We start from the raw sequence: 121,896 nt of genomic DNA, 5'->3' as shown, positions 1-121,896 counted from the left end.
TTAAGCCCCCACACGGACAAACTGCGTAGAATAACGTTTCTAACGAGATTTAGGACTGATGCAGGAGAAACCATCTTAAATGAGTGACCTCTGCCAGGGTTGGCGGTGATGCCCACATACGGAAGAAAGTCATCGGGGCTTCATGGGATTGGCAACCTTAACAGATTATGCCCAACATCACCTCACAATCACCCATGCCACCTTTCGCCTGCCAAACAAACAAACAAAAAAATGCTGGATGTCACCCCACTCAAGCATCATAATGCAACATAGCGTCTTTGAAGTCGCTGATTGGCACAGCTCTCTTCAAACAAAAGCGTCCTAGGGAAAGCGAGACAACCAAGCAAAAGAGAAAACAGCACCTGGCGCTCTAAGCTTTAAGAACAATGACACAACAAACGACCAGCTTTTTGCGGGCCTAATGTAGCCAGGACTGTGGAACCCACACAGGCTGTTTCTGTCCCCCGCGCACTCATAGGTGAGCTTCATAACTGTATAATTTATAGTATATATAGACATATTATTACGTTACATATTATAGTAATATAATTGGTATATTATATATTATAATATATTATATTATAGTTATATAACTATTATATATTATTATATATTTATAGATATATATATATATATCCACGAGAAGCAGCATGGCTCAGTGGAAAGAGCACAGGCTTTGGAGTCAGAAGTCAGGGGTTCAAATCCCGGATCCACCAATTATCAGCTGTGTGACTTTGGGCAAGTCACTTAACTTCTCTGCGCCTCAGTTACCTCGTCTGTAAAATGGGGATTAAGACTGTGAGCCCCCCGTGGGACAACCTGATCACCTTGTAACCTCCCCAGCGCTTAGAACAGTGCTTTGCGCATAGTAAGCACTTAATAAATGCCATCATCATTATTATTATTATAGTAGGAGAGACGTGAGGATAAGTGGGGGGGAGGGAAGGGTACAACTGATTGCCTTCGATCAATCAATGACATTTCTTGAACGTTTACTGTGTGCAAAGCACCGTACTAAGTGCTTGGGAGAGTGCAATACAATAAAATTGGTAGACAGGAGCTTGCGGTCTAGAGGAGGAGACAGAAATGAAAATGAATCGCAGATAGGAGCAATGGCAGAGTAAAAGGATAAGTATGGTACATAAGTGCTGTGGGCCTGGGGGTGGGGTGAGTACCAGAGAGCTCAGTGAACAGGTGATGCAGAAGGGAGGGTGAGTAGGAGGAGAAGTGAGGGGTTAGTCAGGGAAAGCCTCTCGAAGGAGATAGGATTTTAGAAGCTGATAGGAGTTTCTGCTTCTCTCCTCCCTCACTACACTGATACTCAGGGGACTTCACTTTCCACAAAGATGCTCCTGACTACCTTTCCACGGCCTGTTTCCTCTCACTCCTCAACTCCAGTGACCTCCTGCTCCACCCCACCTCACCCACTCACCAACTTGGCCTCACACTCAAGCTCATCATCTCTACTTGCTGTACAACCTCTAACCTCACCAACTCTGAAATCCCACTCTCTGCCCAAAACCTACTCAGCTGCCTTCTCTGCCGTTCACCCCCCTCTCCCAAAACTACCCCCGTCCCCCACAGAGACCTCCGATCTTTAATTACCAATTATCCCACATCACCCTGCCCCATTTGGCCCCCAAACCCAACCTACCTCCTCCTGATGCACAAATAAATCCACTCCCTCAACTCCGCTGTCTCCACTCACCGCAACTTCTTCGCTTCCCTGTCCCTCTATCTCGTACCACCAACCCGCAGCCCTAGTTCACCCCCACATTACACTTCCTCCGTTCCCGTACAGAAGCTGCGGAGCGCTGCTGGCGGAAATCGAGACACCGGGCCGACCTCTTGCATGTCAAACTCATCCTCACCTGCTGTAACTCTGCCCAGCAATAATACTTCTCCACCTTTGTTGATTCCCTTGCCCATTGCCCCGCACCACCTGTTTCAGACTTTTAACCTCCTCCTCGAATCCCTGTAGTCCCCACCTTCCCCAGCTCTTGTCCCGATGACCTTGCCATCTACTTCACTATTAAGACTGAAACCATCTAGCTTGAAGTCCCTAAAATCCCCCCTGCACCTCTCCAGTCTCACCCTCCTTCCCCTGTCCCCTCTTTGACTCTCCCATCCATAGGCCACACTGCTTCTCACTTGCCAAACCTCCCAGAAAATACAGTGAAATACATTACAAGATTTTCTCTGCAATTTTTGCTTCTAGTAGGATGGATCTGATCCTTAGTTATTGCCTTCCCCAATCGATCAGCAGTATTTATTGAGTGCTTACTGGGCAGCATACGTAGGGCTTGGGAGAGTACAATGTAACAGAATCGTTAGCCACAAGGAACTTACAGTCTAGAGCGGATGATGGACATTGACATAAATAAATTACGGACATGTGCACAAGTTCTGTGGGGCCAAGGGAGGGGTGGATTGCAAGTCTTTCCAGGGTACAGAGCCAAGCGAGAAGCGGCGTTGCCTAGTGGATGGAGCACGGGCCTGGGAGCCGGAAGGACCTGGGTTCTAATTCCGACTCCACCACTTGTCTGCTGTGTGACCTTGGGCAAGACACTTCACTTCTCTGTGCCTGTTACCTCATCTGTAAAATGGGGATTAAGATCGTGAGCCCCATGTGGGACAGGGACTGTGTCCAATCTGATTAGTTTGTATCTACCCCAGTACCGCGCCTGGCATGTAGTAAGCGCTTAACAAATACCACAACAACTTCTCTTTGCCTCGATTACCTCATCTATAAGATGGCCATTAAGACTGTGAGCCCCGGGTGGGACAACCTGATTACCTTGTATTTCCCCCAGTGATGATGATGATGGCATGTTAAGCACTTACTACGTGCCAAGCACTGTTCTAAGCGCTGGCACTGTTCTGAGCAGCGCTTGGCACCTAGTAAGCGCTTAACAAATTCCTTCAATCGTATTTACTGAGCGCTCCCTGGGTGCAGAGCACTGTGCTGAGCGCTTGGAAAGTACAATTCGGCGACAGATGGAGACGATCCCTACCCAGCAATGGGCTCACAGTCTAGAAGATGCCATCATCGTTATAAAAAAGCGCGAAGATGATGCCTAAAGGAGATAGAGCACTGTGCTAAGTACAATTTGGCAACAGATAGAGACAATCCCGACCCCACGACGGGCTCACAGTCTAGAAGATACCATCGTCATTACTAAAAAAGCGCAAAGCCGATGCATAAGGGAGATGGATAAAATACCCTTAATCGAGAGGGAGCAGGGGAAAAGCAGGCAGGCTTAATCAATCAATCAATCAATCGTATTTATTGAGCGTTTACTGTGTGCAGAGCACTGTACTAAGCGCTTGGGAAGTGCAAGTTGGCAGCATATAGAGACAGTCCCTACCCAACAGTGGGCTCACAGTCTAAAAGTCTAATCTAATCAGGGAAGTCCTCCTGGACCATACAGTAAATGCATCATGTGTATATTGTATACAATGTGTATACAATGCATCATGTGTATATTGTATACAATGTGTATATTGGGGATTTAATATATTGGGGATTTAATAGTCTCTATTTAAAATTCTGTCTATCCGTAGCTCTACCTAGCTACGCACGACGACCACTAAGCGATTAGGCTCCGCCCCTCCGGCTGAGGGCGGGCCGCCCGGTTGCCCCGGCAACCCAGGTCCCGCCCCCACTTCCTGTATTGATTCAAATCGGGCAAACGTGACGCACTCCCGAGATGCCTCGCGCGCGTTTACGCTAATGAGGGAGGCGGCCGCGCGCAGGGCGCGCGAGGCGGGCCGTTGCGGGGTCGGGAGCGCGCCGCCGCCGCCGCCGGGGGGTGGGGAGGGAGGGGAGGGGAAGGGCCGCGAAGGGCCGCGCCGCGGCGGAGCGGCCGCCATATTGAGGGGAATCGCGAGCCGGGGGAGGCTGAGGCGGCCTCGGCTGTGGAGAAACCGACTGAACGCCGCAGCCGGGAGATTCCAGGTGAGGAAGCCCAAGGGCCATTGGGATCTCCCGTTCCCGGGCCCCCCTCCATATTGTTCCCGGGCCGGTGACACCTCCCTCCCGCCCCCCCCGGGGAGCCTCCGAACTCCTCGCCGTGTCCCCCCCGAACACCCTCCCCGGTGCCCTTTGTCTCTCGAAGCCCCAGCCGACCCCGGGCCTCCTCTTCCGTGTGACAATACCGGGCCCCCGAAACTTCCTTATGGAGCGGCTTCCCCCCCCCCGCCAAAAAAAAAAAATAAAAGAGGCCTGGACCCTTCTATTGCATCCCCCAAATCGTAGCTTCCGACATTCCCTCCACGTTCCCGACCGATGGAACCATTGCTCGAGGCCATGAAGGGGAAAGATTTTATTCTTTCGTCACCCTCATCCGCGCAAAGGGAGTTCAGGGCATCCCTTGGGGCGTAGAGGACGTGCACCCACATACACAAAACACTCTTCAATCAATCAATCAATCAATCGTATTTATTGAGCGCCTACTGTGTGCAGAGCACTGTACTAAGCGCTTGGGAAGTACAAGTCCCGGCACCCTGTTTTCTGGAAGCAAGAGACACCCATGAGGGCCGTCGGCACTCACCCCAACCCTCCCTTCTGCGTGCTTCTATAAGGTGTTCCCCTCCCACCGAGGCCTCGTTCTGCTTCCAGAGATCAGCGGAGCCTCCCCGATCGTTTGAATGAAGGAAATCGCCCCAAAGTGACCATCTACATACGTCGGCTCCACGTCCCAAGCAGGAGATGCCCGTTCAAACCTAAAAATGCGCTTTAAAATGAACCCAAATTGTGGAGTCCCCATCCAGGAGTACTACTGGGGCAATCTGGCCTAATTTAAAGGCAGCACGATTACCTTTGCCTGTCACGTTGTGGTTTTGTGTTTTTTAATGAAAAAGGCCGTTCTGGAAACGATTAGTTGATTATTAGATTAGTTGAAAAGTCTGTTTTGTGCTCTTGATCACTATATCTTGCCGTCGAGCACGATGTTTGCCACCTATTTTGCATTCTGCTCCAGGGATTATAGAATGCAGGTGCCCAAGGAATGCCTGTCTCCTTCCTCTCCCTGACCCTACCCACAGCAAACTAGGCTGGGAAGACAGGAAAAAAGGATTCTGCGATGGGGACTAGGAATACAGGCCTTTGGGTGGTGGGGTCATTCTGTGAGTTTCATATATTCAGTTCTGTTATCAAGGTCATTACCGGTTGTCCAGAGACTTCGGGGGGAAAATCTGTAGTGTCTGTTCTGCCATCAGCATGCAAACATGTTAATGATGCTTGTTACAATGATAGTCTAAGCTGTAAGGCCAAGGTTAGTTTGAACCATGGCCAACTGACCCCTCCCCCTCTATTCTCTAAGAGGTCTCCCTGGGTCACACTGGAGGCCTGAAGCCGAAGGACAAGGGAAGCCTGTACTCTGGCATTGAGCAGACATAAAGAGTAGCAAGAAGGCGCCATGTTAATCCAGCACCGTTCACTTTGAAGGTATTTTCCCTCCCAAAGACACCTTAGGGTTGACCAACCCCAAGGGAAGAAAATGACCATTTCATCCCAATTGAAAGTCATACTAGCTCTTCAAAAGCTGAGCAGCTTCTCCCAAAACCAGGGTTCTAATTTTGTTTGTTTTTCTTTTACACCGTTAGCCTCCCTAACTGCCTGCATAAATTCTGGCTAGTGAAGAGTTTGGCATATTATTATTATTATCATTATGGTATTAAGTGCTTACTAGGTGCTGTGCGCTGTTCTAAGCGCTGGGGCAGATAACGAGCTGATCTGGTTGGACGCAGTCCCTGGCTCACGTGGGGCTCACGGTCTGCCAGAGGGAGGCCAGGTATCGAATCCCCATTTTACGGACAGGGGAACTGAGGCACAGAGAAATGAAGCGGCTTGCCCAAGCTCACACGGCGGGCAGGTGGCGGAGCTGGGATTAGAACCCAGGCAAGGTGGCCTTGAGTCATCCACAGGAAGCTGTCCTGGATGCCGGAAGAGCTGCAAGATTGTAAAGCTGGCGAGTGGTAGACTTGGGAATGAAACCAGGGGAATGGGTGGACTCCCCAAGGGAATGAGTGTACGGCAAGAAGAGCAGAGGAACTAGAACTGAGCCCTGTGACCCATTCAGTTCAGGAGCCAGCAAAGGAGATTGAGGAGTGGTTGGAGAAGTAGAAAGAGAACCCAGAGGCTCTTATGTCATTTTACACCATGAATGGAGAGAGTCTGGAGGAGGAAGTGCTCAGGAAATGGTCACAAGTTTCAGGTCCAACCTCTCCCTCCAGTCCACCAAACCGTATCCCTCCCTACCTCCAAGGTCCTCCTAAAAAGCCACTTTCTCCAAGAGGCATTTCCTGATTCCAACTCCCTGGTCATGTCATCCCATTAGCTACCCTTTGCACTCGTGTATATATCTGCCCGTTTTATATATTGCCTACTTTTGCTTTTATCATTTGTGTCTGCCCTTTCTTGTAAACTTATTTCATGTTTGCCACTTGTCTGTTTCTCTCTCCCTCATTAGATTTTTAAACTCCTCGAGGGCAAGGGCCATGTCTTCTAGTGTATGACCCCAAGCACCCAGAACAGTGCTTTGTGTGCACACAGTAGGCATTCAATAATTTCTGCTGCTGATGAGGTATGAAAATCAGGTTCAAAGTGTTGCGGAGAAGGGGCAGTCTTAAGGAGTCATAATGAAAGCTAATAAAGATGTTATGTTTTAGATTTAGTCTCCTTGCCTTGAGAAATCCAATCCCTCTTGGTTTAAAAACTTTTTTTTTTTTTATTGTATTTGAGTCTTTATCCTCAACCTCTCCAGGCTCACAGCAACAGCAGTTCTTTGAGAATTCTCAAGATTGAGTAGTAGAGATGGGTCGAGAGTTTAATTTGAGAGGATCATGAGACCAGGAAGCAACAATGAATACAGCATCAAGCGCTTAAAACAGCAAACAAATCAGTTTAAGAAGCAGTCTTTGTGTGTGCATGCTGTGGTCGGGCCCGTCTGTCCCTCTTGGGCCTTTCCACCACAGTCGTATTCTTGGGTGAACCCCACTGACAGAAGTGTTGTCTTCAAATAAGGCCCGCAAGTATGGATGATATAAGCGTAATGATTAAATAAACTGGAATATTCAAGAGTCTGGCCTTAAATAATGAGTTGGCAAAAGCGCTGCCTGTTTGCAGAAAACAAACGGAGCTTGATAAAGTTCATCTGTTGACTTGATCTAGATGTGGATGCCACATTCACTCACAGAATTACCTCCACCGCAAAGTACCCCCGCCCGGTGTCCTGTGATTTTTGAGGAAGAATTAAAAGATTATTTTGGTAAGCGGTGATTGCAGTGCGGATTGGGGTTGAAAGAAGGGAACAGTTAGCCGAGGGAGTTTCCTCTCTGAAGCATATAGGTGAACCCCTGGGCAGGAAGCGGGGATTACCGTAATTCGTTGATTACCTGTTATAAGCAGCACTGGAGAGAGTGCAAAGGAAGTAAGAGATGCAGTCCTCTTACCTTGTACTCCCGTCCTTTCCTCTCCGTCCTCCCCCCCAAGTGCTAGCCACTCACCCTCTTTTGCGTATGCAAGGAAGTGGGGCAGTTATGCGAGTGAATATGATAGTGGTCATCAGTCAATCGATGGTATTTACTGAACACGTACTATGTGCAGAGCACTGTACTAAGTGCTTGGGAGAGTACAATACAACAGAATTAGCAGACATGTTCCCTGCCCATAACGGGTTTAGAGTATAGAAAGGGGTCATACTTATGTCTTGGGATTTAGCTTAGGATGAAAAAACTTTGCAAATTTCAACTCAGGTCCTTATACTTTTTGTTTATTTCTTTTTTTAAAGGCCCGAGTTGACATTTGGCAGGAAGTAATTAAGCGATAGGTTGGTGGATAAAATGCCCTGGTTTGGTGCACCTAAATGGAGTAGAGATTTGGAAAGCTCGCTTTTAGAATCCTCTCATGGGGTTGTGAGAGGATGTCTATGGAACCTCCATGGTGACTAATTGAAATATATTATAGATCATTCTGGAGGCATCATTCAGAGCCCTGCCGGAAACGTTAAGTAATTTTCACATGATTTGCAGCTCTCTCTAAGGTTGTGCTCTCCCCAGGAAACAAATATTGCTGAGTCTTACTCCTGTTAGTAGATTTAATAATGCTGGTGGAGAACTGACCCTTGAGGGCTCATCATGAAAAGACTCTCATGCTGGGTGGGTTTTTGTAAATGAGATCATTGGTAAAGGGGAAACTGAATAATGTGGATTAGGATACGTTTCAATTGATTATTTCTCGAAAAGTAGTGGCTGGGAATCGTGTTGCATTAAGCCGCTCAAACATCCGGAACCCCGATGACCAAATTGACAGCCGAACGGCTTGCGTGAAGGGCACTCCGTGCTGCCGTGACGCGTGTTTTCCACTATGCGCTTTGACTAGATAGGTATTAGAGAACGCCCACCCAAGCCCGCGAGCCTGTTTGGATTCAGGCAGCCGTGGTGTCGGAAGAAACGGCTTGTGTGAACATGCGTGGCATTGGACACTGAGTACTGCGGTGCACCTTCTCCTTAAACGGAGGCACTGGGAGAACGTGACATAACCCCCGGGGTTTAGGAGAACTTTGCAACTGGTGTGGTGCCATGAAGGTCTCAAAAAGATTTCACTGAGTGCCAGTCTTCCCATTCCTTGGGTACTCTCTCTTACAATTGTGCATTGCTTTCTAATTTGCTTATGAAAGGAGAGAAATACTGGGAAGACCGTGTTCTTCCCGAGGCTTATCAGCAGGAACTTGGCTGTCTGTCTAGGGGAACCGAGACCCCGTACTGTGAGGTAGCGGGCAGCCAAGATTGAGAAACCTTTAAAAGCAGTGGGATAATCTTACTGGTTCCTGGGATGGAGTCTATCCACAGGAACTTTCCAGGACAGAAGATGTGAATTTTCTAAAAGGGAAGCATCTTGTGTGGTCTGAATTTCTTTAGTAGCTTTTCTAAGTTTGGGATAAAAGCATCGTGAAGTGGATCATGAATATTCATTGTCGGATTTATTGAGCGCTTACTGTGTGCAGAGCACTGAATAGCAACGTGTGGCCTGAATACCTTGGGTATCGGCTGATTTTCCACACATTTCAGGACAAGATGCGATTAAATGATGGTTTTGAGACAGTTTAGCTCAAGTGGTTTGACCCACTCTTTTACTCTCTTCAGTCTTAGCTTCATTTTCATCATGAAAAGATAAATTGAGGTCCAGGGAGCTCTCCTCGGGTGCAGGAAGGACCTCGCGGCACTTGGAAAACTGCATTGTTGTAACCATTGATTCGATGTGAATTAGTGGGATAGAGGGAAGCCAGTTCAGAGATACCACAGCGTCCGACGTTTTTCCACGCAAGCTCCTATATTTTTGCTCCGTACACAATTATCAGAATGCTTTCCAGCTTTGCCCCGCTTTGTGACTGTGCTGCATTAAATGCAGGTATGCCCCACGATTCAGCCATGATGTGTTCCTTGAAAATGTGTGTGCATCGCAAATGGCTGCATCACGGGATACATCATCCCTTAGATGTACGGGCGGGTTGCTGGGTTCCATTCCAGGACCAGCCCCAACATGGTGACCGACCCCTCCTGGCAAGTAAAAATGACACTGTGGAGCCCTTTGGAGCGGCTCACGTGGCTGAAACGGTATAGCCGCTGGCTGCATCAGCCTCCTCCCTGATCTCCCATCCTCCTGCCTGTCCCCACTTCAGTCTATACTTCATTCTGCTGCCCAGATTATCTTTGTGCAGGAACTCTCTGGGCATGTTACTCCCCTCCTCAAAAATCTCCAGTGGCTCTGGGCATGTTACTCCCCTCCTCAAAAATCTCCAGTGGCTACCTGTCAACATACGAATCAGGCAAAAACTCCTCACTCTCAAGGCTGTCCATCACCTCGCCCCCTCCTACCTCACCTCCCTTCTCTCCTTCTCCAGCCCAGCCCACACCCTCCGCTCCCCTGCTGCTAACCTCCTCACTGTACCTCGTTCTCGCCTGTCCCGCCGTCGACCCCCGGCCCACGTCCTTCCCCTGGCCTGGAATGCCCTCCCTCCACACATCCACCAAGCTAGCTCTCTTCTTCCCTTCAAAGCCCTACTGAGAGCCCACCTCCTCCAGGAGGCCTTCCCAGACTGAGCCCCCTTTTTCCTCTCCTCCTCCCTATCGCCCCCCCCGCCCTACCTCCTTCCCCTCCCCTCCCCACAGCACCTGTATATATATTTGTACAGATTTATTACTCTATTGTACATATTTACTATTCACTTTGTTAATGATGTGCATATAGCTTTAATTCTATTTGTTCTGACGATTTTGACACCTGTCTACATGTTTTGTTTTGTTGTCTGTCTCTCCCTTCTAGACTGTGAGCCTGTTGGTGGGTAGGGACCGTCTCTATATGTTACTGACTTGTACTTCTCAAGCGCTTAGTACAGTGCTCTGCACACAGTAAGCGCTCAATACGATTGAATGAAAGAATAGTGCCGGGGCTGAGGGTTTCGCTGCTGTACTGCAAATTAACAGTGATGATAATCATACTTGCAGTATTTCTTAGGGGTGTTCTTTGTGCCAAGCACTGTGCTGACCACTGGGGTAGCTAGATTTGGGACAATCAGCCTTTGGCTGCCCAGCAGTAATTAGCTGGGTCCAGGGTGGGGCTCTCAGAGCCCAGACTACACAGTGGGGCCTGGTGCATCACGGGTTTTGACCCATTACGGTCGTTCAGAACCAGAAGTTTGCCCACACCATAGAGTTACAAAGCTACGTGGAAACACAAGCCACTAAACTGGTCCATAAAGGTGAGACTGGAAAGAAAACAGCATCGCGCCCTGATTGACGGCTCACACGTGCACACTAAATTTCCTTGTGCCAGCTTGTGGGTTTTGTTCGACCCTGAGCACTTGTGTTGGGGGGAAATCTTTCCCTGATCCCCCATTATGCCGTATCCAAATTGTGTAATTAAAACATGTGTTATAACAGCATCGGATGTACCTGAGTATGGATCTGTGCTAGGTGCACCAAGTCAAGCCAAAAAACGTATTCCTTGACCAAAAGAAGTGCACAGTCCAGAAGTCCCCAATTTGCTCTGGACCTCGCCCGGCCCGAGCAGTATCCCAAAATGTGGTGTCCCGAGGCTAGTTTGTGCCCAAGCGGGACTGCACGAGGCTTCTCGGGGACGCTACCAAGTAGACTGTAAGCTCCTTGGAGGCGGGGGACGCGTCTACCAGCTCTGTTGGATTGTACTCTCCCGACTGCTTAGTACAGTGTTCTGCCCACGGTAAGCCCTTCAATAATACCAGTGAGTGATTGATTGACATATATGCAGTGGTTTTGAGGAAATGTAGGTTCACCTAGGGGTTGCTGGGGATTGTTCCAGCAGCCTAGAGCACAGTTTCGCAGGTGTGAAACAATTGCTTGGCTTCAGCCAGGCCTGGGACACCTAGCCCCAGATTCTAGAAATGGAGGTCTTCAGAGGGGCTGCTGAATCGTGGCCAGTTTGGGCTTTGGCCCAACTAGCCCACCAGCTCAGTATAGCGCAGTTAGTAGTAATAATAAAGGCATTTATTGAGTGTCCACTGGATGCAGTGCACTGTACTAATCCCTGGAAAAATACAGCAGAACATGAGACAACATTCCCTGACCACCTGGAGTGTGCACTCTAATAAGGGATACAGACACACAGAAATATTTACAAATGGGGTAATTGGAATGAATTGACTGCAATTAATGACATGTGCAGAAATTCCGAGGGAGGGAGTTCATAAAAATTCATTTATAAAAATGGAAGTGATAGAGATGCCTGAGGGGGTTAATGTGATTTGGATTTGGGGAATTCACTGGGGAAGGCTCGTTGGAGGTGGTGGGATTCATTCATTCACTCTGTTGTATTTACTGAGTGCTTACTGTGTGCAGAGCACTGTACTGAGCGCTTGGAAAGTACAATTCAGCAACAGAGACAATCCTTTCCCAACAATGGGCTCACAGTCTAAAAGGGGGGGGGACAGACAACAAAACAAAGCAAGTAGACAGGCGTCAATAGCATCAATATGAATAAATAGAATTATAGATATATGCACATCATTAATAAAATAAATAGAATAATAAATATGTACATATATGCGCAAGTGTTGTGGGGCAGGGAGGGAGTAAGGGCGATGGGGAGGGAAGGAGAAGCAGAGGAAAAGAGGCTCAGTCTGGGAAGGCCTCCTGAAGGAGGTGAGCTTTCAGTAGGGCTTTGAAGGGGGGAAGAGAGCCAGGTTGGCGGATGTGAGGAGGGAGGGCATTCCAGGCCAGAGGTAGGACGTGGGCCGGGGGTCGACGGTGGGACGGGCGAGAGCACCGCACAGTGAGGAGGTTAGCAGCAGAGGAGTGCGCTGTGCGGGCTGGGCTGTAGAAGGAGGGAAGGGAGGTGAGGTAGGAGAGGGCAAGGTGATGTAGAGCTTTGAAGCCAATAGTGAAGGCTTTTTGCTAGATACGAAGGTTGATAGGCAATACTGGAGATTTTTGAGGAGGCGGGTGACGTGCCCAGAGCATTTCTGGAGAAAGATAATCCGGGCAGCAGAGTGAAGTACAGACCGAAGTGGTTGTAGGGATTGAAGGAATTGTAAGAGGGCTTTGAAGGTGGGGAAAACTGGGTTCTGTCAGATTAGAGGGGGCAAGGAGGGGGTTTCCAGGTTGTGAGGGGACCAAAGTGGAAGAGTTGAGAGGGAGGTACAGCTAGGAGATTGGCTTGGGAGGACGAAGACTGTGCATCAGGGGGTGGTGGGTGGAAGCGGCTGGTATCTAGCTGGATGCAGTTGTTGGAGAGACTGGAAGCCGGTCGTGACGAGTTTTTGCTGGATGTGGAGAGAGCTGGGAAGCCATTGGAGGGATTGAGGAGTAGCAGGGCCTAGTGGAAAGAGTACAGGCCTGGAAGACAGAGGACCTGGATTCTAATCCCAGCTCCGCCCCGGGCCTGCTATGTGAGTCAATCCCTGTTCTCCCTCCGACTTAGATTGTGAACCCTGTATGAACCCTGTGGGACCCGATAAACTTGTCTTCCCCAGCACTTAGGACAGCGCTTAACAAATACCACCACTATTATTACGTGAAATGAATGCTCGTTCAGGAAGTTGATCCACGCAGCAGCATGTAGCGTGATTGGCTGCGGGGAGAGGCCGGAGGCAGGGAGACCAGCGAGGAGGCTGATCAAACAGTCCAGCCGTGAGAAGACAAGAGCTTGGACCAAGGTGGGGGCAGTTTGGGTAGAGAGGAATGGAAGGCTGTGGGAAGTGTGTGATGAGAGTCTGCAAGATTTGGGGGTGATTTGAATGTGAAAATGAGGGATAGTGAGGAGTCGTGGATGACTTTGAAGTCGTAGCCTTCTGGGACTGGGAGAACGGTGGTGGTGGTGTCAGAAATGGTAAAGATGGGAGGAGGTGAGGGTTGGGGGGAGGTTTCAGACATGTTCAGCTTGAGTTGCCGACGGGACATTTGGGTGGGGGTGTCTCGGAAGTGAGAGGAAATGTGGGATTGCCGGTCAGGTGACGGGTCGGGGCTGGAGAGGGACACTGTTGGGAGTTGAGCATGCTCGATGGTAGCTGGAGCCGTACGAGTGGATGAGCTTCCCGAGAGAGTACGTGTAGAGCGAGAGGAGTAAGGGATCCAGAGCAGAGCGCTGTGGGACGTCCACATTCGGGACCTGTGAGGCGGAAGGGGATCCAGTGAACGAGACTGAGAAGGAGCGTGGCCTAGGGGCTAGAGCATGGGGCTGGGAGCCAGAAGGACTCGGTTTCTAATCCTGGCTCTGCCGCTTGTCTGCTGGGTGACCTTGGGCAAGTCTCTTCACTTCTGCAAAGTGGAGGTTAAGGCCGTAAGCCCCATTTTGGATGTGGACTGTGTCCAACCTGATTAGCTTGGATGTACCCCAGCGTTTGTACAGTGTCTGACACATAGTAGGCACTTAACAAACCCTATTAAAAAAGGAGTGGACAGAGAAGTAGGAGGAGAATCAGGTTAGTATCGTGTATGGAACCAAGGTCTGGTATTGTTTCAAGGTGAAGGAATGGTCCACAGTGTCAAAGGCCACTGAGAGGTCAAGATCCGATTGAATTATATCAGCCCCAGCGCTTTGGGTAGTGCTTGACAGAAGGTAAGGGCTTAACAAATGCCATTATTATTATTGTTGTTGTTGTTATAATTGTCATTATTACTAAGGACCAGAACAATTGGACCGAGATTGAACAGGTGAAAGGGAACTTGAGTGGAAACAAGCTGCTGACAGAGGAGTAGAAAACAAGGAGGCCTGGGAAGAGGGAGAAGATGAGGCAGAGAAAGCAGTTAGGATCAGCTTCCCCCGACAGAGCAGGAGTGGTGAAACGGCGGCCCTTGTTCGTGAGAAGTGCAGCTTGCGGTTTACGATCTATTTTCACCTTGGCGGCTCCCCGCTGTCTCGCCCGCTGCCGCCTGCCCACCCCCACCAACCCTTGAATGCCTGGTCGCCATTTTGATCTGTTACTCTTGGCAGCGTTGCCTCTTTGGTTTGCAGCTGGCTCTTGGGTTCGTGAGGTTCGGCCACCCCTGTACTGAATGTCTCTGGATTACCGAAGGAGACAACCCGACCCCTCTCATCGAAAGAGTGTACAGTTCAATGGGAGAATGGAAGAAACCCCCAAAAGGAATTCCAGTCAGCATTCCATGTGTGAAGAGTGGTCTGAAGGAGTTACAGGCCTGTAGGATGCAGGCGGTTACGGGGCTAACCAGAAGCTGGGGAAGGCGGGACCCCGGGGCATGCTCACTCTGACCTCAAGAGAGTTCAGTTTTAATGAACTTCTTGTCTGTGTCCTGAACCACCAAGGGGTGGGACAGTGAGGGTGGGCAACGTGGGCTGGGGACCAAGCTAGAAGCATCGTCGGAGGGGTGGGGCTTGTGTCCGCCCTTAAAGGAGTTACGGAACTGTGGTACGGTGTTATACGGTGCTCTCACCTTGGGCTCTCAAGTGGATCTTCATCTGTAATTTCCACCTTCTCCACTTATAGAACGCTAGCCAATTCAGGCTGAATGCAGCTAAGGAAAGCAATCAATCAGTGGTGTTTCTTGAGTGCTTCTTGAGCGCTAAGCACTTGGGAGACCATAGCAGGGCTGGATTAATATTAATAATGATGATGGTATTTAAGTGCTTAGTATGTGCCAAACACTGTTCTAAGCCCTGGAGTAGATACAAGGTAATCAGGTTGTCCCACGTGGGGCTCACGGTCTTAATCCCCATTTTACCGATGAGGTAACTGAAGCACAGAGAAGTTAAAGTGACTTGCCCAAAGTCACCCAGCTGACAAGTGGCGGAGCCGGGATCAGACCCACAGCCTCTGACTCCCATGCCTGTGCTCTTTCCACTAAGCCAGGCTGCTGCTTTTCAGGTTCATTGGGCAGGCCATATTATTTCCCCAAAAGAGAGCGTGATCCAAGGTGCCCTGTCCCGTTTACCTTGAAAATGGTTTCACTCTTTGTATTTTTGAATGACGCCCAAGCGGTAAACAGACAGAAACGAAGCCTCTTCAAATGAGTAGCGGAAAAGTCTCATCTGATGAAAATCTGAGTACTTCCTGGCAGTCCTGGAGTCCACATCTATAAGGCCCATAATTGTCACTAGAGTCTTGTCTAGCTCTGGATGACTTATGGCTAGCTTGGCATAGAATCGGTAATAATAGTGTGACTTTGGGATTGCAGACCAGTCGAGGATTAAATGACTGGCAAACACAGATTGGGCCTCCCTCATTCTCTCTGGTCTCGTCTTTCTGCTGTTGTCGTACTTGCTTCCAGGACACATTTATTAAGATCTAGGCCCAGTTGTGATCGAGGTCCAGAGATTTTGCCCGCAAAGACCTTAACTGGAGGCAGCGGTTAGAAGGCCTCCTATCATCATGGATTTGGCCCCGAGGAAATGAAAGCTATGCTGGCACAGTCCAACTCACCATCCAGTGCTTTGCCGACCCTTCAGCCACTGCTAGGTAAGTCTCTTCCAAGGGACTTCTGCCAAATGTTTCAAGGGTGAGGAGTTTGTGGGGGCTTAATAGATCCATTCTGTCTACTCTGATCTCACGGATTCTAGTAATAGTAATGTATTTATTGAGCACTTACTGAGAGTACACAGTTGGACATTAGACATGCTCCCTGGCCCTCGCAGGGCTCACAATCTTAAAAATCAAAACCGTGGCATTTAAGCGCTTACTGTGTGCAAAGCACTGTACCAGGCGCTGGAGTCATCAGGTCCCACATGGGGCTTACAGTCAAAGTAGCGGGGAGGACAAATATTGAATTTGCAGATGAGGGAACTGAGACTCAGTGAAGTGACTTGCCCAAGGTCACACAGCAGGCATGTAGTGGAGTAGGGTTTAGAACCCAGGTCCTCTGACTCCGAGGCCCGTGCTCTTTCCACTAGGCGATGCTGCTTCTCTACCAGCAGGACCACTGTTTCAGTAGTGAATTCTGGCCCCAAAATATGGTAATATAAGTTTGGATGTCCCTTTGCTCCCCCGGTCCCCCCCGTGTAGGTCACGTCCCCTCCCCTATCCATCCACCCCATCTTCCCCCCCCACCCCAGAGAGGGAGCCACAGCAAGGAAGATTTCTGTCCTGGGGGTGGGTCTGGTCTCCAGACCACGGCAACAGGGCGGGAAAGGTGAGTCCGCCGGCTGAAACCGTGCCCCAACTATTTTCCACGTAGTGACAGAGTATTTTGATTGCCGTCCATCTGGCGCCAAGCTGCCAACCCAGAGATGTAACCGGGTACAGGTCAAGTGAGTCAGCTGCCGGTACTGAGGTTTGCATACAGAATTAGGGTTCAGCCACAAAATCTGCACACAGGTGTGGGTACACCTCCCCCGCCATGCCACTTGTTAGCAAACAGAAATTCTTTTAGGGTGTTTATGTCATTTAAGTCTCGGGTAATTAGAGAAGAAAGTGTATGTACTGAAACTTGGGGTTTATCTGGTAGGGGGCAGGGCGAGAGAAACTACAGGTAGTCTCGGTTTTTCTAGTTAAATGTACACTCAGTTCCCCTAATAATAATAATGAATCATAATTGGGGTATTAAGTGCTTATTATGTGCCAAGCACTGTTCTAAGTACTAGGATAGGTACAAGGTAATAATAATTATGGTATTTGTCTCTGGGGTAGGTACAAGGTAATCAGGTTATCCCACATAGGGCTCACAGTCTTAATCCCCATTTTACAGATGAGGTAACAGAGGCACAGAGAAGTTAAGTGGCTTGCCCAAGGTCACACAGCAGACAAGTGGCGGAGCTGGGGTTAGAACCCACGTCCTCTGACTCCCAAGCCTGTGCTCTTTCCACTAAGCCACGCAGGTTAGACACAATCCCTGTCCTGCATGGGGATCACAGTCCTAATCCCCATTTTACAGATGAGGTAACTGTAATCCCCATTTTACAGGTGAGGCGAAGTGACTTGCCCAAGGTGGCAGAGCTGGTATTAGAACCTACATCCTGATGCCCAGGCTCTTTCCTCCAGACCGTGCTGCTTCCCTATAACACAAGAGTTGTGTTCCTGCAAACCCCCACGTTAGGAAACCTTGTTTTGTAATGCTCTATCGTTCTAATGACACACAAAAGCAGTTCCTTCTGATAACACAACATTCTGAACCCAAATAAGCTCATGTTGTTGGAAGAATGTTCACCAATACCCTAACAGCAGTCTAGGCCAAACACTAATTGAAAATATGCGTTAAGGCAGAACTGAGTATACATAACTCAAGGGTGATTATCAGGTTTCAGAATTTGGGTAAAGATCAGTTTTGCATTTCAGAAGTTTCAAATATTTTTTGTAGATTGGGTTATAGTTTAGCTTTTTCCTTTTGATGCACAGGCATCATCTTCAAATTCTGCTATGTTATGTGGAAGAATAAAAGCACTTTACAAATTCAAGGCCAGTTATTCATGGCCTGTGTTTCCTCAAAAATATTACCCCTTTCTGGTGTTGCCAAATGACCCAAATGGTTAAAGAAACAATTGATAAGCAGGCTACCTGTTGTCACACAATGTTAAGGCAACTTTGCTTAATTTAGGATATTGTTTATTCATTCACTCAGTAGTATTTATTGAGCCCTTACTGTGGACAGACAACGCTGTCCTGGGAGAGTACAGTAAGCGAAAAAGAACTCCAGGGTCACTCCCAAATTTGGCCTCATCTAGGTCTTAGCTTGGCGGTGTAGACTCTGTGCTGGTGGGAGGAGGAGGAGGAGGAGGACCCTCACCTGGGAGATCGGCAAAAACCGACCACTGGGCCAGTGGCCCAGTGAAATTCTAGAGCCTTCACAGAGTAGGGAGGAGGCAAATCCCTCGGAGGAAAATATGACACATTGAAAAATGAGCAAACCGTCCCAATAACCCATACTGAATTGTGGAAGGGCAGTTGAAGGTGTTAAAGAAGAACTTGAAGATTTTTTAAAATTAACTTTTTGGACTTTTACAAACAAATTCATCATTTCAAAAATAGATTTTTGGGAGGTAGGGGGTGTAGAAATTTGGTTAAAGCAGGTAAACCTTAAAAATTCAGGTCCTGTTTCCTAACCAACCCATAGGAATTGCCACTGCTGTTCAAGTATTGCTCCATCGAAGGCATTTATTGAGTCCTTATTTTTTAAAATTTTTTATGGTATTTGTTAAAGCGCCTTACATATTCCAGTCACTGTTCTAAGCACTGGAGTAGATACAGGGTAATCAGGTTGGACACAGTCCGTGTCCCACGTGGGGCTCACAGTCTTAATCTTTACAGATGATTTACAGTTACAGATGAGGTAACTGAGGCCCAGAGAGATGAAGTGACTTGCCCAGGGTCCCACAGCAGACAAGTGGCAGGTCCGGGATTAGAACCCAGATCCTTTTGACTTCCAGGCCCATGCTCTAGCCACTAGGCCATGCTGTTTCTGTGCAGAGCGCTGTCCTAAGCGCTTGGGAGAGTACAGTGGAGGTCTAAGAGGCCCTTACCTTCAAGGAGGAAGGGGGAGACAGGGAGGGGGAAGCAACCATCAGTGGATCAGCTTCTTTCCTGCCTTAACTGTGCCCTCTCCTCTGCCAGGCAAAATTATTTCTCCTCCCTTATTGACACCCATGCCCATCATCCCCGTCAGCTCTTCCATACATTTAACTCCCTTCTCAGGCCCCTTGTTCCTCCCGCTCCTCCATCCCTTACCCCCAATGATCTGGCCTCCTACTTCATTAGTGAAATGAACTCCATCAGGTCTGAGATCCCCAAAGTCACTCCTCCCCCTTCTCCAACTCCCCCCCACCCTCAACCCTCTCTGCTACTCTCTCATCCTTCTCAGCAGTATCTTCAAATGAGATCTCCTTCCTCTCAAGTGTTACTCCATCCACCTGTGCTTCAGACCCCATTCCCTCTCATCTTATGAAATCTCTCGCCCATCTTCAATTGCTCACTCTCCACTGGTTCCTTCCCCTCTGCCTTCAAACATGCCCATGTCTCTCCCATCCTAAAAAAGCCCCTATCTTGACCCCACCTCCCCTTCTAGTTATCGCCCTATCTCCCTCCTACCATTCCTTTCCAAACTCCTAGAACGAGTCGTCTACACCCGCTGCCTCGAATTCCTCAACGCCAACTCTCTCCTTGACCCCCTCCAATCTGGCTTCCGTCCCCTACACTCCACCGAAACTGCCTTCTCAAAGGTCACTGATGACCTCCTTCTTGCCAAATGCAACGGCTCCTACACTATCCTAATCCTCCTCGGCCTCTCAGCTACCTTGGACACTATGGACCACCCCCTTCTCCTCAACACGCTATCCAACCTTGGCTTCACAGACTCCATCCTCTCCTGGTTCTCCTCTTCTCTCTCCGGCCGTTCATTCTCGGTCTCCTTTGCGGGCTCCTCCTCCCCCACCCATCCCCTTACTGTAGGGGTTCCTCAAGGGTCAGTTCTTGGTCCCCTTCTGTTCTCTATCTACACTCACTCCCTTGGTGAACTCATTCGCTCCCTCGGCTTCAACTATCATCTCTACGCTGATGGCACCCAAAGCTACATCTCTGCTCCTGCTCTCTCTCCCCCTCTTCAGGCTCATGTCCCCTCCTTCCTTCAGGACATCTTCATCTGGATGTCTGCCCGCCATCTAAAACTCAATATGTCCAAGACTGAACCCCTTATCTTCCCTCCCAAACCCTGCCCTCTCCCTGACTTTCCCATCACTGTTGGCGGCACTACCATCCTTCCCGTCTCACGAGCCTGCAACCTTGGTGTCATCCTCGACTCCGCTCTCTCGTTCACCCCTCATGTCCAATCCGTCACCAAAACCTGCCGGTCTCACCTCCGCAACATCGCCAAGATCCGCCCTTTCCTCTCCATCCAAACCGCTACCTTGCTGGTTCAATCTCTCATCCTATCCTGACTGGATTACTGCATCAGCCTCCTCTCTGATCTCCCATCCTTCTGTCTCTCCCCACTTCAGCCTATACTTCACGCTGCTGTCCGAATCATCTTTGTGCAGAAACGCTCTGGGCATGTTACTCCCCTCCTCAAAAATCTCCAGTGGCAGCCTGTCAACCTATGCATCAAGCAAGAACTCCTCACTCTCAGCTTCAAGGCTCTCCATCACCTCGCCCCCTCCTACCTCACCTCCCTTCTCTCCTTCTCCAGCCCAGCCCGCACCCTCCACTCCTCTGCCACTAACCTCCTTACTGTACCTCGTTCTCGCCTGTCCCGCCGTCGACCCCTGGCCCACGTCCTTCCCCTGGCCTGGAATGCCCTCCCTCCACACAGACACCAAGCTAGCTCTCTTCCTCCCTTCAAAGCCCTACAGAGAGCTCACCTCCTCCAGGAGGCCTTCCCAGACTGAGCCCCCTTTTTCCTCTCCTCCTCCCTATCACCCCCACCCTACCTCCTTCCCCTCCCCACAGCACTTGCATATATTTGTACAGATTTATTACTCTATTTTACTTGTATATATTTACTATTCTATTTCTTTTGTTATTGATGTGCATTTAGCTTTAATTCTGTTTGTTCTGACGACTTGACACCTGTCCACATGTTTTGTTTTGTTGTCTGTTTCCCCCTTCTAGACTGTGAGCCCGTTGTTGGGTAGGGACCGTCTCTATATGTTGCCAACTTGTACCTCCCAAGGGCTTAGTCCAGTGCTCTGCACACAGTAAGCGCTCAATAAATACGATTGAATGAATGTATTCTCAGGGAGCCCGGTACGAGAAACCCTTTGGGTCCTCACTGATGAAATGCTTGTTGTCCGACACACAAGGTAAGACTGGTCCCTGGCTGTCCAGGGTCAGTAGGAGCGTGGGAAGAGGGATTTAGGGAGAGGGTAGAGATGCGGAAACTAAGCTACAGCGATCACTTGGACTGCTTGCTGCTTTTGTCTGTGGGTAAAGCAGGGGACTTGAGCTCTGGATCTTAACTACCCACATTCTCCCAGTCCCCACGGATGCAAGCGCAATATTAATAGACCAGCAGATGGGCATTTGTGGGCTCTCTCTACACATCGACAATCAGATGGAGATAAGAAAAGTCTTCCCAGGCAAGTCTCTAACAATAGAAGCCCATTCGGTCTCTTGTTGGCATCCACAGCAGTAAATCTTTGGCAGAGATTCCCTCTCACCGGAGGGTGTTGTGACACAGTAAGATGACGCTTAGGGTGACCGTGCCTGCATTGCAACTGCCAAGAGGACGTTTGCTAGATCTGCCAAATTCAGCCGATCAGGAACAAATGTGTATACTCAGAAAAGAGAAAAGACCTTCTAAGCCACATACTCTCATGGTGGGCTTTAGTGGCTTTTTTTTCCCCCTGAAGGAAAGTTATCTGTTGTCACAGGTGATTTGACCAGTAAGAATTGATTTTTGAACTCAGTGAAAAGAAACAATTTTTTAGCCAACAAGAAGGAACCGTGAGTTTATTTGCACATCTCAACTATTGCTGGGTTTTTTTTTTTTTTCAATCTGATTAAATATTTCTAAGCTTGAACAGGCTTCTAATTTTCATTTCATGGGTCATTTCTTGGGAGAATACCTTATTGCTTCAAAACCAGGAAGGGGAGTTTATTTTGGATTGCTTGGGTGGAGGGTGGAAGGCTAGTTTTTTAGTCTCAAAAAGCCCCCCAAAGTACCTCATAACCTTGATTTCAGATTTGGATATATGCAGTCAAACCTAAATGTTGCCTGGATCTGCATGATGGGAGATGAGTCATTTCACTTTCTCCCTCCTTCCTTTTTCTCTCTCCTCTCACCCTTTCTCCTATGTGCTGTGAACTCAAACACCCCCCCCTTTCTCCCCTCACGTACGTCCTCTCCTCCCTTTCCCCATTTCCTTACAGGCAACTGCTAGAAGAGAGGTGGAATCTAGGAACTGGAGTTCTAGGTGTCTCCTTCTGGGCTTCTCTCCCCATGCCATGCTCTCTCTCTCCCCGCCGCCCCCCCCCCCCCCTTTCCAGGCACCTCTCTTTCACTCCACACTCCCCCACCCCTGGCCAGGCTTCTCCCTTTCTGTGCCTCTCCCCCATCTCTGCTCTCCCCAGTTCTTCCTCCTCTGTGCCTCTCTCCACCTCCGTGCCTCTCCCCCCATCTCTGACTCCCCCTGCCTCTCCACCTCTCTCTCCCTCTCTATGCCTCCTCCCCTTCTGTGCTTCTTCCTCCTCTCCACCTCCCTCTTTCTGTGCCTCTCCCCCTTTCTCTGTCTCCCCCCTTTCTCTGTCTCCCCCCTTTCTCTGTCTCCCCCCTTTCTCTGTCTCCCCCCTTTCTCTGTCTCCCCCTTTCTCTGTCTCCCCCTTTCTCTGTCTCCCCCCTTTCTCTGCCTCTCCTCCACCCCTCTTTCTCTTTCTCCCAACCCTTTGCCCTCTCCCCCACCATACATCTCTTCCTGCCTCTCCCTTACTCTCCCTCTTAGGGTGGCCATTTATCTGGTTTTCAGCTGATCTGTTCCCTGTCCAGTACAGATATTTTTATTTTCAACACCTAACCTCTCTCCTCTTCAGCTCCTGCTGTTGTGTTCAGCAGCTTGGAAGTGGCACCCTGCCTGTTTACTGGCACGTGGGAGGGGAATGTGAAGGCTCTGGAGCAAGTGAGGGAGGGCAGGGGTCCCCCTGAAAAAAACCTTCTAGGTCTGGGCAGTATGGGACATACTTTATTGTATTTACGTGCTTACTATGTGTCAAAGCACTGTTCTAAGCACTGGGCTAGATATAAGTTAATTAGGTCAAAAACAGTCCCTTTTTCACACGGGATTTGCAGTCTAATACTGCATCTGAAAAATGGCACATATGACATCATTACATTACACCTGCCTGTCTGGTGTAACACGTCCAATATCTGCAGCAGGTGACAGTGGCCTCTAATAATAATAATAATTATTATTATCATTATTATTGTTATTTTGGAATTTAAGTGCTTACTATGTGCCAGGCTCCATACTAGGCGCTGGGGTGGATACAAGCAAATCCGGTTGGACACAGTCTGTGTCCCACATGGAGCTCACATTCTCAATTCCCATTTTACAGATGAGGGAACTGAGGCCCAGAGAAGTAAATGACCTGCCCAAAGTCACACAATAGACAAGTGGCGAAGCCGGGATGACTTTCTGACTCCGAGGCCTGTGCTCGAGCCACTGTGCCATGCTGTTTCCCTATTTTCTCTATTTTCTTTCTACCTGCCTCTCATTTGCTCTTTCTCATTGCGTCTCCTCCTGATGCTGCTTCAAGCTGAATCTCCAGGCACCTCCTATTTGGACTGTTGCCAATCTCCCTCCCCCCCCCCCCCCAAAAAAAAAAGTGGGTATGGTCATTTTATTATTATTTATATTTTGTATGTGTTAAGCGCTTGCAATGGGCCCAGCTCTGTCCTAATTGCCAGACAATCAGATTGGGCATTTTAAAAGAAGGGTGAGGTAAAGAGGGTGGTTTAATAGTCATGAGGCAAGTAAAAGGGGCAGGGGCATGGAGAAGGATCATTTTTTTTTCCATTCTGCAGTGTCGCATTTTAGGGAGTCATTCTCTGCACACGGGTAGGTACTTGATAAATAGTGTTACTTCTACTGTTAAACCCAAGGCCGTCTTTCTTTTGGATAGCACAGGGCAGGAGAATTTGGTGTTATTTGAGCTACTGATTTCCAACTTGGATGGTAAAGCCAAATTTCTTCCTCACGGTGGTGACGCCCACACCAGCAGCATTTCATTGATCCTATTCTGAAATGAGCAGAGGATGATAGGGTAGACAGATACGCATGGTGGTAGTCTCAGAGTTACTGGCCTGGCAGGAGAGCCGCCAGTTTGAGCACATAGCGATCACTGTTGATTCTTTATTTTGTAACAGCTTCAAGATGCCTAAGGATTATTAGTCCAGGCACAGATGGTTTCATATATTTTGCCTAATTTTTTTTTAGCATATTGAGCCAAGTCAGTGAGTGCATTGCTAACACCACAGTGACTTGCCTCCAGCTCCCTTCTACATTAAGCAGTTTTTTAATTCTTTTGTATCTACCTCAACTTTGGTAGACCAGGGCAGTTTTTTGGAGGGAGAGGGGCAGAGAGACACTAAGGCACGAGTAAACTCATAGAGCAAATCCAGAAATGTGTGTTTCTCCACCTAGCTGGCAAAATAATCACTCCCTTATGCTATTCCCAGACACCAGGGTGGAATAGTAAACATTCAGCCTGCTGGAAACTCAGGATCAGTGAATTCTATTTATTGCCCTGTCATGGTGATCTTGGAGTGAGTCACTTCACTTGAGTTAGTTTCCTCGTTTTCCTCAATTGTAAAAGGAGACTTGAGCTGTTCACTTTGCAGCCTTTTGACCTCAGATATGGGGTGATAAATTTGGTCTCATTATTAACAGGAACCATCTTCCTTAACTGGTTGTTTAGTCTTAAACCGCCAGGCAAATAAATCAAAATTTGCCAACTTCTACTTGAATGCCTCCACCTCCCCCTTCCCCCGCCTTGTAATCCCCTGGCTTTCAAAGACACCAACACACTGTACTGAATACTTGGGGAGGGCAAAAACAAAGAAGTGACCAATCCTTGCCCAAAAGGAGCTTACACTCTAGTCCTGTTCTAAAATTGGCCCCAAGGAGCCTCTGCTTGCCCAGCTCCCTGTTGGACAAAGGATAAGGGCATGGGCTTTGATGCTCTGATAGGCTACTTTGCCCCAAAATCAGCATTTGGAGAGCTGAGGTCTGCCAGCAGCCCAGAAAGCCTAAACTTTTCAGGAGGTAGGTGGAGGGGCCAGATCCTGCTTCTAGAGCCGAGTGGAAAGCCGGCCCCACCTTCACTCTTCTCTCCTCTACCTGCCCCTCTGCCCCCCCAGATCCTCACAGGTGAGACTGCACTGGTCTTTGAGCACTGTTTGGTTCCTGCTCGGCTCAGCGTCGGCACTCAAATCCTACTGATCCAACCAACTAAACTGAGATGTGAAATGTTAGCAAAAAAAACCATTTAACTGAGCTGAACTTCTAAGTCTACTATTTACCTCATAGTGAAAATAATGATCAAACCTTTAATGATATTTTTAAGAGTCTGGAGCTGATACTTTGCTAATATCTTGTTTTTCTAAAGAAGCCCAGATAGCCACCCAGAGGTTGTTACTGATCAAATCATAATTTGGCAGTGTGGCTGGGTGCAAAGAGCATGGAGCTGGGAGTCAAGAGGCCTGGGTTCTAATTCCAACTTTGCCAATGGCCGGCTGTGTGACCTTAGGCAAGTTATTAGCCTCTCTGGGCCTTAAATTCTTCATCTGTAATGGGGATAAACTCTAGATTGTGAGCCCCTCGTGGGACAGGGACTGTCCGATCCGATAACCGTGAACCTACCATAGTGCTTAGCACATAGTAAGTACTTAAATGCCTTGGTCATCATGCTCATCAATATCACTTCTCCGGGCCCCATCGTGCGGTTTGGATGTCTCTCCTGTGTGTGAAAAGGAACTTGAGACTGTGAGCTGTGCCATTACCGGGTTAGACTCATGGTCCATCCTGTCCTGACGGTGGCCACGGGGTGTTTGAATGAACCGGGTGGTGGTCCACTCAGTCTGACATCCGTCCTCGTGGTTAATGATGGGTTATCTAGCAACTCTAACATCCCCCCCTACTTCCGTAACTTTCTCTGTAGTAACCCCTCTTGAGCCGGCTGATGTTTTCAGCCCGGTCAGTGTCTTAAGCCAACCTCCCACTGGGTAAAGAAAGGAAACTGAGCTTGAGCCTGCCACCTTCAAGCTCAATGGTGACTGACAGTACCCGCTTTATGTCATCTTCATGATTTTCTAGACTTCAGTCACGTCCCCTCCCCGTCTTCATCTTTCCAGACTGAAGCGATCTTACCCTTTCAGTCTCTGTTCATAGGGAAGCTTCCCCATCCCCCTGATCATCTTGGTTGCCTTTCTCAGTACCGTTTAGATGTTCTTGATCTAGGTGTAATTAATTACATTAGACACCACCCAGGAAACTCAGTCAGAATCCTTCCTGACTACATTTGTGTAATCAGGTTGTTGCTGTCCCAAAACCTTCCACTCATCAAGGCAGAGAAGGGGGCTGGCTTCAGGAAGCTTTGATCGGGGAACCCTGGCACTCGCCCTCTCTTCTCTTCCCCTAAGCCTTCCACACCTCTTTCCCACTGCCATCCCTCTTCCTGCTCTTCTAGTCGTCTCTGCCCTGGCTCCCCTAACTATCCTGCACCGAACGACTGCTCACCAATCAATCAAGTGTATTTGAGCACTCACCGTGTGTAGAGCACTGTACTAAGCGCAACAACTCATCCTCCCCATTGCTTCCACTGCAGTTCCACCTTACTCTCCTCAAACCCGTGTGCTTTTCCCTCACCACAATCGGTGTTATTTGTTGTGGGTCCAATCTAGGCCGTGGGGGTGGGGAACTGAGATTGATTGATGGGAGAAGCAGCATGGCCTAGTGGAAAGAGCGTGGGCCATGGGAGTCAGAGGACCTAGGTTCTAATCCCAGCTTTGCCAAATGCTGTGTGACCTTGGGCAAGTCACTTTACTTATCTGTGCCTCAGTTCTCCTGTTCTCCCTCCTACTTAGACGGCGAGCCTCATGCAGGACAGGAACTTGTTGTCCAAACTAAGTAACTTGTATCTATCCCAGAGCTGAAAACAGTGTTTGACACATAGTAAGCACTTGACAAATACAATAAGAAAAAAACTTTCTTAGCCAGAGCGGAGACTTGTTTCTGAGTCATAGTGTAGTTTGGGGTTGTTCCAATCTGACAGGCCCTAATGGGTGGCATTTGTTGGATTAGGATAAGTGGTGATGTACCTGGATATAGTGTGTTCTAAAAAAAACTCCAGTAAATAGGATATGAAAATCAAGGTAATGAGCATGAGTCACGGGTTTGAATGCATGTGTTTTTATAGGCATGTGAGACATGCATTGTGGAAGGTGTCTGCGTTACTAGGGCATTAATAAGGGCAATCAGTGGAGGTCCCAAAGCCGGGCCCATGCAGGGCTTTCCTTAGAGGTGCCGCCAGCTGCCGCTGCCACTTCACAGTAAGGCTTGGAAACAGAAAATAGCAAGCATTAGCTCTTTATAAGTAGTGAAGCAAGCTGAGTTTTGAGGTAGCGGTGGAGTTCGCTGGGCAGAAGTGAGCAGTTGACACCACTTCGAATCCCTCCACTCCACTAACCCCAAAAGGGAAGCCGAGGCCTGGTGGAAAGAGCCCAGGCCTGGGAATCAGGGGACCTGGGTTCTAATCTTGCATCTGCCACTTGCCTGCTGTGTGACCTTGGGAAAGTCACTTCACTTTTCTGGGCCTCAGTTGCCAATCCATCTGTAAAATGGGGATTCAATATCTGTTCCTCCCTCTCTTCTAGACTGTGAACCCCATGTGGGACAGGGATTGTGTCCAACCTGATTAATTTATATCCACCCCAGCACTTAGTACAACGCTTGGCACATGGTAAGTTCTTATCAAATATTATTATTATTATTGTTATTATTGTTATTATTATTATTCTCTGAGGTGATTAACAGTAACCAGGATCGGGCAAAACCACCACCGAGAACATTTTAGCCTCTGGGAACCTAAGACCATGACTGTCCCTGCCCAATAAGGGGAAAATCCACAAGGCTAAAACACTCTTAGCCACATGGCTTCTAGCCTAAATACACTAGAAACTTGTGCAAAATGCTGTCTTTCTAATCTCATGAGTAGGCAGTTCTTCCAAGTCACAGGTTACTCTCTGGGAGTATAAGGCCCTTTGAGGAGAGCATTAATTCTTTCAGACTACTAACGGGCTATTTAATGCATCGCTGCACACATCATGCATACAACGCAGCATTGGGCTAGATGTGGGATGGGCAGTTATTTGGGATTGCAGGGCACCGTTTCAAAGTGGTGGACTTCCTGTCGGTCTGGTCGATCGTAAACTCCCTGAGGATGGGGACAGGGTCTCTTGCTACTCAGGAGTATTCCCCCTAGGCTTAGTAATCTTCCAAGTGCTCACTGCTCCCAGTAGCTGCTTAATAAATACTGTTGATCAGTTGGCGCTAGCAATGAATTGGTTATCTCAAAAGGAAAAACAGAACTAAACGGCATTACCGTGGTTGATAGTTTTTCTTTAATTCTTGCTGCAGACTGACTCTGGCCAGTAAGCCTTATGATTCATAAGAACAGCCCAGCTCCATTGTTTCACCATGGATCAAGATTATGAGAGGCGGCTGCTGCGTCAGATCAACATCCAAAATGAAAACACAATGCCTGGTGTAAGTTGCCTACCTTCCTCTTCTCCTTTTCGGCACGTGGGTGATTTTTTCCTTTCACCTCCTATTTAGCAACCAACCCCAGAAAGCCACAGAGAGACGCAGGGGATCCGATTTACTAATTGCTGTGACGAATGAGAATTAGAAAGTAAATGCTTCTCCTAAATATAGGGATGTGGGAAACCCTCAGTAAAACGCTCAGCAAAATCTTTTATGAAGAAATAGCAGGGCCACTCTCATAAAATAGGAGCTATCATCCTCAATGGTATGTGAGTGCTTATTGTGTGCAGAGCACTATCCTATCTCTGATTGTATTAGATGTGCTCTGTAACACAAAGTTTGGCCCCACAGTTCAAAACTCTGGCACCTCTGAGTACCCAATATGAATTGTTTCTCTAGCTAGAGAGCCTGAGGAAAAGCTTATCTCTGTGTGCCATGGTTTCCTGCCAACCCCCATGCCTCCTCTGTGCTGGTGAAACAAAGAAAACATGGCTAACCTCCTTCGGGGCAACATGGAGATTGGGCCCCACTGTATGGATTGTGGGGTGATGGGCGTCGGGGGAGTTGAGCGATGAAAAAGTTTTAAGAACTTTCGTACAAATTTTGCTGATTTCTTTTTCCCTCAAGAGCTTCCTTTGGGACCCATTCAAATGTTTTGGGGTTTCCCTTTTAATTTTTGCTCCTCACTTCCCAGTCTCCCAACTCACAGGGAAATGGGAGGGGGTCCACCTACTCCTCGTGGCCCCCACCCACCTCTCCCATGGCCTCTTTCACACTAGCCCATCCAAGCTATCTCATCCACCTCTTCCACCCACTACAGTTCACTTGTCACAATCAGCTACTGTGTCCCCCCGGCCCCATTTCCAATTTTCTGAGCTATTTTATCAACTTTCTCTTCTTCCTTTCCTCCTCCTCCTCCTCTCTACCCTGATCCTCGGGGACTTATCCGCAAGGGTGTTCATGTTGACCTCTGCGCCCCACCCCTTCCAACCCAGCCAGCCTCTCCTCTTCCTCTCATGCCTCAACTGCACTGACCTTCTGCTCCACCCTACCTCACCCACTCACCAACTTGGATGGAATGATGAATTGCCTCATCACTAGTCATTGTACCAACTCCGAAGTCCCACTTCCTGACTGTAACCTGCTTTCTCTCCCACATGCCCCCCTCCCTGCAAAACTATTCTCTTCCCCCTCCATAGAACTACCCACCCCCCCACGCACTTATCTCAGGACATCATGCCCCATTTAGACTCCCCTAGCCAACTCCTCCCACCCTGATGTACAAATTGTACAAACTGAACTCAACTCCCTCGCTTTCCCAGCCCTCCATCCGTCTCACACCACCGACTCCCAGCCCTGGATCACCTCCGCAGTCTGCTCGCCCCTATGTAATACCCATACTGTTGGTGGAGACTTTGGCCACTTTGAATTCATCCTTACCTGCTACAACTCTGCCCTCTCTCCCACTCAGTAACATACTATGTCTTCCCACATCAATCCCCGTGCCAATTACTCCGTTTGGCTAGTCCAGACCTTTAATTCTCTCCTAAAACCCCCAGTGCCCCCATCTCCTCACTCTCTTTCCCATGATGACCTTACCAGCTATTTTGTTGACAAACTTGAAACCATCAAATGTGAGTTCCCCCAAATCTCTTCCTCACATCTCTTGTTCCCTCCCACCTCATCTACTCGCTCATCCTTCTCTATCATCTCTCGAGAGGAGGTCACCCACCTGCACCTCTGACCCCATCCTTTCTCACCTTCTAAAATCACTTGTGACCTCTCCTCTCCCTGACCACCATTTTCAACTGTTCACTCTGACAGTTCTTTCCCCTCTGCCTTCAAACATCTCTGTGTCTCCTGTATCCTGAAAACACCTCTGGATGTTTTCACAATAAACACAATAATTGCACAATAAGCAATATTGCCCTATCTCCCTCCTCACACTCCTATCCAAACTCCTCAAACAGGTTGTAGAGACCCGCTGCCTCCCCTTCCACTCATTCAAATCCCTCAACAATCCCCTTCACCCCACGGAGACTGTTCTCTCCAAGGCTTCCAATGACCCCCTTCTTCCCAAACCTCTCAGACTCTACTCTGTTCTAATCCTTCTCTACCTCTGGGCCACTTTGACACAGGAGACCCCTCCCTTTCCCTGGAAACTGTTTAACCTTGGTTTTTCTGACACTCTCTGCCCTGCTTTTGTTCTTTGTTTTTTTTAATGGCATCAAGCGCTTGCTATGTGTCAGGCACTGTTCTAAGCGCTGGGGTAGATGTGAGCTAATCAGGCTGGACGCAGTTCATGTCCCACGTGGGGCTCACAGTCTGAATCCCCATTTTGCATATGCGGTAACTGAGGCGCGGAGAAGTGACCTGCCTAAGGTCACACAGCAGACAAGTGGCAAAGCCAGGGTTAGAACTCAGGTTCTATCGATTCCTAGGCCTGTGCTCTATCCATTAGGCCATGCTGCTTCTCCCTGGTTCTCCTCTCACCTCTCTGACTGATATTTCTCTGTCTCTTTTGTTGATTCTTCCTCTGCCACTCACTCCCTAATTGAGGGGTCCCTCAAGACTCTGTTCTGGGTTCCCTTCTCTTAGTTTATACTCACTCCCTTGGGGAGCTCTTCCTCTCCCACTGCTTCAGCAACAGCTTCTATGCAGATGACTAAGAAAGCAGCACGATCTAGTGAATCAGGCACGGGCCTGGGAGTTAGAAGGACCTGGGTTCTAATCCCGTCTCTGCCATACGTCTGCTGCGTGACCTTGGGCAAGTCATTTCACTTTTCTGTGCCTCAGTTACCTCATCTGTAAAATGGGGATTAAGACGGTGAGCCCTATGTAGGACAGGGACTGTGTCCAACCTGATCGTATCTACCCCAGCGCTTAGAACAGTGCTTGACACGTGGTAAGCGCATAACCAGTACTATCGTCATCATTACCTGATCTGTCTAATTAGCCCTGATCGCTCTCCTCTTCTGTGATCTTGCGTTTCCTCCTGCCTCCAGGATGCCTCTACATGGATGTCCCACTGGCACTTCAAGCTGAATATGGCCAAATCTCCCCTCCCCCTTCCTCTCCTCCACCTAACTTTTCCATCACGGCTGACATCCTCACCATCACTCCACCCCCCCTCCCTCAAACCGACAACTTTGGCATCGTCGTTGACCCCTCTCACACTTTAAACCCCCATAGCCAGTAACTAAATCCTGTCAATTCTTCCTCCACAAATTTTGTCTCCATCCAAACGGCCACCACATTGGTTGGTCCAGGCACTTGTAGCCCAGCTTGACTACTGCATCAGCCCCGCCTCCTCACTGACCTCCCATCCTGCAGTCTCTCCCCTCTCCAGTCCATACTTTGTTTTTGCAGCCCAAATCCTTTTACTAAAACATCATTTTGCGACCGTCTCCCCACTCCCCAAAACCCTCCAGTGGTTCTCCCTCCATCTCTCTCTCCATCAAGCAGAAACTTCCGACCGTTGCCTCAGCTCTCGCCCTCCTGCTTTTCCACAGCCATCTCTCACTACCCCCCAGCTCGCACTCTCTCTTTTCCCTTTTAGGCTAACCTCACTATGCCTCATTCTTGTGTCGCTCACCACAACCTCTTTCTCAAGGCCTTCCCCTTGCCTAGATGACCTTCATGTCCGACAGACGGCGGTTCTCCCCATTTTCAAGCCCATCTTCTCCAGGAGTCCTTTCCCATTTCATCTCCAATCTTCCCACCACATATGCCTCCGGCGATCAGTGGCATTTGCTGAGCGCCCACTGTGTGCAGAGGGAGAGGAGCTTGCGGACTGGGTTGTAGGAAATCAGGGGACCAGCAAGTTTTGATGGCAATGAATATGTGGGTTGAACAAGAGAGATGAGTCAAGGATAATGCCGTGGTTATGGGCTTGTAAGACAGGGAGGATAGTGATGTGGTCTACAGTGATGGGAAAGATGGGGAAGGGCAGGGTTTGGGTGGGGAGATGAGTTCAGCCCTCCCATGCCACCTAAGCCTTTCAACACCCCCTCATAGCATTTATGTACATGTGGTATGTGCTTTATTACTTCCTGCTTTCTGCAACTTACTCAAGTGTGTGGCCTAGTAGAAAAAGCATGGGCGTGGGGGTCAGAGGACCTGGGTTCTGATCCCGGATCTACCACTGGTCTGCTGTGTGACCTTGGGCAAGTCACTTCACTTTTCTTTGCCTCCCTTTCCTTATCTGTAAAATAGGGATTAAATTGTACTCCCTCCTACTTAGACTGCGAGTCCCAAGTGGGACAGGGACTGTGTTCAAAACAATTATCTTATGTCCACCCCATTGCTTAGGATAGTGCTTGACACAGAGTAAGCGCTCAACAAATACCATAATTATTAATGATTATTGTCCCCCCAGCTAGATTGTAAACAATGTGCAGTCAGGGATTCTGCATGCTGATTTCTTTTGTACACTTAGTACTGTGCCTTGGGTACAGTAGATGCTCAATAGATGCTGTTAATTGATTGAAAAAGCTGGGTTTTGTATTGTGTGCCCTAAGGGAGCTCGGCCTGGTCAAGGGCAACAGGGATTTCCAGAGAAGGGGGCCCTTCATCTTCCCCAAGGGAAAATTTGAGATTGGTGAATGGAAAAAGCACAGTAGGGCCTCATTTTTTATAAGAAGGTAAGTCAGTTGACTTTTGTAGCCTCAGGTGACTTTCTGGGTAAAAAAAATGCAAGGTAACAATCAATTGCCAATTCCCCAGGCCTCCCTGAAATGTTTCTGTGACCACCAGCATCTCTTTTCTATTACTGACTCATGTTTCATTTTGAAATCCAGGTTACAGAGATGAGACGAACTTTGACACCTTCCAACTCCCCCATGTCCTCTCCCAGCAAACATGGAGATCGATTCATCCCCTCTAGAGCTGGTGCCAACTGGAGCATTAATTTCCACCGAATAAATGTGAGTGGGGAAGCGTTTATTTTCTTTTTAATGGTACTTGTTAAGTGCTTACTCTGTACCAAGCACTGGAGGCAGGTAGGAGATTGCGAAGCCGGCGGGGCCGTGAAGCCGTGCCGTTGCTCCGCACCAGTCTTCAGCTTAGCGATCCAGCTGCCGTCTCCCTCCTCCTCCTGGGGCTCAGGCTCTTGAGGGGGGCAATCTGGAGTGTGCATAGACCTGGGAGGGATGTTACCTCCCAGGGAGAGACAAAAGTCCCTTGGAACCAAGCCCAGGAACAGCAAAGATGGAGCTTAAGTGAGGAGATGATGGCATTGGTGGCAGCGGCAATGCCCCCGGGACTGCCCCTTCCACTGCCCCAGTATGGCAGCCGCTGTTGCCACCCAAGTCGTGCCCCTGCCATAGTCTGTTTCAGTTGAGATGAAGAAAAGTGAGCAAACTCTCAGAATCTCTAGACAGAATGGGAGAAATCTGGGTTAGTTGGATTCCTTTCATTTTTTTTTCTTCCTCTCCCAAGGAAAATGAAAAATCACCTAGCCAGAACCGAAAAGCAAAGGACGCAACCTCAGATAATGGCAAAGGTTGGAAGTTAGTTTTTTCTTCTCTCTACGGCTGTATGTCCGAGAACGTCTGGTGGGGGTTTTGCGTGGGTGGAAGCTTCCTATTCATCCAGAATGGATTTCTTCCTCTCCACTCCCGCCCCTTTCTTTTTGCTCTGGTGATAGGGTTGGTTACTTTTGTGTTTATACAGATGGGTTGGCCTATTCAGCCTTACTGAAGAATGAACTGTTAGGAGCTGGGATCGAGAAAGTCCAGGATCCTCAGACAGAAGACAGGAGGTTACAGCCATCCACACCAGAGAAGAAGAGTCTTTTCACGGTAACTTCAGCCTGCCCAATCTACCAGTCCCACCGTCTTGCTCTGGTTTCAGCCTGGGGAGGATCCTTCCTTTTGTAAAAATGTTGACTTAGACTGCAGGACTGAGAATTCTGAGACTTTGAAAAAGCCTGGGCCAAATTAGGCATTCCCTCCCCATCTCAGCAGCCCACTGTGTGGGGGACAGGACCAGGTGGCTGAATTCCAAATGCATCCCGGGCCTTCTGGTTTACCGAATATGAGGTGCAGGAGGATGGTGGCCAATTACTGGGACAGTTTCGGGGTGCACCAGGGTGGAGAGCCAAGAGAGTGCCTACCCCGGTTTTAAATTGCTGTGGGACCTGGTGTTACAGCCTGGGCCTCTGACCCCCAAGAAGTGACTGAAATTCCAAAGGCCGGGATTAGAAGGCCTTGAGGATCTTTTTCACTTTGCTTCTCTAGGTGCCTGTGATTCTGCTAACATGCTGATAATCTTCCATAAGTGCAAGGCATCAAATCATCCAACAGTTCTTCCTCTCCCTTCCCTTTCCTCCAGTATTCCCTCAGCACCAAACGCTCCAGTCCAGATGATGGCAACGAGGTGTCACCGTATTCCCTATCGCCCGTCAGCAACAAAAGGTAAAAACCGATCTGGGCAGGCAAAGAACCGATCAGTCAATCACTGTACTAAGCGCTTGGGAGAGTACAGTACGACAGAGTTGGGATAGACGATCCCTGCCCACAAGGAGCTTGTAGTCTAGAAAGAGAGACCTACATTAAAATCCATTACAGGTTGATGTGGACATGAGTGCTGTGGGACTAGGGGAAGGGCGGATAGGAAAGCGAGAGATAGGAAAGTGAGAGTCACTCAAATTAAGCGTCCCTTTGTGTTCACAATATCAGATGACGCACTCAGGAGTCCGGCATCAACACGGTTCTCCATTTTACAGATGACACTAAATGGAATGGATTGCTTGTACTTTGAAAGGCAGCTATGAACATGAAACTGGAGGGAAAATGGACCTACAAAAAAGATGAAATTCAAAAGGGACAAGTGTTCGGTCGCAGGGAGTCAACTCTTCATTTCAGGCACAGGGGCCAACTTGGCAGGGCTGAGAAGGAAATAAGAGGAATAAACCCACACAGGCCCAGGGAGGTGATATCATACACATACACTCGCATACGCTTACACACCTGCTCTCACACACACACACACACACACACACACACAGAGTCAGGGAAATGGTTACATAGAAAGATTTAGGGGGAAGCACAGACAATCACAGGAAGTGGTCAAGGCTTGGCAGAGAGCCTGTCCCCTGCAGAGGCCAGGACCGGGTGAAGTCTGGTGCACCTGTTCCTGGTTAGAGGGCCCACTCGGAGCCCAGAGGAACACTGGACAAGCTGAAGTCTGGAGCCTTGTTGCGAAGGTCGAATCGACGGGATTTAGTGATGGATTGAATGTGTGGGTTGAATGAGAGCGAGGAATCAAGGATAACACCAAGGTTATGGGCTTGTGTGACAGGAAGGATGGTGGTGCCATCTACAGTGATGGGAAAATCAGAGAGGACAGGGTTTGGGTTGGAAGATAAGTTCTGTTTGAGACGTATTAAGTATGAGGTAATGGGAGGACATAGGAGTACAGATTTCTAGAAGGCAGGAGGAAGTGTGACACTGCAGAGAGGGAGAGAGATCAGGGCTGGAGATGTATATTCGGGAATCATCCGCATAGTTGAAGCCATGTGAACAAATGAATTCTCCAAGAGAGTGGGTGTAGATGGGGAATAGAAGGGGATCCAGAACTGAACCTTGGGGGACACCCACAGTTAGGGGGTAGGAGGCAGGCGAGGATTCCACAAGAGAGACTGAGAATGAGCGGCCAGAGGGATAGGAGGAGAACCAGGGGAGGACGGTGTTGGTGAAGACGAGGTTGGATAACGTTTCCAGGAGAAGGGAGTGCTTGAGGGCGTCGAAGGCATCTGAGAGGTTGAGGAGGATTAGGATGAAGCAGAGACTGTTGGATTTGGCAAGAAGGAGGTCATTGGTGACCTTTGAGAGGGTGGTTTCTCTGCAGTGAAGGAGATGGAAGCCAGATTGGAGGGAATTGGAGAGAATTGGAGGAGAGGTCTAGACAACTCGCTCAGGGAGTTTGGAGAGTAACAGTAGGAGGAAGATGGGATGTTAACTGGAGGGAGTTGTGGGGTCAAGGGAGGGATTTTTTAGGATAGGGGAGACATGGGGATGTTTGAAAGCAGTGGGGAAGAAGCCATTGGAGAGCAAACGGTTGAAGATGGCATTTACGGAGGAAAGAAAGGAGGGGGCAAGTTTTGATAAGGTGCAGAGGAATAGGGTCAGATGTTCAGGTGGAGGGGGTGGATTTTGAGAGAAGGCTGGGTAAGATGGGAGAGTTGAGGAAGGGGCAGGACGGGTGAAGGTCTGTGGAGGGGTAGGGGATATTTTAGGGCGATCACACCTGATAGTCTCAATAAAGTAGGTGGCCAGGTCATTATGGACAAGGGATGGGGGAGGCGGAGGGACGGGGGGTTGGGAAGGGGGTTAAACATCTGGAACAACTGGCAAGGGTGTTGGCATGGGTGTCTGTAAGGATGGAGAAATAATTTTGCCGGGCAAAGTTAAAGCACACAAGGATAAACTTGAAGCGGATGAAGTCGGCCTGATGTCTAGATTTCCGCCAGCAGAGCTCTGTGGCTTGTGCGCAAGAGCGAAGGAGGCGAACTGTGGAGGTGAGCCAGGGCTGAGGATTTGGGGTACGAGATCGACGAAAGGATAGAGGAGCGAGTGAGCTGACTTAAGTAAAGAGGGTGGTGTTAAGAGCGTCTGTTTATTCATCACTTAAGTATTCACAATCCCTTGTAGCACTTGTGCACATTATCTTTATACTCTGTTCTAGCTGTAATTGTATTTTAGTGTTTGCCTCCCCTGCTAGACTCTAGGTCCTTGAGGGCTGGCATCACGTCTATTAATTCTGACCTGGCAATCACCGCAGACACCACTACCATCCTATAGCTGTGGCATTATTCTGGACTCATCTAACTTGTACATTCAGTCTGTCAGGAAATCCTGTCATTTCTACCTTCACAACATCTCTAGAATCCACCCGTTCCTCTCCATCCAAACTGCTACCATGCTGATCCAAGCATTTCTATCCCTTCCTTTCCTCCTTCATGTCTCCCTTCTCCAGTCCATACTTCACTCTGCTGCCTGGATCATGTTTTTAAAAAGCCGCTCAGTCCAAGTTACCCCACTCCTCAAGAATCTCCAGTGGTTGCCCATCCACCTCAGCATTAAACAGAAAGCAGTCAGTCACCTTGTCCCCACCTACGTTATCTCGCTGATCTCCTAGTACAACCCAGTCTGCACACTTTGCTCCTCTGAAGCTAAACTGTTCTCTGTACCTCAATCTTGTCTATCTTGCCACATACCCCTCACCCATGCCTTCCCTCTGGCTGGGAACTCCCTCCCACTGCACAACTGACAGATCATTGTTCTCGCCACCTTCAAGGCCTGCCTAAAATCACACCCCTCCAAGAAGCTCCCCTGACTAAACCCTTGTTTCTCCTACCTGTCCTCCCCTTTGTGTCACCTCTGCACTCAGACCTGTACCCCTTACTTGATACCCCATCCTCAGTTCCATTGCATTTATGTATATATAATAATAATAATGATGGTATTTGTTAAGCGCTTACTATGTTCCAAGCACTGTACTAAGCACTGGGGTGGATACAAGCAAATCAAGTTGGACACAGTTCCAGTCCCATGGGGGGCTCACAGTCTCAATCTCCATTTTACAGATGAGGTAACTGAGGCATAGAGAAGTGAAGTGACTTGCCCAAGGTCGCACATCAGACAGATGGTGGAGCCAGGATTAGAACCCATGACCTGACCCATGCTCTATCCACTACATCAGGCTGTTTCTCATATTCTTACGCTCTGCCAACTCCCCTCTCTAATTCATTTTAATGTCTCTCCCTCTAGGTGGTAGGCTCCTTGTGGGCAGGGATTATGTCTACCAGTTCTATTATATTGTGCTTTCCCAAGCACTTAGTACAGCACTCAATAAATACCAATGCTTGGTTAATATTGTAATAATAATAATTGTGTTATTTTAAAAATGCTTATTAAGTGTCAAGCTCTGTTCTAAGCGCTGGGGCATCTATTAGGTAATCAGGTCCAGACACAGTCCCTGTCCCACATGGGGCTCACGGTCTGAGTCGGAGGGAGAGGGATTGAATCCCCATTTTACAGTTGAGGTAATTGAGGCCCAGAGAAATGAAGTGACTTGCCCAAGGCCACACAGCAGGCAAGTGGCAGAGGCAGGATTAGAATCCAGGTCCTCTGACTCCCAGGCCCAAACTGTTTTCACTAGGTCACACTGTGTTCATTCATTCATTCATTTGTATTTAATGAGCACTTACCATGTGCTGTACTGTACTAAGCGCTTGGGAGAGTAAAATATAACAATAAATAGACACAGTCCCTTCCCACAATGAGCTTACAGCCTAGCACTTGTCCTCTCCCAAGTCCTTAGGACAATGCTCTACCCCAAGGAGGTGCTCAATAAATACTACTGGTTGGTAGATAGGCCGAAGGAGGAAAAGGGGATGGATATGTATATGAGTTAGGGTTTAAGTAATCGGGTATGTAAGAGATGTACATAAATGCTACAGGAGGTTGTGAGTAAACAAGTGTTCAGGCAACGCCGAAAGTGGCGGTTGGGGGGATGTAACGTGGCGAGATTAGAGATTGAGGGAGGCCTCTTGGAGGAGGGGAGATTTCAGAAGGATTTTGTAGTTGGAGAGATGCGGTCTGGCGGATTTGAAGGGAGAGGGAGGTCCAGCAAGGGGTCGGCAGTGGGTGAGGCCAGAATGAGACACAGGTTAGCCTGAGAAACAAAGGATGCAAGCTGGCGTTGTGTGGGGGAAGAGATCACTGTCTTTTTCATCCCTCCGGCTCACACCCATTGAGCCTCTAAGGAGAACCCCAGCTCCTCAGAGGAGGTTTAGGGGCTCTTGTGCCCAACACATAGGGGAGAATTAAGATGAGGCACTTAAGAGAAACGAGAAGAGACTCCCTTCCACCTCCTGCCTGCTGGGCCAGCTTTGGTGGAGCTCTTGCAAAGGGGAGCCCTCTCCAGAAAGGGGGCAGGGTCAGGCAGAGTCAAAACTCACTTTCAGGAAACACCCTCCCCCACAACATTCCCAAGCTCACCTTTCCAAGGAGGAAAAGTAAGATGAGCTTGTACCTCCCAGCTTAGATGTTGCTAGTGCAGGGAGAGCGGGCAGCTGCAGCCTCCTCTTCCTCTTCTTCCTTCTCCTTCTCCTCCTCTTTCTCATTGTCCTCCTTCCTCCACCATCAGCCCTGCCACCATCGCCACCGGGGCCAGGAGGACTCCCTCCAGCCATCCCACCAAAACCAGGCCCCATGGGCAATTTGGCTAGCAGGTCAGGGCCCTGAAAATTATGCCTCTTCCACCTGATGCAGTGCTTTTGGACACTGCAAGCTGGACTCAGGCAGAGCCACCCCCCCACCCCCCAAATATAGAGAGGTCTGTGGGGGCCTCAGGCTCCAATCCCTTTCCTTCACAGCCCTCATTCAAACCAGAAATGGAATCCGTGTGGTGATTCCTCTGTGGCCCTGGCAGTCAATGTTGGGCATGCTCAGGAGCCAAAGCCTTGAATGGTAGGTTTGGAAACGGGAGTTCCTGGAGATGCTCTTGAGTGAGGCTCATCCGGTGTCTTCGCTCTCCCATTTCCCACTGCTGTTTCTCCCCGCCTCGGTCGTCTTCTCCTGAGACGTAGTCCCCATCCAGTTCTCTGCTCTTGGAGCTGCTGCTGCTGGAATGGTCTGATTCCTCACCTCCTGTGCAGTGCAAGCTCCATCTTTCCAAGATTCCAGCTAGGAGCCAAGAGGGACTCCAAGCTCGACTCCAGAGCTTCCCGGAGCTGGTGGAAAGATTGGAGCGAGAAAGAGCCTCTCTAGGGATTCAGACCTAAGGGGCCCAAAGCGCGGAGCAGGTCGAATGTTCTGGTTCTTGTGTTCCTCAAGGGGGGAAAGGAAAAGGAAAAAAAAGAAGCCCTGGTGTTTTCAAATCTCCAGTGGCCCATGAACATTCCTTCTGTAAAAAAAAATTCTCTTTCTTTTCTTTTTTGATAGTCAAAAGTTACTAAGATCCCCACGGAAACCTACCCGAAAAATCTCCAAAATCCCTTTCAAAGTCCTTGATGCTCCTGAGCTGCAGGATGACTTCTACCTGAACTTGGTGGACTGGTCCTCCCTCAATGTCCTTAGTGTTGGCCTTGGAACCTGTGTGTACCTGTGGAGTGCTTGTACTAGCCAGGTAAAATGCCAGGGCAGGAGGGAGGCTCTTGGGGTGGTGAATTCAAGTCATTCTGTGCATTGAGCCTTTGTCGTGAACATTTGGCTTCTTGGATATGAAGCAGAAGACACCTAGGTTTAATTAAAAAAGCAAAAGCGATCACCCTCCCCGCCTTATTTTAACTTTCTTGCGTAAAATAAGGTCTTCAGTCATCCTCCTCCTCCAAAAGCATGCCCATGGCTCCTTGCACACAGTACTGTGCAGGACGCCGTGCAGAACAAGCTGAACAGCCCCAGACCCTGCCCTCGAGGAGATGCCAGTCTAAGAACCACAGATCCCTTTTTCCTGTTCCCAAGGTAACCCCTCAACTCCTGACCTTCCGCTACCCTAGGTGCCTTTGGTACATCTATTCATGGGAAGTCTGGCTAGTGGTCATGCTGCTCTCCCCAGAACCCTTTCTACCTGGGCTCCCCTCTCCCCAGCCATGTTTAGGTTTACTTCCCGGGTTAAACCCGCTTCACTGGCTGTCTCCCTGCCGCTCCTCTCCGCCGCTACCTCCTCTTCCCCAGCGCTGCAGTGAACTGTGTGTGTTGGGATTCCTGAGCAGGTCTAACGGTGGAGCTGGGAATTCTAGGGAGCCTGTGTCTGACCTTGATCCCAGGGAGGCTACAGGTTTTTAAACATAGGCCTTCCCTTGCTCCAGAGCCTCTGGAGGGGTAAGGGAGATGCCTCTGGAGCAGCTTTGGCTGTCTTCTGCGCTGAACTCCGCTTTTCATCTCCCAAGCCACGTTTCCAAAGGGTTCGGGCACCTTGAAAGCCGTTAAAAGTCCGAGGCATGACTGCATATGATGCTAATCGTTTTCCATTCTCATGTGACCGTGTTTCAGGTGACCAGGTTGTGCGACCTGTCTGTAGAAGGTGATTCCGTGACTTCTGTGGGCTGGTCAGAACGGGTCAGTATGGGGCATTCCTCCCAGGCAAACTGTGTGGGTGTTTGTGCAGTGTGACAGTTCTTGGCCAAAGGAGTGTTGCTTTGATGTCCGAAATGTGGTCCCGCCAAGAATGATTATGTCGTAGGGAAGGTCCCTCTTCTGCTCTCCGGGTTTTTGGACACAGTCGGCAGGGTTCACCATCCTTAGAGGTAGTGGGGCGCCTTCAGTCTGGTCGGAGAGGCATTCTCCTCTGACACTCCCTGGCCTCGGGAAGGGGGCTCTCAGCGTCTGAGAGCAGCCTGCGGCACCTCCTTCTCTCGTGCGCACTCTGGCCCACTGCTTTCACCTGCCCCCTTCCCGCCCCAGGTGCCGGCGACTCTCTAGAGCCTAGCTTGCCGGGAAGCCCGGGGTCCCGATCGGCCCTCCCCAAAAGGACGTCTGTCAGCTCGATTTCTTCTCCACCGCCAGGCAGGTGTCCTCTGCCTTCCCCCGGGGAGGATCCAGAGGCTGCTTTGGTTCAGGGTCACCCCGGGCAGGAAAGCTAGAGCTTGAGTGTTCTCCAGTGTCACTGCTTCTACCTATGGCTTGCTGCTTCCGCCCCTTCCTGCTCAAACCTTTCAGCTTGGCTGTGATGCCAAGAAGGAGGACACTCTGAATTGTATCTTCTGTGGAGGCATGACATGGGACCCACTGGACAGTGCCCTGCCCCATTTTAATGTTTTTAAATGGTATTCGTTGAGCCAGGCACTGTACCAAGAGCTGGGGTAGATACAAGATCATCTGGTTGGACACGGTCCGTGTCCCACATGGGACTCACAGACGTAATCCCCATTTTTCAGATGATGTAACTGAGGCACAGAGAAGTGAAGTGACTTGCCCGAAGTCACCCAGCAGACGGGTGGCAGAGCCGGGATGAGGACTTTACTGAAAAGAGAAGAAGGGGGAACTGATTTTTGAACATCCCTCTCTTCTATCTATGCCTAGGCGAGAAGGAATGGGAATGCACTGTGGTGGAAAGAGAGGTTTGGGGTCTTTCCCCTTCCTCCCCCCTACCTTTGTGGCTTTAAAACAAAGACCATTGAGATGAGGTTGACCTTGCCTCATTACTGTCGCCAAAAAGGTTTTTTGAGGGCCCACTGCTGGCATAGCTCTGCATTAGTTTTTAATCGGTTAGTTTCCTTGTTTTCATTCCTGCAGTACAGAAAGTACACACTGCTTACCGTTTATGTCCGCAAACCTAGCCACAAACTGCACCCGGAATGGCAAGGAATTGAATCCTATTGTAAGAAAAAAGGTTAGGCTCCTCCTGCTGCTGGAGTGACATCACCCGATCTGGGCGCCGGGGCTTGTCTCTCCGCTGGGCTCCCCGGTAGCAGGGCCTGTAGTGTATCTTCACCGTGGGGTTGAACTCCTTGCCGTTTACAGTTATTTATTTACCTTTTTTCAGTTCACACATGCTGTATACTGTAAGATAAAAGGCTTTAGGGGTCACTGTGAATAAGCCAAACACACAAACCACAAAGCTGTGAATGAAAAGCTCGCCCCGTAATCAATTCTCAGCAGGGCTAGCCTGTTCTGAGCCATCTTGGGTTTAATGAGCAAAATTTCTGTAGCATGTTTTGGATTTCCTTTTCTCTTGACCACTAAGCATCACAAAGCAAAGAGCATGGGTCTCAGATGGTTTTGTGTGTGTTTTGTTGATTTAGGGAAACTTGGTAGCAGTTGGTACGCACAAGGGCTTTGTACAGATCTGGGATGCAGCCGCAGGAAAGAAACTGTCCATGCTGGAAGGTCACACAGCCAGAGTCGGTAAGTCGCCAGAGAAAAGAACCTTTTCTCCCCTCAACAATCCTGCAAGCAAGGGTCTGTCATTCTCTCTCCCCACCAACACCAGCTGGATTTCTAGCTCTGCTACACCATTTAACACTGTGACTGCAGCATAGATGTCATGAAAGAATGACCAAAGTATTTTTTTTTAATTCTTTACGAAGAAGTGAATTTCTCCAAACTCGTTTATCATACCTTCCACAGACTCCAATAAATGGTGGTTCTCTGGCTCATTCCAGTACTGAGACTGGCTGTCCCAGAGCACCGGCCCCCCTCCCTCTTAGATGGGGTGATCATATCCCTGTTTATAACTATGCTCCAACCAAGCTGAGTGCACAGCCTGAACCTTTAAGCTCCTCCTGCGTTTCCAGAAAGTTGTCCTTGGAGAATTCTGTGGCCATGATAAGTCGTTGTAACTGACTGCGAGGAGCCCCTCTGACTAGCCTTCCCCTCAGGGTCACTCAGTTTCTCCCTCTCCCCACCCCCACCAACCCCGACTCCTCCAACCCAGTCTTCTCACTCTGTTCCTCTCTGTGTGTCCTTAGGTGCTTTGGCCTGGAATGCAGATCAGCTCTCTTCCGGGAGCAGGGACAGAATGATCCTTCAGCGAGACATCCGAACCCCTCCATTGCAGACTGAGCGGCGGCTGCAGGGGCACAGGCAGGAAGTTTGTGGCTTAAAATGGTCCACAGACCACCAACTCCTAGCCTCAGGTGGAAATGACAATAAGGTATGAGGCTGTTGGATCCCTTTTTCCATCTCCAAGCTGGGGCATGGCCCTGCCCCTGAATTTTGCGGAGCTCTTCCCTGCCAGTCAGTGGAGCTCTTTAAGGACTCCGGACAGCCTGCCTTTCCCAGGGCCAGGTTGAGTTCGCCAAAAGCCAACCTCAGCCAAATTCAGATAGCCCTCCTTTCCCCCCCACACACACCCACCACCCTCCACATCCAGGGGTGGGGCTCCCTGGGACCAAACTTGGACCCTGGCCACTTTCTTAACGAGCCTTGAGTACTTCGGCCAGGCCGCTTTTTATCCCTTCAAGCGTCCACGGATTCATTTCTGCCATCAGGAGCCCATTATTACCCTCACGTTTCCCTCAGCATTGGGTTAAGAAGGCCAGATTTAGACCTTTGGCCTTGGCAGTAACTTTGTTGAGCTTGTCTCATCCATCCTGTCTCTTCTTTCCCCAGCTTCTGGTCTGGAACCATTCCAGTCTGAGCCCTGTCCAGCAGTACACAGAGCACCTGGCAGCAGTCAAAGCCATCGCGTGGTCTCCTCATCAGCATGGTCTGCTGGCCTCAGGAGGCGGGACGGCCGATCGCTGCATTCGTTTCTGGAACACCCTCACCGGCCAGCCCTTACAGTGCATTGACACCGGCTCCCAAGTCTGCAATCTAGCCTGGTCCAAACATGCCAATGAACTAGTAAGAGCCTCATTATCAGTAGCGCTGGGCAGAGGACCGGGTGCCCTTTTGGGCCGCAAGAAAGGCTCACCGAAGATGGAGGGGCCCTCATCAATAACCATCTGTCTTTCCCTCCAACAGGTGAGCACTCACGGATACTCGCAGAACCAGATCCTCGTCTGGAAATACCCATCCTTGACACAAGTAGCCAAGCTCACGGGTCATTCGTATCGAGTGCTGTATCTGGTAAGCTGCAGTGTGGGGCCCTAGAACTAGAATGTCCGAGCCGTTCACCCAGTTTCGGCAAAGGGGATGGATTGTCTGGTCTGAGGAAATGAGGTGCAGCCTTGCCTCAACTCTCTCATTTCCACCGCGCTGGCTCCATCTTCTTGCCTCTGGTTCTCTTGCTCCTTTTCCTGCCGCCCACTCCCTCTAAAATCTGGAACCACCTGTTCCTGCCCCTGGCGAAGCTCCACCCACTAACGTTGTATCTGCAACAGGGCGGGGATCGGGGTTTCTAGCTCTCTTGGCCTCTCCCAAGCACTCAGTACAGTGCTCAGCGCACGGAAAGCGCCACTCAATAAATACCATTGATCCTATTCGCTAATTTCATTTCGTTTTGCTCCACTCCATCGCATGTTTGGTCATTGATCATTTTCCACAGGAACTTATTGGGAATTTGCAGCTTAGTAAAAGTGCGGTTAATCGATCACTAAATCATATTTATTGAGCACTTACTGTGTGCAGAGCACTATACTAAGCGCTTGGGAGAGTACAGTATAACAAAGTTGGTGGACATGTTCCCTGCCCACAAGGAGCTCACGGTCTGGAGGGGGAGACAGACAATAATATAAATATTAAGTTATGGATATGTACATAAAGTGCTGTAGGGCAGGGGAGTGAATAGAGGGTACAAATCCAAGTACAAGGGCAACAGAGAAGGGAGTGGGAGAAGAGGAAATGAGGGATTTTAATAAGGCTTTGAAGGTGGGGAGAGTGATCGTCTGTTGGATATTAATGGGGAGGGGGTTCCAGGCCAGAGGCAGGACATGGGCGAGGGGTTCGTCGCGAGATAGACGAGATTGAGGTCCAGTGAGTATTGGCATTAGAGGAGTGAAGTGTGCGGGCTGGGTTGTAGCAGAAAATCAGAGGTAAGGTAGGAAGGGGACATGGTGATGGTGTAATTTAAAGCCAGTGGTAAGGAGTTTCTGATGCGTAAGTGGATGGGCAACCATTGGAGGTTCTTCAGGAGTGGGGAAGCAGGTACTGAATTTTTTTTTTTTTTTTAAATGACCCAGGCGCAGAGTGGAGCACGGACTGGAGTCGGGAGAGACAGAAAGCAGGGAGGTCAGCGAGGAGGCCAGTGCATTAATCACGGAGGGATAGGATAAGTGCTTAGATCAACATGGTAGCAGTTTAGATGGAGAGGAAAAGGTGGATTTTAGCAGTGATGTGAAGGTTGAACCAACAGGATTTGGTGACAGGTTGAACACGTGGGTTGAATGAGGGAGATGAGTCAAGGATAATTTCAGGGTTATGGGCTTGAGAGATAGAGAGGATGATGGTGCTGTCTAGAGTGATGGGAAAGTCAGGAGGAGGCCAGGGATTAGGTGGGTAGATGGGAATTCTGTTTTGGACATGGTATGTTTGAGGTGTTGGCAAGACAGCCAAATAGAGATGACCTTGAAGGCAGGAGTGAATATGAGACTGCAGAGGACAAAGATCAAGGCTGGAGATGTAGATTTGGGAATCATTTGCAGAGAGATGGTAGTTGAAGCCATGGGAGTGAATGAGGGAGGTCCCTCCCTTCTTCCCTCCCTAACCGCCATCTTCAACTGTTTGCTCTCCAGTGGCTTCTTCCCCCCTGCTTTCAAACAAGCTCATGTCTTCCCCACCCTAAAAAAAAAACCCTCCCTTGACCCTACGGCTCCCTCCAGTTATCACCCCATTTCCCTCTTACCGTTCTTCTCCAAAGTCCTTGAGTGAGTTGTCTAAACCCTCCGTCTCAAGTTCCTCTCCTCCAGTTCTCTCCGTGACCCTCTCCAGTCTGGCTTCCGTCCCCTTCACTGTACAGGAAACATCCTCTCAAAGTTCACCAATGATCTTCTTGCCAAATCCAACGGCCTCTATTCCATCCTAATTCTCCTCGACTTCTCAGCAACCTTCAACATTTTGGACCATCCCCTTCTCCTGGAAATATTATCTAACCTTGGCTTCACTGACTCTGTCCTCCCTTGGTTCTCCTCCTATCTCTCTGGCTGCTCTTTCTCAGTCTCGTTTGTAGGCTCCTCCTCTGCCTCCCACCCCCTAACTGTGGGTGTCCCTCAAGGTTCAGGTCTGGGTCTCTTTCTATTTTCCATCTACACCAACTTCCTTGGAGAACTCATTCGCTTCCGTGGCTTCCCTACCACCTCTATGCGGATGATTCCCGAAATCTACAACTCCAACCCTGATCTCTCCCTCTCTGCAGTCTTGCATTTCCTCCTGCCTTTAAGACATCTCTATTTGGATGTTGCGCAGTCACCTCAAATTTAACATGTCTGAAACAAAACTCCTTATCTTCCCACTCAAACCCTGTCCTTCCTCTGACTTTTCCATCACCGTAGACAGCACCACCATCCTTCCTGTCTCACAAGCCCATAACTTTGGTGTTATCCTTGATTCCTCTCTCTTTCAACCCACATATTCTATCCATCACTAAATCCTGTCAGCTCAACCTTCGCAACATCACTAAAATCCACCCTTTCCTCCTCTTCCTAACTGCTACCATGTTAATCCAATCACTTATCCTATCCCACCTTGATTATTATATTAGCCTCCTTGCTGACCTTCCTGCGTCCTGTCTCTCCAGTCTATGCTTCACTCTGCTGCCTGGATCATTTTTCTACAAAAACATTCAGGACATGTTTCCCCACTCCTCAGTAACAACAACAACAACAATAATAATAATAATAGTATTAAGCACTTACTATATGCCAAGCACTGTTTTAAGCACTGGGGTAGAGAGGAGGTAATCAGGTTGTCCCACGTGGGGCTCACAGGCTTCATCCCCATTTAACAGATGAGGTAACTGAGGCACAGAGAAGTTAAGTGACTTGCCCAAAGTCACACAGCTGACAAGTGGCAAAGGCGGGATTAGAACCCACGACCTGTAACTCCCAAGCCTGTGCTCTTTCCACTAAGCCATGCTGCTGGTTGCCCATCCACCACCGCATCAAACAGAAACTCCTTATGATTGGCTTTAAAGCACTCAATCATCTTGCCTATTCCTACCTTATCTCACTACTCTCCTACTACAACCCAGCCCGCGCACTTCATTCCTCTGCCAATCTTCTCACTGTACCTCGATTTCAGCTGTCGCACCGACGAACTCTCGTCCACATCCTCTGGCCTGGAACGCCCTCCCTCTTAATATCTGACAGTTACTCTCCCCACCTTCAAAGCCCTAATGAAGGCACATCTCCTCCAAGAGGCCTTCCCGACTAAGCCCTCCTTTCCTCTTATAATAATAATAATAATAATTGTTAAGCACTTACGATGTGTCAATCACTGTTCTTCTCCCTCTCCCTTCTGTGCCGCCTTGACTTGCTCCCTTTATTCATCCCCTCTCCCAGCCCCACAGCACTTACGTACATAGCTCTAACTTCATTTATTTCTATTAATGTCCGTCTCCCCCTCTAGGCTGTAAACTTGTTACGGGCAGGGAATATATCTATTATATTGTACTCTGCCAAATGCTCCGCACACAGTAAGCACGGAGTAAATACGATTGACTGACATTGTACGGATTGTCTAACCACAAAAGGGTCCCATCCATCCAGAGGCATGAGTTTGACTGCCCTAGACTCACGCAGTTGTCCCTACCCTAGGAAACTCCTTTATAGCTACTGCTCTCAAGTGACTCAGATCCAGCCAACCTGGCCGTGGTGGGGTTAGCTACTTTACAAGTCACTCTTTCCTGTGCGTAATATTCTGGCTCACTGTCTCAATCAATCAATCAATTGTATTGATTGAGCACTTGTGGGCAGAGCACTGTACTAAGCGCTTGGAAGAATACAGGACAGCAAAGTTGGTGGACACGTTCCCTGCCCACAGCGAGCTTATAGTCTAGAGGGGGAGACAGATGCCAATACAGATCCCTCCTCACTCGATTTCTGGCTCAGGCCACGTGTTGAGAATCTCATCAACCCTGGGCCTTCCCACAGCCCCCATCTCAGCCTGCAGGTAGCTAATAATCCATGGAGTGTGATGCATTCGGCCCCATCGATACCCAAGGGAAGAAAGAGAGGGCGTGGCAGAGTCTAGGCTCAGGTTTTGCTTTCCTTTTGTGCTTTTTAGATTGTGAGCCCCAACGAGGGCCAGGGACCGTGTTTAATTCCCACCCGTGTACTCTCTCCCGGCGCTCTGCACACAGTAAGCACTTAATACTATTACTACTACCACTACTATTGTCTGAAGGGGAAGGACAGGACTTCCTTTTCTCCCTGTTCCTTCTCTTCTGTCTATGGGAACAAAAAGGTCATTGGGTCTTCCTCTCTGCCCCCTTGGAAATCTGCTTTTTCCTCCTGTTTCTTCTGCGAGATTTCTGACCTGGAGGGGGGGAATCTTTGGATCCTCTTCTTCTCTCCCTCCCCCAAGTGCATTGTCCAGTTATCCTGCAGTGAGGACGGCAGGCTGGGTGTTGAAGGGCAAGATAAAGCTACAGCCCTCTGTCCCTCCCCTGCAGACAGTAGTAGTAGTAGTAGTAGTAGTAGTAATAGTATTAAGTGCTTACTGTGTGCAGAACGCTGTACTAAACGCCGGGAGAGAGTCCGCGGGTGGGAATTAGACACGGTCCCTGGCCTTCGTTGGGGCTCACAATCTAGAAAGCAGAACTTGAGCCGAGACTGTCACGTGCGCTCTCTCTTTCTTCCCTTGGGTATCAATGGGGCCGAAATGCATCACGCTCCATGGGACTGTCCTTTATCGTGCTGATGCGTTTGCCCTTTGCAACATCCAGCACTGTTTTCATTGTTACCTCTAAGTCCTCCAGTCCCTTCATCAGCAGCAGCAGCATCCTCAGAATGAGTATGATGTTTTGATTAGCTCTGGGGTAATTAACAGATAATCAGGTCAGTCACTCCTGCTCCACCCCACGGTCTATTTCTGCTCCAGCTTAAGTTCTCCCCTAAACAGAGACAGACTGATCTGTTGCAAGCCTGAATGATCGTGCTGGACATTTGGGATATGGTGTCTATGCCCTGGCGGTGACCGTGCCGTGACCTGGAGACCTCTCGAGAATGACCTAGCTGCTTGAAAAGTAAAACCGTTTTGGAGCCATGTTGGCTAAACATTCTCTCTAGCAACAATTGCTGGCTAAAAGGCCTGAAATAGTAATCGATGGCTGGTGACTTTCTGTTTTTTCTCTCTCTCTTCCCTCAGGCAATGTCTCCTGATGGAGAGGCAATAGTTACTGGTGCTGGGGATGAAACGCTGCGATTTTGGAATGTTTTTAGCAAAACCCGCTCAACCAAGGTAAAAGACATTGTTACAGGGATCCTGGGCTGCTCTTAGATGTGATGTTATCCAAGCTCAATGGTGGTAGTAAATACTAATAATGATAATAATAACACTCATTGTCATATTTGTTAAGTGTTTAGTCTGTGCCAAGCACTATTGTAGGGTAGAAACAATATAAGCCGGTCAGACATGGACCCCTGTCCCACGTGGGGCTCTCAGCATAAGGTGGCGGGAGAACAGATATTTCATCCCCACATGCCAGATGAGCAAATTGAGGCCCAGAGAAAGTGAAGCGACTTGCCCGAGGAGACACAGAGGGCGGTGACAGGGGCGGAACTGGAGCCCAGGTCTTCTGCCGCCTAGGCCTAGGCTCTTTCCTCGGGGCCCTGTCGCCACCATCTTCTGCCCTCTTTGGCTACACATTCCCACTCCTCCTTCGAACTTCATACCTTCACCTATCCACAGGCATGTCTGTGATTCATCAAAACCAATCTTCACCAAGAAAGCTTTTATCGCTTTCTACCTGTGTGATTTACAACCGAATTCCCACCTAACATTCTTGTTTTCCTCTCCTTCCAGTTTTACAGTACGCTCAGCTCTAGAACATGGGGGTTACATTCCCGGCGAACACCCCAGTAGGGAAAAGCTCATGTTTATAGTTGTCACCCTTCAGCCATCTTGTCTGGTCTATACTCACCGGTTGTAATTTGCTATGGAGGTATTCATTCACCCATGTCTAACATTCATGTTAATACTTGCAGTCTTTTATGAATTATTCATTTGCAGGTCCGTTCATTAACTTTTCTATCCCTTCGTGCCCAGCCAAGGCATCCCACCAGACACCTCTGCACCTACCTGTTTGTTATTCACTCAGTTATTCATATTTATTCTCTCACCCTTGACTCCATGGAATATTTGTCAACTTGTGTCTCCTGCCTTCCCCCAGTAGCCCGAAATAATATAATAAGAATAATCGTGCTTTTGTTAAGTGCTTTCCACAAGCCGACTGGCGTAGATACAAGATAATCAGGTTTACCAGTCCCTGTCCCATGTGGGGCTCAGAGTCTAAGTAGGAGGGAGAACAGGTATTCAGTTCGCATTTGACAGATGAGGAAACTGAGGAGGCGCAGAGAGGTGAAGTGAGTTGCCCGAGGTCACACTGCAGGCAACTGGCGGAGCCGGAATTGGAACCCTGTTCCTCTGGCTCCCAGTCTCCTGCCTTTTCCATTAGGCCATGCTGTTTCTCTGCTTCTTCTTGAGGGCAGGGAGTGGTGGGGTGTGTCTTGCTTCTTCTGTATGTTCCCCAAACTTCGAATACAGTGCTTGGCCCCCACAGTTGTTAAGGAAGTAACTGCCAACACTGATACAGATATGCTGTTTTCCAGAATATCCGTGTGTCCTCTCGCTTTTTTTTCCCCAGGACCAATTTTTCATCCGTTTAATCATTTTTTGTTGCTTGACCAATTTCGTTCATGTGGGCAGCCATTTCTTACGTAATGTCAGGAGAACATTCCGTAATTCCTTAACAGCCCGTCTTCTACCCCAAACACACAGTGAAAAAGACACATTGTGGGAGCACTGGGTGTATGTTGGCCCTCAGTGGGAGAGTGCGAGTGGGTGAGGGAGAGAGCAAGTGCAAACACACAAACACAGCATGGAGATCATGTGGAAACTGTCCCCTCCCCCCCACCCATAACATTGTTGGGGAATAAAGACACTAAAAGCCCCTTGAGGACCAGAATTGCATTTTGTCCTCCCTCCAAGTGTCCCCCAAGCCCACTTAGTCCAGCGCTCTACACTGTAAGACGCTCAGTCAGTGCTTTCGGTGGTAGGGCGATGGTGGGTTTTGACTGGAATCATGTCAACTTTTTCTTCCTTCTGTTTGTATTTAGGAATCTGTATCTGTTCTCAATCTCTTCACCAGAATACGGTAAAACCCTAGACTCCGCACACCAGGACCACATTATTACGTATGGGGAAAAAAACCACTAACTAATCAGCATGCATGGACCCCCTAATTATCTGGAGGATATAATTGATGGGGTGAATAGATTGGACCTGGAGAAACTATCAAGATTCCAATTTAATTCCAGATCGTGACCTATTTGAACAGTATTTGGGGAAGGGTAAATGCAAGGAAAGCGGGAGCAAGAACACCATTAAGAGCCTAGAAGTCCATTTTCCGCGGAGAGTTTCCGAAGAGAGTAAAAGCGTGAATATTTTAATTGTACGTGTTGGGCAAGATTTATTTGGCACGGACCATCCAAAGTGAAGAACAAGGCTATCTCGTCTTCTGCTGCTGTTACCTCTTTTCTGATTGGATGCCCGAAGCTGAAGCTGGCAGGATTTGATTCCCCCTTATGTTAATGGGGAGAGGAAGCAGGAACTAAAGACTTATCTTGCAATGGCACTTGAAGGCTGAGGTTCCCACTCTCAGCAGATTTTGGCCCTGGGAGACATGTCAGAGGGAAACAGGATCGTGTGTTTTCCGATACAGACATGCAATGTAAAGATCACAAGAATCAAGTAAGATGGTGATTTCTATGGGGCAGTTTGGATCAGCAAATTTAAGACTTGGCTGGGCAGAAAATAAGATGCTCAACACTTAAAACGTTTAAGGGTGTGTAACGACCATGGACGTGATAAGGCAAAGTTGCTGTGAAGTTGAAAGAAGGGATTTGGCAGAAGCCCTAACGTCAGGTTCACGCTGACAGACGAGGGCTTCAGAAATTTGGTAAGGAGGAGGAATGGGTTTGTCCTACTACGTATCCAGAATCAGCAAGAGAATATTGGGGTGAATTTCTAATCAAACCTGTTACTTGAATGTGTGGTCGCTCTACTGGGCAGAAGGGAGGACCTCTGCCTGTCTGGGAATCTCAATGTCTCATATATATTGCGTTTAATGCTTTTTTTTTTTTTTTTTACTCTAACTGAATCAGAGCCTTTCCAAATATGTTCCAGTTTTAATTATGTTAATGATCAATCAGGGATGATGCTGCTTCCGAGAATACCGAGAGGTGGATCGATTGTAATAGTAATAGTATTTACAAAGCGCTGACTGTGTGCACAGCACTGTACTGAGCGCCAGGATGGAGTCCACAGGTGGGAATTAGACATGGTCCCTGTCCTTCGGGGGGGCTCACAGTCTAAGAAGTCCCAGGGCACCGAGGCACCTGCCTTTCCCTAAATTTTTAGATGGTGCCAGGTCAGAGAACTCAGGGGAGTCTGTGTAGCTTGTGATTCAGAGAGAGTGAAACGTTCATCCTGGCCCCAGCCATGTTTGTCTCCCTCTCTCCTCGTGCCAATACTTGGTCTTATTGTATATTTTTTCCCCCCCAATGTGCTTGGGTGGAAGTTTTTCCTCTTCCGGCTGGGTTCCGAGGCCAGAGACCACACACAATTCTGACCCCTGATGGAAATGCCTCTTATAGGCCCTCTCCTCCCACAGAGGACTGGGTAACGGGCCACCCCGTCCTACCTAGTCCGCCGGGCGGGCAGGAGGCGAGCTGTAAGCCGTAGGCAGCATTTGAACCCAGAGCCAGCCGGCTTGGCCAGAGGGGCCCGTCCAGACCGAGGAGGGAGCGTTTCGAGCCTTGGAAGGGGAAGTGGGAGAAGCAGAGGAAGCATTTTGCCTCAGGAGTGTCCGTGAGTCTCTCAGGTGGCTTGCCCTGTTGGAAAGAGTGTCCGATCCCTGGGGTTTGCCAACATTTATCGGGGGCAGGAGGCACTGAGGGAAAATGCACCCAAACCAAAGCTCCAGCGTGGTTTCTTGGGCTTCAGAAAACTCAAAGCATCCCCTCCTTCTCTGGGACGTGCCCATGCCTTAGTGCCCCGCTCCCTCTAGGCTCCCTTCATCTACCTCCGGTTTTGCCCGGTTCATGACCAAGAGCCACCTTGTTTGTCGGCGAAACAGGGAACAGCCGAGTGCTTGGCGATGTGTTGTTCGGTCTTATTGGAAAACATTGCATGGATCATGTTTCTTCTGCCTTGTGTCTCTCTAAGGGACTTTGTTTCCTTCCTTGCTACCTTCTCTGAGCGTGTGTGTGTGTGTAATGTATGTATGTTTGTGGTGTGTCAGCCCTGGAGACCGTTAAAGAGGGAAGATACCAAGTCTCAGGAGCACCCCAGACGTTCTTGAAAACTGTGGTTCTCAAGGATGAATAGAGTGTTTTTAGGCTTTAAAAAAGAAAAGAAAAAAAAACCAATTTCCAGAGGCAGGAAACCTACATCTTCCCGATGGACTCTCCCAGTGGGCTTACCCATTCTTCTTTCCAAATGTAACTCCCAGCAATTCTTTCGTGGCCCCGTTAGAGTTGTGTGGGGGAACAGTCATTTAGTCAACTGATCCGGGGAACAGAAGAGACTTGGAGGAAGATTTGGGGTTCGGAGGGGGGTTTTTTTGTTTGTTCGTTTAAAAGGGGCATTGGCATCCCTGGCCTTCCTCTCGTGTGCAGTTGCCAAGGGAAGTAAAAAAGAAGCCCAGGGAGCTAGCCCTCAGAAAAGGTGCCTCGCTGGTTGTGTGCACGTGTGTGTGGTGGGTGTGTTGGACGCATGCCTAGGTTTGTGTATAGAATCTCATGTTGGTGACTATTGCGAAGCGATTGACTCTCCGGTGTGTGCTGCATAGAGTTGTAAATGCAACAATAAAGTGAAATCATGTCTTTTCGATGTATGAACTGTAAAGTTGTTAAGCTGTATGGTTCAGACGGCTTGTGAAGAAAAGGGTAGTTAGTCCTCCCCCAGAATTTACAGGCAAATTCAAAGAATTGGGGTCTTGTTACCAGTGATGATGCCTCAGAGGGTGGAGAAAATATGTAGATCAAACAAACCTTGCAAGTTTTTTTTTTTTTTCATGTTAAGCAACATAACTGGCATTAAACAAATTGTGAATTTCACTTGGGTTGTGTGTCTTTGATTAAAGCCTGGCATCTGGGCCTCTCTTGTCTGTTCTGATTCCACACTTCTGTCCATCCGTGCGCCCTTTCCCTCCTCCCTCCCCCCCCACCCAACTAGTCTTGCCTGGTGGGCACAGCCACTGCTGTTTTTCTAGCTGGGACTCCACCCCAAGTTGCCTACCTTCTGTTGGTATCATCCCATCCAGGCCCTGGGAATTGAGCCGGCACTCATTCCTGTGGTCGGGTTGCCAAGCCAGATAGTCCATCCCTCTGTCTCTAAGCAGATTGGCACCGAGGCCTTCTGCCCCCTCCCTGAGGAACCCGTTCCTCATTTAACGGAAATTCTTTCTGCCGTCTAACGGAAATAGCTCCTGCTGAAATTCAGCCCAACCGCGTGGGCTCTTCTTCTGACCTTAAATGAAAAACCCGGAATGGCTCTGGTCAGAAAAAGGAAGCAGCCTCTACATTTCGCCTTAGCCAGAGCCCTCGCCGCCAGAAACACTGACTTCTGAGTGCTAGAGAGTGCAGTTTGGAAAACGAATTTCACTCCAAACTTCTGATTTGGTGAATTTAAGAAGCTGACTGCAATCTAGTAACAAAACGCATTCAGGCCAACCTCCATTGGACTATTTAAATAGTGATCCTGAGGGGCTGGTGGGCAGGGGTGTTCCCACCTGGAAGGGAGTCCAGAAACAAGGGGGTCAGTGGAAGAATGGCTTTTGCTCACTTTCCAGCGAGCCCCCCACCCCACCCCTGCCATTTTTCTTCCCCCACCCCCTATCCAAGGAGCAAGTGGAAGCCAAGATGCAACCCTCTGCCAGGATTAGCGGTCCCTCCTAGGGAAAGTCCAAGATGTCCCAGGGAGCTAAGTTCTCGGAGCAGACTTGTTCGGGATGAGACTGAAGCGGTGAATCCGGACCGACCCCAGAAGAAACCCTGAACTTTTGAGTGTTCTGCCCAACAGAAACCCCCACATGGATGCCGGCAGCCCTGTCTCGTTGCTAGGTAGCCGCCTCCTTTGTTGATGGTAACAGTAGCAGTTCTAGTCGCTCCCACCTGCAGCAGGGGTCGGTGGTGGTGTTGGCCTCAGAGGAGCATGGAGTGGCTAAAAGGAGAAGTTAATCAGCCTTACATCCCAAAGAGCATTCTGGAACTAGAATGCCCTACTCCCCAATACAGGTGAGTCCTTGATGGTGGGGGGGCAGCACGGCGACTGGAAGCAGCTTTCCGGGAGAGGAAAAGTGTTGGGGTCTGGAGCTGGGATGGCAGTTTCCCTCCCACTAGGAATCTGAAGCACCCCCCTTCCTCTGGCAGCACCATTGCATCCTCCACCCTTTCTTGCTTTCTTACTGCTGCCACCAGGCCCGGCTGCCGGGTTCTCCGTTGGGGCGTGCCCCTGCCCAGCAGGGAGGCTGGCATACCCCTTGCCCTCTTCCTCCTGTCTGCAGTGATGAGTACCTGACTCTGGCCGGGCCCCAGTCAGCACCTATCTTCAAGCAGATGCAATGCTGGAAGTGTGTCCCCAGGGACTGTGAGGCCGCCGGCAAGCTTGTACCGTGGAGGTTGGCCCCCATGGAATGTAACATTACGGAAGAGCTCGGGTATCCAGGCCTGTCCAACAGTGACCACTGCAGAGGGTGGTACAACCTCCTTCACCCGATCAGGCGTGATGCCTATACCCGCTGGAGCCATTCCTATGCCCAGAGGGAAAAGATGCTGCCCCGCGGTAAGGAGGGAGCCTCGAGATTGGAGCCTCCCTGAACGGGGCTGGGGGTGGTCGGCTGGAAAACCCAGAAGGCATGGAGGGTTTTCCTACATATATATATATATATATATATATATATATATATATATATTTATATTTATATATATGTGTGTGTGTACATATACATATGTATGCATATATACATGTGTATGTGCACACACACATATATATACACACACACACATCTGTATATATATATATATATGCCTGTAAATATGTGTATGTTTGTGTATATATATATATATGTGTGTGTGCGCGCATATACATATGTATACATATATACATATGTGTACGTGCACACACATATATATATACACACACACATATATCTGTATATATATGCCTGTAAATATGTGTATATATATACACACACACATATATATATGTGTGTGTATGTATATACACCTGTATATATGTTTGTACATATTTATTACTCTATTTTACTTGTACATATCTATTCTATTTTATTTTGTTAGTATGTTTGGTTTTGTTGTCTGTCTCCCCCTTTTAGACTGCGAGCCCACTGTTGGGTAGGGACTGTCTCTATATGTTGCCTACTTGTACTTCCCAAGCGCTTAGTACAGTGCTCTGCACACAGTAAGCACTCAATAAATACGATTGACTGATTGATGGAGGGACTTGGGTCTTGGGGGGTGGGGTGGAAAAATGCTGGCAGTTACCTTAAGTCATCCCTCCCACCCCCTCAAACATCCCTCCCAGGCCCCTGGTAATTGCTCCCGTTTTATAAACCCCAGAGAAAGAGTTTTTGGCTGTCTTTCCCCTCCAGCTCCCCTGGCTCTGATCAGCTCCTGCTTCCCAGCTGAGGAAGCAGAAGGGATCAATTGTACCTGCCGACATTTCCTCGTCCCCTGATCCTGACGCGGCTGTGGCAGCACCAGCCGAGAGGCTCGGGGCGAGTTCCTCCTCCCAACACCACCGCCTCTCTCCTTCAGACTTTGCCCAGCACCTGCGGGAGCCCGCCACCTGGTATGACCCTATTGTTCCTGCTCCTCAATATAGAGCATCCAGCCCCCGCTGGGGGACTTTCTTCTGGCAGGATAAACACATCTCTCACAAGGAATTCGGTGAGAATTGGTGGTTGGGGGGCACAGGGGGGCCTGGAGGCAGGGAATAACCCTGCCTCTGGGCTATGGGGGGGGGGGGGGGGTAAGGCAGGTTCTTTCCCCTACGGTTAGGGAGTGGTTCCCCCCCCTTGACAAACCTGCCCAGGCAGCAGCACACCCAACTGGGAGTCGGTCAGCATTCTTCCCTGCTTTCTCTTCCTAATCCCTACCCTTCTGTCCCCTCCAGTTGCCAACAGGATCGGGCTTGAAGTGATGAAGCCAGAGGATCCAAACTTCGTCCCCTTCCGGCCCACGCGCCTTCCCTCTGTCTATAAGGCCCAGGACTTCTGCTTCTGGAGCCCGTGCACCAAGCAGTACTCCGTCTTCTCGGATATGCACACCCCTAAACAATAAAACTTCTGGACCTTCCTTGGTGCCTGGCCTCTTGCTGCCACTCTTAGCAGCTGTCTGCTCGGACCTGGACTTTTTTCTCCTGACCTGGGTGGAGAGGGAAGGATGAGGGTTGGGGGAGGAAGGAATCACCATCCTGGCAGCAGCATCAACTGTCAATCGCCAGAGCCAGCACCATTTTGCGTGAACATGCCAGGGTGCCCTGGTACTAGCTAAAACCTCTGGAGGGAAGGGGCAAGGCCAATTGGAGAAGCAGCGCGGCTCAGTGGAAAGAGCCCGGGCTTTGGAGTCAGAGGTCATGGGCTCAAATCCCAGCTCTGCCAATTGTCAAGCTGTGTGACTTCGGGCAAGTCACTTAACTTCTCTGGGCCTCAGTTACCTCATCTGGAAAATGGGGATTAAGACTGTGAGCCCCCCGTGGGACAATCTGAGCATCATCTTGTAACCACCCCAGCGCTCAGAACAGTGCTTTGCACATAGTAAGCACTTAATAAATGCCATTAAAAAAAAAAAATTGGAGGTTTCATGGAGGAAAGACGAACAGTCAGGGCATAGGACAGGGACCCAGGATGCCTGGGCCCTCTTTTTCACTAGGCCTGCCTTCCTCCTCTTCCTCCCAGAACCGTAGGGTACACGGAAGCCCAGCTTGTCCGCAGGAGCGAGCAGAAAAATGAGGCGAGGGCAGGGACCCACACCACTCCCCACCTTCCCTGAGTGCCACCTCCAGCCAGCCTCCAAATTTTACTGTCTTTATTTCTAAACAAGTATGAAGAGTCAACATCGTAAGAGTCCAAAAAGGCTCACGCCGCCCAAGACTGGGGAAACAAAGCTGGGGAGAATCCAGATCCTGGTGGGAGACCCCAATGGCTGGGCTGTAGCAGTCACCCTTAACAGGTGCAGGGGCAGCAGGAGGCATAGGGGTGGGACTAATAAGCTTAGACCTCAATTTCCCCATCAGAGAAAGGGGAGATAAAGGGACAAAGGAAGGGCCAGAACTTGGGAGAGGGAAAAGCTGGGGCTTGGGAGTGAGAAAGCGGTGGCAGGAGAATAGATGTGGGCATACTCTTCCCCCAGCCTCACCTGGCCCCTACGTGTTAACAATCCTGTGGTGAGGAAAAAAAAAAAAAACCCTGCTTGGGTCAAGTCCCGAGACAGGAGAGATCACCAGCCTGGATGTCTTAGGCACCTCTGTTCTTCGGCTCCAGCAACCCTGTCCATCTGGCCCCTTCAAGACTCATTGTACCTGTAAAACCAAGTTGAGAAATAAGGGTTTGATAAGAAGGGAGTAGAAAGAAATGAAGATTTTTTTTTTTCCACTAGTATTACCCTAGTTTCTGATTCATTTCAATGGGATGGAGCACCGTAGCTCAGGACAATTGTTCAGGACCTAGAAAAACATTTTCTGCAGTGACACTGGAAGAAACGATCCAAAAAAGGGGACTGTCACCCAGACCACAGTGACTGGTCAGATGAGGGAGGGATGATTGGGAAACCCCAGTCTCCAAGACTGAAAGACAAACTGCAGTTGGACATGCTACAGCAAAGGCGAGCGAGGGGGCTGGAGCAGCTTCCTTATGGAGGATAGGCTGAAAGGGGCAACACTTCAGGCTGGAAAGACCCAAGCTAAGAGCAGAGAGGATTGAAACAATCATTGCTGCACTGAAGCGCTTAGTACAGTGCTCTGCACACAGTAAGCGCTCAATAAATACAATTGAATGAATGAAGTTTGAAGGGAGCAGGATGTAAACATTTCACCTGGCCGAGTGGCAAGCTTACAGAACTCATTCCCACAGGATACATTCTTAAGGGAGTGGTCCTAGCTGGAGTACTAGAGGCAAGTTAGGGATGGGAAACGGTCCATCCCTAACCCTCAGGGAAGATGCCAAGAAAGGCAGGTATCCCAAGGTTCTCCAGAGCTGGGTGGACCATAAGCCGTAGGGTTTCTACCTCCATCCACTCTTGTTCCCATTGTCTATCTGCAGCATACATCTGTCTGTCTTCCCCATTAGACCGTAATCATCTGGAGGCAGGGACCCTGTCTTCTGTATCCACTGCACATTGTAAATGATTGTGCTTACTGTGGACTAAGCACTGGGATAGATACAAGATAATCAGGCCGGACACTGTCCCTGTCCCACGGTCTTCAGTAGGAGGGAGAACTGGCGTTGAATTCCCAGTTAACAGATAATGAAACTGAGGAGCCCAGAGAATTGAAGAAAGAGCACAGGCCAGGGAAGTAGAGGACCTGGGTTCCATTCCCAACTCTGGCTCTTGTCTGCTGTATGACTTTGGGCAAGTCACTTCTCTGTACCTCTGCTGTTGTCTTACGCTGTCGAGTTGTGTCCGACCCATAGCAATGCCATGGACACATCCCTCCTAGAATGCCCCACCTCCATCTGCAGTCGTTTTGGTAGTGTATCCATAGAGTTTTCTTGGTAAAAATACAGAAGTGGTTTACCATTGCCTCCTTCCACGCAGTAAACTTAAGTCTCCGCCCTTGATTCTCTCCCATGCCCCTGCTGCCCAGCACAGGTGAGTTTTGACTTGTAACAGATTGCCTTCCACTTGCTAGCCACTGCCCAAGCTAAGAATGGAATGGGTATGCCTCTGCTTGACTCTCCCTCGCATAGTCGGGACTGGTAGAGGACTGGAAACTCTCCAGGTGCGACCCTGAGAGGGGGTACCTCCGTTACCTCATCTGAAAAATGGGGATTCAATTCTCCCTTTGACAGAGACTGAGCTCCAGGTGGGACAGGAAACGTTTCCTGATGAACCTGCATCTACCCCAGTGCTTAGTATAGCAGGCAAGTGGCAGAGCCAACATTAGGTCTGGGTCTGTTCTTAAGTGCTCTGTGCATCCAATACTGCCCACTCCCTAACTGTAGGAATCCCTCAAGGCTCAGTTCTAAGTCCCCTTCTATTCTCCGTCTACACCCATTCCCTCGGAGAACTCATTCGCTGCCATTCTTCAACGATCATCTCTATGTGGATGATTCCTATATCTACCTCTCTCCACTCTACTCCATACTTCACTCTGATGCCCAGATCATTTTTCTACAAAGACGTTCAGTCCACATCTCCCCACTTCTCAAGAACCTCCAGTGATTGCTCCTCCACATCAAACAGAAACTCCTCACCATCAGCTTTAAAGCACTCAAATCACCTTGGTCCCATCCTACCTCACCTCTCTCCTACTAATAATAATGGTATTTGTTAAGCGCTTACTACGTGCCAAGCACTGTTCTAAGCACTGTTACAATCCAGCCCACACACTTGACTCCTCTAATGCCAACCTCCTCACTGTACCTCGATCTCGTCTGCCTCTCCGCCAACCCCTCACCGCCGTCTCACAACTTCTTCCCTCTTCTTCTCCAACAATTACTCTCCCTACCTTCAAAGCCTCCCCTCGAGACTGTAAGCTCATTACAGGCAGGGAATGTGTCTGCTAATTGTTATATTGCACTCTCCCAAGTGCTTTAGTATAATGCTCTGCACATAGTAAGTGTTCAATAAATAAGATAAATTGACTGAAGGCACATCCTCCAAGAGGCCTTCCCCGACTAAGCCATCATTTCCTCTTTTCTCCCTTCTGTGTCGCACTTGGATTTGCCCCCCCACCTTTTCACCCCTCCCTCAACCTCGCAGCACTTAGGTACATATCCGTAATTTATTTACATTAATGTCGGTCTCTCCCCTCTTCCCTCCCCCTTGTAGGCAGGGAACGGGTCTTCCAACTCTGTTATATCGTACTCTCCTAAGCACTTAGTTCAGTGCCCTGCTCGCAGTAGGTGCTCAATACATACTATTGATTGATTGATAATGGGAGAGGCAGGCAAGCTAAGCCAGAACTTGATGAACTGAGATCACTGAGGGCAGGCCAGATCCCTGGGGGCAGTAGGGGTTGGCAGAGGAGCAGTGCTTAAGAGCTGTTGTGCAGACTTCTAGAACCACCTTTCAGAACCTAACCAGAGGTCGATTTGCATGCCAGGGAATTTGCACTTGGATTTGCATCCTTTATTCGCCCCACCCTCACTCCCAAAGCACTTATGTACATATCCGTGATTTATTTATATTAATATCTATCTCCCCCTCTAGACTGTAAGCTCACTGTGGGCAGGAAATGTGTCTTCCAACTGTTATATTGTACCCTCCCACACACTTAGTACAGTGCTCCACACATAGTAAGCGCTCGAATATGACTGATTGATACCTGCCCGAAACTAGAAATGGTTGCTCACATGATAACCTTCATTACTGTATCGGCCTCCTTGCTGACCTCCCTGCCTCTCCCCACTCTGCTCCATACTTCACTCTGCTGCCTGGATCATTTTTCTACAAAAATGTTCAGTCAGTCAATCATATTTATTAAGCACTTACTGTGTGCAGAGCACTGTACTAATTGCTTGGGAGAGTACAACAATACACAGACACACTCCCTGACCACAGCAAGCTTACAGTCTAGAGGGGGAGACAGGCATGAACAGAAATCAGTAAATGATTCATTCATTCATTCATTCACTTGTATTTACTGAGCGCTTACTGTGTGCAGAGCACTGTATATGGACTGTGGGACTGGGAGGGGGGATGAATAAAGGGAGCAAGTCAGGGCAACGCAGAAACGAGTGGAAGAGGAAAAGAGGGCTTAGGGAAGGCCTCAGAGGAGATAGGCCTTCAATAAGGTTTTGAAGAGGGAGAGATTAATTGTCTGTTGGATATGAGGAGGGAAGGCATTCCAGGTCAGAGGCAGGATGTTGGCGAGAGTTCAGCGGCAAGATAGATGAGATCGATATACAGTGAGGTGGTTCGCATCAGAGGGGGTGAAGTGTGCGGGCTGGGTTGTACTAGGAGAGTAGTGAGGTGAGGTAGGAGGGGGCAAGGTGATTGAGTGCTTTAAAGCCAGTGGTGAGAAGTTTCTGTTTGAGGTGGAGGTGGCTGGGTGTCCATGTTTCCCCACTCCTTGAGAACCTAGGAGAGCCTAAGGAGGGTGATGGAGGGCCACTTGGATTCTGTCCCTCCTCAGGGCCCTGCCACCCGGGGAAATCTTGAGCCAGCTGCTTCCCCTTTATGGGCCTAAACTCCCCCCCTCTGGAAGAGAGGGAGAAGAGTGGTCAGGGCTGAGAGTTGAAGAAAACTCCCATGCTCCCACCCTCTCTGAGCAATACCACCCTGAGTCAGGCTACCAGCAACACCAGTATAGAAAGGGATGGGCCATTTATAACACCTTTTGGGGTTAATACATTCCCAGAATCACTCTCTTCATTCATGAATCTATCCCAAACCCCTCCTGCTCCAGCTGCTATTTTTGGCTGTACAACTTGCCTTGAGAATGGATTCTCTATTTGCCCTGTCTGTAAATGGAACAACTCAACCCCAGCCCCAAGCGCTATCCTCTTCTTGCTCTTCCCTCACAGAGCCGCCTTTAACTGTTAACCCCACGGGGCACAGGGATTGTGTCTGAGCTGCTCAATCAATAAATGGTCCTTTTTTAATGGTACTTGTTAAGCACTTACTATGTGCCAGGCACTGTTCTTAGTGCTGGGGTGGATACAAGCTAATTGGGTTGGACACAGTCCCTGCTCCACAGAGGGCTTACAAGTCTTAATCTCCATTTCACAGATGAGGTGACTGAAGCACAAAGAAGTTAAGTGACTCGCCCCAGGTCTCACAACAGACAAGTGGCGGAACCAGGATTAGAACCCTGGTCCTCTGACTCTCAGGCCTGTGCTCTTTCCACTAGGTCCCGCTGGTTCTCACTGAGCACTTATTTAGTCTTGTCTTATGCTATCGAGTCATCTCCGACCCACAGAGACTCCATGGACTCATCTCTCTTGGAACGTCCCACCTCCACCACCTGCAATCGTTCTGGTAGCGGATCCACAAGAGTAAAAACATGGAAGTGGTTTACCATTGCCTTCTTCCGCGTACTAAACTTGAGTCTCTGCCCTCGACTCTCTCCCGTGCCTCTGCTGCCCAGCACAGGTGAGTTTTGTTTTGTAGCAGATTGCCTTCCACTCGCTAACAACTGCCCAAGCTAGGAATGGAATGGGTAGGCCTCTGCCTGACTCTCCCTCCCTTAGTCGAGACTGGTAGAGGACTGGAAACTCTCTGGTTAAGCTCCTGAGAGGGGTTCTGTTCTCTAGGAGCTTACAATCTAGCTGGAGAAACAGACATTACAGTAAATTACTAGTAAGGGAAGTAACCGAAAGTGCTGTTGTGGTGGGACTAAGTGCCTGAGGGAACAATAGATGGGGAGAATAGGGTGTGTTTGTATAGGGGGGAGATGAGAGCTTACTTCAGGAAAGGAGATGTGATTTTAGGGGGGCTTTGAAGACGGGGAGAGTCGTGGTCTGTCAGATCTGTAGGAGGAGGGGGTTTCAGGCCCAAGGGAGGGCAGGGGTGAGAGGTGGGGTGGGAGGTCGACGACAAGAGTGACACACACTAGGTTGGCGTTAGAGGAGTGAAGGGTGCAGAACGGGTGTAGCAGGAGATTGGCAAGGTAAGTTAGGAAAGGGAGAGAGCCAATGAGTGCCTTAAAGCTGATGATGAGGAGTTTCTGCTTGAAGCGGAGATAGATAAGCAACTGGAGGTTTTTGAGGAGCAGGGAGATGTCTGCAGACAATGCCTTAGAAAAATGTTCCAAGCAACAGTGAAATATGGACTGGAGCATGGAGAGCCTGAAGGCAGGGACATCAACAAAGAGGCTGATGCAGTAGTGGAAACTCGAAGTGCCCAAACCAGTGTGGATGGAGAAGGAGGAGCAAATTCTGGAGATGTGGAGATAGAATCGACAAGATGTAGTGACTGGATATGGTGTTTGAAGGAGAGACAGGAGACAAGGATTATGTTCAGGCTATGGATGTCAAAAGTAAGGGGAAAGATAGGATGGAAAATAGTTCAATTCATTCATTCATTCAGTCAGTCATACTGTACTAAGCGCTTGGGAGAGTACAATCCAACAATAAACTGACCCGTTCCCTGCCCACACCAAACTTAAAGTCTAGGGGCGGGGAGACAGACATTAATATAAATAAATAAATTACAGATATGTACATAAGTGCTGTGGGGCTGGGAGAGGAGGAGAAGAAGAAAGGGAGCAAGTCAGGGGGATGCAGAAGGGAGTGGGAGAAGAGGAAAGGGGGGCTTAGGGAAGGCCTTTTGGTAGAGAAGTGCCTTCAATAAGGCTTTGAGGGAGGGGAGAGTAATTGTCGGATTTGAGGAAGGAGGGCAGTCCAGGCCAGAGGCAGGACGTGGGCAAGGGGTCAGTGGTGAGATAGATGAGATCGAGACACAGTGAGCAGGTTAGCACTTGAGGAGCGAAGTGTACAGGCTGGGTTGGTTGTAGTAGAGAGAGGAGTGAAGTGAGGTAGGAGGGGGCAAGGTGATTGAGTGCTTTACAGCCAATGGTGAGGAGTTTTTGTTTGATGCAGAGGTGGATGGGCAACAACTGGAGTTTTTTTGAGGAGTGGGGAAATGTGTCCTGAATGTTTCTGTAGGTCTTGTGAACAGTGTGAGAAATGAGATCTGACTGCATTGTACCTACCCCAGAGCTTAGCATAGAGTAAATGCTTAACAATGCTATCATCATTATGATTATTACTATTATCCAAGCACTCACTGGCTTTCCAGGTTCATCTCTGGCCAGGCCCCCAAGGACTGCAGTTGCTGCTCCAGTTCCACCATCTTCAGGCCAATGTAGCCCGAGGACACAAGCAGGACCACCATCCTGGGGAGGGGAGAAGAGCCAGAACATGGAAGATGAGCCCAAGCCACAGCCCAGCCCTGCCCCGAAAAAAGCCTGGCTGTCTGGTTTCCAGGCCCTCCCCCAGTCAGAGGGAAGCTAGAACGCTTAGTACAGTGCTCTGCACACAGTAAATGCTCAATAAATACAATTGAATGGATGAACAGGAGGGAGCTGGTGGTGGCAGCTGTTCCTCGCAAGAGGTGACCAGAGCCATCCAGACTCCACCCTGGGGAGGCTGGGAGCCAGCCTTTCCAGCTTTCCTGGGCCTCAAGGGGCTCCTTCCTCCCTTCAGGACTAAGGAGTGACCCTCACGGGGGCGGTCCGGGTCCCCGGCCCACCCGTCACTCACAGCACGAAGTAGATGCGGACCACAATGTCGAGGGTGCTGAGGGTTGGGCATGAGCCAGCTGGGGGAGGCATCATCGGGGGTTGGGTCCAGGGCTTCTCTACAGGATGGCGGAGAGAGATTGAGTGTATTAGCAGAAATCAGAAGCAGTTTCTCCCTTGGGAAACTCCCACGATTCCCTGAATTCTAGGCTGGGCCGAGAGGTTCTGCGGGACGGGGACTGCATCTGACCTGACGATCCGGATATCCACCCTAGCACTTGGTATAGTGCTTGGCACGTAGCAAATGCTTAACAAGTATCACAATTATCATCATCATCGTTATTATTCGCAACCCATTTCACCCCACCCCCAGGAACCCCAGCGCACCGGGCCCCAGGGTTGCAGGCTCCTCTTCAGCTTCTACCTTCACCTGGTTCAGCCCGGCTGCTTGACCTGCAGTAAATAAGGCAGCTGCTGCCCCAGCTGGAATTGCATGTGCCGGGGCTGATGAATGCGCAAAAATCCCAAGGCGAGTCTGGGTGCCAACCAGTGTGGCAATAGCTAATGAGCATGCCAGGATGGCTAAGTGGGCAGAGGTGAGCAGGGGTGCCAGGGCAAAGGAATGAGTGAGCTGGCCTGCAAATTTGGGCTTGGTGGCCAGGGCCTGCTGCCAGTCAGCCTGAGCGGAGTGGCCAGCCTCACCTGGGGTGTGCCAGAAGCCGGGTCCTGCCTGCTGGTTCCCCTGTGACTCAGAAGGGCTCAAGTCCTGGAAGGAGAAGGGGTAACTGGCGGCAGGGCAGGGGCCCCCGAGGCTGGACTGGGCCTGGAGAGTCCCCTATGGATCCCGAGAGCCAAGTCTTGGAGGAGTTCCCCAGCTCGGGGTTGATAGGGTCCCCTGGCAGCTTCACCCTGCCCGGGGTCCTAGGCATATTTTTGCTGAGCAGGGCAATGGCAACCAGAGGGCAGCAGGTTCGGGATGAGCCTGGCAGGTTGGGGAGGTTTGGGCGGGAACAGAGAGACACCCCACCCCTCACGCCTGGCGCTGAGCCCCGGCTGCGGCGGCTTCTTACCTGCGACTTCTTGTTGCCTTTAATGCTGCTACCATTGCCACCGGGAGAGACCGGGGGGATGCTCACGGGGCTGCTGGCCTGGGGCGAGGAGAGGCGTGGGATAAAATCAACCCACCGACCAGCCCCCGAGACCCAAGTCTAGATGGGACCCAGGAGAAATCTTGTCACCAAACCCTTAAGGAATCCCGCTGGCACAGCATGCTTGAGGGGAATGGTGGGAGGAAGAGGAAACCCTGGCTGGCTGGCTGGCTAGCTGGGCGGGGTTCTTACCTGGAGGCTTTGGCACAGGGAATTCAGGAGCCGATAAGCTGTATCCCGGAGATGTAAAGACACAAAAAGAAACTGCAACACATACACACAGTCAGATACCGGCCATGGCCCCAGGAACGGGGTCCAGACTCAAGAACGGTAGCCCCCACCCAGAAAAAGAAGGGACTCCGAGGACCAGAGAGGGTTGGTGATCAGCCTCGGCGTATACAGCAGCGGGCAGGGGGGCAAAATCGAGGCTCCAATATCCTGGGGCACAGGGTCTGAGAGGTTGGCCCCAAACTGTGCCAGCCCCATCTTACCTGCCTTCCAGGATCCTATGGAGATTGGAAAATGAAGTGGATTGGGAGGAATCGGTTCAGACACCAACATGCCCGGAGCCATGGATGGGCAGAGAACTCTGCCAGGGGCCACCCTCAATGCCATCCACCAGCCTCTCTCCATTCACCTACCTTCTCTCCCTCCAATGTGCGGACACTGAGGGCATTGGGTACCAGCAGGGCAGTGTTGGCCTTTTTGATGTTGGCGATGGAGGTGATTGGAATCACCAGCTGCTCAAAGAGAGGAAAGTTTGAGCCGAGATGGGCAGATTCTCTCCCTGCCCTCCCAATGAGCATGCCCCTGACTTTTTTTTATATTTGTTAAGTGCTTACTATGCACAAAGCACTGTTCTAAGCGCTGGGGTTCATACAAGGTCATCAGGTTGCCCCACATGGGGCTCACAGTCATGATCCCCATTTTACAGAAGAGGGAACTGAGGCATAGAGAAGTTAAGTGACTCGCCTAAAGTCACACAGCTGATAAGTGGCAGAGCCAGGATTAGAACCCATGACTTCTGTCTCCCAAGCCCGGGCTCTTTCTACTAAGCCACACTGCTTGACTGTGACCTCCGGCCCGCTGGCCTCCAGAGGAGTCATTCACCCTAAGCTGGGGTTCGATGATGCAGATAGATTGGCTCCAGCGGGGAACACATACACATCTGTTAATTCTGCTGTATTGTACTCTCCCAAGGGCTCTGCACACAATAAGCGCTCAATAAATCCCACTGACTGATCTCCAGTTGACATGTACCTTCACATCCTTGAGGAAAACACTGTAGCAGAAGCAGAGATAGTGTTGAGTGACATAAAGCCGGCCCAGGTGGGGGACTTCCTTTTGAAGAGCACAGGAGAAACCTGCACATGGAGCACAGAGAGATGAGGGGAGCCAATGGGGAGGAAGCGCTTAGTACAGTGCTCTGCACACAGTAAGCGCTCAATAAATACGATTGGTGAAAGCAAAAAGCCCCGACTCCCTCCCTCTGCCCTACCCCCTTCCCCTCCCCACAGCACCTGTGTATATTTGTACATATTTATTACTCTATTTTATTTATCTTGTGTATATAGCTATAATTCTATTTATTCTGATGGTGTTGACACCTGTCTACTTGTTTGTTTTTGTTGTCTGTCTCCCCCTTCTAGACCGTGAGCCCACTGTTGGGTAGGGCCCGTCTCTGTATGTTGCTGATTTGTACTTCCCAAGCAGTTAGTACAGTGCTCTGCACACAGTAAGCGCTCAATAAATACGACTGAATTGAATGAATGCAAAGCTGGAGAGATTGGACCCCAAAAGCCCCACAGGATCTGTCCGGGGCCTGAGACTTCAGGACCAAGAATGCGTCCCGAGGAGTTGATTCTAGTGTCAGTGGCTGGCTCTGTACACAGTAAGCACTCAATAAGTAGCACTGAGTGATGGATCAGCCCAGCGCCACTCGCACCCTCTCGTCCCTGGCGGTCACGTTCCTGCTGGGGCGCGGAGCGCAACGGGCGGGTGGGCGGGCAGGGCCGTGGCCCACTGCGGAGGGCACGAGCGGTTTCTGCCCCCGTCAGCCAATCACAGGTGGGACCGAGATTAGGATTTAAGTGCTTAGTACAGTGCTTTGCACACAATAAGCGCTCAATAAATATGATTGAATGAATGAATGAATGAGAAGGTCTTCTGCTCCCCAGAGCAGTGCTCTTCCCACAGATCCCTCAGGAAGACCCTATACGGTACGGTACTCCCAGGGGCTCCGAAGGGGACAGTGGAGGCGAAAGATACAGCCTCCACCTTCAACTCACAGCTTCCCAGCCACACTGCAACCCTACACCCTTCTGGGCAGGAGGGAAGGTAAAGGTTAAAGGAAGCATCTGGGAGGCGGTGGGGTTGGGAATCAAGCCCAGGACACCGTGGGTGGGGGCCACCATGACTCATTCCATGCTAATTTGGAGGCAGAATGAATGAGGATGACGATGATTATGGCATTTGTTAAGCGCTTACTATGTGCCAGGAACTGTACTAAACGCCAGAGACCCAAGGGTAGGTCAATAAGCGCTCAATAAATATGATTGAATGAATGAATGAATGAGGTCTCCTGCTCCCCATAGCAGTGCTCTTCCCACAGATCCCTCAGCAAGACCTCCTTCCCTTCCCCACAGCACCTGTATATATGTATATATGTTTGTACATATTTTTTACTCTATTTATTTATTTATTTATTTTATTTGTACATATCTATTCTATTTATTTTATTTTGTTAGTATGTTTGGTTTTGTTCTCTGTCTCCCCCTTTTAGACTGTGAGCCCACTGTTCGGTAGGGACTGTCTCTATATGTTGCCAATTTGTACTTCCCAAGCACTTAGTACAGTGCTCTGCACATAGTAAGCGCTCAATAAATACGATTGATGATGAAGGGTAGGTGGGGTGGGGATTGACCTACTATCAATCAACTCCTCCTCCTCTGCCATGTTCTTGAAGACCTTGCGATAGCTGGCACTGTGCTTGTTGAACTGCAGACAGAGGCAAGAGACAGGCTGGGGGAGGATCTGGGGTAGAGACCATAACCGTCCCCTCCCTTGCCCCTCCGTAGAATTCTCTCTGGTTCACGCCTCCGGTTCCACGGGACCAACATGCCAGAACTCTCCCTGACACTCCGGGCCCCGTCACCAGCAAGACATACACTTGAGTCGTTCTTGCAGGAGCGGTGACGGTTTGCACCGAGCCATCCACAGTCTCTGGCCCGGTCCCCTGTGCCCAGCAGCCCACATTATGAGATCGCTGATAGGGAGAACGGTTGCAGCCTGTGGGCACAGACCAGCATAACTGAGAGATCTCAGAGGCAGCAGGCACCACCCTTGGGGCCCAACCCTTTCGTAAATCACCTTTGAGGACTTTAATCACGCTAATCCAAGCGCTTCTCCTATTCCGCCTTCATTACTGCATCAGCTTCCTTGCTAATGTCCCTGTCTCTCCCCACTTCAGTCCACACTTCACTCTGCTGCCCATATCATTCTTCTACAAAACCGTTCAGTTCACGTCTCGCCACTCCTCAAGAACCTCCAGTGGTTGCCCCTCCACCTCAAACAGAAACTCCTTACCGATAGCTTTAAAGAACTCCATCGCCTTACCCTCCTACTACAATCCACACACTTCGCTCCTCTACTACCAACCTACTCACTGTACCTCCAACTTGTCTATCTCGCTGCTGACCTCTCGCCCACATCCTGCCTCCGTCCTGGAACTCCCTCCGCCCTTTATATCTGACAAGAACATCATTCTCCCCACCTTCAAAGCCTTCTTAAAAATCACATCTCCTCTGAGAGACCTTCCACGACTAAGCCCTCATTTCCTCTTCTCCCACTCCCTTCTGTGTCACCTTTGCCCTTGGATTTGCCCCCTTTTTTTTACCCCTCCCTCAACCCCACACCAGTTATGTACATATCTATAATTTATTTATAATAATGCTTGTCTCCTCTCTAGACTGTAAGTTCCTTATGGGCAGGGAACATGTCTACAAACTCTGTTATATTGTACTCCCCCAAGCACTCAGTAAAGTGCTTTGCACACAGAAGGGATTCAATAAATACCATTGATTGGTTGATTCTCAGAGTGGCTTAGTACAGGTCAGGGCCTAGTGGATAGAGCATGGGCCGGGAGTCGAAGGTCATGGGTTCTAATCCCCACTCCGCCACCTGTCTGCTGTGTGACCTTGGACAAGTCACTGTTGGAAACTTGTGTGCAGCACAATAAGATGCCGAACCGGGATTTAGTAGACCCCCCAGAAGTATTCGAGCGAGCCTCAGCCAATCCCTGAGCCCTAGCTTGCTTATCTCCCAGCTCATGAGCAGAACAGGTCACCTTGAACGAAACTCGAACTCTGCAGTCGAGGGGGCGTCGATTCCGCCTTCTTTTAGAATAATGAGAACCTTCGGTCGGGACTTCCTCAAGTCTCCGTTGGCTCCATGGCAACCCACCAATCACTAACCCCAGCAAATGATCAAGCTTCACCCTAAAGCTGTAACGCTAGCGCTAACAATAAAGAGCACCTTTCTCCCGGTGAGCCCTTTTAGGGTGAACCTCGAGACTGGTCATGCCCTGCTCTGTGTAACTTTCCTTTGTCTGTTGTGCCAAGTAGGACCACCTCCCATGGAGGCCACGAACCCTGTCTCGAGACAGGCATATTATTTGGGGATGCAAGAGATTCTTCCCTAACATCACTTAACTTCTCTGTGCCTCAGTTCCCTTATCTGTAAAATGGAGATTAAGAGTGTGAGCCCTATGTGGGATGGGGACTTTGTCCAACCCGATTAGCTTGTATCTAACAGTGTGCCTGGCACATAGTAAGCACTTAGCAAATACCATAATTATTATTTTCCCCTTTCCTGCCAAAGCAAAAAACCAAAAACCCCTCTAAAGAAACATAGGGGGAACATGATAATGTTGTAAAGATGCACTTGAGTGATGAAAGAAGCTCAGGGAATTCTTTAGTTTGGGTTTTACCAAGGAAGTTGAGAAAGGGGTTCCCAGGCCCAAACTGTTTTTTGTATCACAGAAATGGGATCGAACTGTGCTGACCCGACAAGGGGTTTTGGAACAAATAGATAAACTAAATGTAAAGTAAGGGTACTGGATGCAGCTGGCTCTGTCCCCTTTGGCCACTCTCATAGTCACCCCACCCTCAGTCCCACAGCACTTACATCCTTATCCATAACTTATTTACTTATATTAATGTTTGGCTCTCCCTGTAGACTGTAAACTCCTTGTGGGCAGGGATCATGTCTACCAAATCTGTTATATTAGACTCTTCCAAGCACTTAGTACAGTGCTCTGCACACAGTAAGCTTTCAAATACTAAATAAATCAATCAGATTAATTGATTGGGAGGGAGGGGAAGGTAAAGAAAATAAAAGGTATGGTTTTTATGACAACAGCTGATAGCACCAAGGAGTCTCATTGGACTGGCCAGTGATGGGCAGCAAATACACGTATGCCTCTGCAATCTACCGTCTCACCCACTGACCAGGTCCTACTGGGCCCTGTCTCGAAGAATGAGGGGTTGGAAAGCAGGGAAAAGACCAGAAAAGAGAGGACTCTTCAACCATCTAAGCTCTGGTCCACAGAGCGAAGCTAGCAGGAGAGTTTTGAGGCAGCTGAGAAGAGCTTGGGCAGCCACAGAGGCAGAATGGTCATTTGGGATTTTGTACCAGGACAAAACAAACAAAAAGAAACACTTTCCAGCCAGCAGGTGGTAAACATGGGATTCGTTCTCACAAGAAGTTGGATAGGGCAGAAATACCGGCAGGTTCAAGGAAGGTTTGGTTAGATTCATGGGTTGGGTTACTTCTAATATTTCATAAAACATCCTGGTAACACTGGCACAAGGAGACAGGGGGGAGACAGAGTCTGCGAAGCCCTCCAGATCCATGAGCTTGGTTGAGTTGCTGATTAAGGGTTCCAAGGTAATAACCACAGAGAAAGAGGAGGCGAGGAGTCAAGTTGGCTACTAAAAGCCCCCACAGCCAGCCAGTCCATTTCAATACTATAGAGAGAGGAAAGAGTCTGTTTTGGCTTAACCAGCTACCCATCCCAAGGATAAAGCAATTGGGAGGGGAAAGCCACATAGAAGCCACTGCGCTACAAAACCCCTCAGCCAGGTGGGCTAATGGTGAGACCCTAAACCCCATATGGGTAATCAGGAAGGCCCAATCACCTGAGGACTAGGGAAAATGGATGAATGGTTGCCGGTTATGAAAAGAGGTAGAAAAGGAAAGACAGAAAGATGAGACTTTTGGACCTTGCCTCTGCAAGCTGCAGAAAAAGACAGACCAAGGACCTTTTGAAAAATACAAGAGGGGAAACCCCGTTGGCTAGTGAGGGACCGTCAATTGCTGAGGCGGAGCCGTTCAGATGGGGTTTGTTCTTGCCTATTATTTACTGAGTCTTTTCTCCTTTATTTTTCTGGTGTGAGTGAACTCTCTTTTACCCACTCACCTGGGCATCTGTTCATTTTTTTGGGCGGGGGGGGGGGGGAATGAGACCCAGGCTCCACAGGAACCCGTGACCAGAAAGGGAGTGAGTGACACCAGCAATCTCTCTAGGTAGACAACCTCAGCACTGGGAGGCTTCCTGGGAGGGCTGCAATCAATCATATTTATTAAGCGCTTACTGTATTCAGAGCACTGTACTAAGCACTTGGGAGAGCACAAAATAAAGGAGTTGGTAGACACATTCGCTGCCCACAACGAGCTTACAGTTTAGTGGGGGAGACAAACAATAACATAAATAAATTAAGGATATGAACATAAGTGCTGTGGGGCAGAGGGAGGCGTGAATAAAGGGAGCAAATCTGGGTGAAAAGAGGAAATGAGGGCTTAGTCAAAGAAGGCCTCTTGGAGGAAGTGTGCCTTCAATAATGCTTTAAAGGAGGGGGAGAGTAATTGCCTGTCAGCTATGAGGAGAGAGGACGTTCCAGGCCAGAGGCAGGACGTGGGCAAGAGGTCGGCGGCGAGGTAGACGAGATCAAGGAACCGTCAGTAGGTTGATGTTAGAGGAACGAAGTGTTTGGGCTGGGATGTAATAGGAGAGTAGTGAGGTGAGGTAAGATGGGGCAAGGTGACTGAGTGCTTTAAAGCCGATGATGAGGAGTTTTTGTTTGATGCGGAAGTGGATAGGCAACCCCTGGAGGTTCTTGAGGAGTGGGGAAACATGGACTGAACATTTTTGTAGAGAAATGATCCAGACAGCAGAGTGATGTATGAACTAGAATAGGGAGAGACAGGAGGCAGGGAATTCAGCAAGGAGGCTGATACAAGTAATCGAGGAGGGATAGGATTAGTGCTTGGATTAATGTGGTAGCAGTTTGGATGGAGAGGAAAGGGTGGATTTTAGCAATGTCGTCAAGGTTGAACTGACAGGATTTAGTGATGGATTGAGAGGAGTCAAGGCTGCACCCCCTCTTGTCCCAGGAGGCAAGGAAAGCCCTTACTGCTATAAATACATTCTCTGTTATCGAGGTAGGGGGAGGAAAGGGGAAACTCCTGGAGGGTTTTGGAAACACAGAAGTTTCCTGGGGGTCCAAGCCCTCCTCAAAAGTGACATGTTGGGTTGCCCTCAAGGTGCCGGGGAGGTCCTATAGGTCCAATTACTAGAGGAAACTATTTAAATGTGATTTAAAAGTATGCTTTAAATGATGTCAAAACCCTGGAGAGAGTCCAGAAAAGAGCAACAAAAATGATTAAAGGGATGAAATTGGTCCTAGAGAAAAAAGTAAAAGGATGCACAGTTGGATATTCTGGAAAAGCATAGCCAAATCAGCGTCAGCAGTTATGTCCTCAACACCTGTCGAGGCCAAACACTCCCTTCCTATCTCCCCCTGTAGACTGTAAGCTCCTTGCAGTCAGGGAACCTGTCTACCAATTCTGTTGTATTACACTCGCCAAGCGCTCAGTACCATGCTCTGCACACAGTAAGTATGATTGATTAACATAAAAAAGAATGCCTTGGCATTCAGGGTGATACAGTAATGAAAGGCTGAGGGCATCGTGTATTTGCTTCAAGGTCCCTTCTAATACCAACGCTCTGGGATTTCGTCGTCTACTTCTTCTGGTTTGTCCTCATAGTTAATGTTAGTCAGTCTCTCTATCTCCTTCTCTTTCCCCAAGTGCTCCCTTCCCAACACTCTGCAGAAAAAGGGGGCAAGTGAGAGCCTCCTGTTGCTCTGGGAGCACTGTTCTGTAGCAAGACCCATTGGAAAAAGCTCAAGCCTGGGAGTCAGAGGACCTGGGTATTCTAATTGCTGATCAGCCACTTTTTTTTTTGTTTTAATGGTATTTGTTGAGCACTTACTATGTGCCACGCACTGTAGTAAGTGCTGGGATAGACAAAAGTTAATCAGGTTGGACAGTCCCTGTACCACCTAGGGCTCAGGGTCCTAATCCCCATTTTGCAGATGAGGTAATTGAGGCGGAGAAGTGAAGTGACTTGCCCAAGGTTCACACAGCAGACGAGTGGCAGAGTCAGGATTAGAAGCCAGGTCCTCTGGTTCCCAGGCCTGTGCTCTTTCCACTAGGCCATGCTACTTCTCAGATATGTTGCCAACTTGTACTTCCCAAGCACTTAGTACAGTGCTCTGCACACAGTAAGCGCTCAATAAATATGATTGAATGAATGAATGAATGAATCTTGCCCCTGGGCAAATCACTTAATTATTCTCCCTCCTACCTAGACCTTGACCCTTGTCAGGTCTCCACTCCCGCGAAGGGAGAAGGCAAGGTTTGGCAGCCAAAGAGTCGGGTGGAAAGGGGAGGGAAAAGGAGATGGTTTTCACTTTCCTACTCCTAAAAATCTCTTCCCGTCCTAGTCGGGCAGGAAACGGCCTGAATCCTGAGCTAAAAGGAACCAAGTTGCAGGAAACCACTCAAGGGCTGACCAGAAGAGAACGGGGCTCTGCAGAGCGTGTGCATGTGTGCGTGTGTAGATGAACAGCATAGGAAGTGACAGGATCGGAGGGTGGATGCAGCAGGGGCTGACAGCCTCAGAACAAAAAGAAGGGTTTGGGGCTGGGGGGGCCCTGAGAGGAAGGGCTAGTGAAGTCACAGAGTCCAGAAGTAGGAGCAGCTTCCCACCCCATCCTTCATCCAAACCGGCCCGCCATCCTGCCTCTCCCGTCCCAACCCAAAGGTCAGCTCTCCTTCCCCGACGTATTAGCACCACCCATTCCGGCTGCCTGCTGACCCTTACTGGAAAAGCCCCAGTTCCAACTCCAACCCAAGGCACGTTGACCCGATCCCATCCTGCAGGAGGTGGGGGGAAAAGGGAAGAAACAGCCCAGGTTAAACAAGATCTCGGGCCGGAGGGGCCCTAGGCAGAGCTTCGAAGAGGCAGAGCCTCAAAAGGCAAACTTACGCTGGCGGACAGGGACTTCTGCTTCAGGGAGGACTCCACATCTTTGGAGACAGATGCGTCGTAGGTTACCGATCTGAAATCAAGATTCAGTGAAAAAATGAAATCCGTACAGGCGCTCATGGGGGTGGAGGTGCGGGACTGGTGGAGGACGAGGAGGGAGGAGTCGGGGTAGGGAAAAGGAGCACGGCAGCGTTACCTAGTGGAAAGAGCACGGGGCTGAGACTCAGAGGACCTGGATCCTCATCCCGGCTCTACCAATGTGACCTTGGTTAAGTCACTTAATTCTCTGTGCCTCAGTTTCCTCATCTGGAAAATAAGAATGCCATATCCGTTCCCCCTCCTACTGATGGTATCTGACCTGATGATCTTTTACCTACCCCAGTGCTTAGTACAGTGCTTGGCACATGGCATAGTGAATAGAGCACGGGCCTGGGAGTCAGAAGGTCATGGGTTCTAATCCTGGCTCAGCCACTTGTCTGCTGTGTGACCTTGGGCAAGTCGCTTTATTTCTCTCCGTGGCTCGGTGGAAAGAGCACGGGCTTGGGAGTCAGAAGGTCATGGGTTCTAATCCCGGCTCCGCCACTTGTCAGCTGTGTGCCTTTGGGCAAGTCACTTCTCTGTGCCTCAGTTTCCTCATCTGTAAAATGGGGATTAAGACTGTGAGCCCCACGTGGGACAACCTCGATTACCTTGTATCCCCCCCAGTGCTTAGAACAGTGCTTGGCACACAGTGAGCGCTTAACAAATACCAACATTATTCTCTGGGCCTCGGTGACCTCATCTGTAAAAGGGGGTTGAAACCATGAATCCACATGGGACAGGGACTGTGTCCAACTTGATTTGCTTTTATCCACCCCAGCACTTAGTAGAGTGCCTGGCACATAGTGAGCGCTTAACAAATGCCATCATTATCGTCACAGAATAAGCACTTAAATATCACTAAAAAAACCATAGGCACTAAACAAATACCAACATGAAGAATGGGAAGAGGGAAGGGAAAGGTTGGAGGAAAGAGGTTGGTCAGGGGAGGGAGAGGCAATAAAGAGAAGAAAGGGGAGGGATCAAGATCACTTCCACCTCAAAGGGTCCCACCTAGTGAGGATGGTCCGTTTTCCAGGCTTGGAGGTCTGGGTCTCTTCAAAGCTCTTGGCCTTCTTCTGCTCTGACACCTTCTTCTTGCTTTTCTTAGATTCCCCAACAGAGTTGGCAGGAGAGCTGGTGGAGTAGGGCCAGGTTTGGGGGAAGAGGGTCCCAGGCAGAGCAGGACGGAACCTGACCTCCCACTTGCCCTAGGGACTCTCGGATCCCTGGGGCTCCTGGCTCCTTTCACTTTCCCCCTAGGGAACTGGGCTGGGTTGGGTGGCTGCTGGCCCAGTGCTCCCTGAGTTTCCTCTGGCCCTTAGGGGAGAAGACGCTCCACCGCCCCCAGCTCCCTCTCCTCTCCTATGTCCATGAGAAGCAGCAGGGCCTAGTGGATACAGCGGGGGCCTGGGATTCCGAAGGACCTGGGTTCTAACTTCGGCTCCGCCACTTGCCTGTGTGACCTTGGGCAAGTCACTTAACTTCTCTGTGCCACGGTTCCCTCAGCTGTAAAACGGGGATTAAGACTGTGTGCCCTATTTGGGACAGGGACTGTACCCGACCCATTTATTTTGTAGGTACCCCAGTGCTTAATATAGTGTCTGGCACATAGTAAGCACTTAAATTCCACAATTATCATTAAGCCCAGGGTCAAAAGGGAAGGAAAGCGGAGGGATGGGGTCCAGACCCTGAGCCAATACCACCCCCTCCCCCGCCTCCAGTTCCTTTTTCTATGCTTCCCCCTGACCACAATCCCTCCCAACCTTTATACCTCTCCTCCCATCACCCCCAACTCCCCTTATACCTGGGTCCGTCTTTATACAGACCCCCTGCCATTTGGAGCCTATTTCCCCAAACCAGCCCTTTAAGAGCTTAATACAGTGCTCTGCACACAGTAAGCGCTCAATAAATACGATTGAATGAATATCCTATACTCCCCTGGTACTAGAGTGCCCATTCAGTTACTTCTATTTCAAACAGCTCAATTTTCAGTTGGTTTAGTGTGCGTAGTTGGCAAAGTCGGGGGTCTGGTATTCTATAGTGCCAATCTCCCTTTTACACATCCCTCACCCACCCCACACCTCTTTAAACTCATAAATCCTTCGCAGCCCCTGTTATACCCATCTCTCCCCCCTCCCCCCAACACACACATACACACACTGCATATGCGGAGGAGGATTCATTTTCATTTGAACCCCACGTGGGGATTCTCACCCCATCTCCTGCAAAACAAACTTCCTTTACTGACCCCACCCGCCAACCCCCGTTCACACAAGCGGTACCTACCACGCACAACACACACTCCCGTACAGCAACCAGCCCAATCCCCACCCAGACCCCGCAAGCAGTCACTGAGGAGATGTACTCCTCTCCCCTCTCCGTGGAACTGCAGGGAATTGATTTGGCACCATCTTCAGCTGTTTCCAAAAGATTCAAAATACCTTTCATCCCTTGAGCTGAGCAGCAGACTTGGGAAGGAAATGCTGGGGGGAGGAGGGGGCCCTAGATGTCCCGAGAATCACCAGGGCACCCACCAGCAGATCTGATCAAAAGGCACTGGGAACCATACCTGCCTGGATCAGATGCCGACCACTCGCTCCCTGGCCAGGTTGCCAGCTTCATGGCACCACTGCACTTGGGAACCAGGGTGGGTGGCGTACTCACCCACGGACTCTGGTCGCTGCTCTGCCAGGCATGACCCGGCCCAGGCTCAAGCTGTTCTGCCCGCCTCCCCTTCCCCCTCCCACTTCCTCCCTTGCCTGGCCCTGGACCTGCCCCTCCGCCCAGGTGTTGCCACCACCTCCCTCTCCTCAAGGACTCCAGGGTGGCTGGAGAGGCAGCAAAGTTTCTGCTTGCTTGCTTTCTCTCTCCCTCTCCTCCTCCCCCCTCCCCCTCATTCAATTCTAAATCCTGGCCCTTGCAGGAAGCTGGATCCCTTGGAGCTTGGAATCTCTGCTTCCTTCCACCCGGCACAGAGGTTGCCTGTTGCCAGCCCCAGACACCTCTACCACCTTCCTCCCACCCTCATCTCTGGAGAGATACCAGAGACTAGGGTAGCAGAGACCATCTCCTATGGTGCCTCCATAATGCCCTGAAAAGCCCCCATTTTAGGAAGCAAAGGCATGCACAGGCTCCTCTTGAGCACCCCCGCCAACCCCCAGCTAAGCAGCAGACCGGGCCCTTCGGGGTCCAGCCCTCCTCCACATCCCCTGCCAGCTCCTTGAAAAGCAGTGGCACAATCCAGCCCAGAACTCCAGAGTCCTGATCTTAAATGCCAGATTGGGCCATATTGCTCCTTCCTTGACTTGTGGGGCTCCACAGCTGCAGCCCTTGTGACATCATTACCTTGACTTACTCTCTGGACCCGAGCAGATAGTGGCTGCTATCTTTCTCCCTGGAAGACGACTTTTTTTTCACTCATCCCGAAGGCCGGAGACTGACGCAGATGGGGGAAATCAATCACTCAATAGTACTTGAGTACTCAGCACTGTACTCAGCGCTTGGAAGTGTACGGAAGACACAGTCCCTGCCCTCAAGGAGCTTAGGATCTACTTGGAGAGAAGTGGGGGCAGGAAAATGAGGCCAGGGCAGAGTCAAATGAGGTGGTGGTGGGAGAGCTGTCTGGCAGCTGCGTGCCTGGGCTAAGGGGAGGAGTTGAATCACTAAGAGGAGGAGCCAGGGTGTCACGCTACCCAAGCAGTAGGATGGGAGCGAGACACAGCGAATAGTTTCTGACTGCAGGGCGGGGGGTGGGTAGTTCTCTGCTCCAAAGTTTCAGCGACTTAATGGAAAAGTTCAAGCCCATTTCCTGGCCCTGGTCATGCGGAGCTGGGAAGAGAGGTACAGTACAAAGGGCTGGAACGCCAGTGGAGCTTCCCCTCCCCCTCGAGGCTAGACACAACCCCACCCCGAGCCAGAACAGAAGAATTGTGCAAGAGCCTGGCCACTTGATTGGCTTCCCGTTTCCCACCCAGCAGGAATGGTGACAAGTCATCCTGTCTATCCCCCTGCCTCCCTAAACTGTCCAGAACAGAGCAGACTCTTCCAGGAAACGGAATGTCACACATCCTCTTTAAAACTTTTGGAGGAAGTGAAGGAATGGACCATCCAATAATAATAATAATAATAATGATGGCATTTGTTAAGCGCTTACTATGTGCAATGCACTGTTCTAAGCGCTGGGGGAGGATACAAGGTGATCAGGTTATCCCACGTGGGGCTCAGTCTTAATCCCCATTTTACAGATGAGGTAACTGAGGTACAGAGAAGTTAAGTGACTTGCCCAAGGTCACACAGCTGACAATTGGTGGAGCCGGAATTTGAACTCATGACCTCTGACTCCCAAGCCCGTGCTCTTTCCATCGAGCCACCAATCCAATCAATACCTCTGACCCTCTTATTCATGGTATGATCCTCTCCTGCTATTACTTTCAGTTTCATTATCCTGAAGGAATAAAGTTCCTATGCCCCCCTCTCCCTTGCTAGGAGGAGGGGTACTTCCTTTGGTTTTCTTTCATGTTTCCTTCAGTTTCTAGACTGTAAACTTGTTGTGGGCAGGGAACGTGTCTACCAATTCTGCTGTACTGTACTGTCTCAAGTACTTAGTTCGGTGCGCTGCACACAGTAAGTGCTCAATAAATACCACTGATTGATTGATTTCAGGGTGGCGGGAGGAGGCCCTCATCCTAGGGAACAACAGTTCAGAATACATGTCCCCTCTCGGACTGCATCTTTCCAGACTGAAGATTCCTAATCCTCTGGCCCCTCCCTCATCCAGGCTGCCTTCTCGCTCCCTTCGCCGTCTCTCTCCCGTCCTCCCCACGACGGAGGCCACCGGACCCGCCCCCCACCACCCCGGGGTCCCAGGGGCAGGCGAACCGTGGTCGGAGAGAGGGGCGCAACTCCGCCTTTGGCTGGATTTTCTAGGCCCTTCCTGGTGAGGCCCGGGGTCTGGCTGGTAGCGTCCATGCTCAGCCCTGGAATTAGCCTTTACGGGTTCAGCCCGCGTGGGGTCTTCCTGCTCTCCTGGCTAGTGAGGACGTTGGGGTAGGTGCAAAGCCCCCCAGGATGATGTCCTGTTGAATCAGGACAGAGGAATAGAGCAGGAGGGAGGACCTTGGCTGGCCCTGGAGTTAGTGATTCTCTCCCAGAACCCTCTTCTCCCTTTGACTTCAGTCCTAAAGTCAAACTATCCTGAAGCATCCTGCCCAAGCGGTGCCAGCTCCACTTATCTCATTTACTTAACCCGGGTCCTCTCCTCTCCAAGGATGGCATAAGGGAGTCAGGGGAAGGAGTGGCTGCCTCAGAGAAACTAACATTTCTGGCCCCGAGGATCCATAAGAACAGGAGACGGGACACCACTCATCGGCCCTGGGGGGGGAGTTCAGGCTTTCCCGATATGGAGTCCAGAGGGGTCCTATCCAACCCCATCCAATGCAGCAATCTCATCCCCATGACCCCTCTCTGCTCTATTCTGCAAACCTCAATCCATTTGACATGAACTGAAAGCACCCATAGCCCCCAACTGAAGAAACCAAAATACTGTATTCAAGGCTTCCCCACCCAATGCCTGTATATGGCAGCGAGAGATCCCATGCCCAAGCAGACAAGGGACAGGGGGAGGTCTAAGAGGTGGGGAAGGAGGAATCCATGCCCTTACCACGTTGTTTGCTGTCCAATGCCTACCCATCCACACACTCACAAATACCCCAAAATCTGACAGCTACTCAATCTGTCACCACGTATTCAAACTCTCATCGAATCCTGTTGGTCCTGCCTCTACAACACTGCTGAAATCCCCCTTTTCCGCTCCATCCAAACTGCTACCACGTTGATCCAAGCACTTATCCTATCCCGCCTTGATTACTGCATCAGCCCCCTTGCTTACCTCCCTGCCTTCTGTCTCTCCCCACTCCAGTCCATACTTCACTCCGCTGCCCGGATCATTTTTCAGTCTACCATTTCCCCACTCTGCGCTACAGCACTTATGCATGTATCTGTAATTTTACTTATTTTAATTGATGTCTGTTTACTTTTATTGATGTCTGTCTCCCCCTCTCTAGACTGTAAGCTCGTTGTGGGCAGGGATTGTCTCCATTGCTGTATTGTACTCTCCCAAGCACATAGTACAGTGCTCTGCACACGGTAAATGCTCAATAAATACGATTGAATGAATGAATGAAGAACCTCTAGTGGTTGCCCATCCACTTTTATATCAAGCAGGAGAGAGAGGGAGTAGGGGAAATGAGGGCTTGGTCAGGGACCGCCTCTTGGAGATGTGATTTTAAACAGGCTTTGAAGGTGGGGACAGTGGTATTGTCAGATATGAGTGGGGAGGGAGTTCCATGATCACCTTGCCCCCCCACCTTACCTCTCTGCTTTCCTACTACACCCAATCTACACACTTGGCTCCTCTAATGCCAGCCTACTCACTGTACCTCCATCTCATCTATCTTGCCGCCAACCCCTCACCCACCTTCTGTCTCTAGCTTGAAACTCCCTCCCCCTTCATATCCCACAGACAATTACTCCCCCCACCTTCAAAGCCTTATTAAAAGCACATCTTCTCCAAGAGGCTTTCCCCAACTAAGCCCCCATTTCCCCTAATCCCGCTCCCTCCGCGTCCCCCTTGCACTCAGATCTACGCACCCCACAGCACTTATTTACCCCACTCCTGGCCCCACAGCAGTTATGTCCATATCCATAATTTTAAAGTCCATCTATCCCTCTAGACTGTAAGTTCTTTGTGGGCAGGGAACGCACTTACCAACTCTCTTATATTATACTATCCCAAGCATTTAGTACAGTGATCTACACACAGAAAGAGCTCAATAAATACAGTTGGTTGATTGAACAATGGCCCTAAGTGGCCTTAAGAACAATGGGGATTGTGCAGGTTTTGACAAAGGGCAGTGTGCCTGCCTCACAGACACAGAAGCAGAAACATATCTCGCCCTGCACATTCCCTTCCCCCAATCCTGCAGCAACCACCATTACAGAACACCCCTCCACCACAGACCCAACCGTCTCAAGAAAGAGAAACAGATGCACAACTTTAGATATTGGCCACAAGTCCCTCGAGCAACCCTGCTTCCAGCAGGAAGGAGATGTCGTCTCTGGTCACCCCACAATGCCACCACAGCCAGTCCAAGGAGCCCACCCCCAGGGGTTTAAATTAAAAAAAGTCACTCACAGGTTGGGCCTGACAGCGCTAGAGTCAGCCTGAGGCGTCACTGGTCCCTGCCCCTCCATCCCGCCAGACCGCAGTGGGCTCTTGCTTAGTCTGGGCCCAGTCCCCCAGCCCGAAGGTGGAGAACTGAAGAGTTCAAAGCTCGAAGGCTGCAGGCCTTGCCCCACCCTTGAAGAAACCGAGGAGCCAGGGACGAGTCCTTCTAGTTTAAGACTCAGCAGGTCCTAATCACAGAGCCACTGATAACTCCCCGTTCCTGTGGAAAAGGCAGGCATTTCTGGAGAGGATTGGGGGGGGGGGGAGGAGGGAGGGGGTCACTGAGGTCACTGCCTGCCTCATGACTTCTTTTGAAACCATCCTGCCCCTTCCCCACTTCTCCTCAAATGTGTCCCCCACACTAAGAGCTGCCCTGACAGAGTTGTGCAAATCTTTTGAGTGTAGGAGCACACGGCCTCAGGAGTTTATGGGGTTAGAAACCTGAAGGAGGGAGGTGGCAGGGAATGTGTCTGTTTATTCTGGTATTGTACTGTCCCTAGTGCTTAGTACAGTGCTCGGCACACAGTAAGCTCTCAATACGATTGACTGACTGATTGCCATTTAGGAGAGTGGGTCTGCATGGACCTCGTGTACTGAATGCGTGCAAGAGGACATACTATGATAGATATAGCCTCAATCACTTCCCCTAATGCAGGCAGCTGCAGTGGCAGGGGCCACCCAAAGCACAGAGAACCCATGAGCCAAGGATGATGCTTGCTTTGCTCAGAGGCCAAGCTCAGCTTCATTAACCCTATGACCATTTAATCACTGGGGGGGTTGGGGAGGGAAGGACAGGGGAGAAGGCAGTGTTTGAAGAAAGCACAGGGAGGGAACTGGGAACCCGGCAGAATTAAGGGGCCATAAATGATCTGCGATCCCCTTGTAATATTAACACACTTTCATCCACCGAGTGCACGCATTTGTTCATTCTCTCTCTCTCTCTCTCCCCACCCCGAAGCTCCTCCTAGCCCATGATCAGGAAGGAGAGGGTTAAGGAAGCCCCAGGTTGACTTCACAGGCAGAAGGAAGCTGTTAAAAGGTATGGGAGCAAGCAGAAGGGCCAAGTCCTCCAAGGGAAGGGTGTGGTGGGGAGAAGGGAAAAGGAGGGGAGAAGGGGGCATCTGTCTCTGGGCCCCAGAGAGTCCACCCAGGGCATGGCAATTCAGGCTTACCAACACCTGCGTGCAGGCATCCCCACAAACCAACTCATCCCTTAGACTGGTGGGTGATGAAAGATACAGGGCGCACTGAGCAGTAGCTCACCAGAGCAATCATCATTGTGGTGTTTGTTAAGCCCTTACTATGTGCTGAGCATTGTACTAAGTGCTGGGGTAGACACAAGTTAATCAGGTCGGGCACAGTCCCGGTCCCACACGGGACTCGCAGTCTAAGTAGGAGGGGGAATAGGTGTTGAATCCCCATTCTACAGAAGAGGCAACTGAGGCAAAGAGAAGTGAAGTTACTTGTCCAAGGTCAGATAGCAGACAACTGGCAGGGCCAAGATTAGAACCCAGGTCCCCTGCTTCCCAGGCCCGTGCTCCTTCCGCTATGCCTCGCTGCCTCTGAGTCATCTGGGGATGGGTCAGACCATTGCTGCACAGTAGTCCAGGGTGCAAGGGACAAGTCACACGGCAGAACAGTCCCTAGGGCATCCGAGGAAAGAACCTTATTTCAGGAAATAAGCTGGACAAGGACAGGCCAATGGTGCCACACCCACAGTTCAGCTCTGGAGGGGCAGACTCCAGCTTGGAGCGGCAGTTGGGGTGGAGGGGCAAAGACAGGGGAACTGAGCAGGAGCCACACGAGGGCTAGCTCACAAACTCTTTGCCAATATCCACTTTACAGGCACCTCCCAGACCCAGTGGGTTCTAGCATATATAGCATAGCAATGGTATTTACTGAACACTTGCTCTGCACAGAGATCCCTGTCCACAAGGAGCTTACAGTCTAGAGGGAGAGACAGACATTAACGTAAATAAAAGGGGAAATTAAGTAGAGTATAAAGATATGTGCATTAGTACCACAGAGCTGAAGTGAGTATCCCAGTGTTAAAGGGAAATAATAATAAAAATGATGATGGTATTTGTTAAGCGCTTACTATGCGCCAAGACTCTTCTAAATGCTGACGTAGATACAAGGTGATCAGGTTGTCCCACTTCGGGCTCACCATCTTAATCCCCATTTTACAGATGAGCTAACAGGCACAGAGAAGTTAAGTGACTTGCCCAAAGTCACACAACTGACAAGTGGCGGAGCCAAGATTAGAACCCACGAATTCTGACTCCCAAGCCCGGGCTCTTTCCACTAAGCCATGCTGAGTACGGCTCTGATTGGGAAGGTCTCTTAAGGTGTGATTTTAGAAGGTGGGGAGAGTGGTGGACTGTCATATACGATGGGGAAGGGAGTTCCAGGCTGGAGGGAGGATGTGGGCAAGGGGCCAGCGGTGAGACAGACGCTATCAAGGTACAGAGAGTTGGTTGGTGTTAGAGGAGTGGAGTGTGCAAATTGGGTCGTAGTACGTCAGTGAGGTGAGGTAAGAGGGAGAGACTTGATTGGCTTTAAGGCACTCAATGGTGAGGAGTTTCTGTTTGAAGCAGAGGTGGATGGGCAACCATTGGAGGGTTTTGCAAATTGGGGAGTTATGAACTGAATGGTTTTTCAGAAAAATGATCTAGTCAGCAGAATGAAGTATGGACTGGAGAGGGGAGAGACAAGAGGCAGGGAGGTCAGGAAAGAGGCTGATGCAGTAACAGCAGGAAATGGTAAGCACTTGGATCAGTGTGGTCACTGTTCGGATGGAGACCAAAGGCAGATTCTAGAGATGTCGTGAAGGTAGATCTGAGAGGGTTTCGTGAAAGATCGAATGTGTGAGCTGAATGAGAGATGAGTCGAGAATAATGCCAGAGTTATGGGTTTGTTAGAGAGGGAGGATGATGGTAGGAAAGTCACAGGGGAGGGCAGGATTGGGTGGGAAGATGAGTTCTGTTTTAGACATATTAAGTTGGAGGTGTCAGAGATTTCCCGAAATCAGGAGGAAATGTGAGACTGCAGAGAGGGAGAAAGGTAGATTTGGAAATCATGTGCCATTGGGATGGCAGTTGAAGCTGTCTCTCCCTACTCCAATCCATTCTACACCCAAGGGGAGTGGGTGTAGATGGAGAATAGAAGGAGATCCAGAACTGAGCTTTGAGGGACTTCCAGAGTTAGAGGGTGGGAGGCAGAGGAGGATTCTGCAAAACAGACTTAGAAGGAGTGGTCAGAGGAGAACCGGGAACAGAGAGTGTCAGTGAAGCCAAGATTAGATAATGTTTCCAGTGGAAGGGGGTGGTCCAGTGTTGACGGCAGCAGAAAGGTCAAGGAGGATTGGGTTGGAGTAGAGGCCACTGGATTTGGCAAGGAGGTTGTCATTGGTGACATCAGAGAGGGCCATTTCTGTCAAGCGGGAGGAAGCCAAATTGCAGGAGGTCAAGGAGAGAATTGAAGGAGAGGGAGTAGAAGCAGTGAGTGTAGACAACTCACTCAAGAAATTTGCAGAGGAATGGTAGGAGGGAGATGGGGCGATAACTGTAAGGTGGCATGGGGTCCAGGGAGAGGTTTTTTTTAGGATAGGGGATACATGGGCATGCTTGAAAGCAGTGGGGAAGAAGACATTGGAAAATTAGGAGTTGAAAATGGCAGTTGGAGGGAAAAGGGAGGGGTCGATTTTAAGAGGAAGTGGGAGATCTCTTGAGATACTGTTGGAAAAAATGGGAGAGTCAAAGAGGGGGCAGGAGGAGGAGGGGACTGGAGAGGAGCAAGGGAGATTTTAACGAGAGCCCGTCTAATAGTTTCAATTTTATCTCTTGCCCGCGTGGCCAGGTCACTGGGGCAGGAGACAGGGGAGGTGGGGGGACAGGCGGTTTAAGGAAGGAGTTAAGTGCTTATTATGTCAGACACTGCTGGGGTAGATACAAGACAGTCAGGCTGGACACGGTCCCTGTCCCACATGGGGCTTAGTCTTAATCCCCATTTTACAGATGAGGTCACTGAGGCCTTGACAAGTTGAGTGGTTTGCCCAAGGTCACACAACAGACAAGTGGCAGAGTCAGGATTAGAACCCAGGCCCTCTGACTCCAGGCCCAGGTTCTTTCCATTAGGCTACGCTGCTTCTGGGCCTCACTGGCCCACATGGGGCCAAAGAGCTGTGTGCTCGAGTGGAAACCCGGGTGGGTGAGGAGCAGGCTGGCGCCATCAGTCCAGCAGGCAGCCAATCTGGCTCCAGTGGGGCCAGTCAACTGGGTCATCCTGGCCGGAGGCCAGGCTTGCCCCAGCTCGGACATCTGCAGAAGGCAAGGGAGACTTTCCCACCTGTCCCTTCTGCCCCTTCAGCTGGAGGAGTGGCAAGGAGACAGAAAAAGGGAAAAGAATCCGAAGAATATGGAAGTGAAGATGTCTCCGACCCCTTACCACCAGGCCACAAAAGACTCTCAAAGCAACCGCTTAGATGCTACCAGGGCACCAGAGCCTGTCCCCAGGTGTGCCGAGACAGGAGCCTAGGTCCCAGAACCACCCTTGTCACTGGAGATAAGGTCCAGTCCCAGCACACTGGCATTCAAGACTGGCCGGAGCGCTCCCAGTTGCCACACACAGACACACCCCCTCTGACGGCAAGGAATCCAGTCAGTTCCCTGCTGTACTCTCCCAACTGCTTAGTTCTGGGCTCCACCCAGAGGGCACCGAAATACTACTGAGCAATCCTCCCGTCAGCCAGAATCCCAGTCAGGCATCCCTGAGAAAGACCTAACAGAGGGGAAGAAACCAAGCACAAAGAAGAAGCACAGGCAGAGGGCAAAAGGTGGGTCCGGAGATATATTGGAGACCTTCTGGCCTTTACATTCACATGGCACAAATTGGGGAGTGTTACAGCATCGCAGGGCTGGGCCTGGGCAGTGCACGGAGAGTTGGAAGGGGATCCTAGTCCAGGAGGGCAAACTACAGGCCCCATGGAGGGGCCAGGAGAATCTCTGGTTCCCACCCCCCTTGCAGGGGACAGTGGGGATGTGGATCCATCCTGGCCCCACAGCCCCGTTAGGGCTCTCATCCCCCCTCGCCCCCGGCTCCCACCCTTTCACCCCGGCTAAGTCGTTTCAGGGTTTAAGTTCTGCAGGATCCCCTGAAAGAGAAAGTGGGGAGCAGGGGTTAGCGCCAACACAGGGAGTGCCTTGCCCTGCACTCCCACCTCCCCCACCCGGCTTTCAGAGGCCTCTGGCCCCGACTCCCAGCTGATGTGTGCCAGTCTCGCCTGTGGGCTGGAGTGGCAGCAGCTTCGGGAGGGCTAGATACAGACCCTTACCCCCGGCCCCAGAGTGGGGGAACGCGGGGATGGTAGGGGTGGGGGGCAGGGGGGAAGGATGGAGAAGGAATTAGCACTCACAGAATCGGACTCGGATGGGCCAGATGATGATGGAGCATAAGCAGAGTGTGGCAACCATGCCCATGCCCCCCGTCACCACCACCATCACCCAGTGGTAGAAGGTGATGCAGACTGGACAACACAGCTCCGTCCTGGGGGTGGGGGGGGTGCGGGTGCAGGAGGAGAAGAGCTCTAGTCAAGGGAGGCAACCCTCCAGGACCCCAAGCCCACAGACCTCTGCCCAGGCACATGCCCCTATAGGCCCCAGGGCACTCACGGGCAGGGGTGCAGGTTCTGGATGACCATCACAGCCAACCCGTTGGCCACCTTGTCTGTGAAGCTCATGGCCCCATACACGAAGGCCCCACTGTGCTGGAGAGACACATGGAAGGGACGGGGGGGGAGGTCAATGACGATCCTCACTCCAGAGCCTCCCCCCTCCCCACCCCACCACCACCGGCTCAAGGGGCCCAACCGCCCCTCGCCACAATGGACCCGAGCCAACCCTGAATCTAGCTGCTTCCCTGCCTGTCAAACCCTCACTTGGCTCCAGAAGACGGGAGCCGGCACTCTCTCGGAAGCCCACGAGGGATCGCTCACTCAATGCTCAGGTCTCCGAGGAGAGGAAGGAGGCAGCCCAGTCTTTCCAAGATTCTCTGGAGTTCCCCTCTCCCAGCCCTCAAAATCAGGCGGCCACAACACCCTCTATGCCTCCCCGCCCCAAACACCTACCGTGTGGGGCCCAATGAGGTCAGCTGTCATCGACAGAGAGGTGACCAGGATGGTGGCAGAGCCCACACCCAGCAGCACAGCTGCCCCATAGATGAGTACCCCTAGCCGGTCAACTAGAGCCACCCAGGAGGCAAAGACCAGGATCACCAGGACACCAGCAAAGTAGGTCAGCTGTTTGTGGGAGAGGGAGAGGGAGAGACAGAAAAAACAAAAGCAGAAATCGTTACTTACAACCTAGGCCTCTTACCCCAAGTGCTCAGCCCTTGCCAAGGCAGGGCCCAGATGTCTGGGGAAGTGGGAAGGAGGGTGAGGCCTGGGCAGAGCTGGAGGCATGATCAAAGCTGGGAGAGGGGTCACCACTGCCAAAGTATTGGCGGGGAAGGGAAGATACAGGGTAAGATTGGGTTTTTTTGAGGGGGTTCAGGGAGACGGGGGAGGGAAAGGGGAAGGGACTGACCCTTCAGAGACCCAGATCTAAGGTGCCAGCTCTGTTCCTTCTGTTCTACTCACATTTCTCCCAATCCACTTGTTGACAGGCTTCATGAGGAAAGAGGAGAGGAAACCACTGATGTACATTACCAGAGGAATGGTGGCAATGTATTTCTGCAAAAAGAGGCAGGATTCAGCACCATCAAAGAGGGGAGGGGGGCTCCGTCCCTCTCTCCAGGGGAAGCTCCTCTCCACAAGCCCAAGGGCACCAGCCCCACAACAGCCTCTCTGGCCCACCACCTCAAACCAGGAGTCAAGGGACCAGTCTTTCCTCCCAGCAGCCCGGGGTGATGTGGAAAAAACACAAAACCGTTGTGGAATGGGCCCGAGGGAGACTGACCCCACAAGCCCGCCCCTCCCTCACCTTGGGCAGCAGGAGTGAGTTGGTGAGATACATGGCGATGTAGGTTTGGGACAGATTGACAATGAGCCGAGTAGTCATATATAGTAACCCCACCTGCGGAGACAAAGCAGGGGACAGGGCCCCACCCTTGGTTCCCTCGGGCCTCTAAGGGCTGAGTGCAAGGGGCCAGGGCTGGAGTTGGAGGAAAGTGACCTTCCCCCTTTTGGAGCGCAGAGGACAGAGGGTGTTCTTAGCCCATCAGATAGGGGAGGCGACAATGAAGCAAGGGTTGGAAAGAGATGGACACCCTCCCAGGGGGTGGGGGAAGGCCGCTTTCAACCCCTTCTCTCTCTCTCTCTCTCACACACACCCCCCCCCCCCACACACTCACCCCACCCCATCTTGGCTCAGACCTGATAAAAGGCAGGCTCTCTCAGCCAGTGTTTCCAGAGCAGCAGGGGCTGAGCAGGGGGCTTGGGGGCAGCAGACAGCAAGGGGGTACGTTCAGTGGTTTCTGGCACCTCCCTCAGAGGGGAGGACCTCTTCTCTTTGGTGCCCACATGGAACAGGAGGGAGAAGACAGCACCAACCCCAACCACAATTAAAGAGAGGTTCTGCAAGGGGCATGAGAGATGGACAAGACAAAGTTACTGTGGTGAAGCTGACTCCATTCTGACTCCTTGAGGGGTCAAATCCTAGGAAGGAAGGGATATGCAAGCTAGGTATGTAGCCCCGTCGAGGGGGTCAGGGGAATCGTGCAGCCCCTGGGATGTGGGTCTCACCACCTTCAACACCCCCAAAACTGGGTGTCTGAGATGAAGTTGGCTTTCTAGCTGCAAACCAATTCCCAAGCCCCTGAGCAGGGAACTCCTAAACGCAAGGATTGCTGGCACCCCCTCCTCCTGCGCACACCTTCGCCCCACTCCCACCACACCCCCATAGCCCATAGCCCTGCCAGGATACCCGGCCACTCACCCGGAAGACAGGAATGTCATGCTGCCCCAGCTGCTCAGTGCTGCCAGGTGACTGGGGCTGGCCCCTCTCAAAGTGCAACAGCAGCCAGGCTGCCCCATATACGACAATGTTGGCCATGACCGTGAAAGCGTACCTGGGAGCAGGGAAAAGGCTAATCCAAGCCACCCTCCCTCCAGATTTCCAGACCAGCCTATATCTTAGCCCTTTCCCCTCTCCAGGCTTGGTCTGGGATCCGAACCCCAACGTGGGACTCATAGGCTGAGGCTGGTCGGTTCCCCAAAGCTACAGACCAACACTCCACCAATCTCGACCTCACCGCTGCACGCCCGGCACGCACCCCCCTCCCCCAACCTCCTCTTCCTCCACCACCAACGGTTCACAGCTTCCTCACAGCTGGGCTTGGGACAGAACTGCAGGATTTGTGGGGGGTTGGGGGATGGAGGAGGAGATGGAGAAGGGAAAAGATGAGGTCACAGGCAGAGCCTTGCAGCTTGAAAGAGATGATCTAGTTGCAGGGTGACGGGCCCCTCTGGAACATTACCACAGAGGAAACCTGAGCCCTAAGAGCCAGGCATCTCCCCACCCCCAGGCTGTGGTTCTACCCATGTTGGGTAACGGTGGCTCAGCCGTTGGGGAAACGGAGCTCTGATCTGCAGCCAAGGCTTAGGTAGGGAGGTAGAGGGGAAAAGCACCCAACTCCCAGAGGGCCCCTCCCCTACACCGCCTCCAGGGCGAGGGGAAGCCCAAGCCCCCTGAGGCCAGGGGGCCCGGTTACCTGAAGGCTGTGAGCTCCACCTTGTCGTGGTCATTAGTGACTAGCTCGGGGATGAGGGCCAGGTGGGAGATCTGCGTGGCTGCCCAGCCAAACTGGAAGATGATGACAAAGGGAGCGTAGTAGAAGAGGCTGGCCCATTCCGGAGTGGACTTCCCACAACCCAAGCAGGGGTTGAAGATGAAGGGGAAGGACAGGAGGACGCTCACTGTACCTGGGGTGAGGAGAGACGGAGGGATCGGTCATCGGGGTAGGCAGGCAGCCAGCCAGTGGGCACCCAAGCTTCCACCGGCCCGGTCACCTCCTCCGCACGCACCCTTGCCCCACCCACTGCTCCCAGGGGAGAGAAATCTCAGGTTTGGTCTTTGAAAACAAGTCAAGCTAGGCCTCAAAACAGGAGCTGCTTGAGGCTCAATGGTCAGGATGCATGTGAACAAGCGTGTGTACACACACACTCCCTCTCTCCTTCCATCCCTAACCCCTCTGGCCAGATTCCCCTTTTTTTCTGGTCTTAAAAAAAGGCTGCTCACACAGCTGCTTTGCCCCACCCTAGAGTTGGCCGCCTCTTGGGAGAGCCTGCCTGGATCGCTGGGCCGGGGAACCGCATCTCTGTCTTCCCAGGAAGGCTTCTTGGGAAATGCAACTTACTGACCAGGGCTTCTCTTGCTCAACCTGGGCAACCAGGTTAATGATTTCCTTCTTGGGGTTGAAAATAGCCCCCAAGCAATGGAGAAGATATGGAACAACAGATCAAGGTTTCAAAAAATACAGTCAGATTCCCAAACTGGAAGAATGGCAGTGTGGGGCCAGGGAAAGAAAGCCTGTGGTTCTTGGAGAGAAGACCCTCAGTGAAGGTGGCCCCAAGGCCTAGGTCTTGGGTGAGGGCAAGCTGGCTGGCTCTCCACCTGTCAGCTTGGGCTCTGCAGTCCCACCCCAGGGGTGCCCTTATCACTCAGAAGGCATCCATCTCCTGGCGCAGGGAGGATGCCCCAGTAAACACTCAGAGCTTCTCTAACCTAAAAATATCCCAGTGCAAAGTTTCACACTATGCAAGAATGGGGAAGTACGGTCTGCTGGTTAGAGAGGGAGGTGGAGTCAAGTGACCAGGAGTCACTTCCTGCTTCTCAGAAGCTGGGGGGTACAGGGAAAAGGGGTGATCTGGACCGTTTCTCCACCCGCGGCACCGACCAGGTCCTCGCCTCCTCAGGACTCGTGGCTCAGCGGAAAGAGCCCGCGCTTTGGAGTCAGAGGTCACGGGTTCAAATCCCGGGTCTGCAAACTGTCAGCTGTGTGACTTTGGGCAAGTCACTTAACTTCTCTGTGCCTTAGTTACCTCAACTGTAAAATGGGGATTAATACTGTGAGCCCCCTGCGGGACAACCTGATCACCTTGTAACCGCCCCAGCGCTTAGAACAGTGCTTGGTACATAGAAAGCGCTTAATAAATGCCATTAAAAAAAAGGCGGGGGGAGGTGGTGAGGACTCCAGGATCACTCAGCCATGAGGGAGTCTTTAGCGCTGCCCAGAGCCTTCTCGTTGCCTGGAAACTAAGGGTGAGGAGTAAATCAATCGATAGTATTTATTAAGCACTTACTTTGTGCAGAGCACTATACTAAGCGCTTGGGAGAGTACAACAGAATTAGCAGGAGACAGTGGCCCGGAGGGTATTGGGCGCTCACATTAAAGGCTGGCAGCAGCCTGACAGTTATAAACAGGGCACTAATTCTAACTCAGACCCATCCCTGCCGCACATCCCACTGCTGGGGGCTGGGACTGAGACGAGGCAGGTCGATTTTGAAAAACTAACTGGTCAGAAAGACCCAATTTGGAGGCTTCCCGGACTAAAACGATAGCTTCACCACACAGCTGGAAACTCAGGGGACAACAGCCCCATCACAGAGTTGACATCTGTAAAGAAGTAGAAAAGCTGGAGGGGGAAAGGCGCATAGCCTAATGGATAAAGCATTGGCCTGGGAATCAGAAGGGACCTGGGTTCTAATCCCGCTCCCGCTACTTGCCTGCTGTGTGATCTTGGGCAAGTCGCTTACCTTCTCTGTCCCTCAGTTTCTTCATCTGTCAAACAGGAAATGCCTATTCGCCCTCCAGCTTTGATTGTGAGCTCTATGTGTGACAAGGACTGTGACTGACCTGACTGCATTATATCTTCCCCAGTCCGCAGTACTTAGTAAGAACTTAATATTACTATTAAAGGACTGATAGCACGGAGCTGAGTAAACTTTAAATGGTCCCCAATTAGTTTCCTCAATCACATGACTTTTTTATGGTATTTGCTAAGCACCTACTTAGTTTGACGCTGCGTCAAACACCGTTCTAAGCACTGGGGCAGGTATAAATTAATTAGGTCGGGCACAGTCCCTGTCCTGCATGGGGCTCACAGTCTAAGAGGGAGAACAGGTACCCCCATTTTACAGTTGAGGAAACTGAGGCACAGAGAAACTAAGTGACTTGTCAGAGGTCACTTAACTTAGTGCCGGGGGCTCCCGGTTACCAAATTAAGTTTCTCCTGATCAGCTATTCCGCGGAGAAACTTATCTGAGCCACCAGCAGCTAGCTTCCTCTGGGGAACCCGGGCCAGAGAGTGACCCAAGACGCCCTAGCACTTCTCCCCTCCACGGCCGAAACCCAAGTAAGTCCCAGGACCCATCCCCATTCCGTTACAGGCAGCTGCACCAACTCAGCCCCAGCACCTTCAACAGGTAGTGGGATGGGAGTTCCACTGGTGTTGAAACTGATGATAATAATAATAATAATGTTGGCATTTGTTAAGCGCTTACTATGTGCCAAGCACTGTTCTAAGTACTGGGGTAGATACAGGATAATTAAGTTGTCCCATGTGGGGCTCACAGTTTTAATCCCCATTTTACAGATGAAGTCACTGAGGCCCAGAGAAGTGAAGTAACTTGCCCAAAGTCACACAGCAAACACATGGAGGAGCTAGGAGTAGAACCCACATCTTCGGCCTCCCAAGCCCGTGTTCTTTCCACTAAGCCACGCTGCTTCCTGGGCTCGGTCCCAAGAGAGATGGGAACCCAGTGGCTCAGCTGGGGTGGTAGAAGGGCATTTCACTGGTCCTCAAGACCAGACCAGCCCACACACTCCGCTCCTCTGCCGCTAACCTCCTCACTGGGCCTCGTTCCCACCTGTCCCGCCGTCGACTCCTGGCCCACATCCTACCTCTGGCCTGGAATGCCCTCCCTCCTCACATCCACCAACCTAGCTCTCTTTCCCCTTTCAAAGCCCTACTGAGGGCTCACCTCCTCCAGGAAGCCTTCCCAGACTGAGTCCCCCCTTTTCCTCTGCTCCTCCTCCCCTCCCCATCGCCCCTACTCCCTCCCTCTGCTCCACCCCCTACCCGGCCCACAGCACTTGTGTATATTTGTACATATTTATTATTCTGCTTATTTTATTAATGATGTATATATATCTATAATCCTATTTATCTATTTTAATGCTATTGATGCCTGTCTACTTGTTTTGTTTTGTTATCTGTCTCCCCCTTCTAGACTGTGAGCCTGTTGTTGAGCAGGGATTGTTTAAATATGCTGCCGAATTGTACTTTTCAAGTGCTTAGTACAGTGCTTTGCACATAGCAAGCACTCAATAAATACGACTGAATGAATGAAGCATCCAGTGAAATGCCCCTCCACCACCCCAGGTCCCAGGCCCCAGGGTGGGATTAGATTGATTAGTTTGATTGATTGGTTTTGAGACCATTGGATGAATGAATCATCCAATGAAATGCCCCTCCACCACCCCAGGTCCCAGGGTGGGATTAGATTGATTAGTTTGATTGGTTTCGAGACCATTGGATGAATGAATCATCCAGTGAAATGCCCCTCCACCACCCCAGGTCCCAGGCCGGGATTAGATTGATTAGTTTGATTGATTGGTTTCAAGACCACTGGATGAATGAATCATCCAGTGAAATGCCCCTCCACCACCCCAGGTCCCAGGCCGGGATTAGATTGATTAGTTTGATTGATTGGTTTCAAGACCACGGGATGAATGAATCATCCAGTGAAATGCCCCTCCACCACCCCAGGTCCCAGGCCCCAGGGTGGGATTAGATTGATTAGTTTGATTGGTTTCGAGACCATTGGATGAATGAATCATCCAGTGAAATGCCCCTCCACCACCCCAGGTCCCAGGCTGGGATTAGATTGATTAGTTTGATTGATTGGTTTCAAGACCACGGGATGAATGAATCATCCAGTGAAATGCCCCTCCACCACCCCAGGTCCCAGGCCCCAGGGTGGGATTAGATTGATTAGTTTGATTGGTTTCAAGACCACTGGATGAATGAATCATCCAGTGAAATGCCCCTCCACCACCCCAGGTCCCAGGCCCCAGGGTGGGATTAGATTGATTAGTTTGATTGGTTTCAAAACCATTGGAACTTCCGTCCAGTTGGAGATGCTGGGTCAGAGTCAAGCCAGGACTGCTGGCTTCCCAAAACGACCCTGAGAGGACAGTGATGACACAAGCTAAATGAGGCATTCTGCCCCTCCTTCACCTTCAGTGACTTGGAAGAGGAGAGGTCATGACCCTCTTTGGGTGTCACTTGGGAGACTTATCATTTAACTCCCACATGATTCCGCCACCACCACCACAAACCAAATGGGGTAGAAACTCTAGTCCTCGGCGGGGAGGGGGGGCATCTCTCCACTGAACAGCCGAAAGGAACACGCTCTTCCCTACATCTCTAATCTACGTGAGCTTGGAATGAGATATTTTCTTGCATAACATGTCTCAAGGCCCAATAACTCCGACCCGCAGCCTCACCCTCCTGCCCTTTACCTGTTTCCTCCTTACCCCATGTGGGGCCCACCTGACTCACAGTATTCAGTTGAAGTGCTCCCCCAGGAAGAGAGCAAAGAGAGCGAGCATCAAATTATCTCACGGCCCACTCACCACAAGGCTCCTCAGGGAGAAAAGCGTCAACCCATGTGGAGGTTTTATCAGCCCTTCCCTGTCACCCCTCAGGGCTGCAAGGCCCCTGGCCTGATACTCTGCTTTCATCAAGCAGCTCAAATAGGAATTTGGTAATAGGGAGCCCCCAGCACTATTTCCTGAGCCCCAAACCATGTCCCAGTTTCCTCGAGATTATGCAATGGGGATACTTTACCCACAACATAGTTTTTTCTCCAAATCGGGGAGATGCTTTGCCCTCTCCTCCCCTAATGTAAAGTGGTAGTAAGAGGCCTTAAGTGCTTTCTGTTCACTGAACACCGCGGGGAGAATGGGAATTAGTCACGGTCCCTGTCCCTCACGGAACTCACAATTTTAAGAGACGGACGCGTAAACACAGTTTGTTTTCCAAATCAACGGGCTCACCCAGCTCGGGGATGGTTGCTGGACGTCCTGACTCCTGTATCCCTTGCGACCATTCCAGGGCCAAGCCTTTATGGCCCCCCTGCTCTCCCCGAAAGGGGTGAAGAGCAGCTCCCTTTCCTACCCGCTGCCTCAGTTTCTCCTCCCGGGACTGGCTGGCGGCTTTTCCCTCCTTTCCTCGGGGCAGAGTGGGTTAAGAGACAGTCGGCTGCAGACTGTTAGTTACTGTTTGTTAAGGCCCCTTCCGCCCTCCCTCCTCAGGCCTGCGCAGCCCCAGGAGCGTCACCGGCCTTAAAATTTGGAGTGGTTGCCTTGGGAGCGGAAAAGGCGGGGAGGTGGAGGGAGAGGAAGGCACGGATTTCGGGAGAAGGGCTCAAGGGAGAGAGGGCAAAAGGGTGGGGATTCGGGGAGGCGGTCGGGCGTCGTTTCTATTCCAAACCTCGCAGAAAGAAAGAGAGAGCTCTGTCTGCCAGACATCTTTTGGAGTATCAGGTCCCCATATCCCTCACCTCCCTTCTCTCCTTCTACTGCCCAGCCCGCACCCTCCGCTCCTCCACCGCTAATCTCCTCACTGTACCTCGCTCTCGCCTGTCCCGCCATCGACCCCCGGCCCACGTCCTCCCCCGGGCCTGGAATGCCCTCCCTCTGCCCATCCGCCAAGCTAGCTCTCTTCCTCCCTTCAAGGCCCTGCTGAGAGCTCACCTCCTCCAGGAGGCCTTCCCAGACTGAGCCCCTTCTTTCCTCTCCCCCTCGTCCCCCTCTCCATCCCCCCATCTTACCTCCTTCCCTTCCCCACAGCACCTGTATATATGTATATACGGTTGTACATATTTATTACTCTATTTATTTATTTTACTTGTACATTTCCATCCTACTTATTTTATTTTGTTGGTATGTTTGGTTCTGTTCTCTGTCTCCCCCTTTTAGACTGTGAGCCCACTGTTGGGTAGGGGCTGTCTCTATGTGATGCCAATTTGTACTTCCCAAGCGCATAGTACAGTGCTCGGCACATAGTAAGCGCTCAATAAATACGATTGATTGATTGATTGATTGATATCCGATAGGAACGTATGCTCTGGAGAGTGCCAAGCACCTGTAGGGTATGATTGGAAAAAACCTGTGACGTTCCCCCCCCCCCCCCCCCCTGTACAAAAGGCTGGACAAATGTCACAAAATAGTATGAGGGGGAAGGAATGGGCGGGTGGCAGGGGTCCCTGCGAATGAGATGCCCAACAGTTTGGGGAGGGGCAGTGCCCGGCTCGAGGGGGTCCTTACCGACCAGATGCCAAGCCTTGCGGCGGCCGTAGCGGCCGCAGCCGCCCGACTGGTCCGACTCGTAGCCGACGAGGGGGGTGCAGATGCCATCGGCCACCTGGCCCACGAGGAGCAGGACCCCGGCGCCGCCCGACGTGTAGCCCAGCACCGAGTGCAGATACACCAGCAGGTAGGTGAACCACATGGACGCGCACAGGTCGTTGAGAAAGTGGCCGATGGAGTAGCTGAGCCGGGCCAGGACGGGCAGCGGCGGCCCGGCCATGGCTCCGGCCGCTCCGCGCTAATCCGGGGGTCAGAGGGGGCCGCTCATCCTCTTCCGAGCCGGGACGAGTCAGGGAGCCGTGACAGCCGAGCCCACTCCAGTCCTCCGTCCCTCCCTTTTTTTTTTTTTTTCTTTCTGTCGTTCCCTGTTTCTCGTTCCCGATCCCAGGAGGGTCCTCCCTCCGGCTCCGGGAATCCGCCGGCTGCAAAAGCGAGCTCGCCCGCCGGCGCGGAGGGAAGGGAAAGGCCAGGGAGGGAGGGAGGGAGGGAGGGAATTCCCCCGGATTGGCATGGAAGCTGACCAATCGGGGCAGGGCGCCGGCCGCGCTGCACCAATGGGAAGGAGGGGAGGGTGGCGCTTGGGGGGTCAGTCCCAGCCGCCGCCCCGCCCCGGTTTTCCCGGGAATCCAGCCGGGTCTGCGATCCCGTTTGGCGTGGGAGCAGCTGGGGATTGCGTTGTCCCGTCTCTGATGCCATCGGCAGGCGTCCGGGGTCCGGCCTCACTTGGGCAATCCCGCGGGGAGGTGGGGATGACTCACCTCCCCCTCGCCAGGCTGAGATTCCTCGTATACGGGGCGGCGCGCTAATTCCTGTAATTGCTCTTTAATGGTTATTGGGACCCACAGGTGCCGGAGAAAGGCCGGGACCCGGGCCAGCCCTACCTACCGCCCGCCCTGTCGTTACGTCTTTGCTCTTCTTGTTCAGTCGATCGAGGGGACGTAGTGAGCCCCGACTGTCTGCGGAGCACTGTACTAAGCGCCCGGGAGAGTACAGTGTAGCAGAGTTGATGATGATGGCATTTGTTAAGCGCTTACTATGTGCAAAGCACCGTTCTAAGCGCTGGGGGGGATACAAGGTGATTAAGTTGTCCCACATGGGGCTCACAGTCATCATCAATCGTATTTATTGAGCGCTTACTATGTGCAGAGCACTGTACTAAGCGCTTGGGAAGTACAAATTGGCAACATATAGAGACAGTCCCTACCCAACAGTGGGCTCACAGTCTAAAAGGGGGAGACAGAGAACAAAACCAAACATACTAACAAAATAAAATAAATTGGATAGATATGTACAAGTAAAATAGAGTAAAAAATATGTACAAGCATATATACATATATACAGGTGCTGTGGGGAAGGGAAGGAGGTAAGATGGGGGGATGGAGAGGGGGACGAGGGGGAGAGGAAGGAAGGGGCTCAGTCTGGGAAGGCCTCCTGGAGGAGGTGAGCTCTCAGCAGGGCCTTGAAGGGAGGAAGAGAGCTAGCTTGGCGGATGGGCAGAGGGAGGGCATTCCAGGCCCGGGGGATGACGTGGGCCGGGGGTCGATGGCGGGACAGGCGATTGCGAGGTACGGTGAGGAGATCAGCGGTGGAGGATGAAATTCCTTTTCTCCCTCCCCCTTAGACTGATTGATACTCCTCACCCTGGGCTTCAAGGCTCTCCATCACCTCGCCCCCTCCTACCTCACCTCCTCATTTTACAGATGAGGTAACTGAGGCTCAGAGAAGTTAAGTGACTTGCCCAAGGTCACACAACAGACATGTGTTGGAGCCGAGATTCGAACCCGTGACCTCTGACTCCAAAGCCCGTGCTCTTTCCACTGAGCCACGAGTTGGTAGAGTTGGTAGACACGTTCCCTGCACCCATGGAGCTTACAGTCTAGTGGGGGAGACGGGCACTGAAGTAAATGTACGGAGCAGCGCGCTGTAGTGGATAGAGCGTGGGCCTGGGAATCGGAAGGTCGTGGGTTCTAATCCGGCCTCTGCCACGTGTCTGCCGTGTGACCTTGGGTAAATCACTTCTCCGGGCCTCAGTTACCTCATCTGTAAAACGGAGACTTGAGACTGAGTCTCACGTGGGGTAGAAACGGTGACCAAACCCGATTTGCTTCTATCCAACCCGGTGCTTAGTACAGTGCCTGGCACTGTGAGCGCTTAACAAATACCATAATTAGTATTATTATTACGTAAGGGCTGAGGGGGCGGGGGAATCCACACCTAAGTGCATAGGTGTTTTCTTGTAAAGTGATGCATGGAGGGAAAGAGGACCCTGGATCCAGGGTAGGGGGGAGTAGGAGAGGTGGGGAGAAGTGGGAGGGCAAGGAAGGGGTGAGAGATGGTGGGGGGAAGAGGAGAAGAGAAGAACTAGGCAGTGCTTTCCCACTGTTTTTTTTTCTTCAAAGCCCACTGCCTCCAGGAAGCCTACCCTGATTAAGTGGAGGAGGGAGGGTCTGATTTTTTTTACCCCAACTTGACCCATTAAGGAAGAGACAATTAAAAAAAAAACCCAAAACTACCTACCATCTATTCCAAACCTTGCAAAAAGAAAGAGAGAGCTCTGTCTGCCAGATATCTTTTTGAGTATCAGGTCCCCATATCCGATAGGAACGTATGCTCTGAAGAGTACCAAGCACTTGTAGGGTATGATTGTGAAAACCCTGTGACTTCCCCCCCGCCCCGGTACAAAAGGCTCAACAAATGTAACAAAATAGTATGAGGGAGAAGGAAAGGGTCAATGAAAAGGAAGTCTGGGCTCTTGGTGCACCAGAACTTTCTTTAAACTCCCCCATCCCACACTTCAAGCTCAACAGATCCAAAACTGAACTCCCTATCTTCCTTGCTCAATCTTCTCTGCCAACTAACTTTCCCATTAGTGTCGACAAACTACTATGCTCCCAGTCTCAGAAGCCTGCAGAGCATTATCCTTGACTCCTCCCTGTAATTAAAGCCTCATATTGTCTGTTGTCAAATCCTGTCAATTTTTCTCCCCATAATATCTCCAGGATCCATCCCTTCTTTTCCGTCTAAATAGCCATCACGTTGGGCCAAGCTCTTGTCATATCCTGGCCTCAGGCTCCGCATTGATCTCCCTGCCTCCAGTCTCATCCCTCCCTTCTACACTTCATTCATTCATTCAGTCGTATGTATTGAGCACTTACTGTGTGCAGAGCACTGTACTAAGCGCTTGGAAAGTACAATTTGGCAACAGATACAGCCCCTACCCAACAACGGGCTCACAGTCTAGAAGGGGGAGACAGACAAAAGAAAACATGTAGACAGGTGTCGAAATCGTCAGAACAAATATAATTAAAGCTATATGCACATCATTAACAAAATAAATAGAATAGTAAATATGTACAAGTAAAATAAATAGAGTAATAAATTTGTACAAATATATACAAGTGCTGTGGGGAGGGGAAGGAGTTAGGGTGGGGGGCGATAGGGAGAAGGAGAGGAAAATGGGGGCTCAGTCTGGGAAGGCCTCCTGGAGGAGGTGAGCTCTCAGTAGGGCTTTGAAGGGAGGAAGAGAGCTAGCTTGGAGGATGTGTGGAGGGAGGGCATTCCAGGTCGGGAAGGACGTGGGCCGGGGGTCGACGGCGGAACAGGTGAGAACGAGGCACAGTGAGGAGGTTAGCGGCAGAGGAGCGGAGGGTGCGGGCTGGGCTGTAGAAGGAGAGAAGGGAGGTGAGCTAGGAGGGGGCGAGGTGATGGAGAGCCTTGAGAGTGAGGAGTTTTTGCCTGATTCATATGTTGACAGGCAGCCACTGGAGATTTTTGAGGAGGGGAGTGACATGCCCAGAGTGTTTCTGTACCAAGATAATCCGGGCAGCAGAGTGAAGTATAGACTGAAGTGGGGAGAGACAGGAGGATGGGAGGTCAGGGAGGAGGCTGATGCAGTAATCCAGTCGGGACAGGATGAGAGATTGAACCAACAAGGTAGCGGTTTGGATGGAGAGGAAAGGGCGGATCTTGGTGATGTTTTGGAGGTGAGACCGGCAGGCTTTGGTGACGGATTGGATGTGTGGGGTGGATGAGAGAGCGGAGTCGAGGAAGACACCAAGGTTGCAGGCTTTGATTGATTAACCTGGGTTCTAAGTCTGATTCTGCCACTTGCCTGCTGTGGGACCTTGGGCAACTCACTTAACTTCTCTGTGCCTCAGTTTCCGCATCTGTAAAATGGGGATTCAATACTTGTTCTCCTTCCTACTTAGATTATGATCCTCATGTGGAATAGGGACTGTGTCAGATGTACCTATCATATATCTACCATGGCACTTTGTACAGTGCTTGGTATATAGTAAGCGCTGAAGAAAAACCATTATTATTACTATTATTCTGCAAATGTCTCCCTACACCTCAGAAACCTCCGGTGGTTATTAATCAGTGGTACTTATTGAACATTTGCTATATGCCTTCAGAGAGTACGATACAACAGAGTTGGTTAAATGTGTTCCCTGCCCATAAGGAGCTTACCTATAGAGGGGAAGACTTTAAAATAAATTACAGATATGTACATAAGTGCTGTGGGGCTTAGGGTGGGGTGAATATCAAGTGCCTAAAGGGTACAGATCCAAGTGCAAGGGTGATGCAGAAAGGAGAGGGAGTGGAGGAAATGAGGGTTTTGTTGGGGAAGGCCTCTTAGAAGAGACAGTAGTTTAATAAAGCTTTAGAGGTGGGGAGTGTGGTCTGTTGGACACGAAGGGGGAGGGAGTTCCAGGCCAGAGGGAGGACATGGGCAAGGGTTTGGCAATGAGATAGATGAGGTCGAGGTGCAATGAGTAGGTTGGCATTGGAGGAGCGAAAGTGTGTGGGCTGGGTTGGAGGAAATCAACGAGGTTGATCGAGAGCTTTAAAGCCGAGGATAAGGAGTTCCTGTTTGATGCATAGGTGGACGGGCAACCACTGGAGGTTCTTGAGGAGTGGGGCGATGTGAACAGAATTTTTTTTTTTTTTTTTAGAAAAACGATCCAGGCAGCTGAGTGAAGTATGGACTGGAGGAGTGGGGAGAGACAGGAGGCCGGGGGGTCAGCGAGAAAAATGATGCAGTTGTCAAGGTGGGCTAGTGCTTTGACCAGCAAAGTAGCAGTCTGGTTGGAGAGGAAAGGGTAGATGTTTGCGATGTGAAGGCAGAACCGACAGGATTCGGCGACAGATTGAATATGTGGGTTGAACAAGAGAGATGAGTGGAGAACAACGCCAAGGTTACATACCGGCTCGTGAGACGGAGGATCTTGGTGTTTTTTCCTGTGATGGGAGAGACAGGAGGAGGACAGGATTTGGGTGGGAAGATGAGGAGTTCTGTTTGGGAAATGTTAAGTTTGAGGTGTTGGCAAGACATTCAAATAGAGGTGTCCCGAAGGCAGGAGGAAATGTGAGACTGCAGAGAAAGAGAAAGATCAGGGCTGGAGATGTAGATTTGGGAATCATCTGCGTAGAAATGATAGTTGAAGCCGCGGGAGCAGATGAGCTCCCCAAGGGAGTGGGTGTAGATGGAGACTAGAAGAGGAGCCAGAACTGAGCCTTGAAGGACTCCCACAGTTAGAGAGTGGGAGGCAGAGGAGGAGCCCAAGAAAGAGACTGAGAATGACAGGCCAGAGAGATAGGAGGAGAACCAGGAGAGGACAGTGTCAGTGAAGACAAGGTTAGGTAGTGTTGCCCATTCTTTCCCCGCCGCAAGCAGACACTCTCAACCACTGGCTTTAAGGCACTGATTCAGTTCTCTCAACCATTTATCCACCCTTTTCTCCCACTACACCCCGGCTCACACACTTCATTCCTCTCAAGCTCATGGCCTAGCGGAAAGAGCATGATCCTGGGAGTCAGATGACCTGGGTTCTATTCCCAGCTCCACACTTGCCTGTTATGGGCCCTTAGGAAAGTCACTTAACTTCTCTGGGTCTCAGCTTCCTCATTTGTAAAGTGAGGATGAAATTCCTTTTCTCCCTCCCCCTTAGACTGTGAGCTCCGTGTGGGACAAGGACTGTGCTTGACCTTTTTATCTTGTATCTAGAACAGAACTTAATGCAGTGTTCCATACATAGTAAATACTTAACAAATACCACAATTATTAACCTACTCTTTGTGCCTTGTTCTTGTATCTCCCCAACAGCCCTTTCAACACTTCTATTCCACACTTGTGCACCACCTAAGCATTTAAATTCTCACAACCGCACGTAGCACTCTTACATAAGCAGTGATAATGTTATTAAGCACTATGTATTAAGCACTGGGGTAGATGCAAGATAAGATTGGTCACAGTCCCTGTCCCACATGGGGTTCTCAGGCTGAGGCAGAGCAGGAATTTTTATCCTCATTTGACAGAAACTGAAGCACAGAGAAGTTAAAAGACTCGCCCATGTTCACACAGCAGGCAAGTGGCGGATCCAGGATTAGAACCCAGATCTCCTGACTCCCAGGCCTGTTTTCTTTCCACTAGGTTACACTGTCTGTCATATACACGTTAGTGCTCATGTACATCTAATTTTTCTTCACCCTCCTATCTGTAATTTATACTTGTGTCTGTCTTCCCTGCTAGACTGTTAAGTATTTTGAGGGCAGAGATCTCATCAACCTACTCTCTTATACAATAGGCTCTCAAGAAATATGATTGATTGATGTCTCACCTCAGTCCCTCTTAGCCTCCTTGCTCGCAACCTCCTTCCATGTGCTTGCAGACAGTGGTGGCTGGGTCTGCCCAGCAGAAGGAGATGAGATTTGCCAATTATCTGGTCCCTTTACTCGACGGAGACCTCCACTCAGGGGCTTCAATTATTAATAACCTCGACACCACTGGCCCCCTCCTGGGAGCAGAGAACTGGATGGGGGGGGGGGGGCCCTCCCGGGGCAGAGCACCGGTCCGGCGACTAGAGGAACATACAACAGAAGTAAAAGACGCAGTCAGTTGACTGATCTCTAAATCGCTTTTTACTGAGCAGGGGTCCACAGGCCAGGCCTAGCCAATACTGTGCCCATATGGCAGCTGTTGGCTTCTTTTGTTAGGGAGAAGCAGTTCCCTGTCTGGGGGAAGGGGAAGGGCAAAGTCCTTGCACAGCCCAAGCAAAGCATCTGCACTTTCTTCCACTTCCTGCCTTGGGCTTGCTGACTAGCTATCTTTTGGCTTTGGTAAATTCCTTGCTGGCTTTTCCAGCATTTGATCTCTGCTTCCAGCTACCTTCCCGCCAGAGATCAAGTGACCCGAAGGGCCTCTGGTTGGCAATCATCTCCCTCTCTTGAAATTGATCTTAGGGCCCGAGACCCCCATCCGACGATGACATGTAAGATCCTCCAGGCCTCCAGCCCATTGGTAAGCCTCACTGAGTCTTAGGGGTTTTGTTCATTGAGCGGGAAGGATGCAGTCCCAAAGCGGAAAAGGGATTAAAGGTATCGCTTGAATGAGCACCGCCTTGTAGGAAGTTTCTGGCTGCCTGCTTGTTTCCCATGAGCACGTGGCGACAATGCCCCAGTGATCACCACAGTCAGTATCTTCCTTCTGGACCTTTGAAGTCGCTTATTTGGCTTGAGTGGAGGGGCGGAGTAGGAGCTCTGCTTACATTCGGATGCTGCTATCTGACTCCTTTCCCTCCTGTGACCCTGGGACTTTGACTTGAGACCCCAATCCTTCCAGGAAAACTGACCAAAGACAAAAGCAGGAGCCCAAAAGCCTTACCCCGTCATAAAGGATACCACGGGTCTATCAAGTTATACCAAGATCTCAAAGCACTGATGTCTTAACTCCTCATTCAGGATCCCCTCTCCTTCCACTGCAGTGAGCTCATAATAATAATAATAATAATAATGGTATCTGTTAAGCGCTTACTATGTGCCAAGCACTGTTCTAAGCACTAGGGTAGATGCAAGGTAATGAGGTTGTCCCATGTAGGGCTCACAGTCTTCATCCCCATTTTACAGATGAGGTAACTGAGGCACAGAGAAGTTCAGTGACTTGCCCAAAGTCACACAGCTGAGAAGTGGTGCAGCCGGGATTAGAACCCACGACCTCTGACTCCCAAGCCCGTGCTCTTTCCACTAAGCCATGTTGCTTCAGGAATGCTGGACTGGGGACCACGGTTCTGGAAAGATGGGGAAGGAAATAGGAAGGATTTGGTTCCTTGTCCTCAACCTAAGACAAGGCAAAGTTTCCAATATGTATTTATATATGATAATAATAGTAATTGTGGTATTTGTTAAGTGCTTACTATGTGCCAGGCACTGTACTAAGCACTGGAGTAGATACAAGGTAATCAGGTTGGACACAGTTCTCTCTCTCTCCATCCCCAGATCCTGTCTTCCTCCTCCTGAAAGGATGGAAAAACTTGGGGTCTAACAGGAGTCTAAGTTACTGTGCTGGTCAGAAAGCCCCCACCCCCACCACATAATAATAATTGTGATATTTAAGTGCTATGTGCCAGGCACTGTACTAAGTGCTGGGATAGATACAAGCTAATCAGATCAGACCCAGTCCCTGCCCCACAAGGGGCTCACAATCTAAGTTGGAGGGGGAATGGGTACTGAATCCCCATTTTGCAGATGAGGGAACTGAGGTCCAGGGAAGTGAAGTGAAGATGCACTTGGCATCTTTGACCCTGGGGGCTGCAGCAATGTGATTGCCTTCAAGGTAGGGAGAAAAACCACCCTAAAGACCCAATAAAGCATATGGTGGGTCTGGGTCTCACAAAGTTTGTATTTGGGCACCTGGACTGTCAAGGGACCCCGGCAGCAGTCAGTGTACAGAATGAGAGGAGAGAGATCTCTCTGAGTGGAGGCTCTGGTCAGAGTTTAAGCCAAGGAGCAGAGTTGGGAACAGCACTGGGCAGTACAACCCCCCAAAAAATAATAATTATTATGGTATTTGTTAAGCCCTTACTGTACTAAATGCTGCGGTGGACAATATAGCAAATCAAGTTGCTCAGTCTCAGTCCCCGTTTTTCAGATGAGGTAACTGAGGCACAGAGAAGTGAAGTGACTTGCCCAAGGGCACACAGCAGACAAGTGGTGAGCCAAGTAGGGGAGAGAAGTGTAGGCTAAAGAGGGGAGAGGCTGGAGGCAGGGAGACCAGTGAGGAGGCTGATGCAGGCTTCTAGTCAGGGCAGAGCGACCACCTAGACCAGAGTGGCAGCCGTTTGGAGGGAGAGGAAGGGGCGGCTCCTTAAAGTGTCGTGGAAGAAAAACCGGCAGGATTTAGTGACACACTGAAAGTGAGAGTTGAAAGAAGAGTCAAAGATCATGCCCAGGTTTCATGCGTCGGAGATGGGGCGGACGGTGGTGGTGTTCACAGTGGTGGGAAAGTTTAAGAGGAGCAGTTTGGTTTTTGCCAGGTTGAGTCTATGGTGCCAGGGGGCATCCCCATGGAGGTGTCCTGCAGCCAAGAGGAGATGTGAGGATGTGGATGGGGGGAGAAGTCTGGTCTAGAGAGAGAGAGAGAGAGATTACAATTAGCTCAGATCAATACAACTCAGATCTAAAAATTCTAGGGATACCAGTGACCAGATAAGACAGAATGTTCACCCGCAGAGGCCCGGCCAGACAACCACAATGATAAACAAAATTGGTTCTAGCACCGATCCTTGGGCAATGGCCTTATTTACAATTCTTCATCCTAATAATGATTGTGGTATTTGTTAAGCCTTTACTATGTACCAGGCACTGGGGTGGATACAGGCAAATCGGGCTGGAAACAGTCCCTGTCCCACATAGGGCCCACAGTGTTAATCCCCAATTTATAGATGAGGTAACTGAGGCACAGAGAAGTGAAGTGACTTGCCCAAGGTCACACGGCAGACAAGTGGTGGAGCCGGGATTAGAACCCAAGTCTTCTGACTCCCAGGCTTGTGCTCTTTCCACTAGGTCGTGAACAAGTGATGGTCTATTTCTACCTTTTTAGCCAGTTTCCCTCCAAGATGGAACACTCCTTCCAATCCTATGATTATTCAGGTTTTTAAAAAAGCTTTCGGTCTGGAACCTTGCCAAAGGCCTTTTGAAAATCTAAATATATTATATTCACTTCTTCTTAGAGCAAGTGGAAAGTATATGGAATTTATTACTGCAGGAAGCAGTGCCTGCCAAAATACCAGAGGGTTCAAGACTGATTTTGAATAGATTAATGGATGAACAGTACATTTTTTTTATGGTATCCTGTTAAGCGCTTACTACGTGCCAGGCACTGTACTAAGTGCTGGTTTAGATACAAGGTTGTCAGTCCCTGTCCTGCATGGGGCTCACAGTCTTAACCCCCATTTTAAAACTGAGGCCCAGAGAAGTTAAATGACTTGCCTGAGGTCGCACAGCAGACAAGTGGAGGAGCCGGGATTAGAACCCAGGTCCATAATAATAATAATTGTGGTATTTGTTCATTCATTCGTATTTGGTTACGATTGTAAACAAACTGTGGTATTTGTTAAGTGCTTACTATGTGTCGGGCACTGTATTAAGCGCTGGGGTGGATATAGACAAATCAGGTTGGACACAGTCCCTGCCCCATGTGGGATCCTCCGGACTCCTAGGCCTGTATATTCTATCCACTAGGCCACACTGCTTCCCAGTACATGCTGTCATTACTGGAGTTTAAAGTTAGGGATATTAGATGTCCTGACCCAGGATTGACAGCATGGGCTAAGGGAAACAGCACAGGCCTGGGAATCAGAGGACCTGGGTTCTGATCCCAGTGCTTAGAACTGTGCTTGGCACATAGTAAGCACTTAACAAATACCATTACTATTATTATTATTACTTGCCTGCTAGGTGACTTTGGGCAAGTCACTTAACTTCTCTGGCCCTCAGTTTCCGCATCTGAAAAAAGGGGATTCAGTACTTGTTCTCCCTCCCCCTTAGATTGTGAGCCCATGTGGGCTAAGCACTGTATCCTATCTGAATATCCTGTTGTAAGCGCTTAGCAAGTACACAGCTATATTTGAACACAGTTGTTGGCCCCTTCAAAGACCTCTAGAAGATTAAATAATAATAATAATGGTATTTGTTAAGCACTTACTATGAGCCAGGCACTGTGCTAAGCACTGCAGTGGATACCAGCAAATCAAGTTGGACAGAGTCCCTGTCCCATGAGGGGCTCACAGTCTCAGTCCCCATTTTTCAGATGAGGTAACTGAGGCACAGAGAAGTGAAGTGACTTGCCCAAGGTCACACAACAGAGAAGTGGCAGAGCCGGGATTAGAACCCATGACCTTCTGACTCCCAAGCCAGTGCTTTATCCACTAGACCATGCTGCTTAGTGAGGGATATGTTCCTTTTAGGAAAAACAGGTTGTCTTTTCCCTCAACAGGCTAAGTTTCTCTAGGAGCTTCCCGATTCTCCATTTAATTCTTCAAGCAAAAGCTTCATATGGAATGCAAGACGCGAAGGCCAAAGAGAAATCGGCACCAGGCGCTGCAAACACTAAGGATGACAACACAGCAAGAGACAGCTCTTTTGTGTGCACCACGTGGCCGGGACTGTGGCCCCCCCTTCTCAGTCACACGTGCACGCGTGGGGGAACTTTACCAGTGATGTCTTTAAATCAACACATTTAACTATATATTCCTCTGACTTGCCAAGTATAGGTAGGAGACTCACAGGTCTATGAAAATCCCAAAATTACCTCTGGAATGTGTTGGGTTTTTTTTTTAAATTAAGAGTATTTATTAAGCACCTATGTGCCAAGAACTGTATTAACCCCAGGCTTAGATACAAGATAATCAGGTTGGATACAGTCCTTATTCATTCAATCGTACTTATTGAGGCTTACTGTGTGCAGAGCACTGGACTAAGTGCTTGGGAAGTACAAGTTGGCAACATATAGAGACGGTCCCGACCCAACAATGGGCTCACAGTCCTTATCCCACATGGGACTCATAGTCTGAGTAGGAGGGAGTAAGATTTAATCTGCATTTAATAGATGAGGAAACTGAGGCACAGTGACTCGCCCAAGGTCTCACAGCAAGCAAGTAACAGAGCTGGGATTAGAACCCAGGTCTCCTGACTCCCGGGCCCCCTTCCACTTGGCGTCTCCATCACTTCCTAGAGATGGGAATTACATTAATAGTAATAATAATAATGGTATATGTTAAGCGCTTACTATGTGCCAAGCACTGTTCTAAGCACTAGGGTAGATAACAAGGTAATCAGGTTGTCCCACGTGGGACTCACAGTCTTTATCCCCATTTTACAGATGAGATAACTGAGGCCCGGAGAAGTTAAGTGACTTGCCCAAAGTCACACAGCTTACAAGTGACGGAGCCGGAATTAGAACCCACAACCTCTGACTCCCAAACCCATGCTCTTTCCACTAAGCCACGCTTCTTCTCATGATTTAACAATCTGTCAGTCCTCTTCAAGGGTGGCTGTTTGTAATAAATAAATAGGTTACACTTGCAACATTCCCTCTAAATTATTTCAGAGCCCTGTTAGATTCCAACTGGCCCCGGTGATTTGCGTACATGGAATTTATCAGTTTGGCCTAGGATATCCAGAGTGGTGGGAGTCACCAATTTAAAATTTTGACCAGTTTGACCAATTTTGACCAGTTTGCTACAAGAACAATTTGGATGTGATGAGCCCGTTGTTGGGTAGGGGCCGTCTCTATATGTTGCCGTTTTGTACTTCCCAAGTGCTTAGTACAGTGCTCTGCACACAGTAAGTGCTCAATAAATACGATTGAATGAATGTGGCAATCCCTGAACTTCTTTCTCGGTAAAGAAAGAATTGAAGAGTTCACTGAGTCTCTCAGCAATCTCCTTTTCATTCCCCAATCATCATCAAGCAGCCACACTACTTTCTGCTTTTGATAGATTTGAAGACTCTTTTTGGTTAAATGTGTCTACCAACTTTTACACTGTACTCTCCCAAGCATTCAGTACAGTGCTCTGCACACAGTAAGCGCTCAATGACTATGATTGATTAGCTTTGGCATCGCTTGCCAAGTGCTCTTGCAAGACTCGGCAAGATTTAGCAGTTGATTGGATGTGTGAGCTGAATGATAATAAGGAGTCAAGGATAGCAACAAATTTGCAAGCTAAAACTGCAAGCAGAGAGTTCCCCGAAAGAGTGAATCCGGAGGGAAAAGACCAGGGGACTGGGCACAGAATCTTGAGGGCCCGTTATGGCTAGTGGTAAAAAGGTGCAAGAGGAGCCTACAGAAGAAAGAGAGAAGGGGTGGCCAGAAAGGTGAGTGTAAGATTAGTGTACTAAGTGCTGGGGTGCATACAAGGTAATCAGGCTGGACACAGTCCCTGTCCCTCACGAGGCTCACAGTCTTAATCCCCATTTTGCAGATGAGGTGACTGAGGCCCAGAGAAGTGAAGTCACTTGCCCAAGACCACACCACAGACAGGTGGTGGAGCTGGGATTGGAGCCCATGACCTTCCGATTCCCAGGTCCGTGCTCTATCCACTAGGCCATGCTATATATCTGTAATTTATATATATATATATATATATATATATATATATATATAATGGCATATATTATATGTATATGTATAATGGCATATATTATATTATATATATATTATATTATATTATATATATATATAATGGCATTATATATATATATATTATATATATATAATGGCATCAAGTACCATACTAATGCTGAAGTAGATACAGGATAATCAGATAGGATACAGTCCCTGTCTCACACGGGGCTCACAATCTAAGGGGGGAGGGAAGGACAGGACTTTAACCCCACTTTACAGATGAGGAAACTGAGGCATATATATATATATGTATGTATTAATGTCTGTCTCCCCCATTAGACTGTAAGCTCACTGTAGGCTGGGAATGTGTCTTTTTTATACCGTACTCCTCCAAGCGCTTAGTACAGTGCTTTGCACATAGTAAGTGCTAAATACAATTGAATGAATAAGAGGAGAGCCAAGAGGGAACCATATTAGCAAAACTGAAAAAAGGATTGAAACAGAGATGGGAGGCAGGCATCTGTTGGCTTCACTAGATTAGAACAATTGCCAGCTCACAAAATGGTCTGGTGGGGAGAGGCAGGTGTAGATATGAATAATAAGAAGGAAAATAAGTGATAGTTAAGCACTTATTATGCATCAAGTACCATACTAACGCTGAAGTAGATACAGGATAATCATTGATGATGATGATGATCTCAAAGCAGCATGGTGTAGTGGATAGACCCCGGGCCTGAGATTCGGAAGGTCATGGATTCTAATCCCGGCTCTGCGGCTTGGGCAAGCACTTCACTTCTCTGGGCCTCAGCTACCTCATCTGTAAAATAGGGGTTGAGACTGTGAGTCCCATGTGGGACAGGGACTGTGTCCAACCTGATTTACTTGTATCCACCCCAGAGCTTAGTACAGTGCCTAGCACATAGTAAGCGCTTAACAAATACCACAATTATTATTATTATTGGAGATGAGTGAGGGCACTGCAGGGACAGCAGGCCCAAGATATATTTCTTAATAAGAAATATTCTAGAAATATTCCCAGTCTTTTAGACTGTGAGCCCATTGTTGGGTAGGGACTGTCTCTATATGTTGTTGACTTGTACTTCCCAAGCGCTTAGTACAGTGCTCTGCACATAGTAAGCGCTCAATAAATACGACTGAATGAATGAATGAATGAATAATCAGATAGGATACAGTCCCTGTCTCACACGGGGCTCACAATCTAAGGGGGGAGGGAAGGACAGGACTTTAACCCCACTTTACAGATGAGGAAACTGAGGCACAGTGAAGGCCACCCAAAGGGCAAACGGCAGAGTAGGGAATGGAACCAGAACCCGGATGAGAAGCAATGTGACCTAATGGAAAGAGCAGGAGCCTGGGAGACAGAGGACTACCTGGGTTCTAATCCCCATCTGCTGTGTGACCTTGAGCATATCATTTAACTTTTCTGTGCCTCAGTTTACCTCCTCTGTAAAATCGGGGTTAAATTCTCCTCCCTCTGACTTAGATCGTGAGTCTTTTGGGGGACAGGGATTGTGTCCACCTGATTGTTTTGCGTCTACCCCAGTGTTTAGAACAGTGCTTGACACATAGTAAGTACTTAACAATCACCATTATATATATAAAAGCCAGGTCACCCAGTCCTGTCTGGCCTCTCCTAGAACAGGGGTCCCCTAGCTGCACTCACACCAAGAGGCTCAGGCAAAAGTTAAGTGACTTGCCCAAGGTCCCACAGCAGACAAGTGGCGGAGCTGGGATTGGAACCCAGGACCTCCAACTCCCAGGCCCCGGGGTCTTTCCACTAGGCAACGCTGATTCCCACTGTGGTCTCAGACTTTTCTGCCTTGAGAGGAGTCTATGATGAGCCCCAGGCATTCACTCCTTCTTGTCCCTGTAAATCCTCTTCACACCCTGCATCTCCCTCAGGCCGGACTCTTGAATGGAGGTGTTCTATACCCAGCAGTAGGGACTCCAAGAAGTGATTGAATCAGCAGGGCTCCTGCCAGGATTGTGGGAGGGCCTGTGGCCCCTTTTTCAACTCTCCCATCTTTCCCAGCAGTACCTCTAGAGATCTCCTGCCTTCTCTCAAATCCACCCCCACCACCTGTGCATCAGACCCCATTCTTTTCCCCCTTAAAACATTTTTCACACTTACCCCCTTCTTTCTTCCCTCCCTAACTGCCATTTTCAACTGTTCGCTTTCCAATGGCTTCTTCGCCATTGCTTTCAAACATGCCCATCTCTCCCCTACCCTAAAACTCTCCCTTGGACTCCCTCCAGTTATCACCCCATCTCCCTCCTACCATTCCCGGAGGGAGTTGTCTACACCCCGTGTCTCCAGTTCCTCTCCCCCAATTCTCTCCTTGACCCCCTCCAATTTGGCTTCTGTCACTCCACAGAAATCGCCCTCTCAAAGGTCACCAATGATCTTCTTGCCAAATCCAACGGCCTCTACTCTAACAATAATAATAATTATTATGATTTTTGTTAAGTGCTTACTATGTGCCAGGCACTGTTCTAAATGCTGGGGTAGATACTAGATAATTAGGTCGGACGCAGTCCCTGTCCCACATGGGGTTCACAGTCAACCCCCATTTTACAGGTGAGGGAACTGAGGCAGAGACAAGTTAAGTGACTTCCCAAAGTCACAGAGTGGAGAAGTGGTGGAGGCAGGATTAGAACCCAAGACCTTCTGACTCCTACGCCCATGCTCTATCCACTAGGCCATGCTCCTCCTCGACCTCTCAGATGCCTTCGACACTGTCAGCCACCTCCTTCTTCTGGAAGCATTATCCAACCTTGGCTTCCCTGACACCGTCCTCTCCTGGTTCTCCTCCTATCTCTCTGGCCACTCAGTCTCAGTCTCTTTCATGGGAGTGAGTCCTTTCTCAGTCTCTGCCTCCCACCCCCTAACTGTGGGGGTCCCTCAAGGTTAAGTTCTGGGTCCCCTTCTAGTCTCCATCTACACCCACTCCCTAGGAGAACGCATTTGCTCCCATGTCTTCAACCACCACCTCTATGCAGATGATACCCAAATCTACATCTCCAGCCCTGATCTCCCTCTCTGCAGTCTCACGTTCTCTACTTCAAGACATCTCTACTTGGCTGTCCTCCAAGTGCCACCATCTTTCCTGCCTCACGAGCCCGTAACCTTGGCGTTATTCTAGATTGTGAGCCCGTTGTGGGCAGGGATTGTCTTTATTGCTGACTTGTACTTTCCAAACGCTTAGTACAGTGCTCCGCACACAGTGAGCTCTCAATAGATAAAAGGATTGAATGAATGAGTGAATTCTTGACTCCTCTCATTCAACCCACATCCATCACTAAATCCTGTCGGTTCGACTTTCACAACATCGCTAAAATCCGCCCTTTCCTCTCCATCCAAAATGCTATCACACTAATCCAATTAATTATCCCATCCCGCCTTGATTAACTCCTTGCTGTCCTCCCAGCCTCCTGTCTCTCCCCACTCGTCATCATCATCATCATCAATTGTATTTATTGAGCGCTTACTATGTGCAGAGCACTGTACTAAGCGCTTGGGAAGTACAAATTGGCAACATATAGAGACAGTCCCTACCCAACAGTGGGCTCACAGTCTAAAAGGGGGAGACAGAGAACAAAACCAAACATACTAACAAAATAAAATAAATAGAATAGATATGTACAAATTAATTAAATAAATAAATAGAGTAAAAAAATATGTACAAACATATATACATATATACAGGTGCTGTGGGGAAGGGAGGGAGGTAAGATGGGGGGATGGAGAGGGGGACGAGGGGGAGAGGATCCATCCAGTCCATCCTTCACTCTGCTGCCCAGACCATTTTTCTACAAAAACATTCAGGACATGTTTCCCCACTCCTCAAGAAACTCCAGTGGTTGTCCGTCCACCTCCGCATCAAACAGAAACTCCTCACCACTGGCTTTAAAGCACTTAATCACCTTGCTCCCTCCTACCTCACCTCACTACTTTCCTACTATAACCCAGAGAGCACACTTCGCTCCTGTAATGCTAGCCTTCTCACTGTGCCTGGATCTTGTCTATCTCGCCACCAACCTCTCACTCACATCCTGCTTTTGGCCTGGAATGCCTTCCCTCCATATATCTGGCAGACATTTACTCTCCCCTGCTGGTTCAAAGCCTTATTCTTCAATAAGAAGAATCCTCCAAGAGGCCTTCCTTTTCCTTTTCTTCAAGTCCCTTCTGCATCACCCTCACTTGCTCCCTTTTTTCCTCCCCGCTCCCAGCCCCACAACACTTTCGGAGAAGCGGCGTGGCTCAGTGGAAAGAGCCCGGGCTTTGGAGTCAGAGGGCATGGGTTCGAATCCCAGCTCCGCCAACTGTCAGCTGTGTGACTTTGGGCAAGTCACTTAACTTCTCTGTGCCTCAGTTACCTCATCTGGAAAATGGGGATTAAGACTGTGAGCCCCCCGTGGGACAACCTGATCACCTTGTAACCTCCCCAGTGCTTAGAACAGTGTTTTGCACATAGTAAGCGCTTAATAAATGCCATTATTATTATTATGCACATATCTGTAATGTATTTATTTAGATTAATGTCTGTCTCCCCCTCTAGACATGTGGGCAGGGAATGTGTCTGTTATATTGTCTTCTCCCAAGCGCTTAGTACAGTGCTCTGCACACAGTAAGAACTCAATAAATACGATTGACTATGAGCGCTCCCTTGGTGATAACGGGCTTTTCTGGATGTCGGTGTCCAGTTTCAGGATCTTTTTGGTGTATCTAACTCCTAAGTGCATTCCACATTCACACATTCTCCAAAGGGACACCTTACTTTGCCCCTTGCCATTCAGGTGAGCCTGCTCAGATCCCATTGGTTTGTTTGTTTGTTTTTTGTTTTTAAATGGTATTTGAGAAATGCTTACTATGTGCCGGGCACTGTACTAAGCGCTGGGGTAGATACAAGCTAGTAAGCCCGTTGTGGGCGGGGAACATGTCTACCAACTCTCCCAAGTGCTTAGTACAGTGCTCTACACACAGTAAGTGCTCAGTAAATACCACTGATTGATAATCAGGTTGATAATAGGGCTCACGATTAATCAACTGTATTTAGTCATATTTATCGTATGCTTACTGTGTGCAAAGGACTGTACTAAGCACTTGGGAGAGCACAATATAATCTCAATTCCCATTTTACAGATGAAGTAACTGAGGCCCAGAGAAGTGAAATGACTTGTCCAAGGTCTCACAGAAGACAAATGGCGGAGCTGGGATTAGAACCCAGGCCCTTCTGGCTCCTAAGCCCACGCTCTATTCATTAGGTCAAGCTGCTTCTAAGATCACAACCTCCTCACCTGCCTTCTCTCCTCCACCACCCCCACAAAACTGTCCTAATTCCCCACAGAGACCTCTGATCTCTCAACACCCTCCAATATTCCAAAGTCATCACGCCCCATTTTGTCTCCATACCCCAACCTACCTTTTCTTGGCACACAAATCCATGCCCACTCCACGCTCACCACTGAACTCAACTCCCTCCCTCCCCTGTCCCTCCGTCAATCCCTTACCACCGACCGCAGTCCTGGATCACCTCCGCCGTACCCTTCCTCCACTCCTGTGCCCGAGCTGCGGAAGGCTGCTGGTGGAAATTGAGACACCAGGCCCACCTTGGCCATCTCAAACTCATCCTCACCTGCTATAATTCTGCCCTATCACCTGCCCAGCAACAGTACTTCTCCATCCTTATCTTCATGCCCACTGCCCACACCAACTTTTTCTGACTTTTAATTCCCTCCTCAAACCCCTATCCGTCCACCTCCCTCATCTCACACCCCCGATGACCTCGCCATCTACTTCATCGACAAAATTGAAACTATCAGGCGTGAACTCCCCCAAATCTCCCCTTTATCTCCCCAGTCCACGACCCCTCCATCCCCCACATTCACTCTCTCATCCTTCCCAGCCATCTCCCAAGAGGAGATCTTCTGTTTCCTTTCAAAATCTGCGCCTCCACCTATGCCTCCAAGCCATCTCTCAGCACCTTATTAAAACACTTTACAATCCACTCTTCTTCCCTCCCTCTCTCCCCAATGGCTCCTTCCCCTCTACTTTCAAACATGCACACATATCTCCTCTCCTAAAAAACCCTCCCTCGACCCCACTGCCCCTTCCAGCTACGGTCCTATTGAATCCTAAACTTCCTCTGACGTGGTAGACCACCCCCTTCCCCTACAAACACCTTCAAACCTAGTTCTGTTGTTTCCCCTGTAGCCTACCGCTCTGCATTGTCTACACACATGACTGTGTGTACTTGGACATTCACCCCAGCCCCGGAGCATTTATGTAAATATTTTATTTATTTTAATCAATCAATCAGATTTATTGAGCACTTACTGTATGCAGAATACTATACCAAGTGCTTGGGAGGTAGAAACGTTCCCTGCCCACAACAAACTTACAGTCTAGAGGGCAAACTTACCCTGTCTCCCCCATAAACTTCTTGTGGACAGGGAGCATATCTACCAACTCTGTTGCATTCTACTTTCCCAAGTGCTTAGTACGGTGCTCCACACACAGTAAATGCTCAATAAAAACCACAGATTGATTCTGGTTCTCCTCCTACCTCTCTAGCCGCTCCTTTTCGGTCCTTCTCACCGGCTCCTCCTCTACTTCCCACCCTCTAACTGTGGGTGTTCCTCAAAATTCAGTTCTGGGTCTCCTTCTATGCTCCATCTTCACCCACTCCCTTGGGAAGCTCATCCGCACCCTCAGCTTCAACTACAATCACATTTCCCCCTGCTTTCAGATCATCTCCACCTGAATGTCCCGCCATCACCTCCAACTCAACGTGTTCCAAACTGAACTTCTCATCTTCCCTCCCAAACTCTCTCTTTCTCCCCAAATTTCCCACGTCACGACGACTGAAGATACGACTGAATGAATGAACCTGTGAGAAGCAGCATGACTTTGTGGAAACAACATGGGCTTGGGGGCCAGAGGACCTGGGTTCCAATCCCTGCTCTGCCGCTTGTCTGCTGTGTGACCTTGGGCAAGTCACTTCACTTCTCTGGGCCTCAGTTACCTCATCTGTAAAATGGGGATTAATACTGTGAGCCCCACGTAGGACGTGGACTGTGTCCAACTTGATTAGCTTGTATCTACTCCAGTGCTTAGTACAGAGAAGCAGCGTGGCTCAGTGGAAAGTGCCCGGGCTTGAGAGTCATGGTCATGGGTTCAAATCCCGGCTCCACCGCTTGTCAGCTGTGTGACTTTAGGCAAGTCACTTCTTCTAGACTGTGAGCCCGTTGCTGGGTAGGGACCATCTCTATATGTTGCCAACTTGTACTTCCCAAGTGCATAGTACAGTGCTCTGCACACAGTAAGCGCTCAACAAATACAATTGAATGAATGAATGAACTTCTCTATGCCTCAGTTACCTCATTTGGAAAATGGGGATTAAGACCGTGAGCCCCCCATGGGACAATCTGATCACTTTATATCCTCCCCAGCGCTTAGACCAGTGCTTTGCACATAGTAAGTGCTTAAACAAATACCAAACATTATTATTATTATTACAGTGCCTGGCACATACAAATTGCTTAACAAATACCATACACAAACTTTGGCAATAAGATTTTGACGATTTTTTCTTCAGAATTTACACCTTCCTCTCCATCCAAACTGCTAGCACACTGGTTGAGGCCCTTTTCCTATCCAGCCTCAACTACCGCATCCACCATCCATAGAGTAATAAATTACTCTATTTATTTATTTTACTTGTACCTATCTATCCTATTTATTTTATTTTGTTAGTATGTTTGGTTTTGTTCTCTGTCTCCCCCTTTTAGACTGTGAGCCCACTGTTGGGTAGGGACTGTCTCTATATGTTGCCAATTTGTACTACCCAAGCGCTTAGTACAGTGCTCTGCACATAGTAAGCGCTCAATAAATACGATTGATGATGATCCACCCCCTCACTAACTTGCCTGTGTCCTGCCTCTACCCTCTCTAGACCCTACTTCACTCTGCTGCTCAGATCATTTTTCTTAAACACGATTCAGCCCACATTTCCCCACTCCTCAAGAACCTCCAGTGGGTTGCCTATCCACCTCTGCATCCAACAGAAACTCCTTACCGTTGGCTTTAAAGCACCTTGCTCCCTCCTATTTTACCTCGCCGATTTCCTACCAGAATCCAGCCCTCACACTCCACTCCTCTAATGCCAACCTACTCACTGACCCCTCGCCCACACCCTGCCTCTAGCCTGGAACCCTCTCCCCCTTCATATCCCACAGCCATCATTCTCCCCACCTTCAAAGTCTTATTAAAATCACATCTCCTCCAGAAGGCCTTCCCTGACTAAGCCCTCATCTCTCCTACTCCCTCTCCCTTCCACGTCACCCTTACACATAGATTTGTACCCTTTATTCACTCCACCCTCAGCCCCGCATTACTCACGTACATAGCCGTAACTTATTTTAATGTCTGTCTCCCCCTCCAGACTGTAAGTTCCCTGTGGGCAGGGAATGTGTCTACCATTTCTGTATTTTGTACTCTCCCAGATGCTTAGGATAGTGCTCTGTACATAATAAACGCTCGATAAATACTATTAATTGCCTTCATTACTCCTGCCCAAGTGCCTGGTTAGCACAAAGTAGGCGCTCAGTA

At 49.9% G+C, this 121,896-nt stretch overlaps 3 protein-coding genes and 1 non-coding gene across 15 annotated transcripts; 2 read left to right on the top strand and 2 right to left on the bottom strand.

Annotated features, from left to right (window-relative positions):
• The first annotated feature begins 383 nt into the window (after positions 1 to 383).
• On the top strand, positions 384 to 55,337 carry FZR1 (fizzy and cell division cycle 20 related 1). Of its 7 annotated transcripts, XM_038770675.1 has the most exons (17): positions 3,864 to 3,958; positions 5,325 to 5,449; positions 7,175 to 7,271; positions 15,763 to 15,950; positions 28,544 to 28,672; positions 33,469 to 33,594; positions 34,109 to 34,172; positions 34,343 to 34,470; positions 35,003 to 35,085; positions 40,621 to 40,804; positions 41,671 to 41,736; positions 43,422 to 43,524; positions 44,088 to 44,272; positions 44,731 to 44,964; positions 45,085 to 45,189; positions 50,365 to 50,457; positions 52,335 to 55,337. In XM_038770675.1, exons 5-17 carry the CDS (start codon positions 28,604 to 28,606, stop codon positions 52,374 to 52,376), a joined length of 1,482 nt encoding a protein of 493 aa, XP_038626603.1. In that variant the 5' UTR covers positions 3,864 to 3,958; positions 5,325 to 5,449; positions 7,175 to 7,271; positions 15,763 to 15,950; positions 28,544 to 28,603; the 3' UTR covers positions 52,377 to 55,337. The 7 variants fall into 7 exon arrangements, with proteins under 7 accessions (XP_038626605.1, XP_038626608.1, XP_038626603.1 ...); XM_038770674.1 differs by lacking the exon at positions 7,175 to 7,271; XM_038770677.1 differs by lacking the exons at positions 3,864 to 3,958; positions 5,325 to 5,449; positions 7,175 to 7,271 and adding an exon at positions 384 to 478.
• A 1,074-nt stretch (positions 55,338 to 56,411) lies between these two features.
• Positions 56,412 to 58,595, top strand: CX2H19orf71 (chromosome X2 C19orf71 homolog). The gene is made up of 4 exons (XM_038771562.1): positions 56,412 to 56,516; positions 56,786 to 57,063; positions 58,056 to 58,187; positions 58,414 to 58,595. The coding sequence occupies exons 1-4, from the start codon at positions 56,434 to 56,436 to the stop codon at positions 58,578 to 58,580; spliced, it is 660 nt and encodes a 219-aa protein (XP_038627490.1). The 5' UTR covers positions 56,412 to 56,433; the 3' UTR covers positions 58,581 to 58,595.
• Positions 58,596 to 59,312: 717 nt separating this feature from the next.
• MFSD12 (major facilitator superfamily domain containing 12) lies at positions 59,313 to 100,290 on the bottom strand. 6 transcript variants are annotated; one of them, XM_038770743.1, is made up of 20 exons: positions 99,821 to 100,290; positions 93,197 to 93,407; positions 92,422 to 92,554; positions 91,860 to 92,060; positions 91,468 to 91,560; positions 91,125 to 91,217; positions 90,615 to 90,785; positions 90,160 to 90,254; positions 78,277 to 78,399; positions 77,185 to 77,257; positions 70,721 to 70,790; positions 69,054 to 69,157; positions 68,435 to 68,533; positions 67,986 to 68,057; positions 67,716 to 67,793; positions 67,348 to 67,411; positions 67,033 to 67,098; positions 66,668 to 66,764; positions 66,193 to 66,300; positions 59,313 to 59,829 (listed from the first exon to the last, which is right to left on the bottom strand). In XM_038770743.1, exons 1-20 carry the CDS (start codon positions 100,080 to 100,082, stop codon positions 59,805 to 59,807), a joined length of 2,238 nt encoding a protein of 745 aa, XP_038626671.1. In that variant the 5' UTR covers positions 100,083 to 100,290; the 3' UTR covers positions 59,313 to 59,804. The 6 variants fall into 6 exon arrangements, 5 of the variants coding, with proteins under 5 accessions (XP_038626671.1, XP_038626672.1, XP_038626673.1 ...); XM_038770744.1 differs by having other exon boundaries at positions 59,313 to 59,820; XM_038770745.1 differs by lacking the exons at positions 59,313 to 59,829; positions 66,193 to 66,300; positions 67,348 to 67,411 and having other exon boundaries at positions 66,672 to 66,764.
• Positions 61,120 to 61,257, bottom strand: LOC119949771. The gene has a single exon (XR_005457307.1). It is a non-coding gene; the product is annotated as a small nucleolar RNA SNORA7 (small nucleolar RNA).
• Positions 100,291 to 121,896: the final 21,606 nt, after the last annotated feature.

Source organism: Tachyglossus aculeatus, chromosome X2 (genome assembly GCF_015852505.1).
Source record: "Tachyglossus aculeatus isolate mTacAcu1 chromosome X2, mTacAcu1.pri, whole genome shotgun sequence".
Taxonomy (NCBI): Eukaryota; Metazoa; Chordata; class Mammalia; order Monotremata; family Tachyglossidae; genus Tachyglossus; species Tachyglossus aculeatus.
Note: the sequence above shows the minus strand (reverse complement) of the source record. Positions and strands in the feature narration are given on the sequence as shown.

What these genes read in the sequence shown, in the direction of transcription:
- MFSD12 (XM_038770743.1), bottom strand. Translation starts at nt 100,082, where the DNA reads ATGGCCGGGCCGCCGCTGCCCGTCCTGGCCCGGCTCAGCTACTCCATC. An exon ending in TTTTCCTCAAGGATGTGAAG is followed by an intron (nt 68,534 to 69,053) that starts GTACATGTCAAC and finishes CTCTTTGAGCAG; the next exon opens with CTGGTGATTCCAATCACCTC. An exon ending in CCCTGTGCCAAAGCCTCCAG is followed by an intron (nt 67,794 to 67,985) that starts GTAAGAACCCCG and finishes TCCTCGCCCCAG; the next exon opens with GCCAGCAGCCCCGTGAGCAT.
- FZR1 (XM_038770680.1), top strand. Translation starts at nt 28,604, where the DNA reads ATGGATCAAGATTATGAGAGGCGGCTGCTGCGTCAGATCAACATCCAA. An exon ending in CTGTGGGCTGGTCAGAACGG is followed by an intron (nt 41,737 to 43,421) that starts GTCAGTATGGGG and finishes TTGTTGATTTAG; the next exon opens with GGAAACTTGGTAGCAGTTGG. An exon ending in AGGTCACACAGCCAGAGTCG is followed by an intron (nt 43,525 to 44,087) that starts GTAAGTCGCCAG and finishes GTGTGTCCTTAG; the next exon opens with GTGCTTTGGCCTGGAATGCA.
- CX2H19orf71 (XM_038771562.1), top strand. Translation starts at nt 56,434, where the DNA reads ATGGAGTGGCTAAAAGGAGAAGTTAATCAGCCTTACATCCCAAAGAGC. An exon ending in TGCCCTACTCCCCAATACAG is followed by an intron (nt 56,517 to 56,785) that starts GTGAGTCCTTGA and finishes TCCTGTCTGCAG; the next exon opens with TGATGAGTACCTGACTCTGG. An exon ending in GGAAAAGATGCTGCCCCGCG is followed by an intron (nt 57,064 to 58,055) that starts GTAAGGAGGGAG and finishes TCTCTCCTTCAG; the next exon opens with ACTTTGCCCAGCACCTGCGG.